This window comes from Parambassis ranga, chromosome 13 (assembly GCF_900634625.1).
Source record: "Parambassis ranga chromosome 13, fParRan2.1, whole genome shotgun sequence".
Taxonomy (NCBI): domain Eukaryota; kingdom Metazoa; phylum Chordata; class Actinopteri; family Ambassidae; genus Parambassis; species Parambassis ranga.
The window spans coordinates 9463698-9571939 of NC_041033.1; the positions used below are offsets into that span (position 1 = coordinate 9463698).

At 41.0% G+C, this 108242-nt stretch overlaps 1 protein-coding gene across 1 annotated transcript; it reads right to left on the reverse strand.

Moving 5' to 3' along the window:
* Nucleotides 1-7279: 7279 nt before the first annotated feature.
* dscamb (Down syndrome cell adhesion molecule b) lies at nucleotides 7280-96779 on the reverse strand. Its single transcript, XM_028420175.1, has 33 exons — nucleotides 96160-96779; nucleotides 81579-81896; nucleotides 81134-81280; nucleotides 38580-38726; nucleotides 37851-38129; nucleotides 37051-37326; nucleotides 35450-35746; nucleotides 34361-34633; nucleotides 32779-33057; nucleotides 32578-32697; nucleotides 30445-30624; nucleotides 22367-22563; nucleotides 21827-21923; nucleotides 21413-21541; nucleotides 21160-21327; nucleotides 20507-20577; nucleotides 19914-20157; nucleotides 19341-19487; nucleotides 18291-18446; nucleotides 18061-18194; nucleotides 17754-17907; nucleotides 17547-17664; nucleotides 17303-17469; nucleotides 17096-17194; nucleotides 16248-16436; nucleotides 15686-15976; nucleotides 14325-14501; nucleotides 13972-14002; nucleotides 13626-13741; nucleotides 13394-13543; nucleotides 11480-11680; nucleotides 11100-11402; nucleotides 7280-8069 (listed from the first exon to the last, which is right to left on the reverse strand). The coding sequence occupies exons 1-33, from the start codon at nucleotides 96200-96202 to the stop codon at nucleotides 7522-7524; spliced, it is 6246 nt and encodes a 2081-aa protein (XP_028275976.1). The 5' UTR covers nucleotides 96203-96779; the 3' UTR covers nucleotides 7280-7521.
* Between the last annotated feature and the right edge of the window lie 11463 nt (nucleotides 96780-108242).

The window sequence follows — 108242 nt, forward strand, 5'->3', positions numbered from 1 at the left end:
TCAACACATCCAACACAGCATCATTCATTTGTTTGCAAGTTGACTTCTTTTGTACAAAACATGTCTTGCAGTGAGGAAACAGGATGTCGAATGTTGATAGATTAAAACAAAACTTCCAACAGTGCTGAACAAAGCAAAAACACAGCAACATGACTAAAAGCTGATTAAAACTTTAACACCTGCATCTTCCTTGGCAGAAACAGGAGCCTGAGGAGTTTTTCACATGAAACACAGCTTTGTGCTGCTCTCATTAGTCTGTTCGTGTTTATGGATCTCAAGTATCTTTCAACAACAAAACACATTTTAAGAAACTATTCAGTTGATCAGATCAGCAGACTTTTCTTTTGCTACTCCATCAGTGTGACTCCTTTGAACAGGTAAGGATGCTGCCAAGCTGCCTTGGTGCAAACCGAGACCACTTAAAAAGGTGGGTTTTAGTTCAGACTGATGATGAAGACAGCATCTCGTATGTTGGCAAATACACTGCACTGTTTTTTCACCAGTCAACACCATCCACATGGCAGGACCCAAGGTTTCCCAGTAGAACGATGCTCTGCTGGTTTATCTTCTTCCAAGAGTACTTGTTGTGTTCACAATGATTCACATGATGTAATACAACAAGACCATTAGGAGCTTTCAGCAGTAGATAGCGGTCACACACTGACTGGTCAGCACCATACACAACAAACATGGTGCATGGTGTGTTTCAACATCTTCTATTAGAATCAGCATTTACTCATTCAGTGATTTGTGCTAGCTTGTCTGCTAGATCAGACACACAGGCCAGCTTGCACTCCTGAGGTTCATCAATGAGCCTTTGCCACTCATGATCCTGATCACTTTTTTTTCCTATGACTATTTTTGGTAAGTACTGCCTTCTGCAGACCACATCACACAAGGTGTAGCTTTAGGAAAGTTTCCACCTCGTCATCTAGCCATCGTATTTTGGCCCTAGACAAATTCGCCCAAATCCTTCTGCCAATTTTTCCTGCCTCTAATTTGTAGTGACAACAGTTCTTATTTGGTTGAAATTATTTGTTGCTGCTTTGTTACACCTCGGCTTTCCAGTAGAGGTGTTGCTCAAGCGGCAAACACGTTTTCATAGTCCACACCTGAGGAAGTGTGGGTAGATAGGAATGCCTAAGTATGTACTGTATAAAGATGGATTATTAGGCCACAATAATTATGGTGATGTCTAAGTTGAGCAAAGCAGCATACTGACAGTATCCTACACTGTCCAATTGAGCGAATGAGCAATAATAATCTCACAAATGGTTCATGACATTTTCATGAATATCTTCAGCCCGAGGGTGAAGGTAACGTTGAGCAGCAGCTGATGACCAGTGAGCCATGCCTTTAAGTGTACGTAGATACTATACAAGAGTGACAATTGCTGCAGCTGTATGTAGGACTGCTCAGTGTAGTCTCTAAGCTGAGCTGACAGAGAAAGGGGGAGGAAACAGATCTTCCAGAGGGCATTAGAACACAGAATTTGCATATTAAAGGAAAACAATTTTTAAAAAAAGCTAAAAAGTGAAAGGTTACTCCTGTTTAAAATCACTTCACTTCCCGTCTCTCCTTCTTTCTGCCATCTCACTCCTCTCTCTATCCAGGCACAGCAGAGTACATTTCCTCATCTTCATATTTGAACACTGTCCTAGAAACCTTGTCCCCCGGCAGTGCTGCTGCTCCACTGACCTTGTGATTGTGAATCAACCCCAGAAACCAGGTGCTATATATACCTGCGTTTCTGCCTCACTAATGAGACATCACCTTTTGCAGCTGCAAATCCCACTTTGAAGAGCTACTTGGTTAATGGTGTAGTTCATACAATATAGTGCAATGTAATCTTTTACCAAGACTGGTGTCTTTGTTTTATCATTATGGACAGCTTTTTAGGAAATTCAGTTCCAGTCTACGTATGTCAATCTGCATCATTTTAAGACAGCTCCAGGCACATGTGACTGCAGATTACATCACATCAAAACACATCAGAGCTCCTAAGGCTAAAAGACGCCCTGAGTCACTGTGGACTAAAGTCCTAAAGGAGTTTCCAGCACACATCTAGCAAACTGCTGAATGTCTTGCCAAGAGTAATATAATATGGATTCCATAGTGGCTCCTACAGAAGGTGTGTACAATGTGTTGTATATTTATCAGTGTATAAAGTAAAATAATAGGATCAGAAAAGCTGCTGTAAAGGTTACCATGAGCTCATATCCTGCACCTTGATAGAAACAGCATCATTAAAAGGTAGAAGTGGAGTAGATGTGTTTTGTGTGGTATATATTCAAAATCCATAAATCATAGAAAATAACAAAACAAAACTGAATTTATTTGCTTTCATAAAATTGACTAAAAATGATTATGCACAACATCACATGCACACAATCTTGGGATGGGATATTTAGCTACACCCCGGTGATCAGCTAAACCGTATACTAACTTCTGTGAGTCAATCATGGCTAGTTCTGCATCCACTGACCTCAAAAAACATCAGTTTCCAACCTGATAGTCATCCTTAGAAAGGAAATATACAATAAATATAAAACAATATACTACATAAACATTACAACTGCAATCTAAAAGTTATCAATATAATCATGCCTACCAACTATCTAAATGCAGTATTGTATAGTATAGTTTTATAGATGGACCACAGCATATCGATAATAGGGTTGTGCCACGTGTAATGTAAACATGGCATCTTTCAAACCCCACAAGTGTGTCATTAGAAGCCACCAACTCTGGGGTACGCTCCCAAATCTGTCCAGGCGGTATGTGCTACTTTTTGTTTCTGTTGTTATTAAAATAATTGATTTGGTGACTAATCTATGAATTGATTAATCAGGCACACCCTTAATTGAAACCCCAAAGTATGATGGTTTAGGTAGTTTTTCTTGTAAATGTTTGTTATTACTGCAGGAAAAATAATTTCTTGAAAGCACCATGAGTAAATTTGTATTGTCTAACTCACTTACTAGTCACTGGCTTTAGCAAATGAGGTGAGTCTCCTGAGTCAAGTCATACGAGACACACAGTGAGCATGCAGGCAGATCTCATTGCAGACGCTCTTGCAATCCATCATTGTTGAATGATGAAATATGAGGCAATACTCCCAGAGACGTACGCTTATTTGTTCTGACAGTCTTACAGTCTTGCTGAAAAGTCCAAAAATAACAGCAGTCGAATGACTTCTGCTTTGTAAAACGAGCTAAGGTGGTTACTCACTGATAAGTCCTTCATTGGACAGCCAGAGTTCAGATTAGATCAGTGGTGTGGGCAAAATACAAATTGAGTCTGTTGATGAAAGTTTATCAGCGCCACATTACAACACATGAAGTAAACATGGCAGCCTGTGTATTAACCTGACCTCTGACATAAAGATCAAATTATGGAGCACACAGCAAAAGGTTATCTGTGATGCAATTCAACAGACTCCTGTCCAATTAACTATGTCCAATAAGGCTACAAGTACAATCAAGAGACATCGTCCTTACTTGTGTACTGAATAAAATGGGACAACTGGCCTTCAGACAAATCAATAGTTTCCAAACACCTCACACTTAATCTATAATGTTTTTCATCACTTTGAATCAGAAATAAAGTATGCAAAATGTACAAAAATGTGCCTCTTATTATAAGAAGAAGTGTTGGGCTTTCGTGTGTACAAATATAAATCTCCACAGAGCAGCCGTAATCCTTGTGAAAACTGATGTGGTGTGTTCGCTGCTGTAAACTTGTCAGTTTTCTTCTGACAAAGGAAACTCATGGGAAACTATTTTCTTGTCAGAAACATCTCCTGCTCCTCAAGTCCTTCATTGAGGACAAGGACGGCTGAGCTGCCCAATCAATACAGTGATACAAGACAGAGAGAGGAACGCAATGAAGGTCAAAACTAAAAAGAAAAAAAAGGGTGAGTACGACTGACAAACACAGTGAGCACAATGTCAAGGAAAGGAACCCGTCTTGTGAGAGGAGTGTTGTGTGAGCTCAGGGGGAAAGTCCTTCCGTTTCATGCTCTGTAAATTGCCCCCCTGTCTCCTGCCAACTCTTCAGGCGCCTCATTATAAATCCCAGAGGGCATTGGTCTATTCCTAACCTGCTTCTGCTCACAGACATTACACATCACGCTATGGTATCCTCATCAGGCAGTTATCTTCAGTGGAGCACACAAGGGTTTCCTCTGGACAACAACAAACATACTGTCTCCATTGTGGATACAGCTGGGTTTATCATTTAAAAAAATAAATAAATAAAAAATAAAGACTACACTTTTAATTAGAAAATTAAGGCAATGTCCACATACTGCACTGGCTGTGGAATGTGCAAGTGTGTGCTAACCAGAGAAAACTAATGGATGCAGGACAAGGCTAAAAGTTACATGGTTGGTACGTTAAGAAAAAGCCTTATAGATTTTCCATATAGAGGCAACACTTTAGAATTAAAAATAAAATAAAATAAAATAAAAATCACAAATCATCATTTGCCACACCTAACACTGCACGGCCTGTTATGTGCGCATTGGTTTCCTGGATGTTGTAGAAAAAAAAATAAAATAAATAAACAGCAGTGCGCCACAAAGCTAGCACACAGGAAACTTCAAGCTAACAACAACAAACAACGTTATCGCACAACGACCAAAACTCACGCAGCCAACAGCCAAAAGGTAAAGCCTTCTGCAGCCTCACATAAATATATATGTATTCGTCTTACCTTTGCTGTAGTATGTTCCTAAATTTTGGTCAAACTTCAACAGCATCGTTATTCCAAAGTCTGTGTGCCACTTCTAAATTGCTCCTAACAGTTTCCGGCCATTTTCTGTTCCACTATTCTAACGCCTCAGACAGTTCAGTGTCAATCAAATGACCAATGACAGCAGAGGAGCATCACAGTGTGATTTCCCTGTTATTTTATCTATTAAGCAGAATAACAGTAGTTAAAGAAAGTGTGTATACAGATATATTGAGTTTACATGTCAATGGTGCCAAATAAGTCCCTTTGTGGCAACATTGTATTGAGTGACAGTGGGGGAACACAATACCAACTCATAAGGACATGGACATAATAATCAAATAAAGAACCACACTACCAGTTTTATCCCCTTTTCCCCCCTCTCCAGCTGCTGAGTAGTGGGAGATGTGATAATGGCCTGCAGCTAGGAGGCAAGCTGCACACACCTACACTGCTTCTTCCCTAATGTATGACGGCAAGTGGAAGGCCATGAAATATTCTCAATCTGCAGGTGGGTCATCCGTCTTCATTATTCCACCAGCGGGGGGAGTCCACAGGTTTAGAAAGAAAGTGCAATTATTGTCTTGTGCCCACTGTAAAATCTATTCCCAGCGTCACCTTTTTCTCTGCATCATTTTCATTAGTGCAGGGACTTTTGCTGGTGGATCGAGTCGCCTATTTGTGAGCATGCACACAGAGGATTTTAGCCACATTTCATGTAAATAAAAACACCCCATCAAGAGCAGGGTAAAGCTGCTCTTTTTTTCTAAATGTAATTCTTAATGTGACATCAGTGGCATTGATGATCAATAATTGATGATTGCCCATGCACTTATACATCTACATGCATGCAATCTTTTCCCATTCTCTCCTGCCTCATCCACATTCCCAGGCGCAGAGGGGATCAGCGTGACAGTGTAAACCTGATCTGGGTCCCCGTGTCAGCTCAGGCATGAATAATTCACCATGTTCAGGGTGGTGTGCTCCTGAAAATGGCAGACACACGCTGGAATAGACCGCTGGGTTGCCCTTGATGTTTCTCTCCTGGTTGTCACAAATAGTTTTGGTGCTGAACCATCCTTTTCCAGCACTTCAAAGTCCACACGCTCACTACTTGTTAGCAGCAAACAGACTGGATTCAGTGACTGCACAGTGCCATCTGTTGATCAAACCCACGATCAACAAATGAACAATCCACTTCCTGTTGTTGCATGGAGGATGAGATGTCTTCATCTACCAATTTCTTGTTTGCTGCCATTTGTTTATATAAGAAAGCATTTCTCCACACAATGTAATTATTACACATGGCATTGTTTGTTTGTGTATTTGAGTTTAGTGGAATGACGAGCTGCTCACACACCGTTAGGTAAAGTTTTAACCTGATGGCATCAGTGGGATTATTTTCTGAGACTCTTTCACACAAAGGGGAACTCTTCATACTGATAGGCTGACAGTCTGACAGGTTTAGGTTTCAAATAAATGGAGCTGCTACAGTTTAATGCTTTAAAGTCAGAATCTGGGTTTCACACCATTAAACATCTTGCTACTGTCTTGAATGGTGGACACTGAATGGTGGTAAGGTGAGTAGAGAGGTAGGAGTGTAAACAAAGAAGTCTTAAAGGTTAAAAGCAGTATATACTGCAACCATTTAAAAATAAATGCCACATCTTATGAAAGTTTTCTGAGAAAGAACTCTATTTATGCGGCCATTCATACTGATTTGTTGTCATAGAACACAACCAAAAAAATGTTGGTACACTAAATCCGGTGTTTCAACCACTGGATTTCATCTGTCAGTGGGATTCTCAGAGACAAATCATAGCCCAGGTAATTATCAGCCCCTTGTACCAACCATAGATTGTTTTTTAATAGATGAGAGGTCTCAATGGAGAGAAAGGAGACAACAGACAACAAACTCTAACCATATAAATCAAACTCAGATGTGTGCAAACATGACTAAGGACTTTATTAACCAAATCATTTTCCCCGTAATATCCACAAATAAAAGTGATCTCTTTATATATATTCACATTGTATAATTTCATAGTGTGACAAAAATTCTCTCTCTTTTTTTTTTTTTGGATTTCCAGCCATTCCTATTAATTGTCATTTGATCAGTCGCCATGCAGTCGTCAGAAAGGTTGAAAAACACTACGATCAGTCAGCATTGGCGGTCATATCCGGCGTCACTCTTCTTCTCATCTGTTAGCTCCTCGTGGTGCTAAAAATCCCTTCAGTTTCCCAATCACAGATTTCATCACACTAAAATCAAAATAAATTAAGAAAGCAATGTTCTCCTGCAGAGTGCTCCTCCATTTCCCTTCTTGTTTTTTAGATATTTTCTGTTTTTATATAATAATAATAGTAATAATAATGACTATAATAGTCCTTGATATAAATTCAATAGTATTTTTTTCTCTTTCTCAAATTTTAAATAAATCATTTTGGCAATCCTCATATTTTGTCACTTCAGAATAAAAGAATACTCAAGTAGAAAATAAAAACTGTGAGAGAAAATTGATCAGAAGAGGAGCGAGGTGTGAGAGAATGAAACGTGTGAAAGCAACAGAGAAGAGCGAGAGAGGAAAGAAAGAAAAGAGTGAAAGAAAGAAAGACAGACTCAAAGAAAAGCATCCACTTCAGACGCATGTCAGAAACGGCTCTATATACAACAATTTCTGTTGTGGAAAACTGTCCATCCTGTGCCTGTCGTCCGTCTCTTGTCCTTCCTCCTCCAGTGTGTCTGCAGTAGTCCTGCTGTCTGAAGCAGACCTATGTGTCCCAGTGTTATACCAGAGTGTAAGACTTGGCATAGGGGTTGTTGCTCTGTTTCAGGTGTCCTCTGGAGTCCAGCAGGGACTCCTGGGAGGTGCTGAGCTTGGCAGCCTGTGCTTGGGCTAAATCTCCCGTGGAGGGGACCTCTCCCCGGACCTCCCCCCGGGCCTCTCCCCTCTCCCGGACATCCCTGTGAGGAAGGGTGGAAGCAGTTCCTGGCTGCCACTGCTGCACCTCCCTGGGTGAGGGCACTTCCATGGGGGTGGGCTCCATGGGGGGTGGCCTTTTCAGGGTACGGCTCCTCTGGGGTTCCAGGCAGGTCTGGCCCATTGCTCCTCCACCAGCTGCTCCTCCTCCTCCTCTTGTTTCCCCTGTAGCACCAGCACCGCCTCCGCTTGCTCCTGCACCACCACTTCCACCTCCTCCTCCTCCGCCTCCTCCTCCACTGCTGCTGCTGCCACTACTGCTGCTGACCCCTCCACCTCGGGCTGGCAGAGGCACGCCACGGTTCAACAGGAACTCCATACGGAGGTAAGGCGGCAAGTGGACCAACTCTCCTCCTGAGGAGAGAAACAGGATGAATGAGCTGCAGTTAAATCACTGTGTGACTTCATACACACCTTTATTCTGACACATCACTGGGCACTAATGAGAAATGTCCAGTGGAAACTATTCACACGCTATAGTCAGAGAGTAGCCTCCTCCCCCACAGTCCCTTCAGCTCCATAAAACTAAATTAAAGGAATACATGATTGAACTTCATAGTCTGTGCCAACAGTTTTTGCCGTAATGAAAACACTCTCTCTTTGACTCACTAGGATGCAGCTGACACAGCAGATTACTGCCTAATAAAGTCAATGTAGACAAGATGAAGACGAAAAAGAAGAAGAAACTCTTCTGTATGTTGCATGCTCACCAGCTAGTTGTTCACTGTCCTGGCTGCTTGATTGTGCTGTGGGCAGAGTGGGCCTGGTGGCTTCTGTACCTTACAGCTGATGCTGATAGCGGTGACATTAACAGCTACATGCCATAAACCAAAGCAACAAGGTCAAAGACCTTAAAAAACTCTGCAGAGCTCCAAGGAACAGATAATCTCTTTGGGTTCATCACTGTGAGCGTCAACTTTCACATTACAGCAGCTCAGATTTTGAAAAACTTTGTGAACTGTGATAAGTCTGGCTTGTGGCTGTAAGAGAGGCTGTGTGAGATACCAGTAGGAACACGGTCTCACTGTTGCTTTGGGGTCCTGACTTGCCTTCACAAATTCTATTATACCTCCCCCTCAGTTTAAATTAATAGCACAGAGAGCTGGGAATCCATATTTAACTCACATTCACACTGTTACGTTCGTTCACCTCAGGCTCTCTAGGTTTTATGATTCACATAACTATTATTTTAATGTAATACCAATCTTCCCCAAGTGTGAATCTAGTCGATGTGATATTTTCTATCTGGGAAAAATGTGCATTACATAATGTAATGGGAAGCTGGGTATGACAATGTTATCTTTGCTTGTAAGGGACTGAAGCAATAATTGGAATAATGATTTTTACTGTGGTGAAGCTGAAAGATAGACGGTGTCTCCACTACTAGCCTTTATAGAAAAAAAAACATTTTTTGTATTAGACAATTTTCTCTGAAAGCTTAAGAACCAATAAAGGCCTGTAGCAAGATAAATAGGTCAGATTTAATATGGTTACTAAGCACAAATGTTGTATGAGAGGGAGACATTCATCTGAATGGATTACACACTTAACAGAGCAAATCAGCTCATCACAAGTGTGCCAGGTTGACTGATCAGACCTGCATTGTGTTGTTAGTGATGAAGCTTTTTATCATAAGCATTTACAGGATTCAACAAGTGTCCTCTCTCCCACACATGCTGACACACTCAAATGTACACAGTCCACACATACACAGCCTAATGCACCAGGATATCTCGGCTGCAGGTTCAGTCCAACATGTGACCTTGGAGAATGGATTTCTGGGTTCACGGTGGAGAATGAATAATTTACAGTGTTTTATAATAAGCCCCATTAGTGCCAGCGGAGATGATGAATGGCTAGGAGTGTCAATTGAATTAAATATAGATTTAAGTGTTTCTGTGGGAGCTCATTAGAAATGTAGTTGGAAAATACATCAGCCAGTAAATTGCAGATTGTACAGTAATGAGACAGAATGTGTAACCACAATACAACAGCAACTCACTGCTACACCATTAATCTGTGTGCTTGACTGTTGCATCGCCTGCTCAGCCTTTTGCAAAGAATGATGTTTTAATAATTGCATAAACATAATTGCATACAATTCCTATATTGTAGACACACACACACAGGGCATAGTCTATTTACACTAATCTTATGGGAATGCTCCGATGCAGCAATAAAGAAACATAAAGTACAGGCTGGTCATATGAAAGGCAAAGCTGTACCTCTGACCTCTGTGATGGACAGGTGAGGTCAGCTCAGGCCACTTGGTGTAACAGAGACAAACAGGTTCATGCACTCAATGTCAGACAATCTGGCCTCCACACAGGGCCAGGATTTCAACAATAAAGTACACAACACTTGTAGAAAAAATATTATTTAAGGTGTTATTAAAGTGTTATTTTTTACTTTTGTTAACCTAACAACACGTACTACAGTACAACACAGCTTGCCTATACAGTATACCTAGAGTAACCGACTTCATGGTTTGCTCCACCAGCTTGAAAAACTAAGAGTCTGGTATTACACTGGAAGGTCTCCACTGTGGCAGTAAAGTGGTGTTTTGTACCGAGTGATAATGCCTTCAGGTTAGGTTGACAGATAGCCTTTAGCTGCCCTCTCTCCCTGGTAAACCGGTGATTTGACTCTGCTCTCCTGTGCACAAATGTGCACAACATAATGAGCCCTGAAACTTAAGAAGCAGATCTGATGGCCTCAACTCTTCTCTGGTCAAACCGAGAATTCTGGTATGGTTTACCTCACTCTCTCTCACACACACACACACACACACACACACACACACACACACACACACATATTTCTGGACAGGACACCTCCACTATCGCTAATTGTCAGTGGCTCCAGACACATTGTAACATAACAGCAGAGGTGATGATGAATCTGCTGTGCACAAGTGTCAGGGAGGAGGGTGTCTGTCTTTTTTGAGGGTGTGTGTGGTCAGCAGCTCGTCAGCATGCTCTGCCAGAACTCGTAATTGAGCTGCAGTGCTAGCAGGAGGTGCAGCGGGTCATGTGAGGTGAGACTGCAAGCTGAGTGGAGAGAGAACATGGCACAGCATGTTCCCTCACAATGCAGATGTATTAAACTGGTTGAAAAAAGCGAAAATGTTTAGAAAATAAAATAGTTTACCAGTGAAAACCCTTCAGTGCTTTAGAAGAAGTTGCATCTCATAATCCCTGTTAATAATAAGTGATGGGTTTAGTCTAAAGTCTACAGAAAGGCTGCAGAACAGCAAAGAGCTACTTCCTCAGTAGACGACAAAGTGTACACTGTACTGTGTAATGATTTAAGGAGTTCATTAAAGCAGTAACTCATTGAATAAGATTTGTGTACTGTATGGTTGGTGTGAACTCTCTTCCTCACCAGGTCTGTGTGCCTTTGGCACAGCCATGTTCATGACCCTGCTGACATCCTGAGGTTTGGGCGGTGAAGCGGTAAAGCGGCAGATGCCCGACTCAGACGGCGTGCTGGAGGTCAGGCTGTCAGTGTAGTCGTTGGTCCCTGCTGTCATCTGTTCGGATGAGGTGTCAGAGATGAAGCACTCTGTGATGGTGAACTTGGCGTGGCGAAGTTGCTCCTCCATCTTGGCATGCTCGTAGGCTCTGGCCAGCTCCTCATAGGTGGAGGATGCGCTCTCTGTCGATACCATGCTGCTCCGTGCACGATCTGATGCAGCACAATGTTGAGTTATTGTAAAGCATACTGCAGCAGTTTTGTTAAAAAGGCATGGATCTTACTCTCACCTGTATCCTGTGAGGGGCTGACACTGTAACTGTCACTCTCTTTGTCCACAGATCCAGTAGCACGTGGTGTGGGGAGCCTCCAGTCGGTTGTCAGAGTATGTGAGGAGCTAGTGGGGTGTGGCCGGTTTAGAGTCCACTGGCTGGCGTAGCGGCTCCGTGCTGCGGCAGGACCAGCTTTGGCAGTGCGTCTGGCAGTGGGATCTAGTAAGAAAAGAGGTTCAACAGTGTTAGTGAAGACAGAAAATGCAACATTTACAGTTTTTATTCTGACTGGACAATTTTTTTTGTTGTGTTGTGTTGTTTTGTTTGTTTATTAATCATCTGCAGACAAATCTGTAAAATGTTGAGATTAAGCATTACTATTGTATTTGGAATCAGAACATCTTCCCCTCTTTAAACAAATAGATATTTGTTGTTGAATAAAACAGCAAAACTTTATATTCAACAGTTGTATAACATACAACACAGCACCTGACATTACTCAGATTACTTTCATCACTGTACAAGAAGAAATATCAGCCAATCTACAACAGACTGCTCTAGGAATTTACCATGTTCAGTTGCAAAACGACAAGTTAAAGTTACAGTGCGGGACTAACATCTGTTACATTCACCATGAGACATCCAAGAGACATTCTAATACTCCAGATACAAAATAAGTGAGTAGTAGGGTGAGAAAGAAGAAAGAAAGAAGTTAGCATTTGTAAAATATCTGGCATTTCTCTAACATTTACTCAGTGTTGGGACCATGCTGAGTTAGCCTAATGTCAAATGTTGACAGTGTTTGTGTTTTTCATTCTTAGAAAAGTTTGGCACCCAATTCAAAGACTGCTAACATGACATGACAAGGACTACCACAAACCCAGACTACACAAAGTATATGTGTGTCCTGCTGTGTTCTGATATAAATCTATAATTTAGCCTCTCTGTAAACACTACCATTAATCTCCACGCAGACATACAAATAGTATCATATTCAGCCTGACCCAGACAGACTGCTGTTCGATGCACTGCTGAGCCAATTCAGACTGAGACCCTTTAGAAAAAGCCTGGATTGAATCTGCGTGGAGAAGAATGGCGCTGGTAATTGCAGTAGGTCAGACAGTAATTCTATCAGCAGGGATGGAAGGATGAAATGATGGAGGTGTTTGGCCAACAGCGGGGAGAAATAAAGCAGCTGAGTCAGCACTCTGGGTTCATGCCCCACTGCTCAGGTTAAATGAAGCAATCATGTGACTGTGTGTGTGTAAATGCACGTGTGCTCGGCTGTGATGAATGTGGGCTTGCTTCCATATTTGTGTAGGGAAGTGTGTATTTGTACAGATGTAATACTGGTCTGTGGATGTTATGTCAACATTTTAATACTCTGCTTCACTGACCATTCTACTGAAAGTAAAATAAATGTGACAATTTTCTGAATCTGTAATGGCCCACTGTCTGCAGAAAATCATTTGAACACATCACTGGAGTGTGTGTGTGCACTGGTCCTCATGTACACTCAGGCCCAACTGGCCAGTAGGAGCAGGGCAATCAGTGGAGGACGTGTCAAGAAGAAGCAGGACGATCACTACTCTGCATCAGTTCTGCTTCAGTGGAGTTCAAAGACTAGAAGCCCAGCAGCTGCTCAGCAGCACAGTGGATGTGTCTTTGTAATCTAACTGCTCATTTAGTCTACAAGTGCTGTTTTCAGGGAAAACCAAGACAGTGTGGAAAAGCTATTTGCTTTGTATTCAGATGATGAGGCGTCTATAAGAATATAACTGTGTCTATGTGGAGAGTAAATGAGCGCGTTCAGACTCACAGCTGCAAACAAAATCAACACATTCGTCATTGTTAGTAACACAGGACAAGCAGTATTGATAATATTAGTAGTAAAAGTAATAAATGTTGGGCACTGACGGTGGTGGGACTCACTGGTTCCAGGCCTGGCATCGGACACATCTACCAGTGGTCCAGTGGCCTGGGACAGAGACTGGTAGTGGACAGTGTGAGTCACTGTGGAGGACTTCTGCTTGTTGGTCTCCCCAAAGTCATTGTCTGTCAATAGCACAGTGGACCTGTCATCTGAGAAAGGGGGACGGAGATATAAGTATCAACTAGACAGTGAAAGATAAATGCAAGGTCTCACTCACACGGAGCATCTTACCGATTGTCTCCATGGTGTCCCTCTCCTCGATGAGGAGTTGGGCTCTGGGGATGTCGATGTGCATTCTTAATGTCTGCTGCTGCTTGTTCACTGTGTCCGGTGTCCGCGTGTTCTTGCTGAGAAGATAAATGAAAAAGAATTCCTTGTGTGATTTTGCATTGTAACGCAGAAATGCTAATTCAGTTCCATTTAAGTTGATAAGTAGCTGTACGGAGGCAAGAAGGGCAGCTTGAATGCAATATATTTGATCTTTACTGATAGGCGCTGTAACTGTGGGCTATGCTGTGATTTATGTTCCCTGCTTGAAGTAAAGCAGCGTTCATAAATTAAAATTAAGAATACATACCTCATCAGCATTTCTGCCAGGCTTTTGGCATCTGTGAAGTCAGCAAAGAGGTAGTTAATACCATAATAGTACTGTCCTAGTTGCTAAGCTATGCAGTGGAAATACTGCACAATTACAAAAAGGCAAGTAAAGCATGTTACAGTTGGAAAATAAACACACAAACAAACTGCAGTTAACAGTGAAACTTCAGTTTTCTGTTACATTTAATTGTTCACATAAATTTTGCTGTCTGTGTGTGTATCAGCCTTTGTTTTAGAGCTATGACACTAATGTATTCGTGGTCAGAGAAACAGTTTTAACTAATTAGCTGAACTTCATACAAAATAGAATATATGATTTATTCACAAACCCACCTCTGAGTCGCTTGAGCCTCTGCTCCCTCCTTCTCCTCTTCAGCACCATAAGCATAATAAAAACCAGCACAGCTACCACCAGGATGGAGGTGATGGTCACCACCATCTTCAGACCTCCGCTGCCTGACATGTTGTCTGATATGGGATCTCCTCGTTTCAGCAGTGGAGGGATGGTACCTTGAAGACAACAGAAAAAATTCACATGATTTATAGCAAATAATAATAATAATAATAAAAAAATTCAAATTGTGTTTTCCTACAGGCAAATTACACTCCCACCAGGAGTCTTCCCTCAGGATCTTATCTGGCCACTATGCACATTCATATGGTAGTAATATTATATAATATAACAAGATTTTCTGCTTTATTGCCCCTTTTCTCTCTAAATGTGATCATAATTTATAGAATGATCATCTTTATGTATTGGAAAAGACTCCCTGCTGGCCATGAGAAAGCATGCAGGTTTCCAACTGGCTGACCGTATTCCATTGAGGCTGGGGCACCAGGTTTATGGGAGACTGATTAGGTGCTGTTAGTCTCAAGAGTGGAAATTTAGCAGCTGAGCTACACTACAGTTTGGGCCTACTGTCAAGCAAACCAAATCCAAACACACTGTCATGCACGCACACACACAACATCCTGACAGGCAGCTTACACTTTTCAGCAAAACTCTTCAAAAGAAAATAAATTAAGAGTCTGAAGTGCGGCACAGAGTGCCTCCTTCTGCACAGATTATACACTTCCTTTGTGTATGACTGACACAATCTGTAGCCCAAGGCATATGGAGCTCCTAAGACCATTCCCATTCTCTTACTGAGCTGTCAAAATACCTGTCAATTTGTTCAAAAGGCTGACAAAATAGTCGGATTCACAAATACTCTTAAAACACATAACTGCACTGCAGGCAGCACTGCAGAACGGCACTTTATGCTCTAACACTGATGCTGCAGTATAAAACCGGCAGCTTAAGTTTTTGTGTTAAGTGTTACAGAGACTTTTTTAGTTCCGTACTTTAAATCGCATCACAATATCAGAATGTAACAGTTTGTGTTATGGTGAGCATTGTTTTTGTTACATTATATATACTTCAATAATTTCTCGACTTTCGAAAGTTGTTTGTGAGTTCCTTGCTATTGCCAAATAAACAATTAGTAATGTTGTTAATAGTAATAATTCAGAGAAAGTGTCCACCTTTCTTGATACTGCAATGAAGAGTAAGAAATTATAACTGCCATGCTGTTATCTCATCTGTAAACTTGAAGGGATATCTTATTATATTTTGACAAGTACTGATGATTCTGTTCCGTCCTCATCCAAAGATCCTTGATAACAGTGCAGGAAATTTATTTAATCCAACTCACTTCCATCAGCATTGAGAGTAGCAAAGGTGATCCTCTTCTCTGCTGATCCAGCACTGTTGGTGACCTTCATCTGCAGCTCGTACCAGGTTGCCTCCTGCAGGTCGTACAGGATGTAGCTCTTGGTCAGTGATGTGCGCTGGGCTGTGGTCCAGGTGGCAGAGTCCACAGCCCGGTACTCCAGTATGAAGGAGGTGATCGGACAGCCGCCGTTATTCCAGCCAATCAGATTAAGCCTTGCCCTGGTGGAGTTGATGCTGGTGAAGAGTTCATGTTCTTTGGCAAACTGGGGTTCTGAGGAGACAGTCCAAGATTACAACCACCATGATAACTTTTACAGGGGAATGTCTAATTACACTTTAACTGTATTATGAGAGGAATTTGGAATTATAAGTGTCAATTTAAATGACATTTTTCTATTGCTTGGAAAAATATTTCCTAATCTGGTTTAATCCAGTCATAATCACTTCTAAACAATACTTCGATTTATCACAATTGGTTACCATCACAGCACCACATACGTGCTGACTGTGAGGCTCAAAACTTTCTTTCAAAAATTTCTTACCTTTCCCATGTGTCTTAGCTTCAATGATCTCACTGATCCGCCCTGGCCCCACTGCATTCTGGGCCGTCAGGGTGAATTTGTACCATGTGCCACACTTCAGGGTCTCCAGACGGTACGAGCGCTCACTGGGGCTTATGGGAAAACTGCCCCACTGCTCACTGTTGTCTTCTGAGTACTGCAAAATGTAACCTGGTGGAAAAAAAGGTTTTAAGTCTAAAAATTGTTAATGGTTATGTGGGACTGTAATTTATAAAAATCTGTATTTATTTGATGTAAAGACAGTTAGGTGACACTTTCATTGTCATACAACTGTGGATAAAGACTCCATGATTCTGTTGTGGTGATAGTCTGAAGAGAGGGCGCCTCTTACAATGATCCTCACTGCACACTACAAGCTTGGCTACAAATAGCTCATGTGTGTTTTTTGGTGATGGCTTACACTGAGCACAGAAACAAAACTAATATCAGAGAGAAGGTATCATAGACAGATACTAAGAGACTACAGCTCCAAAGTCAGGAGCTCTTTGATTAGGAGCCCTGATAAATCACCACAAGCTGTTTCACTGTAATTGTGCTTTCTTTAAGATGGAGTGCTTTAATCTTTAAACAGACCTAATCTTCTCTGCTGCTTTTTAATCTACCTTTTGGATTCTAGTATTGTGCTGTAGCAGCAGTTAATAAGACATAAGCATCTGAACAGGTAGCAATGGATCTGAGTGATGGAAGAGGTGTGCACAGGTGATTACAAACAACAGAAGGGGCCGATTGCTTCTAAAAACTGTTAATACGTGTGGTTGAAGCTTATTTGTGGGTGCGTACTGTTCTATGTTTATGTGTGATGTGTTCACCTCTGATGGAGCTTCCTCCATTGTCTCCAGGTATCCATGACAATGTGATTGATGTGGTGGTCGTCTTGGTAACTGTGAGGCGTGGCTGGTCAGGAGGGACTGTGGGTATGAAGAGAAATATTAAATAGTTTGCCTGGTATGGAGGTGGAAAAAATCCAAATAAACAACAAATCAGAGATATGTGTCTCTACTTGTATAACTACTTGCCTTGGACCTGCAGGTTAAGCGTGATCTCATCCGACCCCCAGTTGTTGCTGGCCACACAGCTGTAGTTCCCAGAATCCTCTGCTTTCACTGTACGAATGATGAAGCTGCCATTGCCATGAACACTACGGCGGCCATCCACAAGGACAGGTGTGGGAGTCCCGTTGGTGCTAGAAAAAAATACAGGAAAATAATATATTCCCACCCTATATGCATTCACCAAGGCAAAAGTAATGGTTAAACTTACTTTCCCTTGAGCCACTTGATGGTAGGAGGCGGGTCTCCAACAGCCTTGCATGGTAAAACAATGTCCTTCATCCAAGGAGTGGTGACTGTCCCGTTAAACGTCAGGATCCTGGCTGGAGCTATAAGCAGAAACGCAGAAACACAGCAAACAAAATCAACTGTGTGCTCCTACTACTAGACTTGACTCCTGAGTATCGTTTAGTTGTACCTTTAGCCAGAGGCTCCACTGTGATCTTTTCACTGTTGTTGCCATGACCAGCAGCAGTCACAGCCACCACCCAGATACTGTACTGCCTGTTGCGAGCCAAGTTTGGGATCCTGTAGAAATAAGCATCTGGAGACGCCTCGAACTCACTCATCACCTGTAAAACAGGAGAAGGGAAGAGATTAATGTATCATTGGGAAGAAGCAGTGTCAGGTAGAGAATATACAGTGAGATTCATATGTATCAGCTGTAGATGGGCAGAAAGTTTGGATAATATCGTGAGAATCTTGTGGTATACAAATGCTATTACCATGGGGTGCAGGTTAGAGCAGAAGACGATGTATTTCCTGATGATGCCGTTGAGTTTCAGAGGAGGCAGCCAGGAGACAAACACTACTGAACTACTGGAGGCTGCAGCCTTCACTCCTGCTGGAGGACCAGGAACTGTGGAACAAAAGAATATATCACTGTAGAGTGCTGTTTTTATCTAGCTGTGATCATACTGCACTAATTTGCACAATGCAGTGAAGTTTATCGTACCATCCTCTTTGGTGCGGACGTAGATCTGTTCACTGCGGACACCGTCTCCAGCATTTGTGAAGGCTAAGACTTGGATGCTGTAGTTGGTGTACTTCTCCAAACCATCTAGCTCCAGAGATGGCTGGCTGGTAGTCACATTTCTAATTTCTCCAAGTTCTGACACATAAGAAGAGATAATGTAAAGTCTGGCTACAAATAATACACAGCAGCAGTATGGTGCAGCATAGTGGCACAACAAGTAAACAAGTTGTCAAAGTATCCCTGTTTCTGTGTATTTGTAAATTTTTATTTTTGCTTGGTTTTTTATTATCCTCTCCTCTGCTCTCTTTATGCCCTGTCATTCAGGGCTGAAGCAATAGGCTTGGCTGGAATAATGGCACTGCAAATTATTGATGGAGACCAGCATGGCTGAAGGTTGGATCATTGCTTTACTGCCACATATACGGAGGAAAAACAGCCATACATGTTCCTTTTGTGTAATGCAGCTTTCACTGTCCACTGTTTATCACATTCAAGAGAAATAATAACTCATATCAAATGTGTAAATGAGCTGTTCAATTCAAAGAAAGAAAACAATCTAAAATTAAAAATCAATTTTGTGAGTGCAAATACGAAGAAGATAATACTACTAGACACTCAACCAGAAACTGCCAGACATACTGCCTGAGTGGGTCCACTGTGGGTCATTTGATTGATTTATACAAATTCTATGCAACCTCTGCAACAGGAGCATATTACTACATGACAAAACCACAGCTTCCCCTAGTGGATGGATGAACACGCAACAGCAATAAAATCAAGAGCACACAGTTTTTTTACAAGCTATGTAACCCAAAGCAAAACATTTCTTTGCTTTTACTGCTTTTAGAGTATTATCTGGCAATATTTTTGAAATTCTCTGGATTCAGGAAGTGAACCTATACATGGCCTTTCTGGGATCAAATGGATAGGATCTCATTGCAGCCATATAGAACTTTAATTCATGTAAACAGTAAATTAACTGCATCCATTAAAATTCCATATCATTTGTGTGTGTATGAGTATGTGTACCTCCATCTGGCAGGTTGGCCCAGTAGATGACTCTGTAGCCCTGCAGGTTTCCATTAAGAGACTCTCTGGGCAGAGGCATCCAGGAGAGTGAAATGACCTCTGGAGACTTGGCCACAGCCAGGACGTTTTCTGGTGGCCGAGACGGCACTACCACAGACAAAGGAAGAGAAACATTGCTGCAATGTAATACTTAATGAAGGCTGACAATACCAGTCACGACTTTAAGGTTAAAAACATTAATCATTTTACCTACAAATAATTATACATTACAAATGAAGACATTTATATCCTACAAATAATAATAACAAATTTATTTTTTTGTATTTTGTATATATTCAGTAGCAGGATGTTACAGAAGATAAGAACATATTTTAAATAATATACTGTAGTTCAGAAAATGTCCACTTGATGGAAGCATTTTCACAAAAATAAGTTAAGCCAATTGCTGCATCTACAGTCCTTGATGGGAGGTTCAGAAAACATTCACTAAAGAAATACATTGTCATCCTAACAATAATAATCATAATAATCATAATCATAATAATCATAAGAATTGACATTTCTCCTACTTACCATCCTCCAGGGTCTTGGTGACCACCTGCTGTGAAGATGGCCCGGTGCCTGCTCTGTTTGCAGCCTGCACCACCACACTGTACTGAGTGAACTTCTTCAGGTTGTCCAGTACGATGCTCTCTGTAGTGTCTCCTGTTGTATCCACGCTGATAATGGTGAACTGATGGCTCCCACCAGGACTGTACTCCCTGTAGCCCACCTGGTAGCCGCGGATCACACCGTTCTGCAGGTGTTTCTGGGGAGGCTGAACAAAGAATACATGGTCAGTGGCTTACAACTACAACAACCTGTTACAAAACTATCCAAATTGATGAAGAGTGAATAACTCCACAAGATTATGTAGCTTTATTCTTGAATATATCTTACCACTTCTTGTAGTATACCACATTATTTTAAATGAATTGTGCAGAATGTTTAGCAGCTCAGAAAAATACATTGAAAATTTAAATTAAACTGAATTTATCTACTTGCCACATGAACAATAAGAATCATCTGTGCGTTTTCTGTTTTCCATTTAGTATCGATTTCCATAAGTCTAAAACAATGCATGCTGTTTGTTTCAATACATTAGACTGGTAGACACGTTATGGTACCTTCCAGGAAACTTTGATGCTCTGTGGGGAGGTGGGCTCCAGAGTGACATCTTGTGGTGGCCCATCAGGAGCTGTAAATGAAGCGTATCATTTACCATTACTGCATGTCTGGTTCTAAAATGGGAGATCAACCAATAAAAGTGTTCACTAGATGGTGCTCTGGAGCTGAGAATAATTTTCCTCCATGAGCTCTGCAGCTTTCACCTCAACTTAATAATAATTTAAAACTGTCTAACATAATCAACTTTTAACCTTAAATAATGTGAGAAAAGAAACATGAAGTTTATTGCTTTATCTTAGCAATGAATCTGATAAAATGTGCCATTTTAATGTGCCGGAATGCCTGCGGGGGGATCGTTATGGGCAATAGAGGATAAGTGAACACTGATAGAGATGACTAAAAGCAACTGTGAGCTGATGTGTTTCCCCAGATGATGGCCTCCATTTAAAACAACTGTAAAATAATTATGTGCAAGACAACTCAACAGGTTGTGTGCTGGGAGGAAATGGACTCAGGGTCAAAAGAGTTTCTTTTCAGAAAATAATTTACAATGACAGAAAATCCAAAGAAGAGCAGAAGTAAAGAATTCAAATAATATATGACGATAAGTTAATAAGGAGAACTGCATCATGTTCATAACAAGCTTACTGACCTGCTTCATCTGTAGTGATGGTGAGCTCATTACTCGGGTTGCTGTTGCCGATAATGTTCTTGGCAACCATGCGGATGTTGTAAGTGGAGGAAGGGTGGAGGTCAATGATAGTGGCCTGGTTGAGCTGCGGTGACACATCTTTGGTCACCTGGGCTGATAGCCATGAAGCTAGAAAACAACAAAACAGGAGCAGGTGAACTGACTGCTCGGCTTTGCCTCATGTAGTTACAACAGTTTTCCCCTTTGTGTGTACCTGATTTGTTCTTGCACTCAATATCATATCCTGTGATGGGGCTGTTGCCATCAAAGCCCATGGTCCAGCGGAGAGCTATGGTGCGATCTTTAACCTCCCGGATCTCTACTTCTGGAGGGTCGGGTGGTTCTGATCAAACATGAACGCAGCAGTAAGTTTGAGAGAGGCAGAGACAGTGAAGTGGACATCTTGAAATAAAAGTGCACGGCAGGCGGACAAGACTAGTGTATCGGTTTTTCTCTGTGATTTCCCCAGTGAGAGATAGCATAAAGACCAGGAGACTCACTGTGCAGCAATCAAATTAATAAATGAATGAAGTAATAAATGACTGGAATCTTTACTACTCCCTGGCAGAGTTTTCTTGCACAGAGATCCACTAAAAGAAACCAGAGCTGAGTCTGAGGCGAAGCTTACCTTGCACTGTCAGCTGGATGATGCCTCGGTCCTCGCCGAACGAGTTGATGGCATGACAGGAGAAGAACCCTGAGTCCTCACGAACAGTAGGCATAATCTACAGAGAAATACACCACAAACTCAGGACTCCCATCTCTGCCCACCTGATTTAAGGTGAGAAGAGTTGGTAGTGAGGAGTCTGGACTGTGCAGTCATTAAACAAGTATATACAGTAGTGGGATTCAACTGCCAAACCATGTGAGAACTCCATAATTATCTCTCAGCATATATCCTTGGATATAGGGCATTACATGCTGTATGGACTCATTCATGCTGTGTTTTTACCACCATGAAATTGAACTGCAAGGTACCTCTTTAATATTTCATCCTCTACTTTTAGATTTTATTATCATGTGAATGTATTCAAGCTTGAGTTTTCTCTGCTCTGCCTCCGCTACTCTTTCGCCCTCTCTCAGCTTTCCATCTGTCCGTATAGTTAAAAAATGACTGCAGCCTTCAGTCATTCGGCGTGCTGCCCATTCCATTTACAGTGAAACTCACCACCAGTGTTGAGATGACTTCGTCAGCCACCTCCTTGACAGTCACCACATATCTGCTGGTCTCAGGGTTGATGATGCGCTCTTCTTTCTCCCAGCGCACCATGATGGGTTTTTCCCCGTGAGCTATGCAGCTCATCCTCTTCTCCTCACCCTGCGTGGCCAGGGTGGTGTTGGGGTAGGAGGTGATCATGGCAGGGACTGGACAGAGATGACAAGAGAGGGGCAGGAGAAGAATGTACAGGGGAATGAGGGAGTAAGTTAAAAAATGGCATTGGTTCAAATATTTTAATCACATGCATGTGCCCTTCCATAAATTTTAGTATAATTGGCAAGATCTACACATATTTTGTGATCAAACACATTTCATCCTATTTTTCATCTGACGCTGAGAAACCTCCCTTTCTTTTTTCTCTGACAATTACGACAACCACTTAAACACTTCAGGGACAACGATGAACTCATGTTTGAGTCTACCTGTCTCTCCCAATACGTAGAGATTGAAAAAGGAGCCCTTCAGGTAAGCCTGCACCTACTTTGATAACGACAGCGCGCAGTAATGTGCAGCTTTCTGAAGATGAGGCAGAGGAACAGAGAAAAAAAAAACGGTGACTCCTGACTGAACTCCCATCGGTCTGAGTGTGGAGCCGGTCTGGCTCTACGCCGTAACTGCACACCAGGCTCATTAGTAACACATCTAGCTTGTGCGCAAGTGTGTGTCGTTCAACATCTCTCGTGCACAGTCTGCAGTCACTCCACATGAAGCTGCCTCCTGATTGTAACACTCACAGAGACTTTCAGGTGCTTTTCACAGCATAATGATCTCTAAAGTGTGAAGCTCCCACAGTGGATTACACCATATTAAATCCTGCAGTTTGAGCAGACTGAATGAATATGTTAATCTACATCAATGTGGACATTATCTCGCTTAATATTATTATTACCCCTTCATGTAGGTAAAACTATTAGTGGGATCTAATTACTGTCAGTTGTGTGATGACTTACAAACTGAGGGTATGACTGACAAAAAACATCAGAAACATTTTAGAAGCAATGAAAGTGCATAGCAATCACACCTATCTAAGCAGGACAGTACATTTGATCAGCAACAAATCCAGTAATGCTTCTCCTTCACTTGTTTGGGTCTCAGAAATGTCTTCCAACTTAGCTGCTAAATGTCCTGCTATATTTATTTTGTTAGTTGCTGATTAGTTGATTAGCTGATTGCCTTGCCATGCCTTATTTTAGCGCTGAAGAAGCTTTACGTCATTGGACACAGATTGCTGCAGGCCAGTATTTTTTGTAAATAATTTGACTGCTAGTCTTTGAAGGGTAATTAGAAGCCAAGCCATTGAAATTAAAATCTAATGAAACAACCTCTCTACTAAACTCAACTAAAGTGGCTTCAATGGTTTTAACAAGACAGCAAATTTCAGTACAGTATTTGTAATAACATTTCTACAGCATACGTCTTATGAAGCATTTGATGTGGTTAGTCACAGAAACCTTTAAAAATACTATTTTTTAGTAGTTAAGACAAATGTGTGAATCATTTTTAAAACAGACAACACTGTGTAGAAAATATTATATTTATGTGTAGAGTAAACATGCAGTAGTGAGCACTGTGTCACTGAACAGAACAGTAATGGCAGCTACATGTGGCAGATTCTTGTGTAGCACTGGTTGGAGGCCTTCTCTTCCTGAGAAAAGATGTGTGTGTGTGTGAGTCTGTGTGTGAATGTCTGTACCCTCCTGGATAACGTGTCTGTGTGCATGAGTGTTTTACTGTGCGTGCATATGTATGAGTGTGTGCGTATGAGAGCCGCTGTGTCTGGGGGAGCTAAGTGGGCGAGCACAGAGAGCAGAAAAGACTTGTGCTCATGACACATCTCAGCCACAGTACACGACGGAGGAGAGGGAGAGAGCATGTACCCCTGCAGCGCTAACTATGATCCCTCGCTCTCTCCCTCGCTCTCTCTCTCACTCCATCTCCGTCCTCAGGCTCCCACCAGGACAGCAATGATTTAATGATGAGAGAGACCACTTTGATTATTCATACAGCAGACAAGTCCGCTGGCCGTGCTGTTGTCTCACACAGCCACACACGCCTTCAACCATATACAGACATGCATACACATTCACATTCAGAAAAGCACAAATAAAGACAAACACAGAGATGCTGGTTTTGCACACATGCTCAGAATCCATCTGTACATGCTGACAAGAAACAAAAATAGGGATGCAGGCACACAAACAAACAAAAACATACGCACAACACACACACAAACAAAAAAACAGTGTAGAAACAGATGCACAAACAGTTTTTCACAGGGTCAACAACATTTAACTAACTGAGTAATCATTTGTTTTAGATTTACACATGAACTAGTCTGGTATGGTTTGATTATACTAGAAGTGCTAGCATGATTTGACACCCTCAAGTCAATTAAAGTACCTGAAATTACAATTAATCCTTTATAATATGGTACTAGAATGAATGAAATTGTATTGTCTGATGATGTTTGAATTATCCTGGTGTACTAAACCTCACTCAGGCTGGAGGCTCCAAGGGTGGTGCATACATAGATGTAGCTATATTATATCCATACATGCATCTACTGCCTTGACCCAAGAGGCACGCTGCCTAAGTCCACAGTTGAGACTGCAAAAAAGAGTCTACAGTGATGCTATCCTCTCTGTAAGCTTGATTCCTTTTAAATTTAACTTCAGCATGCTATGTGCTAACAATAACAACAGACATAGAGCAACATTCATCAATTTTTGTCCAATGGGAAAGTCACCAGTGTTCCAGCGATGAGTCATATAAATGTATTCATCCAATAAAGCAGTTTTGATTTGATGATAATAAAATGACTATTATAATGTACTGTATGCTGAAGGAAGTGTGCATGAACACCATCACCAATTCATGCTGCATGACACCATCTGTATGCAGAATACATTATTCTCCATCACCAGGCAGCTAGTCAGCAGTCAAAAGGTCAATAGCCTTTAATTTTTAAAATATGTTTAGAAAATGTAATAAATATTTTCCATAATAATGATGGACATCAATGATGTATGTAGTGGCTTAAGCAAATTTCATGGCTATCCATCCAATAATTGTTGAAACATTTCACTTATAATCATAACAAATACAAAGTAAGGCCCATCCCTGCAGCCTGGCTAGCAGGGTTACATTAATCCTCTATGGTAAAATAAACAAATCCCCACTATGTGTTTGAATGACCTGAAATCTGTTTGTGTGTTGGTACCTGTGAGAAGAAAATATGTTAAATGATATCAGGTGTGATGTTGAATTACTTGGTCTCCTGTTTATAATTAAAAACAACCACAAAAAACAACACACACTCATATGCAGTACAGTCACTCTCCACACAAATACACACATCCACACAGACTCCTTCCACATGTTTCCCTGTCTTTTTTCTCACAGTAGATTTCCTTCTTTGAAGCAGCCAACAAAAATCAAAAGGATTTGCTGATCACGTGTTTGTGTGTGCATGTACGGATGTGCGCGTCAGCCTGTGTGCTTTTGTGTGTGTCAGACTTGGGACTGCCAACGTTTAAACCTCATCTCTTATTCACTCGCAGCCCCTCCTTCTCCCTCGCTCCCTACACCATCATTCCCTTACCCACTGCCCCCGCGCAGGAAACCGCTGATTTATTTTGCATAGCAACTATGAATTTTAAGTGAGTCCTATTAACAGAGTCTCCTCAGCCCCTTCTCTAAACATTATTGCTCCTTAACAGGGGCTATTTTCTCCATCTAAATCTGAGGCCTTGGCAGAGCAAGTTAACATCAACGAGGATCGTGTTTGCTCATCGGGAGAACTCTAGAAAGACAAGGCTGTGTATGTGTGTGTGTCACACTGTATGAAATCACATGTGTATAATAACAATTGTTATTTATATTTGTATGTAAGAGCACATGCTCGCCTGTGAAGGTGTGTGCATAGGTGTGTATGCATCCATGAATACATCTGTGTTCTCTTGAAGACATTTCACTGTCTCTGACTTTGTATTATTTGCATATGAGTGAGTAGAACATGTACAGTAGCCTGCCTGCAGTAGCTCAAATGTTCTACAATCTTGGCTGATCTCGGTTGTGTTTTAGCGACCCGAGCTAAGGTGAGGCTTCTCCCTTGATTTCTCCTCATCTCATCTCTATGCATCTACCGTGCAGCACTCGCAGGGCCCGGGGCTAAACCTACTCTTTTTGATAGCCTGTAATTGCTCAGTTGATGTATATTTTTTAATATCCAGCAATATTACAGGGGCATGGTAATAAAACATGGACGGCTAGAGGAGATTCTAGAGTCTAGAGAGTGGGAAGAAGGGGAGACAAGGGAGAAAGAGAACGCTGAGGGGAGTAGTGAGGGGGGGGAACAAAGGCAGCAAGGTGCAGGAAGGAAGAGAGGAAGGTTCAGAGGGATAAATGCAAAGAGATGGACTCTATCAAATCCTTGGACCACAGCGTCAGATTCTCCTTATACACACAATTTGACTCAACTCAACATCTTCTGTTTAAAAACTCAAACTTCTTTTTAATTTTTTTTTTAAACAAAAGTATAATACTAAATTGAATATGATGGGTATTACTGACAATTGTTGACATTTATTAGATGAGTTTTCAGACTGTTTGTTGAACCTGCTAAAAATGCATTCTGTTGTCAGAGAGCTAATCAGCCAAAAATGGTTGAAATATCACACTGAAACATGAGTTCAGCAAACCCTTTAAAAGATTCACTAAGCTGACACTGTTGATTTAGAAGGTGGACTAAAAGCAAATTGATGTATGATAATGTTTCACTCTTTCTTTCTTTTTACTTTCAGATTTAAAGTATTTTGTCAGCACTGTGATCTGTTATGGTAAATAAACATTTGCTTTGTTGGCAGCAATGACAGATTTAAACACACAGAGCTGCTAGCAATGAAAAATGGCTTAAAATGAAACAAATAATGTGATATTTATCTTTTTAATCTTCCCCTCTTTGCTGGATGTGTAAGAAACAAAGGCAGACTGAGAGCGCAAATAAAGCAGAGAAATGTGCAGACGGCTCTTCCTTCTTGCCTCGCCTTCTAATTGAGGTATTGACAGATTTAAATGGGGCACAATGCAATAAAGATTTCTAACAACTCATAACACACACTCGAGTACACAACTGCACGATGCACCATGCATGAATACAAAAAACAAGCACACAACATAATAAAAAAATATATAACTTCAGTATGTGTGAAATCAAAAACAATTTGCTCAAAAAAACAGGAAATGCGTAAATACTCACACAAACATTGAGCTGTGGATGCAGCGGTGAACATGAGTACAGTAATGGTCTCCCTTTTTCGAACCACTCATGAAAGCACACTTACTGAAAGTATCTCAGTACATGCGTGCGCACATTTTAGGGTTTAAAAAATGTAATGTGATCTATTGATGAGTGACAAGCATGTGGCTGAGTCAGCATGCAATGACTAAAGCAGCCAATGGCAGCAGAGGATGAACAAAACATTAAGTGTTATTAAAGGCCCAAAGAATGTATCACTGTTTCCTCTAATGTGAACTATTCCAACTGTAAAAATGACACATCAATGCAAACTGAATCATCAAGGGCTTAGAAGCTTTAAAATGACACTGCAATAAAATGTTACTCAGGAGAGAACAAAGAGAACTGTGTCAACATATTATATAAGCAGCATAGTAGCATGATGCCAGCTTGTCATTATTAGTATTAATATTTATTAGAACTAGACATTTATCCACCAGAGAGTGATAACAACTCATATACAATATCCCCACATAATCATTTTATCTTTTTTTAACTTTTCTACCACTTTTTTTAAGAGATTCCAGTGTTATTTTAATGCATCAGGTTGGCGTCTAAAATATCAATTTTAAGATTTTTCATGTCCACGCTGTTAAAAGGAACATACTCAACAATACAAAGAAAAAATAATTATCAACTTGTAATGGAATTCCAACAGTGTAATGAGAAGCAAAACAACTACTCATAATTATTTTTCATCAAAACACTGTAAAAATGTAAATCCTTTTTAACATGTTTTCACATCAATAATAGAAGCTGTAAATAATGTTAACATTACTCTTTAGATTAATGAAAGTACATGTTTTTAGAAGCAAGTGTACATTATTCAGAACTGAAGTTCTCAGAATTCCCTTTGATAGTGCGGAGTATAACATGAAACTAAAGCCTGGAGCAACCACAGAGTGCATTCGATGGGTGAGCCCTCTCTCTATCACTCACACGCACTCACCATGGTAGATGATAGTGACTATAAGCAACAAAGAATACCATACATGCAAATTTCCCATGTTTACTTCTCACACACACTTATTTCCTGCATCATCAAAAACCCTATGCCAATATAATTGTACAAACAAACCGCTGCTCTTTCCTTCTGCCATGTGGTTGAGGTATCTATTATTTATTGTTCACCTACTCCCAAGACACACACACATATATACGTCCAACAGCAGAGAGGGGTCGACAAAGAGGATCACACAATGATTGGTGTGTCAAGGCAATGGAGGTGAGTGAGGGAAAAACACTTCAACATCCATCTCATCTTCTTTAAAGGTGTTACTAAAAGGTGCACACACCGAAAAAAAACAGGCCATTACACTGCTTTATTTATTAGTCTCTGCCTATAGGCAACTGACACGTGCAATGTACAATGCACCTACATACAAAACACTGACAAATAGTAAGCAGGAAGATGACCCGGCAAAACACTGCAAGATGACCTCATAAAGAGACCAAAAACTAAAAGGTCAGACCTCACTGATATTCAAGGCAACAGCAGTGCTGATTAGATTACTGAGCTATATCATCTCAGTCTAACCTAGTTAGCGTTGCCTTTGCCCTGAAAGGTGCATATTGGTATAATGAAGTCCTTGATTTACTGCAATCAGGTCCAATTTATTATCTGCATACTGTTGGCCACAGGAACTTGCTCCTTTGTAATTTTCATAAATATACTCATTTCAAAAAGAAATCAATGTTCAGGGTTTGTAATGCTACTGAGAGTTAAGTCTGCTGTAGCTGCAGCCACAGTGTTTGCTCTCTGCGTGGTAGGAAATGGAAGAAAAAAAAGGTTAGTACAGCCATAGGTCAATTCGCTGCATAGCAACTGGGTGCCACAGTCAGCAAACTGACCTATGAAAACACAGAGTATGCTTGTCTCTGAGCCTGCTGCTGTAGTTCTGACAGCTCAGGCTTGTACACTGCAAGGCTTAATTACAGTGATACATGAATATCCATGACATGCCAGCTAAGATTAAAGATGAAAAAATACTGATTTACCCAGAAGGAGAGTTCCACACAAATTATTGTCTTTGTCTCCTCGTCCAGAGAAGGGTCAGAGGTCAGACACAGAGAATTATGGACACTGATTTGTACACCTGACATTTATTCCATTTTAGCTCCATTTGTCTCTTTTATAAGGACTTTTTTTATGTATCAGACTTTGGGCAAGTGAGGCGAAAAAAAAAGAGACAGAACGAGGGCTGCCCATCAGCAGGGAACCTTGTGCTCCAGTTTGATAACAGTAGCAAAGGGAAAATAAGCCCCACTCACATCTAAGCACCATGAAAATGAGGAGCCACTCCTAGTGCTATAGGGGAACTACATGCTAATGCTCAGTTGAGGCAGGAGACCTGTCGTCAGGGACATTAACATACCAGCGACTGAAGAGAGCAGTGGGAACATGCATGCATAGACACAGGCAGGTCGATAGTAGAAAGGCAAATGTCTTGAAACAAATAGGAAAATGCAAAGTGACCGCTTGTCCTTACTTCAGCAAGTTACAAAATCTGTTTGTAAGGGTGACCTCTTTGCTGTTTAACTTCTACATTCATTTAATCATTATTTAGGCCAGAAGTGTGACACTTTTTTAATGTAATATGACCAAAACTTAGATCTGTCACACTCAAAATTTCTGTCTACTGATCAGGCTGAGCCCACCCAGACTCTGAAATACAAGTTGACCACTGGCAATCAGCTGTTATTGATGAGTGCATCAGGTGTAGGCTCTTACTTTTGACGGTGAGGTACATGGACTTGCTGACATCAGCTCCCACATCGTTGCTGACCTTACACAGGTAGAAGCCGCTGTCGTCCTCCAGCACATGTTTGATCAGCAGCGAACCGTTGCTCAGTAGCTGGATACGAGATCCACTGTTCAGAAGAATGGGCTGAAACTGGGGGACACCCGCACCTAGTGCAAGCAGGACGAGAAAGGATACAAGATGACTTAAATAGGCAGCACATGCCTACATATATGGAAAAAACAGGGCATATGTATTCCGCTTAAACAACGTAAGTAATATAACCTAGTGTGTGTGTGCATGTGTGTGTGTGTGTGTCCGCACATTTATTTGACCATGCGTCTGTGTTTACAGACTTGATGACAAAGGCTGTCAGATTTAGGGAGGATTGTAAACATGTTTCTTAACACAAGGCCTAAATCCGTAAATCACCAAACAGCTGCTATGCAGAGTGAAACAGGCTGAGCTGCTGCTGTGATGCAATCAGACCAGACATAATGCTCATGTTTAACAAGACGGCAGATTGGTGCAGAGGGGGAGGCCCTGTACTGCAGCTGGTCTTCAGTGCTGGGCCTGGACTTGTGGATGTCCACTGCAGTCTGCAGTATTTGTTGTTTTTCAACACCTGAACATAATACATTCAAAATAACACATACAAAAAATAAAACCTTAAAACCCTTCAGTTGAGGTCAAGCTAATCCTGAGGGTATGGATGTGCCCATTGTATGAACAAACAACATATTCTTAGGTCTCAAAGGTCCCTATATGACTGACATTTGAAGCCAGTTGGCATATTCTGACCTGCGACCACCTACTTTTATTGCAAAAAACAGTGTCTCATTCCACACTGACAGCCTGTAACACATGTCACTAACACTGAATTATAAAGCTCTTGACTTTAGAGAACTCTGTTCTTGCAGTAATAAAAGCACTGTATTCCACCTTGCTCATGTAGTATTAAACACATGTGAACCGAGGCTGCCGTTGCATTACCTTGTGTTAAAGTTAGCGTGTACAGATTAGGCCATTTAGGGAGCTGTGGGTTTTTTGCTTTTTAATTAAAATGCAGTCAAGTGATTGTGGCTAGCAAAGGGTCAAGTGGTGACTTTGTTCCTGCTCCCCTGGCTCAGAGACAGAGGGAGAGGGCGGCAGATGTGTTCTTCCTTGAATTATGGATTTTGCATATCCAAATAGTGCTAGTCGTTATGCTAATAGCAGTTGACCTTTACTTACTGTTCCAGAGACACTCATCTGGCTCTTAGCTACATCGGTTGCAGTAAAAGTATGCCAGACGGCTATTCTCTGGATGAACTGCACTCTGGCTTACAACAGATTAGACATTAGCTGTCAAAGCCACCTACCAAGGATATGTTTTGCTTCTGATTGAAAAGTGCAATGACTATACAGACTGACTGAAGTAAAAATATGAGACACTGCTGACTGAACATAGTGCTGTGACCCTCTGGATCTGGATCAGTATGGTTTGTTTCAGACGCTACAAGTGAGTAGACACACATTGCTCAGCCTGAGCTCTTCATACATACTGATCAGGAATGGTCAGACAGTGCTAAGCAGGCATGAGGCTTGCTTCTCTCTCTCTCTCACTCACACACACACACACACAAATAAATCCCATCAAAGGGTAGAAAAAAAATCTGATTCTTTCATTCCTTTGATCATGGGGCCTAGCACATACACAGACATGCACACACATACACACATGCTTCACTCCTCATTGGTTGTTGTATTTCTGTTGGTGAAGCTTTCATCCCTGTTTATATGGATGATGGAGCAAACATCTGGGGCCCCTCTTCATCTGCCCTGCTCAAGTGGCTGAACTCACCTGCTGCCTTTCTGTCCGTCTGTCTGTTTCCGCCTCCCTCTGATGATTTTCTAATGATGCAGGTGGAAAAGCCCCCAGCCTGTGTTTGCAGTGCAAATGCTGTTTGTATGTCTGCACATTAACACACATATGCACTAGGTGTGGGCTAAAACAAATGGAACCCAGCCACACGTAAAATCCCCTCTTCTTGTTTTGGCTTTGTGACTTTCTTTTGTAGCACAACTAAGTACCATTTACTTACTGTATGTACATATGAACAGAACTTCTGTGCGCACTATACCTTTGGAATGTTCCCATACAATGGTGGGTGGTGGATAGCCTTCAGCGGAGCAGTTAAGAGTCACAGTTTTCCCATAAATGCCATCCTGGTCCTCTGGTTGAACCACAAACTGGGGAGGGACTGCACAGAAACAGATGTTTGTGTCTTTATATGTTTGTCACTGGTACACATATAACAGATTATAGTAATGTATAACTTCACCTCTAACAATGAGCTGACTCTGGTGCTCAACAGCCGCGGCCTCGTTGCGGGCGATGCAGGTGTAGTTGCCATTGTGGTCGGGTGTAAGGTTGGAGATCCGCAGTGAACTGGTGAAGTCAATGTTATCCACAGTCACGCCCAAGCTGACGGGGATTGGCCGTCCGTCCTTCTGCCATGTGATGTCCAACGGACGGTCGCCCGACATAACCACGCAGGGTATGAAGACACGCTGACCGATGGTGAAGCGCTGAAACTCAAAGGGCTGAATGTAGGGAGGGACTGCAGGCAAGGAGGAGAAATACAGATCAAATGGGATTTCAGCCTTGGGTTTCAAAGATCATCTTAATTCCCTGGATTCTGTGGCAGGTAGCGTGTCCTTTTTTCCAGTAATCCTGCAAGCGTCTAACTATCATTCTTTAAAGAGGTCACTGAAGGAACACAAAAGACCTGAATAGCAAAACATTCTGCAATAACACCCTGTCATTCTCAAGACTGGAACATTTTGTCCTTTTAGCACAGGAAGCTACACACAAAACACAACATGAACAAGAAAATAACTTTGAGACATGCAGGTTGCTTCAAAAATAAATGAACCTAAACCCATGGAAAACATATCTATTGATCTACTAACCTGTAAATGTATCGGTACATATATTACAGTCTGACTGTTACAAAAGTATAGTTTTTTATTCTGTGTCCTAAAAATCTTGATTACACCAGTTGTATTTCAGATAATAATTAGAACTCAAATCCCTTGAGATGCATCATCTTGTTTCAATCCTCTGGCTTAAATAGCTTGAATACATAAAGAACACAAATCTGGCTGCATATTATAATCACACAGTTATAAAATTTCTATTCAATTCAAACTGCCTGTCCTGTATTCTCTGGGAAATCTCCAACCATCACACAAGTCATCTGTATGAGTGTCCAGTGAGTTCAAATAACACTGAAATAAGCAGCACTTTAGCAGCTTATTTAATTCACAACAAAGTGGAGATAATGGACTCCAGGGATCCCCAAAGACACTTCCGCATTTTAAGCATGAGCAGAGTAAATTAACAAATGCACTCGCTCACTACAGCACCACTGGGAAGTGTTGCTTTATATCATCACTCTCTTTCTCCCTCCGTTTCCCTCGCTCCACAGGAAAGTGTAATATGTGACAACAAGCTAACATACTGTACAGAGGGAAGGAAATGGGGGCATCATGGGGAAGCCTTCTTTAGTATTACCTATTACAGTTGTAAAATCTCAGTGGAGATCAGTCACTTAGCCCTGTAATATCAGTGGCAATCATGCAGTCCTCACAGCCACCATTGCATACTGAGGAGGCAGATTAATTTAGAGGTCTGCTGAGATCTACTGTATTTATATTTTATTGTGTAGACATGAGATGAAAGCTGACTAGTGAAGTATTTGATTTTTTGACCATTTACAGGATTCTTCAGCACTGTCACACTCTCAAGATTGTTACATTTTAAAAGAGTATATTTAAATTGTGGGAGGAAAATCTTGCAATGATAATTGTTTGCTGTACACTGCACCAAATAAAACAGCAAAGTGGGTCTGGGGAACTGACCTCTGACACGGACATGGACGCTCTGGGAGTCCATCTTGTTTGGCTGGACCATCACTTTGCAGTTATACTCTCCAGCATCCACCTGCTGCACGTTGCTCAATTTCAGTGTGCCGTTGTTCTCAAAAGCTCGCTGTCTGTGGTTGAACGGCAGCAGAGCAGAGTTCTTGTACCATTTTATGGAATAGTAAGGGTAGCCAATAACACGGCAGTGAACGAAGGCATCCCGTCCAGCTATTGCTGTGATGTTTTTCATTGGACGAATGCTGGCACGACCTAAACATGGAAAGAGATAAAGAGAGGATTCTCTGTAGACAATATAAGGATTGTGGATAGACATTAAATCACAAGAGCAGTGAGGTGTGCGTTAATTTTTTGTAAAGAGGCTCACGAGTTTCTGCAAAGCTTCACATGTGGTACCTACCACCAAGCGCTGCAAAAGATGCAAAGAAACTGTGTTTAAAGCTTTTCTTGTTTGTTTAACAACAAGATTTAAAGTGTAGCTCTAAGTAGAGGGTGGTGAAATGACAAGCAGATTAAAGCATGCCGTCTGAAGGAAAACAGAACATTTAAATAACACTGTGCAAGTGATACCTATAACTCCACTATAATATATTCTCATAAATTGAAACAGAGTAATCGCTTTAAGATCAGATCATGAGGAGCTGAATTGGCTGCTTGAGTAAATTCACACAGACACACATGAATACTCCCTCGCACACACAAGCACACCACAGATAAATGTATTCAAACAGAAGAAATATATTTTTCTTCTGGCTATTTACAAAACATATCCAGATACGCTTATGAGCAGCAAACCAGGATAGTTTATTTGACCTAAAAAATACTGGCATGTTGCAGTATTAAAATTTACAAGCAGCTAAGAAGAAAACTAGTAATATAAATGTAATGTAAGATTGTATTTAAAATTTAAAAAGCAAAATGGAAGAGAAGACTCGAATGTTTTGAATCTAATTTTTAGACCCAAACAACAAGCAGAATTCATGTGCTGCAAAGACACAGAGACAGACATACAGAGAGACAGACAGGTATGTGTATTGTTGTTCTTGGAGGAGCTGAATTGACAAGCACCTCTTACGTTTATTCGAGCCTGGTGGTACACAACCCCGGCCGAGTTGCTGCACGTGCACCGGTACACCCCGCCGTCCTGCACCTGGGTGTGTGTGACGTTGAGCTGGCTGACCACATGGCCCTCGTGGGTCTCGTAATGGCCCAGGTGGTGGTGGCTGTCTTTGATGACAGGGTCATCGTCCAGAGACCAGGTGCACCGGGGAGGCGGTGTGCCCTTCACGTTGCAGAACAGGAAGACGGGCTCATTTGGGTTCACTACCTTCTCACTGAAGGAGGACAAGATTTTTGGGGTACCATCTGTGTTGAGGGACAAAACGGAACACGGTGGTGCATAAAACAGAAGCTAAAATAAAAGAAATGAATCCAACAAAGCTTTTAATCATACAGTTTACACTAAGTCAGATATTCAGTAAGTAGGCAAAGCAGGAAAGAGGAAAGGAATTCAGCACTGATCCCTGACAATACATTTGGGATTGGCCCAACTGAAAGAAATGCCTAGAGGTAGTTCCCTTTTTTTAACACAGTAAAATTTTGTCTTACAAGTTTTTAAGTTGTTAAAGTAATCAAACTTTGGCAGCAAGGCAGAGAGTGTGTGGAAGCACAGGGTGAGAAGCTGTGATAAAACAATTCCCTGGCCAAAAAACAGCAAGCACTCTCTCTGCCAGAATTTGGCTGGGAACTGTCTGTCTATTATTAGAATTTAACTAGTAAAAAAAGTTATTAAGTGACCAACAAAACATCTTAAATTTCTTTTTATTTTGACCTAGCAAATCCTTTGTTCTTGGCTTCTTTCTGTGATGTGTTTTTTCCCCTGCAAATAAAAAGAGTGTCTTGTAGGTTTGATCCCTGGATATTATACTGCAGGGATCAAACCAATTCCAACAGCACTGTCTTGTATTTTATTAATCTTGGGATAGGATGGTGCTTTTAAGCTGCTAATAGATATCACTGTAGACCAATGGACTTGCTTGATAATGACTATACTGTGTATATTTGTGGAGGCTAAGATAAACCTTTTTATTGTGCCAGGATGGTTAGATCGCAGAGCGTTATAATGAAATTCTCATCAATTAAAACACTCTTGCACCATTGCATATGGTTGTCCCAACTGTTACTCCTGGAGGTAATTAAATACAATTATAAGGCAGCAAAAGGATATAGAAATAATCATGACTTTTTGTTAAGACTTCATCATTCAGTGCATTTAGTGTGATTCGGGAGCTTTCTTCTCAAACATGGAGAGTGGTTGGCTTTTAAAATGCCTGTCTGCTTGTTGCTGCTCTCTGATAATCTAGGTCTATTCCACATGATTATAGATTATCAATATCTTCTTTTTACAGCTCCCTGGCCACAGGAGACAGTTGCCTGAGCAACGCTGCCAAGGTAAGCTATTAGATTAAAGGGAATGTGTGTACATGAGTTTGTGAAGTCTGGGACAATCATACCAGTGGCAGCAGAGAGTCGCCGCAGCATGCCATTAACACATAAACCCTCCATCGATTTCCAAGGCTTTAATCTGTTCTGCTAACTCACTGATTATGCATAGAACAGCTGTGACAGTGTGGCTTTTGGTGTAAGCAGAAACACTGCAACTATTTTACCTTCAAGGATGACCTGCACAAAGTCCTGTGCAGACATCTTGCCCTTCCTTGCAAAGCACTGGTACGCTCCTCCGTCACTTTTTGACATTCCCTCCATGATGAGGTTCTCCCGGTTAAGCCCGGTGAAACGAACATTGTTGCCAGGGTAGATGATTTCTCCATTGCGATACCATGACAGCTCATATTCATCTGAGCCACTCACGCTACAAGACAGAGACACCTTGCTACCCACACTGCCCTTCACCTTTCGTGGGCTGACCACTGCTTTCAAAGGCTCTGTGGACACAAAATCACACAAATATTTTCAAAACGTGTAGAGAAATAGATGTGCCATAAACATAATCATTCACATTTAGTACTAGCTTATGTACTGCACACCAGTTGCTTATCAAGCTATGGCATCTATTGATTAAAACATATTTTTTTACTTTTACATGTTTCCATGAGACTAAAATGGCACTGATCTCTCACTAATTATTTACCTTTGTGCAGCAGCATAATAATATATGGTCATACACTGCTTTTGAACCTGCCACCATTCCCTATTGTTTGTGTGCAGCACTAGAGAAAAGTAGCATTTAGTTCAGAAGACATGTACAAATTTCTTGTGTGGTATATCACAACTACATTCTGTGTGAACATACTGCTCATTTCTGGGTTCTTGTCTATAACCCTATTGACAATAATTTTTCCAGATATCTAATTTCACTTTCCCTTATGTGTAATTATATGTAGAGGGAACCATTTTAACTTAGATTTTATTCTGTGGTGCAGCAGCTTCTGCAACAAATAATACTTACGTTTGACATACAGGCGCCCCATGACCTCAGCGTTGCCATAACTATTCCACACTTCACAGACATATGTGCCCGAGTCACTGGGCTGCACGCTTTCTATCAGCAACCCTGAGATGGTCTGGCGAAAGCGACTGTCAGGCTCCAAAGGGCTGTTGTCCTTCAGCCAGCGGTATTTGGGCGTTGGATAGCCTGAAGCCTTACAGGGCAGCTCCACCCGATGATTAATCATCACCTCTCGGTGGTCAAAGCCATCCAAGATGCTTGGCTCAGCATTGGTGGGGTCTGGAAGGAGCAGAGAATTTAGTGTTAATTAGTGGTGAGCGTTGCCAGGCACTTCACAGTATAATCCAATATTGATTCTAAGGGTCAACATTCAGTTCCATATACTGTATATTTTGTTATATGGGGGAGAGGAGAGAAACACTGTGCTCCTAGGAGAGATTAGATGGCACAGAGGACTGCTCCCTTTCTATCACATGCTATTATACAAACTACTATACAATTTCAATCAAATAAAAATTCTTATACAACATAGCCAACATTGAACTGCATCATTCAATGGCGACCTAAGAGGAGGTGAATATAAATGGCCCTCAGTGATAATATCTATATATAGAGATTCTTTTGTCTTCTTTTGTTTTTTAAAGTTAACTTTTTCAAAGTGTAAAGATGATCTTAGAAAAGTATACCATACAAAATGACACATGAATATTTGACATTTGCAGTACTGACCTGAGACAATGAGACGTGCGCTGTTGCTCTGCCGAGTCTCACCGGTGTACCGATGCCGGGTGGTGCAGCGATAGTTGTTCAGCCCATCCTCAGGCAGGACGTCCACAATATACAAGGCTCCTGTGGATGTGATGAGATATCTTTGTCCTGGAACAGATGAGAAGAGCAAATAGCAACACATGAAAGGCAGCAGCTGTGTGTATCAAAACAACATTTAAGGTACAAATAATTTAATGTCATTTACCGCTGCTTATGGATAGTGCTGCTTAAGTTTGAATCTTACAGCATGCTAAACCTTTGAAAGTTATCTGTTAATTCTACATGGAATAAACTGGAGATGAAAAGATCCTTCATCCCATCCTGGATCAATGTAAATGACCATGACTGTTAATAAATTGTGGTAATAAATTCAGATCTGCATGTCATATATGTCTTGAACCTTAAACTGCTTTTATTGTCTTGTCTTTGTGCTGTTGCAGTAACCTCACTGGTGCCAGCATCTGCTATAAGAAGCCAATACCTCTTGGGCTGTCACAGCCTGTTCTGTAAGTATGGTAATATTATGTTAATTCTGCAGATCAAACCAGGCTGAGTAGGGTTGTCAACATCCATAAGGAAAGAAACCTTCGTCTCCGCCATCACATGAATGCCCACGATCCCATGGGAGCAGATTGATGTCAAAACTGATTGAAAAAGCAATTTACAGGAGATTGTCTTCTGTGTGCACTGGTGGGCATGCTAAGACAGAGGCAGCGTAGGAAGACTTTAGAGCCAAAGGAGAAACAGCTATAGGTAACACTGGAAGAAAAATATTACAGTGCACAGTATATGGTGTTATACAGGGACCTTGCATCTGAAAGCTTCTTAGGAAGCAGTACGTCAGGATCACACATTAGTGTTCAGAGTTGATTGAGAGTTGCTGTGTAGACTCAGATCAGGGTGATCAGTTAGGTCAAGTAAGTACGTAAAGTAAGTCACATGTGGACACACTTCAAGACCTCAGAAGATTCTCCATAACAGACAAACCACAGTTAACCTTAAAATAAAGATAGGACAAACAAACACACAGGGCTGAGAAAAGGTCTATGGCATAAAAATCAATCTTTATCAAAATGATGGCTTTAGCATGTATGGCTGTCAGTGGAACGCTGGGATGTGTTGGCGATGAATTCATCATTTCACATGGATTGAGGAGACATACATGCATTCTCTCAACACAGAGGCCATGGATACTAGTGTAGAGTACGAGGGACGATCGCAAATTTTAAGACCCTTTGTTGCTTGTTGTGTGACAAAACAGTCAATCTGTGCACTCAACCACTGATCTTTTGAATTTATAGGGTTATGATTAGTAATATTTCCAAAGTACCTATACTTAAGAAAGGTTTATATTTGAATATGTGTGGAATCAGATGCAATAATAATATTTAGAAAGCAACATGGATGCCAAGAAATCAAGGCATGGATGTGATAATACAGTATGTGTCATTCGATTGGCAGTAGGCTAAATGTAGCATTACCTGCACATACATTATGATAAATTGGACTAGAGAATAATTATTAGTGAAACTTTGTCAAAAACAAATTAGGTCTTTGTGTAACTTACTATGGTGGATTATTAAGCTTGGATATGTTATAAATGTCCAGTGATTAAACTGTATACCCAACACTCTTCAACACTTTGTAGTCCTCAGGGACTGTGATCTGGACTGCTACGATTACTAAAAAAAAGTCTCTGCATATTTAATTTTGATTGCACCCGATGTCTGAAGGCAGTCATATCAGCAATTTAACCAAAAGTAGAACGAACAGGGGCTGAGTGGGAGCAGCTAAAGCCGATTAGCTATGCGCAATTCATTGAACAAGGGGAGCTGTGGGTTTTCAAGTCTATAACACAAAGTTATATGTGATGAAAAGGAAACACAAGCAGTAATTTGCAAATGTGATGCATAGTAATAAACATTGTGCTTATTTGGAAGTAGCTTTCCAAACATACATTTAAAATTATAGAAAAATGCATGTAGAGGCAGAGATGGATGTTTTCTTTTTTCCGTGGGGGTTAATAAATTAGATGCACCTTCCCTTAGGTCATGTAACATCTTCCCCTATAGATACATACAGAAAACAACTGTATGTCACAATATAAGTAAAGTCTTTCTCATACATTTCATCTTGCAGTGCTAGGCCTCAGTGCTATGCTAACCAGAAAAGGCCGTCTCATTATGACACAGTCCAAACCAATTAAACAATAAAAAAAAAAGAATAGAAATAATGACAAATAACTCGAATGTAATATTAGATTACACCCTAATCTTAAAGTCAAACTACTACATGTTTTAATATTCCACGGGAGACTAATGTGTATGAAGGAGGTAATGCGTGCTTAATGTGCTTACAATTTATATGCATTTTTGATGTTGACACAGGCAAAGGAAAATCAACCTTGTGGCGTTAAGCAAACAGGGGGAAATACAGAGAGAGGCGGGAGAAGCAAAACAAAACTGCACAGCTATTGTAAGCATTGACCTAGATAGAGCCGACAACAGATTCCATGGATTTGATGTCCTGAAGGGGTTTCACGGGTTTACATACGGGGCTGTTAGATGGGCAACCAGCAAGTGGAATCTATAAAGAGAGGGAGGGAGGGTGTGACTCTGTATGTGTGTGTGTGTGTGCGTGGAGATGCCGGCAGTCATGCATGCCGGTATGAAAGATGATTGGTAGGAGGAAATTTTATCAGGGGCCAAGGAGGCCACATGAAAAAAATTAAAAATAAAATAAAATACAATAACATATTTTAGCCTTATATTTACTGGTTCTATACACATCTGCAGAGAAATAATATTTTTTTTGACTGCTTGTATGAAATGAGATGGAATTAGACTACATTTGCTTCTGCAGCAGCTAAAACAAAAATTCAGACATCTCCTTCATAGCTGTCCACTGCCTTTTTTTACTCTCCTCCCTTCTGGCTTCTCCATTTTGATTCTGTACTGGTCCTCTGAAATTTCACTGTGGAATCCATCTTGAGTGAGACAAAATGGTATTTCTCTCCAGCCGCTGTAAGCTGCTGCAATTTTCTCTTCAAGCACCTCTATACTCCTGCAATGCCTTTTAAGACGTCAGAGCTCAGTTATTGTGTTATGACAGAAGGAAGTGCAGGCAAAGGGGACACTACAGTAAGAAGGGGATACAAAATGAGAGCTATTGTACTGAATTGTATTGTTTTTCTTCTCTGCAGCCCACTCCTCTTTAATTTCTCTGCTTTGTCTTTACTCTAACTCATTGCATCTGCCTTTAGGAGTAATTTCTGTTTACAATGCCCATAAGAAATTCCACATAATGCCCTCTAAATGTAAGATTTGTAAACTCATAGCATAGTACAGTGCAGTATAAACACTGCTTAATTAGAGCAGTAATTAAAGCCTTAGCTCCCAGATGCATTAAAAACCTGTCTGTGTTATTGTCAGAAAGTGGAGTTCTCCTCTCCATTCATTCACAGGCATAGCTACTGTAAAGTGAAAAAGTGCTCCACTCCACCAGACACACTTTATCTAATCATCCCCACTTTGCCAGAGACAGAATCTAATACGAGCAGCGGGCTCTCACTCTCAGCAGGCTAAATAAGCCTCGACGTACAGATGAACTAGTGTCACAGCATCCTCGCTGCCAAGAGACGCTCTGAAGCTGCTGTGATTTAAATGAGAGCCAAGCTGGTCAGATCTTAGGTGACAATCATCAGCATCTCTGGAACTGGACTGAATTAACGACAGCATCAGCATTTTACACCATTTGGACATGCCATTAACATCTGTAGTTTAAAGGTACAAATGTCTGTCATATCAACAATAATAAAAAAAAACCTCAGTGCCTAAAGCTACTCAAAAAGGCAGCTAGAAAACAAATCAAATAAACGAGGTCCTTGGAGATTTCAAAAAATGAACAGTGTGAAGAAATAATAGCTATGCTGTTACATCATAGGCAACTATTAACTAATTATATTCTGTTGCAGATATCTTCTAAAGAAAGCATGCTAACCAGTGAGGCCTTATCCTTGGCTGTACCTGTGATGATAGACATAAACCATATGACATAAAAAATAAGAGAAAAACAAGCTTATAAACAAGTAAAGCACCAGACAGACAGAAACAACAGCAACCACCATCAGAGGAAGGTACTGCATCATTCACAGTGTAACGCATTGCAACCTGCCCTGTTCTATAATGATGCAACGATGACATTACACTGAAAAATGTGAGCCCAGTTTGATTGTAATAAGAGACAAATGTTCAGTAAAGCTTGGGTATTTGCTTCTATAGAGGCTGTGTTGGTGAGTCAGTGTTGTTATTGTTTAAGAGGAAGGTGGGACTGGCTCTCAGTAAACTGTGAGTCAGACAGTGTGAGGAGGGACCCAGTTCTAGTCAGGTCAGCAGAGACACTGAGATGATAAATGTTCTAGGTCTGTGTGGTATCTTCCCTGGCCCAATTCAACTCTCCTGTGTCATTTCAGACATTAAATTAAAATGAAAAACAACTGCCTATCCCAGGCCTGCTGTATGCTACACACACTATGTGCTGATGTATATTACTTGGTGGGTGGGACCTAGCCACCACCAGTGCAGAGATGATGATACATTCCTAAATAACATCAAAAGGGATCCACTGCATTGACTCGTGTGGTGGTGAGGGATGAACGTTGAGTTCTCAGAATAATTTCTGCCTGCTCAGAGTTGGGGGTACGCTGCATCACGAAGCAGGTCGCAGGAGGCCAGACGTGGGATCACAGCTTTAATCTGAGCTGATTGAGGTCAGATCGTAGGACTGAACTCTCCACCGCAGAGCTCCTTAGGGCTGCATGGCTACATGAAAAGAAACTGAAATCAGTGCAATGACTATTCTGCAGAACAAACCAGGATATATCCATTGTTGATGTACTTCTCTGACTCTCTGCCTATTTAAATACGCTCTATAACATCCATTATGACACCAGTGACTCAGTGTTAGGGAAATTATATCACGCTGAACTAAACTAAAGCTGCCAAATTAAACCTAATAAATAAATGGATGTCAGTAAGTAAGTTACAGAATGAGTTAAGTAGGTTACTACGGGTGTGATAAGGCAGCATAATCTGGAAGATCAACAGGGAATTAAGTGCATTAGGACTTGGGGTTGTGCAATGTGTTGCAACGTATTTGCTGTAATTCATGAAGCTCAACTAAAATCTACTAAAAGTGTTTATTTTTGTGGTCATCAGTATTGTTTGTTTGAGCACTGGTGTGGGGGACTGTACTGTCAAACTACTTACTAATCCAATTTGCTGGTAAACCACTTTGCATAAAAAAAGTAGAACATGAGTAAAGTTCTATTGAAATCATTTGGAATCGCCTTGATCTGTGGACAATACTGTCCTGGAAAATATGTATAAATAGTTTACTTTTTTTCCAGAGCTAACATACAAACAGCAAAAACAAAACAATGGAGTGCAGACTATAAGGACGAACTAAAGTGCAGCTGAGCCTGCAACAGCTAACACTAAAATCAGGACAAATCCTCAGCACCTGTAAAAGTCACCTATAAAAATCTCTTTCTTTGAATGCACCTGCAGTGTGAATAGATTTTAAGAATACAAGTAAATGACAGAGCTACCATTGAAGCCCTGGTGAAGAAGGCATCCTTGATTCAGTGAACGTTTTGGCATCAGAGCAGGAATGCTAAAAGACTCTGTCTCTTATTCAGCCTCAAAACCCTCTGTGTTCCTGTTTGGCTCATTCTACTTCCTCTTCTGCTTCTTCACTCTCTTGGTCTCTCTCTTTCTACCCCTCTCTGTCTCTCCCTCTGTGTCCTGAATGCTAAAACGGCGGCCGGCTGTGTCAGAGCACTGCAATGAAATCCTGCAGTCTCAAACGCCCACATCGAGTAAACACCTTCCTTTACCAAGGCGTTGACCTCAAATGTGTGCTGGCTGATAAACAATAAACTAAAATTGCTCTTATTGTCCCAATAATACAATTTCAGCTAATAATTATGTCTGCTGATGTGGATTAACTGATTGTCTTATATGACATTCAGTAATTTTTTGATTTTTGAAATAGGCACCAGCTACTTTAAAATCAATGAGTTTTTCATTGTATCATTTCTGTGTGTCACTAAAATGTTTGAATACTCACACATTTTATTTGCAAATGCTGGGGCATCAACAAGAACAGAGGAGTAAGTGTCCTGATGTGTGTTGTCACTGTTTTTGTCCTTGTATTGCAGCTTCAAATACAACCTTTATTGCCATGAGTCTGAAATAACACTCAAATGCTATCCAGCTGTTTTCTTATAGTATGTCTCAATAAAAAAAGGCAGACAGAGTGAAATGCAGTGAGTTGTTTTAAATTAAACATGGCTTTTCATTTATCATAAATAATTTGTGCATTTTAATTCATGCAAAAAATGTCCAACTGCCATGAGATGAACAATTCATATTTAATAAACAAGTAAACAAGTGAAAGATGTCATTTTAATAAATCATGCCAGCCCACCCGCCCATCCATTTTAGAGTCTGCTCTGTGTACAGGTCAGATTGCTTCTGTATAGTGGGGTATCTATCCTGGGAACCAGATAAATCTGAGAACTCATGTCAGATACTCTGGCAGACTACGTCTGCTTGCCCTCTCATTCAAATAGATCTGCACAATAATCAATCACAACTGCCTATTTAAAATGAGACAGGGTTGGTACGATGACACCGGTGAGGCACCTTTGTAAACCATCAAGGTGTCACATGTTTTGTTGCTCTTGTTCGGCAGTATGACCAGTCAGAAGTAACAAAGATTTGTCTGTGGTTTTAGATTTTGCACACGGATTTAAAAGTTATAATGCACAGAGATTCTGTAGTCTCATTTCTTGAAAGTAGAAAAAGAAACTATGAGATTCAAACTCAAATAAAGTTTCATAGTGTTGTTCCAGGGAGGTAGAATCTGTATGTAAGACCAGCACGCTGCACCTAAGCGAAGAGAAGGTTTATGTTCACGTTGGGAGAGCACCTTCTTACAAGACTGCATGAAGAAAGGATTAATTTTACATTAATGTATAGCAGCTTGCTGAGCTAGGCTACAAGCACACACACATGCACACACATCACATAAACTGCTGAAAGAGAGAGTCAGGTCTCCAAGGTTAAAGAGTCTGGGGGGTGCTGATGTCTTTGATGAGGTTAGCAATCCAGTAATCTCTACTGAAGCACTGAGCCATTAAACAGCATGTTGATAAGCAGGCCTGTGCATTGACGAATGCTCAAAATAGCAAAGCGAGTTAAAGAAAAATGTTCATGCAAGTAAGGATGAAAACAGCCACAAATACAAAGTAGTAACTTGAGTTAAGAGTATCTGCCTTCACATCTCCTCACACATATATTCACTGTGTTCATGGAAAAGAAAGATCTCAAGCCAGCAGAAGATCTGAGCTCTTATTACAACAACCTTTATCCTCTTGCCTCTGTGCTTTGTCTCTTTCATATTACTATGCAGATATTTCCACAGCTAAATGGCCAGCAGACTAATCTAATCATTTACTTAGTGTTACTACATTACACTGTACAGTGGTTAAAAAAACAAACAACAACAAAAAAACACATTACTCAAAGCCACAGCAGGAGATACTGTTGTCAACTGTTGCACCGTGTTTGACTCTATGTCTGGAAAATTATACTCACAGATGGACTGTAAAATGAGTAATTAAATCTGGCCTTCTATTTCCACCATACTGGAGAGGGGATGCTGGCCCTCGGCTGCTCGATTGCCCGAGCGTGCTTACATTCGTGCAAGCGTGTGTGTGCATGTGTGTGTGTGTGTGTGTGTGTGTGTACATGCAACATGTGTAGCAGTCTGCCATCATAACCTAATTATTGCAGCAGCTTAACAACAGCAATTAGCACATTTCCATCAGACGACACTAATTTGTGAATTCCATTCCAGCACCATTCAAGACCAACAGAGAGAGAGAGAGAGAGAGAGAGAGAGAGAGACCTAATTCACTGTTGAGCTACTGGCAATGCTAAATCCATATCTATAGAGCTGTGGAAATTGCTTATGGTAATTGCAGTTATTGTAAAACTAGGCTGATGCTTTAATGAAATTTCAAATTTTAATCATTTGTTTTTTGTATAGTCCACATTTACTGACTTCACCCCCGAGGGACCACATGTTTCCTCATCTGACTTCCCAATAAAATGCCTTTCTTTCCGACAGCTCCCTAAGATTAATGAAACGCTTCAATCTCACTGCGTCGAAAACAGAGAATCCCATTTTGGCAATATTCATACCCGTAAGTATACATAGCTACATATCCTGATTGTAGAAAATGTATAACTATGATTATTATATATTAACAACTTACTTACAAATGTGTCATTATGAATGTGCACACTACTTGCTAAATAACAACCTGTAAGCACAACCGTGATAATCTGTCAAAACTGGTATGGTGACAGGTTAGCATGGAATTACTAATTATTTACACTTAAAGAATTTACAGACAAACATTAGCTTTTATTTGAAATCAGCCTCCATCAACTCAACTGTAAAAACAGATAGATATACCTGATGAACCTAAATGGCACCCATAGGTCCACACCCTTCACAGTGGCATAGTGCTCATTTTGCTAGACATCTGGTTACTTTTTTATTTATTGTATTATATTGTGTAAACAATTGGCTTTTCACAAAAGCAATAAGCCGGGCAGCAGCATCAATTTGAAAGGGACAGATTTGCTATAATAAGTAGATTGTTACATATTGATTCTTGCCATTCTTTGGCTCAACCTACACCTCGAGCCTGAGACATCTATGGTGAAAACCATTAGCAGTTACATACATACTCACAAAGGAGTTACACCAACTTTCTCTGGCAGAAATATTCCTATGGAGTCATTTCAATACTATTAAGAATTATATATTATTATATATTATATATTATATAAGCAAATGGTAAGAGTGTGTGAGCAAGGAAAGTGTCTATTTGGCCACCAATGAAAAAATACATTAAAAAACACATCAGTTTCTGTGCTCAGTGTGAGAAAGAGTTACCCCTACAGAAATTGTCTGATTCCACCTACTCTGGCAAGCATTTTACCTCTATTTTCTAATCAACATGTAGTATTTGGCTATCAAAATGTTTCTGTAATTAATATAAATATTTCTCAGACATCTCTCACTCATCTATACAGCAGGATCTTTGTGCTAGTGTTGCGAGATGCACCAAAAAATGTAAAATCTTAAAGGTGAGCAACTCCAGTACTCTTTGTGCATACAACTGCCTCAGAATAACATCCCCCTCCTCCTCTCTTCCTTATCCCCCTCATTTCCCCATCTCCCTGTCTTCCTCCACCCTGACCCCCCCTTCCCCCCTCCACTTTTCTTCCTACGCAGAGATGCATGTTGAGTGATAGGCCTGTGGATGAGTCTGGACAGTGCGTCTGAGGCCCTGGTTTTTAATAGGGTTCTGTTCCCAGTAATTATGCTGACACAATTTGATCAGCGCAGGGCTAAGTATCTTCATCTGAGGGAGATCGGGGGGAATTAACGCTGATGTAATAAGTACAATTTGTCACTATTAAGACGGAGGTGTTGACAGGCACTGGTGTTGTCAGGGCAACTGATGGTGCTCCCTTGCTACAGTATGTATTCTGCTGCATCCGGCAAGCAGAGCTGTCAGGCCCCCTCAGTAATCGATTCCTTGGGTTGCTTTGCACAGCCGAAAGATGAACATAGTATGAAATACTGACATGCAGTAGAATAAAGACAGACCATACCTTGATGTGATGCAGTGACACATAATGACATGCAAGTAGACAAGGCACACACAGGAAAAAACAAAACTATTTTGTCCAGCAGCCATGGAATAAAACTACCGCCAATTTCAACTCTGAGATGGTGGACGCCCCTACCTCAAGTAATACAACAACACAAGTGGAGCACTCTCAGTGTCATTACATTAAGTCTGCAAGGGTGCAGAGTAGGAAGGGTAAAAAATGCACTAATGAGACAGGAGTTCAGGCCTCACTCGTTGCTGGGGAGACAACCAATGCCAAGATCCTGACCCTCTAATCCATCTCATTGAGCTTTTTCTAAAAGGAATAGTGATTTGCTCAAAATGTGGTTGTGCAGAGTAAGCTAAAGACTTTCAATAAGTCTCAACTTCAGATTACTATTACATTTTTAGTGTTTGAAATACAGATTGTATCAATAGTATGAAGCTGTGCACGTTATAATACATGTCTGCCCAAATGATGAACATAGACTGACGGAAAAACAACAGTATGAGTCGAGTGGCCATCTTGGCAGCAAGTCTTCCTAAAGCTGAGATGGCACATATCTGTCACCCTACCCTCCATCATAAACCATAAAAAAACAGGATATACAGTAGTCTGTTTATTGATTATTTGACTGAGAAAAGGCATGCCATCCAAAATATTGACAGAATGTGTCATAAATTAAACTAAGATTGGAAAATATATCAGTATTGATGGCTATGTCTGTAAAAGCATTTGGAAAAGGTCAGCACATATGCATTTAGACATGCAGCTATATATCCACATTTTCACTTCCGTACAATAATATGTCTTTCATTAAAAAATCTTTACATGACTGCAGTTTACAGTACATATTGTACTGAGAAAAAAATGATCAATTATACTGTTAAGAATCTGGGCTGAATCTGGCCTACAGTACATGCCAATTTGAAATATAATTGCATTTTGCACTTGTGTGACAGTTACGGCCTCCAGCAAAATTATCATGCCTCTGCTTTGATATTAAGCAACAGGAGCAAGCCAGAAACCTGCTTCTCAATGCAGCCCTGTTATTCCTTATGAGAAGCAACTCAATGAAGTATGTAAAAGGGTCAGCAACTCACTCTGGTTTACACATTTGCCTAGGGTGCTAATTTACCTGATGGAACAGGTCAAAGAGATGTCAGGAAGAGGGAGGTGTGGCAGGTGTGAGTCTGTGTCTGTTGTAGCTAATAAAAAGCAGTGTTTGTGGGGGAGAGGGGGAAGACAACAAGGAGAGAGAGGAAAATGTAAAGAAAGAACCAGGAGCTCCAAGAAACAGGTGACAAGTTACACAGCAACACAACCTACAGCCCGAGGCATGTTATTATACCATGGCCAAAATCCTGTCACTTTTCACAGATATACACACTGAATGTGCAGCACAAAATCATCTCTATGTAAACAATGTGTTGTAGATTTATGTTAAAATGAAATGAGGTCACCAAACTAGACGACACTTTGCCATGTCAATGCTTCAGCTGCTGGCTCACACACTGGGCAGAACAAAGCCACTGTTGTTATCGGTGACATACCCCCCATCCCCCATCTAAACATGTGTTACTCCACTAACAGGAGGGTCACAGAGCTGTCAGTCAACCGTATCCACACAGCCCACAGACAGGGTGTAATCAGGCACAACTGATGAAGACACCTGTGGGTGGACACACAAAGGTGTGTCAGACACCTAATGAGGCTCTCTAACCTTATTTTAATTTCTCATGCCATATGTTATGTACTAAACAAATAAAAAGAAAACACACACAAAAACAAATCAGAAAAATATGAAAAATGGCGTGAAAATGGCTGTGAAGGATAGGGATTCTAGACCTATTTCTCTGAGAATCTTTGCAGAGTGAATGGGTATAGCTGGTCAGGCTAAGAAAATGTTGCATTAGAGAAAGATCTTTTGTCATCTATCTGTCTGTATGACAACTCTTGCAATAACATAAAGGAATTCCTAAGTTTTAATATCATATCCACCTTCTTCACTCTCCCTTGTGTCACATCTCCTCCTCCTGCCCTCAGTCATTTCTCCCAAAGTTTTTCAGATTTGAAATATTAATGCAGTTTTTTCTGAACTTTAGAAGACTTTGCCGTGTCCATTTTGTTAACTGAACACACTCAGAAAGGCCCTGCAATAACCAAGGGCCTTCCTTTGTGCTTTTTTGTAAAGTGCTTTGTATCTGGTAGACTCAGGCTTTCGTCAGAGAGATGCACGTCAAAAAGGAGAAAAACAAAACTATCTAAGATGCTGAAAGTTCTTGCTGATGTGTGTGTCTAGCCATGGAGTGAAATCACCCTAAACGCTTTCTTTGTCTTCTTTCTCAAAGGTAGATATCAAGGTCTCACACACCTATCATTAAAAGGTCCTTTCACACTAGGTAAAAAAAACACTACGACTCATCTTTAGGCTTTAGTTTTCAATGGGAAAGGGTAAAGCAGCTTTTATTCCCTGTTCAAATATCTTTGCAGTAGTCATGACTCCAGGTCTGATTAAAAGTGATGCAGAGTGGACATGCCAATAACCACGTCTTCTGCAGCTAATTTTGGTGTAAAAAAGGACAAACAACACAGATGACAACCTAAGATAATGAATATTGCCCAGTTGCTTTGAGATATTGTTGATGAGGCCCTGCATTCCTCTGTGAAGGAGACCACACTCTAAAGATTCCTTGTCAAGTCACATTGTCATCTGGGGTGACATAAAAGTCTTTGACGCTTGACATTAACCAAAGGTTGCATGCAGACTCCTTCCACAATGGCTCAGAGCCTCATAGGGATACATGCTATCATCCAATCATGTGGACAAGAGAGGGAAGCCAAACAGGAAGTGATACACTCTCAGCTGTGTGGCTCTGTTTCTTGATTGGACAGTGTTGTGACATAACAGCCTCTGGCACTAAAATCTGGTTTTTGATCGCAAGGACTCATGATGATGAAAATCTTAGGTTGTTTTAGGAGCTTGTTATAGCGGTCATAAACACATGCTCATCTGGGAATGTGATGAAGGAAAGACACTGTAAGCTGCTGAAAATAGAAAACCTTTGGCACGGACAGAAACTGTGCGTCTATGAGATCTGATAGGGCATCTGTTATTTTGGAGCTCCTCGTTTATGACACGCAAAAGTACGCATGTACACATTTGCTTGATATGCTGTGATGTACAATATTCAGGCATTGTCTTGGCAGGCATTTTCTGTGTATGTGTGTGTGTGTGTGTGCGTGCCTCGGGCTCAGTCAGCACTTCCACAGGGTGCTGTCCAGCTGACGTCAGGAGGGCAAGAGCTACTGTACCAACCAGCCAGGCAACCCCCATCCACAGAACTGTAAAAGCTTCGACCTATGCGTCCATAAGGCTCTTTCTTTTTGCTCCATCTCATTTGTCTTTATTTGATACTAGTTGTTTTTGTCTCCTTCCTCTTCTTTCTGTAAGCTTTCATCACCTCTGTCTCTCTCATTGTTTCTACGCTTACTTTCTTTGTCTATTTCTCTTATTTTTTTTACAGTATACTTGTCATTCTTTCTGTGCCTTCCTCTCAGGCTTCTTGTCATTCTCTCCCAACTTCTTCCTCTTTTCCTCTGTCTCTCCTGATCTGTCTCCATGACTCGCACCTCTCTCTCTCTCACACTGCGCATCCCTTCCTCTCTCCTTCCTCTCATTTTCAAAGCGAACACTGCCTCTCCTTGTCCACAGTCAAAGACTCTCCTCTGTCCTCTATCCACCAATTTGGAGAGCCACTGCAGGCCTGCCACTCAGTATGCACAGTGGCCACGTGGCCCGACAATGGCTCATTTCAACCTCAATTTCCCCCGAAATGAATGGGAGCCCACCCCAGCGGACGCGGCATGCCTTTTAATTGGCCCAAGTTAGATTCAAACCATTAAACCACTGATGTCGACACATCTTCGCCGCGCCCATTGACCACCCCCACCCCTCCACCCCCAATCCCACAGCCCCATTCACACACACACACTCTTTTTTTCTCTCAGGCTGCCAGAACATAAACGTCTTATCGCTCGGCCCCAACCGAGCACAGACGCCATGAATATTCAGCAGCTTCCATCTCCGTTTCAGCAGGCAGACAACAGTGGGCGCATGCACAAAACTGCCAACACACACACACACACGTACGAAAGGAAAAACACACACACACACACGTACAAATACATAAATGCGCACAACCATACACACGGAGAAAGGGGCTTTCTCCTGCACTCACTATTTTTTCAGAACGGGCATTGTTTACGCTTTGCTGAGTTTAGCTCGTTTGTCTCTTTCCCCTCATTTGCTACAGTATGAACAGTGTATATCTGAGAGATATTGATTAAAAGCCAGGGGAGAGGCAGCAGTGCAGTTCTCACAATGTGCAGATATTAGCCCATTCTGTGGACACCACTTCAACATTTCTCAGTATCTACAAGGCTTACCTGCGTCAGGCGAAGAAAGCATGAAACAGAGAGTGGGAGAGAGAGAAGAAGTGTTAGATTTGTGTTCAATATAGATTTGTATCCAATATGACCATGCACACTGTATATTTATACTGTTTTCAGACATCATCATCATGTGCGCATCATGTATTAATTAAGCTAATTCCAAAGGATGCAACCTTTGGTACAAAGGTCACCTCATAATTTAATTTGTCATCGGAAAGCAAATAATAATAATGAAAGGCTCAACAACGATAAGTTCATTTAAAAACACAAAGGTGGCTTTGAACAAATGTGCTGCAAGAATATTATTTGTTACTATCAGTCAGTCATTAAATAAAGAGCAGATCAGATAATCAGCGAGTGCTTGTCTAATCAGAGGAAAGGCTGGGAACCAGGTGTGTTTCATCTCTGTGAAACACAGCCTGAACCCAGCCAAGAAGCCCAGCCCTAGCTCTACTCCAGCAACCCCCTTTGAAATATTTCACTCCAAATTCACAATAGCCCAATCCCCCCATGGATGTTGTCAAAGATGAAAGAGGTAGCGTGCACTGGTGCTCTGTCCGCACTGCTCTCTCTTTCTCTCACTGCTCATTCTCTCTGGAATAGAGAGAAGAAAGAAAGTGAATACTCAAGTAGCTCCTGCACTCTTCAACCATTTTACACCACCTGCTTTGATCTCCTTCAGCATGCTGCCGTCATAGTAACAGATCAAAATCTCAGTGTCTGTATCAGAAGATTTTCTCCCTCTTTTACCTTAGTTTGACTCACATGCATTTATTTGCCTGTCTAAACCATCCCTCTTCTCTCTCCGTCTTTCTTTCTCTGTGTCTCTCTACCTCTCTTACCCTCCAGTTGCTGGGAGGGTTTTCCTTCTCGTTTAGCTCGTTAGTGTGTGGCGGTAGCCGGCAGGATCAATTATGGGGGAATGCGAGCTTGAGTCTCGGTATCATTACCCAGCAAAAACTATATTAGTTCAGTCTGAGGGGAACACATAGGCAGAAGACAGACTGATTATTATACCAGCCTGCCAGCGAGCTACTGTTCCTGTTCACTGGCAGCATCTGTTACTGATCTCCAGCCGGTATTGTCCTCCATTATGTTCTGTGCTAGAGAGGATCCCATGTTCACTTTGATCAGAATCAATAATCACCTTAACTGACAGCTAAGGAATAGGAAACGTTCCTGGTGACATGGTGCAGAGTAATATTCAAAAATGGACTTTATGTAGACCAGTGTTACAACTGGTGAAGTTACAAGGTCCAAGGAAAAGACAACTTTAAATTCAAAGCAGACGGTACAAAGTCTGAGTACTTTGCATTCTATACATTGATATTCAGGATTCAGTAAGTTGGTCTGTAAAGTAAGTAAAATGAATGGAGTTTCAAAAATATTCCAATGCCTTAATCTAGTGGATTGTACGTATGAAACTACATCATTTAGTAGTACAGATAACAAGTATTAATCCATTTAGAAAACATCATGTGATGGAGTTACTGAATGGACTGTCTATTAGTCACTGACTATTTTCCGGCTGAGAGGGACACTTTCAGTCAAGCACAAAATTGTATTGTTGGGACAGGTCTTCATGCTTTCCTAGAAAATCGCAGAGAAGCTAGCAGATGGCTTAATTCAGACCAATAACCACACAGCTACTAAAAAATAATAAACATGGAATAATAATAATACCTCCTGTTTTAAAAGTCTGCTGTTAGGTCAATGACATCGCACACAATCCTTTTCCTCAGCAGATATCTTTACATAACCAATTTATAAACACATCATCATCATTTGCAATCGGCATCTTAGTAAAAACCATAAGAACATTGATATGACTATGGTAATCTGTTCTACCAGAGTGTAACTTCACTGAAATAGGTGTTTAAAACATTTAAATGGGGCTTTAACATAAAAGAAACATTAAAAGATGATCATCTACAAAGTTGATTTGAACAGTTATGATCTGATGTTTAGAATCTTCCCCATCATTTTCGCTCTCATGTCTCTACTCTATTCCTCCATCTCAACGACTTGTATCTGTTTTCTTTTGTTCTGTACTGCTTCACTTGCTTCGCCTGGCCAAATCCCCTTTTGTTTCTGTCTCCATCCCTCTGCTTTTCTGTCCCCATTTTAGTCTCCATTTCTATTTATTTCTTTTTCTCCTCACTCTTTTCTTCTCCCTCTCACCTCCTCCCTCAGAGGGCAGACTGTAGGGAGTAATCCAGCCTCCCAGACAGCTGCACATCACCAGCTGTCTGAAAAAGCTGCACACTCTCTCTCCTCTCTTCCTCTGTCTGCTTGCCTTCCTCCTTCCTTGTCAGCCCTCCCTCTGCCTCTCCTGGCTCATCTGAATACACAAAGTGGGCACAGCCAGATGCAGCCCATCACTGATGTCAGATTGTGACACAAATTACCTCTATTTGATCGGTAATGGAAGCCATTTAGTGTCAACCAGTCCTACACTTCTACACAAGAAGAGAGGGATTTTTACTTCAGCCTAACTATCACTACAAATGGGATTTAATATACAGACTTGTCATGATAATAGTATTGCCTAATGCAATAATTCAATTAGAAGGTTAAAACAGCCTGAATAGCTACTCATAAGCCTGTGTGGACTAATGTTTACCATCAAATTAAAATTAACTGATTGTTACTTTGGTTGTTATTTATGTTTAGAGTATTCTTTTCCTGCTGACTTTACAGAGATTCACAGAAGGACAGTGGAAGCAAACCTCAGTAAGTTAGTTTAAGCTACCACTCCATCCCTGGTGCAAAGTGTGGTGCACAGAGACACTGCTGACCCCCCAAGGTGTTTTATACAGCTGGCTTCATAATGCATTATTTAATGTTCAGGGATCATCCAGGCTACCCATCTACAATGGCCAGTTGTTTAGTTGGGAAGGGATTATAGAAGACCACATGTTCACAAAACAACAGCCCAAATGAAAATGAAAATCCCACCATTAATGCACAGCATGTGTAACAGATTAAATCCCTTACATGATGTGTACATTTACAAATCTCTTGAATGGTCGATTTAAGTCCCATAATCCAGAACATCCAACTTAGTGCCTCTTGATATTTTGATATTTTATTTGCTTCAGTTCACACTTTTAATCTGACATTTTACTTGGAGTATGTTTAGTATTTGTCACAGTCATCATCTGAAATTTGAGCATATGATTTTGTTAAACAGAAAATGCCATGTACATAGCTAACCCTGCCTTATTCATGAAACATTTATGACATTAGAGACAGACAATAGAACAATCTTCAGAGTATCTATGCTTCCCAACTTTTATTCATAACCATCAGGTAGGCTGGTGTGTGTTCCTGACAGTATCATTTATGCATTTCTCACATGTGTGGAGAGGAGAATAGACAGAGTGGCTCATGAGGTAGAAAAAAGACCCTGGCTGGAATTTAAATGACAAGAGTGGATAGGATGGCAGACAGAAATCCACATGCTACAAGGACACAGCTTTTGTTCGCATTTAAATAGCATTACATTCGGTTTTTCTAAGGGTGATGCACACGACACAAAGATCAGCCTTATATCTACTACAGTTTTTCTTGATTTGGATATTGCTGTTATTTATCAGTACATACCCATTGGAAAAGTGTGCAGGAAATGGTGTTAGCAAGAAGTTTAAGGCTTTCCCAAATGGCTGTTCTGCATGGTAAGATAGCAGATAACCTGCTTGTAAAAACAATGGCAGAATTGACGTATAATGATGGGAGGTGCCTGCAAAAGCCATTGAAGCTGACCAAACAGTATAGGTACTATAGGTAAAGAAACTGGTTAGCTGGCTGTTTTAAGGGAAATTCCAGTTCATATGCCCATCACATATAATAATGTGCCTAAGTGAAGGGTAGATTTTAAACCCTCCCTCACAATTTCATTCTTTAGAAATTAAATGCATTGTCAAACAATTACCTAAAATTTCTTTATATCCAAATAAAAACATAGATATACAAGTGTACATACTTTTTGACACTACTGTGACAGTAAATAAACATCAGTATCTATGTAGGTGAGTTTAACATTGACATTGGTTCAGTGTAAACACTGGATAATCCACATATAATGCAACTGTGCTATCTGCCCCACAAATTTAAGCTAATTCATTCTCAGATTCTCTCTCTCTCTCTCTCTCTCTCTCTCTCCCTCTCTCCCACACAGAGGGGAGATTAGTCACTTCTCAATGAGAACTTAAACAGACAGTCAACCACTTAACCAGCCTAATAGGGGTGATTTCCAGAGTAAGATTTCATTTAGCAACTGATGACAAACCTCACGTGACTCCTCCCAACAGAAATAAGGGAGATAGAGACATTGTTGCCACAGAGACCTGGAACAAGACACTTCAGCATTTGCATAGGGCTTAATTTGATCTACTTGAGATTGCAACCTCCTTCCACTTGATGTAATTAAACCAAGAGATGTGACTAATTAAGTTGACGGTGAGAAACGAGAGCACGGCAAAGGCTGATGTAACAGCAGAAGCAGACGACAGTAAATATTGACAAGGGAAGTTGATTGGGAGTGAACAGTATCACAGGATGAGGACTGTTAGGGCTGCAGCGATGTCAGGGACCTCATTATTCATCACAGATTAATGTTGTGTCATATGTGCACTGTCTACATATGCAAATGATTAATCATTGTGGAGGTGAAAATGATTTAAACTCATGAACATGACATTATTAGTTGATTTATAAATTGTCAAGTGGCATTATATTTCAAAACATAGTGGAACAAAACATAAGAAAAGTGTATCCATGCCAAGCTTCTCTTCCAGAACCTTTGATATGATATGATATGATAATAGTAAGATACATGATCTTTGGAATAAACCCTTGATGTGCACGATTTACCAGAGATTATAGTTTAACACCCAATGAAAAGATAAACTTGCTGCCACAATCACAATGTTGTTTTGAGGACAAAACTGAAATTTAAGCCTCTCTCAACGTGTGAGTCCAGCAGATTTGTTTTAAGTGATGATCTCTGACAAGCATATTTGCAAAGCAAGTGCATGCAATGTCACCAAACTCTGAACACCATCAATTACATGAGGACATGTGTGAACTATCAGCATGTGCTAAAAAATTAGCTTTGAGCTCTTTTAAACGCCCTGCAAGCCCACTTTGTTATTATTCAGACAGATATTATGGTCAAGCTGATATTTGCTCATCTTGAAGGATGGAATTATGTGATCTTATTTTATAGTTAAAATGGTTAATTTACATGAAAACTGTAAAGCCCTAAGAGGTACTTAATCATTCATACATGCAGTGCATGGCAGACATTGTCAGTTGTGTGGCTGCAGGACATTAACTGGTCTTTAACCTGCCTGTTGCCATGTAAATGGTCCAGGTAATGTCCGATTATGTGCAAATACAGCACATAATAGTCTGGAAAAAGCAAGTGAATTTGTTAACAACATTGATGGTGATAATTATGTTACTTATTTTGATTTACTTTTTTTCTACTGATCTGATCTAAAAAGAAGTCACACAACCAGAAGTGTGCTGAAGGTGCAGTGGGAAAGGTCAAAAATTGGTGCCTGGAAGTCATGTTTTTGGAGAGATGATATCAGTGAGTACTGCAGGATCATCTGACCCACAAGAGAAAGCCACTTACACCCTGTCTGATTGCAGATGTTGGTGGGACTTAATGGATTTTTTGTCTAATGTTAAAGGGGCCTTGTGTGTATATGTGTATATGTCTGTGTGTGTGTGTGTTTAGGCCCTTTAGAGGCTAGTAAAACCCTGATACATTGTTCAGGTCAAATGTGCAACCATCTGACTGATTTAGAAACTCTGTTAATTGACTGTGCCAGTGAGACGCTCGCCAACACAAACAGTGAGTGCTCCATGTAAATGGGCCTCGATTGAACCTGGGCTAATTGCCCATAACAACCAATAAAACACCAAGAGAACCCTCCGCTCTTGCATATACACACACAATTAACATGCATGCATATACTTGACAATCTCAAGATATCTTTAAACATCTTGTATTTGGTCTCTGATGAGTGCACTGTAGTCTCTTAACCTGTTGCACACACTCATATTTTAAATACAAGTACCGCTAGCCTTCCTATTAACATGGGGCAGGTGTTTTTTCCCACATGAAATATGCAAGTCTGAACCAGTAAAGGTCTCCTGGAATGTTGCGTAATTGCCAATCTGTACCGAGCCCAGAGGCCTCATTCACTTCATTTAGGGCTTTTATGGTAGCAGCAGCAGAAGGAGAGACTTTAAAAGTACATAAAGGAACAGATGTTAACATCATACTGCTGCACTGTTCTAATTTTCTCTTTTATATCTACATGCTGTATCTATTTGTTTATCATCCTTCATGTGGCTGTGATCACAATACTTTCCAGTAGTACCATAACATAATAAGAACACAATTTTATTTTAATATGGCTTCCATCAAGTGAATGCACATTTCCAGCCTACATTAGATGTAATCACTGCATGTGATTCATTGAATTTAAATGGAGCCACTCAGCAAAGAAGAACAGGCAGCACCCACACACACTTTTACCTTTAATTGAATTTTAATCTGTGTTTGCGGTCACAAATCATGCAGCGCTGGGTAATTATCTGTTAACGATAATGTTATTGGATTTATATGGAAATGCCCAGGCAGCAAACTGAACTTGTGGTGTGGTCATGAGCAGACAGTGTAATCAGCAAATGTTGCTGGCAGGGTAGTGGCTTTTGTTTCTAGAATGATCCTGGCCGGTAGACAGAGAGGATTTCTTGTGTGCAAAGAGAAGACAGAAGACAATGGCAATTCTGCCACACTGCCTGTGATATATCTCAGCTTTTCTCTGTGTCTGCATCTCTCTTCCACCCCCTTGCTACTCTCTCTCTCTCTCTCTCTCTCTCTGTCCTCCAGTGGTCTCATTAGGGCGGGACTGTGAAGGGAAGGTGAGATGGTTACTGTGACAACAGCGGAGAATGACGGGCAGAGTGGCAGAGAGCTGTGAATGTGTGTGATTTCAAGGAGCTTTTCAACTGTATTCATTGTTCTATGTGTATTGTGCAGCATATTTCTTGGAAGCCGATTGCAGCTCAGTGCTGAATAACATTTATTTGTATAAAAAAAATGCACTGAAGTGGCAGAGTTATTGAAGAAGAGAAGAGAAGAGAAGAGAAGAGAAGAGAAGAGAAGAGAAGAGAAGAGAAGAGAAGAGAAGAGAAGAGAAGAGAAGAGAAGAGAAGAGAAGAGAAGAGAAGAGAAGAGAAGAGAAGAGAAGAGAAGAGAAGGGGCACAGCAAACAGCAAGATGTGAGACAACAAAACACCATTGCATAATTGAGTAGGCCATCCATTAAATTCCTTATCTATTTCAGGGGAATTAGGCACAGAATCTGCTCACTGCTCCACAGTGCCAGGAAATGATGGGCAGCACTGAGGGGCAGAGCTAAGATTAGACTAAAGTGATTGACAGGTTGATAGAGCCAACTGGAAGCCTGCCATTCCTCCCTTAAGATAGTCTCCTTACAGTAATGAAGCAGAGTAAGCCAGCTCTACATGAGGGCATAAGAAGCCAAGGAGATAATGAGGAAGTTGAGGACATTTTGTGCAATCCATCCTCTGTCTGTCCAACACGCTCTCAGGGATGGAGATAAACAACAGAAAATGTCATTGCAGGATGGGGACTGTGGCGACGACCTCTGACCTCAGTTGAGTCTCTTCACTTGCAAACCGAAATGAAAGAAAGAGGGTCCTTGCCATCTTCTGAGGCCTGTGAGGACTTCAAGAGACACAGCAAACAGCACTGTGGGGAGTCTGTGTGTGTCTGTCTGCTGCCTCCTGTGGTGTGGATGACCTTTCCAACACCACATAGCTCTGCAAGACTCTGATAAGACCAGCTGGGAGGTGACAAAATGTCCTTGCGGTAGACACAATGCCCACACTGGAGACACATAGGGGTAAAACACACACACAGGGGCCACCAGCTGGCCTAGAAATATAGTTTGACTGAGGTCACTGGATCATTTCCTATTTCCCACAGAAGGGTGTATTCAAGGTCAGGCATGACATCTATACTATGTCAGGTTTGTGTAAAAAATCCTGCTTAATATTTACATTTTACACGCACACATACTGAACTCAGCAGTAAAGTAACTGAAAGGACTGAACAAATTGAAATTAATTCATGAAAAATGAGAATCTGGATGTGATAAGACGGCCCAGAGGGAAAGCCAAAAAGCATTTGGAGGACTGTACTGAAAAATGTCCTTTTCAACATTAATTAGCCTTACAGAATTCAACACGAGTCAGGGAATGAAAGGAGGAATGTGGAAAATGAAAGATGAAAGAAAAAGATGAGAAAGACGGTGTGTCTGCATTAAATGGAGCAGAATATGTAAAAGCACAGCTTGTGTGACACACTGACATGCTACACTTCCTTTCAAGCTATGCTGTTCTGGTTCAGATACCTTCTGTGAACAAACCTGCACCCACAAACATGTAGCATATGCAGGTGTAAACACATAACACACACACACTCAAGCGGTGACCTTGTCTTTGGACTATCTGAAGTACAGAGAAGGTTCAGACAGAGTGAATAAATGTTTTCTGGCCTCATATGCTGACAGGCCCACCCAGATGGGTAGAGACCAAATGACCAGACATTAACACACACACACACACACACCAACCCAAATTGAAGCAGTAGTAATCTGATTATATCGCAGCTGTCACAGACAGCCTCCATTGCCATGTTTTATGAGTCACTACACACACATGGTTATATTCACACACACATACGCACAACCATGTGTTCAAACACATACTGTACATGCGCCTGCACAACATCTTCTCTATGAGAGCATGAATAAATAGATTAAGTATAAACAAAATACACAGTATTATTGAAGCAATGTACTGTAGGTGTTTGAAGGTCAGTTGCTAACAACTTCAGCAAGACTACAGTGTGGTTCATGCACCTAAATATGTGGCCTAAAGATGGCCTAAAGACTCACACCTGTGTCCTTATATTTCTGGGGCAACAAAATCCAGGTAAGACACTGACTGTGAAAACCAGGCAGCAACTCAATATCAGCAACTTGTTCCAAATCCTCTCTACACTGATTGCACATTACAGACAAATACCACAAAACTAGATAGAACTTTTGTCAATAAGGATAAAACAGACTGGAGGTCTGGTCTCTGCTATTTTGAATAAACACACACACACAGGCAGAACCAGCAGTCTATTTCTTCCCAGGGGTTTTTCATATCTCATCATTTCTTCACATTTCTTTCCATATTGGAGTTAATGGGAAAAAATGGAAATGTGCCTGTCAGTCAGACAGTCATGGTGCTGATACCAGGAATGAGGCTTCCCTCGCTGCAGTGATGAAAATGCATCCAGAGACAGATGAGTCAGGGCGACCGTCAGTTGGTCAGTCTGCGGATAGCAAGTCAATCAGTCAGTCAGTACAGAGCCAGGAATTTAGTGGGTCAGTCAGTTAATTAGTGAACCAGCCATGTGGTTGTATTAGTTAGTAAGCACGCCAGCCAGCCAGTCAGTAAGTCTCCACTTAAGTCAGTCATTTAGATGGCCAGCCAGCCAGTCAATTACAGTCAATATGTTAATCAGTGACTGCTGTCAGTCAGCCAGTCAGCGTGGTAATGATGAACTACCAGCTCATGAAGAATAGTGACAGTGAGAATCACTGCCACGTGGTTCTTTATGGCTTGTTTTAGTATGTGACAAAATGTGAACAGATCCAGCCCACTGAAACTGTCAACTGGAAATTTGTTATTGTTATTATTAGGTAATCCTCAATTTCACCTGTACAGTAAATCTTTATGTTTCCTTAGAAAGGTTGGTGGAAAAATCAGACTTGACTCTCTATTGACACTGGAGGGAGAAGTCATCATTTCCTTGGAAAACACCTGCTAGTCTGACTAACAGATCAAGAATTAGCAAGCAGCTGGAAACTGTTTGCTCTTGTCTAGTGTGAGTGTTTTCCGTTACAGCAGGGGGGAGGAACAGACTGCATAATGCTGAGAAAGAGAGAGAAGAGTGGCAATGTGAGGCCTCTGATCACATCTACGCTGCACATCAAAAATCAGAAGCAGAAAACGTTCACTTTCATCATCTGAGAGCCGTTTGCTGAGGGGAATTGCACTTTGTCGTTGTCTTTGACTGTGAATGGAAAATTGTGTCTTTGGTGTGTGCGTTCATGAATGTAGGTGTATGTGTCTGCGTGTGTGCATTTAAGATGACACGAGGTGGTCGTGCTTACAAATAGAATGGCATATGGTGCCTTGCTTTTTGGCAATCACGAGTGACAAGTGAGCAGGGGAATCAACACTGAATGCAGGGTGTGTTGAGGGGTTGGGGGTAGCAATGGGAGGGCTTTGCTTAACGATCTCATCTGCGTGTGTGTGTGATGTGTCTATTCCCACCCCTAGGCAATACAGTGCTGCTTTATGTAGATGAATGTGGAACAGGTCTTACCATTTAGCAGTGTTATATAAATACATTATAACAATACAGAGCAGGAACTCAGCACAGAGCTGCTCAGAACTCAATGTCAACAGTTGCCTCAGGGCACGTTTTTCTTCCTTACTGCATTTAGATTGCAAGATGAATATGTTTCACAAAGTCCCAGCACTCCTTGCCGCCTCCACCTTCCACTCCCACACTAACACACAAACACCCTCGTTTCTACAGCGCTAATTGCAGGTCCCATAAGGCGGGTGAGGGGGGGGGCTTGGGGGACTGGCTACTATCTTCTGGGTTAGGAAATGGTTGACTAACAAGCTTCATCCCACTAATTTACCCTTTTGGTTATATTTTGTCAGTTGTGTCTAATTAAGACTTGACTTATTTCCAGGAAATCCTAAAATAGTAGAGAAAAAAACATTCTGAACTTGTAAAAGTGCATTTGGAATGTACCTTACAACCATGAAAATGCAAAAGTTGGTGCCTTTTCTCTCACTATGTCCATCTATTTTATATGTGAGAGTACTTGATCTTTAAATATAAGACAAAAACAAGATTTAAACCAAAATATAGAATTTATATTTCGCGGTGCTATTAACTTAAGGAATACAATGGTGACATTTATTTTAGGAGTCTGCTAAGTAACCTTACCAACCTTTGCTGTTATTTAGCTGGGGAATATTGTATGAATATGAATATTGAATATTGTAACCAAAACATTTTTTAGGAAGAAATACGGTTTTAAAACAGCTACGCTAAATCCATGTTCACAAAGGTACAACTCATGAATAAATTGCCAATTATGATGGCCAATTAAATACTCTATGATAATGAGGGAGAGGGCCAGACTTTGTCAGCAAATAGCAGCATAAACTCATGTCCACATTTCCACACAGACATAGGTTTGTTTCTATGATTTACTTCCACATCTGTAACAAACTTCACTGCCATTTTGTTGGTGATGAGTCCCACAAACAGATTTTACAAGAATTATATTCTGCAACAGTAAGTATATCTACATAAAAACTGGTCTTTCCGATTGTTTTGTTTATAGATAACTGTGTTTACAGCACAAACAAAAAGCCATTTCTAACAAAAAAGACAAGACAGAGCCCAAATGATAGATTTTTAATGTAATATCTGTTAACCACTTGAAATAATTTTTTGGGTGCAGGGAAGTACATTAACTTGTCAAAAAAAATAGAGGACCTTTAATTAGCCTGGAATATAACCCTCTGTTCAGTCCAGCAGGGCTCTGAGTAATGCAGAGAGAATTATATTAGCTAGCGTTAGCAGAATGACAGCTATTGTGAATCTTGATGTGCATGGCCGCCATGCTGATTGCTGCCTCACTGTACATGGCCCAGGCCTTCTGAATAATAGGAGACTATTTTTAGATCAGCAGAGAGAGAGAGAGAGAGAGAGAGAGGGGAGACAGTGGCAGAGAGAGAAAGTACAGGGATGAAGCAAATGGGGAGAAAAGGAAGTGAGAGAGAAAGGGAGATTGCATTGACAATCATGCAACAGTGAAGTAGCGGAGGGAAGACAGGAAAATGTTATGGGCAACCAAGCAACTAATAAGCTTGAACCTCAGCACTCTGCATAATGCGACAGCTCATTACCGCCCAATTAGGCATTACAATGCCTTGCTTACTGAGGTTTATTGATGCAAATCAACCAGGAAAAGATACCCTGGTGCCAAAAAAACAGGAGGTGAAATTGGATGAGAATTTGTCGAAAGTACAGGCTCTGTGGCAGTTCAATCAATTTACAAAGTCTCTGTGGGGGAGGTTATCCAAATTAGTATGTGATTCTGACAATATGGAGCTGATTTTTTTCAGCATCTCCTTATCAAGCAGTTGAGGTTTCCTGTGGTGATATTATGATGACCCTTTTTGCAGCACATAGCCACATGCTCTGTTTCCAGTGATGTCATTCATTACACAATCTGTTACTTGTGATACTCTGACGCTTGTAATGCTTGTGACATCTATCTTTATTTGTACCTCTATCCTCAGTGCTGATCATACACATGATCATTCTGTAACATACATGGAGGAGGTCCCATCAAAATGATTCCACTCTATACATGCATTTACACAGACACATATACATATACACAAGCCACCCTTTAGAGTGTCAGAGTGAGGCCTAATGTCCCTCCTTGTAGATCTGCAAACAGCCACCAGGACATTTTAATTTCTTTATTTTCTTCTGGACTTCTAATTCCCCTCCTCCCATATGCTGCCTACATGGATTATCACATGCTCCTAAACTCAGTCTGGATCAAGCCTGAGGTAATTACTTTAAATACATAATACTCTGTGCATGTGTGTTTGTGTGAGAGAGTATGTGTATTGTGTATGTGTAGGCTGTGGTATACTGCATTGATGTTTAGGTGAGAGGGTGTTGCGACAGTTGCAGCCCTGCTGTATACCACATTGCAAATACACATGTGGGTCGACATTATTAAGACTTATTAAGAGTTTCTGTAATATTGACTTTTACATATGACAAAAAAATGTTAAAATATAGTAACTGCAGGGACTACACAGGCAACAATCTAAAAATTTTTATAAGGTGTCAAATATAAATAATCAATTTAAATATACTGGTAAACTATATTTCAATTAATTTAAACAAAGGTCATTAAACATTTTTTTTTAAAATAAAAAGCATAATGCAATTATAATAATTGGAATACTGTGATGAAAGTTCCCATGACATTATATAGCTTCTTTCTTTGTCTTTTTTTTTTTTTGGATGTGTTGATGACTCATCCTAGTCTCCGGGGTGTGTGTATTATACACCTTCAACAGAACGGTACCTGCAGGGTGGGTGGAGCCTGGCCTTGTTTTTTTTGTTTTTTCAAATTTTGACAGGAATAACATCATTTTATCATTTTAAGGAAAATCTATTTAAGGTTGTAAAAAAGCTTAAATTAAAGGAGACACACTACGGCTTCCTCTTACAATGTAACTATTGCAGTCTGATCTAACACAGGTTAATAATCATCAATGTAAATTAACTAAACTGTTAACTATTTTATAACACACAATGTGTCAGAATGAGTTTAGAATTAGGGCTATATTTACAGCATCTGGTTTTATTTAAATAAGCATCACCCAGTATATTACAATACCTACTGTGTCATAATACTTTAATATTGCCAGGAATTAAAGCTATATGCAACTATGTATTTACATATTTGGCCATATTCCTTCATGCTGTTGTGTGGCCTTAGCATCAAGTGCAACTGTTTACATTTCAATAATTTAACAGCCAGTTACTCCAGTCATATATCTAGGAGTGTGCTGTTTAAAATGATGGTTGTATTCACACTCCCTCTAAAGCTAGTTGTGCAGGGATCTGGATTTCTTTGCTACATCATTTGAAGAGGAGGGAGACAAAGCAGAGAAAAAAACAGTCTCCATTTTGTTTCTTTCTCAAGGACAGAGAGGAAGGAAGACACTTGCACAGCATTTCTCCCCAAATATGTCCAATTCAATGTGAGATTTTGCCAATCAGTCACACACATACACAGACACTGCACATAAGCAGTAACACACACAGACAATTCAATAAAAAAAAAGCACACACACACACACTCAGGCTGGGTCGAGCTAATATTCACGCGTGTCAGGTGGAGCGGTCCATTCAGGGTGAGAACAGAGGGGTGTGTGTGTTTGCACACAGGTCCTGTCTGGTTGCTTTTAATGGACCAGTGGTGTAGTCCGATAAAGGGCAGCCATCTATCTGCACCCACCCAGTCAACCCTGACACTGTTTCCACGGAAACGCCACCCGCGGGAGCCAGAATGGGAGGGTGGGACCTTGAGGGAGCATATTCTCCTGTGCTGTCAGACTGCCAGGAGGAAGGAGAACAGGGATGGAGTGATAGAAGGGTGGAGGAGTGGAGGGAGAGGGGGAAGGAGCGACAGAAGGAGGGGGATGGGGGATTCAGAGAAGGGGTGCACCAGCCGCCTCACAGGGGTTAACTTTAATCAGACATGACATACACACACCCCAGGAAAAAAGAGTGACAAATGCAACTAGAATCACATACTTGCATAGAAACACTTGCACAAGCAGAGGCGTACTGTCACACACACACACAGTACGCACAAATGACATACAGCAGACATACTGCATATGTGTATGCAGGCGTCATTTTCCTGCAGACGAGCATCACGGGACCCTTTGCAAAATGTGCAGCAAATACAAAAAATGACATGTCATACTTCATTTTCAGATCATTTTCTTTCACTTCTCAACGGACTGTGAGGAAGACAGAAAACCAACTGATGCAAACAATGAAGAGAGCGATGCCTTCCCATCGTCAGGTCCACTGCACCGTCACACAGATCACAGTGCCACCTCCAATAATGTCACACATTAACAACTTTATTATTCATCATATGGGTCGTGTCGGGTGTTTGTTCAGTCTGATTCATTCATTTGCAGAGTATACTACTCCTGAAAATTAAAGTGTGTGTATGTATGTCTGTGTGACTTGACGAGTTTTGGTATGAATTTCTTTTTATATATTTTATAGGAGATCTGTGGTATTAAAAACTGTTGAATGCTGAAAGTTGCCAGTGAAAATTTGCTGTGTTTATTTGACATAATATTTACTAAGTCTTGACTCACACATTAAACTTTAAAAGCAAATATTTATATATGTGTAGTCAGTGTTTAACCCCGAGGCTTAAAGCCCCCTGGAAAATAGACAATTTTTTGAAAAAGATGTAGATTATATTGACTTTGATATTTACTATTTTCCCAAAAATAAAGATGTGTTCCTTAAAACACAAAATAAATTGGGCGGGGAAAGTAAAGAAAATATTGTTGTTTTCTCTTTAGGCTCTTGTAAACACTAATTTACACAAAAGATATCCCATTCTAAAGTCTTCATTAGAAATCCACAGCACATAAAAACTGGTCTACACAGCACTAAACTACAGTGAACCACACCGTCCCACAGCCGCTAGCACCAATTAGAAGGTGTAATCTCTGCACATCTATCTGCCAGGAGGCCTGAGCACAAATGCTGAGCAAAGAGAGAGCAGGAGAGAGGGGAGAAGAAAATAACCATTATTATAAGCAGACAGGGCTGTCTGCACTGGAGCCCTGATCAACTTCTTTGCACATGCTCAGATTTTCTGAGCTTTCTGTAGTCAGATGGCACGCACAACCCTCCTATTTTGCCTTGTAATTTTGACTTCATACGGCCAGCTACAAGCACCACCGCTTTTGTTGTGCAGTCTGTTGCCATGCTGTAATTGGAAAGTTGTAAAACCAAAGGATTTCTCGTCCATCTATGTCCTAATGCTGTCATCCTCCTTCTGCTTGGCTGCTGATTACAGTCTGTGTACTGTCTAGCTGCATAACAGTGACTTAATTTTATTTTGGTTGAGCAGGGTCGTTGCAACGACCTAAATGTCCATATACTATAATCTAATCTAGGATGATTCTGGCTCTGGATTGGCTAATCCAACACCACTCTTCCTAATCTGATGTCTAATAGACGACATCTGGAGACGTTGACATATAAAACATGACTGGTAGACAATCTGATTGACTTGTTTTAGAACAATAATCTTGTCTGTACAGTAACTTGGTTTGTGTAAGTATTAGTTTATCTCCATGTTTACCACAAAAAACACAGACAAACATGATCTTTTCTTTCAGGCAATGCTTACAAGGACCTACTGCAGTATGGTCTGACACAACAAAACAGAATCATGTGACTTAACATTTTTAAATTAAATCTGAACAGATTACAACTTTTAGTTTGAAATATTGGAAGAAAATAATTAAAGTGTAAATAATGAAACACTTCATAAATAGTTAAAACACCGTTCTTATGTGCACTCCTACTTTTACCAGACATCATGTGTCTCACTGCATTCACACCTCAGCCCAAAAAGAAATAAATAAGTACAGAGCCTATTTCTGCTGGTGTCAACACATTCTTTTGAGTGTATAATGGATCAAATCATCAATAATCAATTGAATCTGTCACCTAGTGGAGGCAGCACCCCTTATTTTGACCACTCTTTTTTTCTTCTGTCCACACTGGAGGTGTGATATGAAGCCTGAGTGGATGTTCCCCTTTCTTTTTTGAGCTGCAGGAGACCTTCTCAAAGAGCATAGCAACAGACCTGTCTTCTCTGTAAAAATAGGATTGGCTTCTGTGAAGCCGACTCAACGCCACAGATACAACACACACTTCACTTCATTGATTATGCGCCCAAGCCCCTCAGAGCCCAGCTTCACAAGCGATGTCTTCCCCTCTTCGCCTTGCTCACTGTCTTCATAGCTCCCATTTTCACCCTCTCGCTCTGATTTTAAGTCATTTACCTGCAACTACATCAATATTTTAGCCAGAATGGATGCAGAGACTTCCATTTTTTGTATATTTCTATTGTTTCCCTAAGATAATGAAATGTTAATGTTACATGGGCATAAGAGATATGCTATAAACACAATGCTGAAGACTACCACAGCAGCCATTTTGAAAAAGCTAGGAAAACTAAGGCCATCTGTGTGGGTGGAATCCTTATTTGAGCAAAAGCATTAAGGCCTAAGAGATTCAACTTTACATATTTTTGTAGTAATATGATGACTGCGGCTGCAGCTATGGATGAGCAAAACATCCAGATAAAGACATTAGTCTGTATTTTTTTTTACTGCCAACAAATCCTGTATGATATCAGCCAACCCTGCTGCTATGACAAATAACAAATATGTTGCTATTATTGCACTAGTGAGCAATAGTCCAATCCCTGCAAATGTTTTAATACATACATACATTTAGCGCAATCTGTATTCTACAACATGGGCTCCAAGCACTGTAGCATGCAGGTATTTCATGCTAGCTTTCAGCAGCTGTCTATTACTGTCCAATAACACATCGAGGGAGGTAAAAAAAAACGCAGGTGCTGGAGCAGAGAGGTCTGAACAAACAAACAGAGAGGCAGGGAGAGAAAGGACAGATGTATTGAAAGCTGTTGAGTGATATGTTTTTTCTTTATTGCTGTGCAGACTCTTGACTGGAACAGAAGGAAATGCAGCAGAGAGATTGAGGTGGGGGGGTTGAAATGAGGGGTTCCAGCACGAATAAAATCCCTTCATATGGGTGTTAACCAAAACAAGGCCAGACTGCACAGCATACAGAAATGCCAGATACACACACACAGCGTGGCCTTGAGGGTATCTTTTTTGTGTCATTGTTTTTTGTAAAGGCTTGTTTCTCAAATTAAACTCACTATCAGTTATATTAAGCAACATATCTGTGATTTAAAACTTGATGGTACAAAACAGCAACATCCAAAACCAATCAAGCCCAATCTCTGATTTCACAGCAGCAGAAATGCCCATATTATTTTTAGACAAACTAGATTTTCCAAACAGTATGTTCTCATTAATGGTTTCTCACCACATCTATTTGGGCATGATTTTAAAGAACTCAGATTATGGGTTATCCTGGATTATGCAAAGGACCCTGTGCACAAACACTTATCAGTTTCATTTCTTTGTCCTCCCAATGATATTCATGCCAAATCCCACAGTGCCGTATCTTTGCTCACAGCTGGCAAGTGTAACTAAAGGATTATGCAAGCAGCTTCTACAAGCAAATAGATTTCTCCCTACTTCAGAGGAAACTGCTAGTTATGCAGTGCCTATCTGTCCGCCAGGCATGCACAAAAACATGTCTCCCTTCGTCATTTTTAGTTGTTTTAACAGCCTGTTTCAGAGGGAGATGGCAGACGAGAAAAATGAGAAACAGGAGAGTAAACATAGCACAGAGGACTATGTATGGACTGTGCAAAAAAACCTTAAGTACACACACCTTTAGATCGAGACATTGTGATGGAACATGGCTGCTAAACCAGAGCCTGGATGAACTTAATCTGAACTGGATTAGACAAGGCGCTGCCACCTACAGTAACAAGCCAATTAACATATGTCACTGGATAAACACTGATTGTCCGCTTGAAATACCTTATGAATGACCCTGTGGGAAACAAGTAACATAAGGCCGACTACTTACAGTATGTAAATATTTCTAGTTTAAGTTTTCCCCATATGTGGTCAAGATCAAGCCAATAGTCTATGATGGCAATTTCTGATTCTCTGTGTGGCCTCCATACAGTTCCTGAGGGAGATGTGTATTAATTAGCATTGATCTACAGCAGGAAAACACAGAGCACAATGGGGCAGGTCCAAAGCTATCGCAGATACAGAAGCTTGCTTGAAATACAGCAGACTACATTTACATTTTACCTTTTAGGCAGCTAACTAACATCCAACGTCCAGAGCAATGCACAGGTGCAACAGTAAAACACTTTTTTTTTTATTTGCCATATAAATCATATATAAACCAGCCTGACTTCAACAATGATGGTTTGTTACTTAGTTGTTTATGTGCAGCTTAGTTTCATGGTCATGATAGGACTTGTCTACAGTGTGGCCAAAAAATGAAAATGGTATGGAAGCTTGCTGGAGATGGAGGTGTGTTTTACTATAATCTTTATGTAAACACAAAACATCTTAGATGATTAAACTTGAAGCGGCTGAAAAACAAAACAGTAACCAAAGAAAGGCAATAATAAGTTAACTGAAAAGTAACAACAATGAAGACATTATAATTACCGTATATGTGAGGACATCAGCATTAGCATGTGCTGCTATTTTTGCTCTACAAATTGTTCTAACTTAATCTAGTTTTTAAACTTTTCCTGTCTCTAGCATGCACCTCTCTGCCCTTTTCTTCTAATATAGCGTGCATTACACAGGGTCATAGTGCTGTTCTAGGCGCCTTCACCTGGATCCTTTTGACCATTTTTCTTCTGTAATGTCCTGAAAGCCATAATGTAAATGTTTCTTGATCAGCAGTCCTAATCGTGCACCCAAGATACATTCCATCTTATCTTGCTGAGCAGGCAAGGCCTCTTTGAGCCATTAGGCTCCAAACAGCTGTGAATGCCTTGTTATGCACACAGCAGTGTATCACAAGAGTTTGAGAGAAAGCTGGTATCTAAGTCAGATTAAAAAAAGGTGGTCAAACAAACAAATTATTTTGTTGATTGTGATTAACAGATGTGATCATTAAATCAAAAGGGAGATCCATATTTCTCAGCCACTCAGTGAAACTGTTCAATAATACCTTTTTAGCCAACTGCGCAAAAGTCCAAGAAGAATCTTATCTACACCTTGTTTCCTTTGTCAAGAGAAAACAGAGGAGAGGAAAGGAAGGTAGAGAAAGAGAGAGAAATTGAGAGTTTGGCTGGGAGAAACAGACAACAATTACACTTGCCCTAGGAGGCCGAGGGAACCTGACCACGTTGCTATGGAAACTCAAGTACAGCAGAAAGTAACACGAAAATCAATTCAGATTGAGCTTATTTCTCTCCCCTTCTCTCTCTCTCTTTCCCTTCTCATTTCACAAGGGCTACAAAGCATGCTTCCACTCACATTTTAACTATTGCTGGGCTGATGCAGCACTAATCACAACAAACACAATGATTTTTTTCTTTTCATTATACCTATAGGACAAATGTGAATTATGGTGTCCATAAACATACATCTTCAAATGCACACCACTGAAATGAAAGAAAGATGCAGGCATGAATGTGCTACGATGCAACACAAATCACCCTCAGTCTCGGGAACACCATTCATTCTTGCTCTTTCTTTTCCTTCCCTCCATCCTTCTCACTCGCTCCCTCACAGGGGCAACAGCAGCTGTATGCAGGTGATAAGCGTGTGCAGCGATGGGCGCTCGGCTCTGATTGGCTGGCTCAACTCCTACGCTGATGTGAAGATTGCGGGCTGTGTCTGTCAAAAGGCCACTCTGCTCATGGTTGTCACCTCGTGACGTCATTGACGTAAATGACAGTTTGACTGGCCACACTCACAGCACAAAATTTACATCATTCCACCATCAACGCTTCTGCATGACACATCCTCTCAGATTTAAGAACCTATTATAGAAACTGTGCTCTGCATATCTCTAAATTATTGTAATAACATCATAAAAGCCTCAGACTGTGTTTAAAGTCACACACAGACACACTCTGATCATCTAACACACAGTGCAATGTGCCGTCGCCCATCCAGCTCAATTGTTTTTACCACAGCCATTTAGTGGTAGTCTGCAGGGAGTTTGAGTGTTTAGATCTTAGTTGTTGGCTGTGTGATGGCAAGGTGAGGTCAAAGACAGGCTGCAAGTAAACTCTGTGTGTGCGTCTATGTCTGAGAGTGTTCAAGGCTCATGACAAAGAGGCAAGAGGAGAGAAAACGAGCCTTGAAGAAAAATAATGATGCTTGATGCCTCATACATCAAGAAAAAGACGGAGGGTCACCTTGCAGTGAAGTCTGCTGGTCATTTGCTAGTGAGGGATTCAATCTGGAGAACGATTTGTCGAAATCACAGGTGGAGTCAGATGATACAAGAAAATTAATTAAGAGTAATTAAATATTTTAGCATTAAGAGGCAGCAACAACAAAGATTAAAAACATCAGTTATAACAAGACACGCCTACACATTTTAAAGAGGCTTATTCAAGCATATAAAATTACATGTTTTTATTAAAAAAAGATCTTGAAAGTTAAAAGATACTATTCTGGCTATTTTGTACTATTTATTGCACACCACCTGCACAATGATAAAGCAGTAACCCTCCCTCCTGCTTAAAAACATGGATTGCTTTTGCCCTTTACTTTTTGAGGAACTTGATTAATTTCACAATTAGTTTGTAGTGTCTACCGAACAGTGGATCATTATTATTCCATATTGCAGCTCAAATGGTCATTTTTTTCCAAAAGGTTTTGAAGTAAATTATATCTCTTCTTCTGACTGGTGTCCAGCAGGTGTCCTAAAACCATGATCACATCTAATCAGTGTTACAGATGCCCAGCATGGAGCCACAGCCTTCAAGGCTCTGTGTGAAAGTTTAAAGAGGCTCAATGTGATTTACTGTATTTTTCCAGATTTACCACCCTGGGAGCAGAATAAGACCATGTATTAATCCTTGATTGGATGGAGGACAAGATAGAAAAAATAGGAGTGAAGAATCCCTATTAGGTCCTTTTTTACTCTAATCAGTCACATTTAAGATGGGATCAGACACTGCTGCATTATGGGATGTGACTGAGCACCCCAGTTTGTCTCCATTTACCCCAGTGCTTCGGCTGGGAACATATGGACACATTCCTCCATGAACCTCGCCACCTGTCACTAACACACACAGACACATGCACGAACATGGGGTGTTTGCACCTACGCAGTTATAGTCATTCAAACAGCCCACATCCAGGAGACTTTATAAACAGAAATTAATTGCTTGTTCCGGCTGTAATTAGCTCACACCATGCTTATTACTAATCTGTGTTTTGGCCTGATGCCAGGCGAGGTCTGGCCCAGCTCCAGGCCGTTTTCACCAAAGGGTTGCACAACTGTAATCCATAAGCTTTAACTGGATGGACCCTTCTCTCTAACTGAGCTTCCCTCAACTATAAGCACAAATTTGGAACTTTTCTTCGAAGATGTATTCCTATTATCTTATCTCTTTATTATACTGTCTATGAATTTACAGTGCTGACCTGATATAATAACAAACTCTATAAGACCCACAGTAAAGTTAAACTTTGTGCAGGCTCCATGTGATGTATTTGTTTTCAGTGGCTCACATTGGTCTCTGTCATTCAAATTTATGGCTGTACTATAAACCAGCTTACTGCGGTATCCTCACAGCACCAAATCAGTGCTTATTTAAGCTTCTGTCTTCAGTCCAAGTCAAAAACAAAGAGGCATCCCCCATAGCCAAATTGCCTATTAAAGATGAGAGCATGTTCAGACTCCCATTGCGCCCAGCCATCACCACCCTAATCATTCCCTGCCTAAACAGCCTAATGGCTGCCATATTGCTACTGTTTATTAGTAAACACTGATGGAAGAGTGCCCGCCTCAACAGTTGTTGATTTTGTCTATCCGTATGGAGTATCAGCTGGGAATCACAGCCACCATGCCAGAATGTTGTCTGCTGTTCAGTCTCCCGTCACTAAACAGATTGCTTTATTGTTTTATGTGCATAGTGATTGTGTTAGTAGATGGCTTAATATAATGCAGAAACCTTAGATAAAAACACTACATTAAGAGCTTAGAACGGTTCGCTTTTTAAGTTGTTTTACTGATGTACTAAAGAAGAAAAGAACACATGAAAGCAAAAACGAATTAAATTTGCATTATATGTCTGTGAAAAATACAAGTCTGCCTCATGCTGAGCAACAAGAATGCTCCGAAGATCACCTTAGGTTTAAGATGCTTTTGGGAAGCAGAGTCCAAGATCGATTTCCCTCCATCTCAGTCTCAGTAACCCTTCTATCGATCCTTATCAAATATGTATCACGTCCTCAAGCCCTCACCGCAGCTAAAATGGAGACTTCAAACAGCAACAGCTCAAAGAGAAAGTCAGAGGAGAGCAAGGTTTCTTTTATTCCAAATGGCAGACCTCATAGCCAAGAGAAGATGTGAAACCAAATAATAATGAGACAAAAAACGGGAGCCATGCCATCCAGACACCACTACTTATTACCAAAACTTTTAAATGTAATCTCAACTAGTTTAAATATTTTAAATATTTTAAAAGCTGTAACATCAAAGCCTTCAAAATAACAGTGAACAAACGCCATCCTACATTGAGCTTTACAAAAGGAAGAGGGTTTACACTGTGCACACAACGCATGAGGAATACATCCCCCAACTATCTTTGCTCTAACCTCACTTCTTGCTAAAAGGGTCTTGTCTCGTCCTCTTCCAATTCCCCAAACTCCCCTTCACCCAGCACTCATATGTTGCAAATGCACAAAATGCATCCTTCAGCTCATGTTCCCATAATTCTCTGTGGCAGCAGCGTGATTAATGCACACAACTATTGATTTTTTTTCTTTGCTCTTTTTTTTTCCATTTCTTTCAGGAGGGTGCCCCCCAGCCCCCAAACACTTCCTCCTTGACATTATCACAAGTTGGACACATGACTCTCACATGTGTAGACAGCAAATGTGCATTTAAAATGAAAATAAATACACATTAACAGCGCCTTTACAGAAAAACATACTGTACAAACAATAGGCACCCCATCTCCCTTAGCTTTCAGGCAGCTGTGTGTGAGTGGACTGGGAAAAGGGGTGCAGTGAAAGACAAGGGTCAGCATTTCACTAACTGCTGATCTGTGTGGGAGGAGGGGGGGAGCAAAATGATAGGCTGTGTTGTTTTCATAGGGTTTCACTGCAGGATGGGTGGAGTAGTGTGCAAAAAAAACATTCATGCACCCACTAGCATACACTAACGCACACACAATGTATGTACAGTATACTTGTACATGCACATGTTCATATTAATATCTAGATCTCCCTCTGAATTGCAGTGTGGTTACATGCAGGGATCACGCACTCCTGCTTGAGCCATGACCCATTTTTCCAGCCCCCGAACAACAAGATCAACAAATCATGTCTGTGTGAGAGAAAGAAACAGAAACCAGAGAGGGTTGGAGAGTGAGAGCCAGTGAAGGAATAGGAAAGGAAGAGGAGAGAGGGAGAGGATCATGTGGCTGATGTGACGCAGTCTCTTGTTTACTGAAGAAAAAGCCTCTCCCACACTCTATACCTTTCAAATCTCCTCCTTCTCATTCTCTCATTTCCTCAACTCTCTTCTCACTTCCCTTCCCCTAATCTGCCCTCTCCTTCTCCCCATTTCATTGCATCTTCTTTCCTCACAAGCTCATTTCTACCACTATGCCCTCCTTTCAAGGTTGGCCTGACTTTGGGCGTGTTGAATTTACAGCCCCATCTCTGCCTGCCTCTCAGTGCCCTCACTGTCAATCTCAGTGAAAAATGGAGACGGTGGCACATCACTGGCATGATAAATTCCTGCTGAGCAGTGATGCTGTAAACCAATCACCTACAGTAGCCCCTTTGAAAGTATCCTTAACATCCAGGTGACTGTGCTGGTGGCTAGTTAGGACTGTGATTCTACTAGCAAGCAAACCATTTAATTAGCCTCTATAAGCACTCAGAAAAACCCACGAGTAAGGAGTGAGCAGAATGCAAGAGTGAAGAAGCACTTTCAGCAGAAGGGAGGCCAACGCCGATGTGACTGAAAAAATGTATTTAGAGATTTGTTTCCAATGATGCTGTGAGTATTGGATGGACCTATTTGCATAAAGCAAATAAAAACCAGCATTTTCCACAGAGGAGGAAATTGACTGGGGCACTGTGCCAAGAAGGTTATGCAATGAGATGAGAGGAAAAGAGAGAAGTCCGATAGTCAAGGCCAGTGGAGAAGAGAAGAGAAGAGAAGAGAAGAGAAGAGAAGAGAAGAGAAGAGAAGAGAAGAGAAGAGAAGAGAAGAGAAGAGAAGAGAAGAGAAGAGAAGAGAAGAGAAGAGAAGAGAAATACACTAAATTAACATCAGACAAAGCTCAAATCTAAAAAATAAATAAAGGATGGAAAGGCAAGATGGCTGCACATCCCAGAAGTAGGAATGTCTTGTGGACTTCTAAGCCTGTGCCTAAATACAGGAAAAAAAGCTTACTGTCCTCCATCTCTTGCCTAATCTCCAGCCTGCAAAGATAAAAGGCCTGCATGTTTCTTCCAAGAGGAAGACCCTATCTCCCCATGACAGAGGAGACCCCCCTACCTTCATTTACTCTTTTCCGTTTCTCCTCAACTTAACTCACCTCGTTTCATATTTTTTCTGCATTCCTTGCAGGCAGTTTGTACGTCTGGCTTATCTGTAGCTGTGTCAGGCTTCCCCCTGGATTAGTATGGGATGATGGTATAGGTGTTTGATTATAGGTACAGTTAGTGTTTGGCCAGGTAGGCCTTGTCTTCTGAAGGGAATATATGCAATTGATGAATAGAAATTATGGCTCTCCTACAAATTCAGCAACCAAAAAGTTTTGTTATTTATTAACCAATATATGAAAATATGAAGGGTTTAACCCTGTCACAAAAATTGTAATTTCTGCCGTATGTTTTAAACTGTATTGCTGTACAAGATTTGCAAGACACCTACACCAATGCAGTGCAACATATTGGTGAACACAAATATTGAATTCAGTGTCTACATGATGTGCAGCGGTGCAGAGAGAAGTAATCTTAGAAACTATAATAATCTAATGAACTGCATTAACCACATTTGGAGGATATGAGCTGCGAAAATGTTTGCACAACATAACACTGTATGCATCTTAAAGGAGAGTACAAGGTCTCTGTGACAACATGTTGTTTGCAGCTCATTCAGTGTCTAAGCTCTGGGTCTGCTGAAGCTCTTGTCTGCAACCAAGGCCGCCCAGCTCATTACGCTGCCTCATGTCATGAATGATGAGAGACAAAGGAAGGTAGATGGAAAACACAAAAACACACACCATCCCAGCTCCAATCCGTTTTCAAAAGCATGGTCACTTGACATGCAAACACTCAGGGGCATGTAAAAAACACAACTTAATACACATGAATGTGTGTGTGTGACAACACCAACACACACACACGTGCATTCAAATAAAGGTCCACCATATAAAACCCTGGCAGGAACACAGTAGGACACAGCTCAACTCCTCCCCTCTCCGCTCTACTTTCTTTCTTTTCTTTTTTTTGGTACCCCTTTCATCTCTCTATTAGCTCTGTCAATTGTTTATCAAAAGCAGCGAGGAGGTGATCGGCGCTGGGCATTTGAAAGCTTGTGCTGCGAGATCCATTTTAAAATTCATGACGGGTTAATGGTATGTTAGTGGCAACATTAGGACCCGGTGAGCTTGCATCGTGCTCATTCACATTGAAAACAGGCCGCTTCAAATGACTACTAAGCAGTCCTCATTCTGAAAGGTAATTCATATTGTAATTAACTTTTCAATCACAGCTGATTAATTAAGACAGGCCCCAGTCTGTAATTATGCATCTATTTTTGACCCTAATGTGAATCACTGGATATTCAAAGATTTTCAGCAGCTGTGATTTAAGCCAGTTTCCTGATTGTAAAAAGCACATTTTCACCTAGCAATAGTAAGCAGGCACAGGTGACACATAACCAGTAATGATCAGAAGGTTTGGGTATTTGACATCATCTATCTTTTTATTACCCTTCCTGGTTGTTTGGGTCTCTACAAAGAGACATATCTCAAGACTTGATTTTCCTCTCATTCTGATGCACAATGCATGGGTAGAGAAGTGTGCTTGATGTTACCATTCCTAACGAAAAACCTGGGATTAATAATTCAGCGTGGCTGTGGGATAGCTTTATTTTGTGTCCACTGAGACCAAAGTTTTCTTTTATGAATAACTAGAAAAGAAAAGAACAGAGAGCCTGGAAAAAGAAGTCAGAAAACTAGGCTGGGTCAAACTGCATGCAGCTGCCATTGTCAAACCCCTATAGTATCCCTCCTAACATGAGCACATGCACGCTCTCTCTCACACACACACACCTTCTAACCCTTGCTCCTAGAGTAAACATACCCTCTCCATAACAGTGAGAGGTGAATCCGCCCATGCATCAGAATCTACCATCAAATATTTATCACCGAGCAGCAGTGATTTTGACCGTGTGCTCATGCTTTTGACAGCACTCGCCTGCTGCAATACTTATTGGAGTAAACACAGACAATCCAATATCGTTGTTCTTGAGAAAGACTTGAGAAAGAACTCAAAAGAACACTGAGCATACAGTACAATCTATCAAAGCCTCACTGCATATTCTATAGGCTGTCTGACCTGCTGAAAAAAAAGAAACGATAACTGGTTTTTAGTGCAAATATATGGCACACACAACAGTTTATTGTAATTCAAGGCAACTGATTTTGCTTTGCGTGTCAAAGGGTTTTATCCTCATAATGCACACTTTTGCAGCTGCGCATCATCTCTGAGCCTTGTCTACATGATTCATTTCATTTGCAGAACTTAATCATATCTGCATGCTGCATATTCGCCTAGTCTCCGTGACATCAGGCGATGTCTTCAACCAGCAGCTCACAGCGAGTAACTCCAGTAACCTAGAGTAAATAAGTCACTGGCATGGATCAGAAGACACATCTTCATGCTTGAGCAGACACATTTAAAATGCCACCAAAACACCGTCCCAGATTCTGCCCTCAGTCAAATGACATCAAGTGCTCACTTACAGGTCCCTGAACGCCCCAGTATGAAGCAAAATCAGCCAGCGGGCAGTACACGCAGCAATCAAACAGATAAGCATCCCATTTGACTCGAGTAAAAATTCTACCCGCAGAACGTTCTGGTGTCGTGTTATCATGCTGTGCCACTAGATTCAAACAAGGAGGGTAACTAGGTCAATGCTATGTAATACTATGTAAACTGTTCCACTTTACCCCTTGCTGGACTCAAAATGGTGTTGGCTGAGGTGGAGTGAGTACAGAAGAAAGAAAAGCCCAGTCATTTAATGTGACAGTTATCCACATCCTCTGGCTAGTGAGGCGACAGAGCTGCACGGAGCTACACAAAGCTACAGAGCCTCAGTAATATCAAGACTGTAAACAGGTAAGATGGCTCACAGTTAAACAGAACATAGTGTCTAAATAAAAGAGCACAAACAGAGCAAATCAGGGTGGGGACTGGAGTAAAAACCTACTACCTGTGTTTAATCCCAACACATTTGTTGGCACAAATTCTTAACTTTTTGCCTTTTGACATCTGAAATACCCCATACTATACAGATATTAAGATGCACTTGTAACATTTCTGCATGCTTTGAGTGCAAAAAGCTCTGTATTGTAGTTTGTAAGTAAAATACTGTTGTCCTACCTGAGCTGAGTGAAACGGTGTCCTTCTCCCATGATACAACAGTGACATAGGCCTCCACTGAAGCAGGAATAATGCACTTGAAGACGGCTACACTGCCTCGCATAGCCTTCTGGTCAGCCACTCTGACTGTGTAGGGCTCCCGTGAAACTACAGAACAACAACAAAAATGTTTACATGTCTCATTCATATGACATTGGTTCAAGATGTACTGAACTATTTTCTGAAAAATTTTTGCTTTTGCATGGTTGAACAAACACATAGTGGGAAGACCCTGGGACTTTTATAAGCTGCAGAACATGTCTAGCGACCTTGTCCATGAAATCCAGTCAACAACAATGATCAACTGAAATCCAAACTGTTTCAGAAAAGAAACCATTTAAAACTATACCTTCTCCTATTATAGTTCATCCTTGTTATTCTCTTGCACCAGGCCCTACAGACTCACCAGCTTTGATGTGGACATCCTGACTCCGTATCTTGCCAGAAGGGTTCTCGGCAGTGCAGTAGTACGTGTTGTCGTGGATCAGCTTGCTGAAGCTGGATGGCAGGAAGTTGAAGATCTGGAGGGTTCCATTAGGGTGGACATGGCGGATGCCGGGGACATCGTAGATCTCCTCGCCGGTAGCCAGATACCACCGGAGCGAGGCAGGCGGTGCACCCCCAACGGGACAGGGCACCGAGGTCCCTGTGGTGCTGGCAAATACTATCTCTTGCAGAGATGCATTGACAAAATATAAGCTGGAATGTAGGTCTTCACTGAAAACTGGAAGACAGAAAACAAAAAAAGTTTGATTAAAATACTGTAGTCGTGTTTTTCTAGTTTGGAAGGAACACCTCAAGTGAAACCTTTTTAGTGAAATTTTGAATGACCTTAATTTAAAAAAAATATTAATTTTTCTTTTTTCCTTTCTATTAGATTATTTGATATTTAATCATCAGTTAAAATTAGAAAGCTCAAATTAGTATTCCTCAAAAGTCATTCACTGTTAAGTGCTTCTATTCATAGATGATCACGAGTCATTTGGAGTCATCAAGGTATTCCCATCTCTGGGATCTTGGGAACATTAAATTAACATAAACTACCATCAATTATGAAATAAGGTCAGTTGCCTTGATCATGTTAAAGCTTCATTTTAATCCAGCATCACAGTAGAGAGAATGACATTAAATTCAGTTTGTGCGTGAGAAATCTCCAGAGGAGAAGAGGGCAATAAATGTCAATGCTGGACCAATTAGCCCCATAGAAACATACAGCTGTTTGATTTCAGAGTGAAGCACCCAGCAGATGTTTGCAATCTGAGGTTCTGTGTGTGTTGTCACAGGGTGTGTTTGTTTTTCTAAAAAAATACTTGTCTATATTGTGTGTGTGTGTGTGTGTGTGTGTGTGTGTGTGTGTATCTGGCTTGCAGTCTCAGCCTGGTGACTAGGCTCTGCACTAAATGGCTTACAGTGGCACTGGCAGCTGGCTTGGGCCCTCCCTGGGGAGAAAACATTTTAGCACTTCATAAATTCCTAACAAGGTTTCAAATTGCAGACGTTTCCATCCTTTTCTCTGCCCCAGCAGCTCTGATCTAGCAATGAGACACTCCAGTGACCTGCTCATGTACACACACCCACATCCACACAAAAGTCACTTGTTGCATTAGCACATTATTAGCATGCTAAGGATCAATACTGCAGCATTTAATTATTTATTTGTTTCTAAAATAATCTCTTGACATATTGGAGAAGCCGACATTTGCACCATACCTGAAATACAAACAAGTCCTCTGTGTAGCTGAAAGCAGCATTTTCAATGGTAAACACATAATGTGTGGCAGCCTGAGCCTTAAAGGCTTTTAAAAACATGTGGCAGAAAATGTAAAGAAAAGGCTATTCTGCACATAATCCTACCATGAAACCGAAGGGAAGGCTCTGAACAAGCCAAAATCATCAAAAACGCCTATGCAGAGAATACATACACACAACATGTAACAACTGTACGAAATACAGCTAATAATTTGCGTAAAGTGATTATAAAGGGGAACGCGTACACTTGTTTGCCAAACAGCATGACGTGTATTTGAACTCGCGTTAGCTAGCTTAACTTGAAACAATGCTAACACGAGCATCCAGATAGGTCTAAAATAGATTACAAATAAAGGAAATGAGTAGAAATTGTACATGTATTCGGCGCCTTAGGCTTTAAAACCTCTACTAGCTGTTGTAAGACTGTTACAGACGAAACAATAGAAACAAACATATCGCTATTTTCTTAGCTAGCTAGGTGCTACTTAAAGGGAAGATGCTAAAGCTACATGTCAACACACAAATGAAATGTAGAATGATACGCCTGCACCGTAACACCGGTTAACGTGTGTTTACTGTACTATTAGGACTAATATCTTGTTCGTACAATTATGTATTTTGAAATTATGAAAACATAATGTTATATTTCAGATAGAGCCTGCTGTGTGTAAGTGTTGGAGAGAAATGAATGTAAGCCTATACACTACAGTGTAAATATGTATAGATTTTAATGTGTGTTAATATAATCTTCTTTACCATGTCAGCTGTGACTCAGCCTGCACATGAAACAGGACAGCCTGAGGATCCATTTGTTTATTGCTGTGCTGCTCTCTGTCTATGACTGTATGCAGAAACACTTGTTGCTCTAAGCTTCAATTGCTCTCATTAAGCACTATGGATTCATCAACTGTCTTTAAAAAGATCAGATTTGAGATCCTATAACATTGCTCACTAATATTTTAACATATTTAAATATTTTCTCTCCTGAAAGGTTCAGGGCAGATTATGTAAATTACTCATTTTCCCTGAAACTTAAATAAGTTACTTTTCCTGTAAATTTTCTTACATCACAAAAAGTTTTGGCCAATTTTAATGTTTTAAAATGCAGCGTAGGCCAGTGTGCCAGGTCCTGGATGGGTCTGTGGCATGACGGAGATGAAAATAATACATCAAAGTCATATTATATTCTGATTCATTCTCTCTTTCCAGCTCGCACGGGGAGTATCAATCTTCTCAGTGCTCTGTTGATAATACAGACCAGAGGTAGGGGAGGATGGGGGGGTCAAACCCCACCTGTTCATGGATGGATGGTGCTCAAGGTTACAGTCAGAAGGAGAACGCACTCTGAAATCAGTCATATTTATGTTTTCAGGAGACATCCAGCAGATTTTATCTGTATGAAAGACTGTTGTAAATGATGTTTGATAGAAGATTTCGAAAAGTTTTACAAAAATAAAATAAAACATTTACATAAATAATATTTTCTTCACCTAATAATCAGTGAAAGACACAGCTGGCACACAAACACCACTTAGGTACTTAGTTAATTGATACTTTGAATATTACAGTGCTACAATGGCAAATTGCTTGAGAGAAGTATAGATCAAAGAAGTGTGTGGTTGCTTGGAAAGCTTCTATTCTGCACGAGCATCGGAGAAATTGGATTAGGATTTATGCGGCGGCTGTTTTGAAATTTCATATATGAAAAGTATGTGAGAGCAACTCAATTTAGACTGGCTGAGTGATAGCAAGATTGATTTAATTAAAAAAAAAAAACAGGAATAGACCCTGGTGGAAGGATCTGGTGCATATCACTGCACCGCTCGTTTTTCCTAATTGACTAAGCTCAGGAGCCAGACCACAAATGGTCCGATGACGCAGGTACCTCACCCCCGTAGACCTCACAAAGAGCAGCGTGTCATGCCCCAACAAATGGCCTCAGGGCCCAACCACTTACTACATTACCCAAGAGAAAATCAGTAATTGGCATAATTTTTCATGAGCTCAACTGTAAAGGTAAAATAAATGACACTGTTCAATAATGCATTATATGCTTTTATAATTGACTATGATTTTTTCGGTGGTTTCATTTGAGTAATGCCCATCAGATAGAGCACAGCTTTTATTTCTTTTTGTCCTGTTTTAAAGCCGTCATTTTAATCTGCTGCTTGGTGCCATAGTTATACTTTTAAACTACAGTTGAAGACGTATTACATCTGTACAGTGTTTAGATGCATACATCACCAAAACTGGTCCAAACCAAATGTTAACTGTTTATATATCTTTGAATCCAAAACTCCGCTCACTACCCGCTGCACACAAGTTAAACCAACTTGTCTATAAATAATGATAAACAAGCTTCCAACAGACAATAATGACACATTTCAATCATTTATGTTGATAGACAGAATTGGTTCAATACTATTGTTATGTATATGTGTATTTATGACCACCGGATGAATACTCCGTGTCCCATAATCAGTCCCGTTAGCCCTCATTTGATGACACTCTTTGATATTTGGACATTGGTCCACAGCACATATCAATATACTTTCACAATAAAAGCTCTACAGCTGTGAGTTTTAGGCTGTGATATTCTATCCATACTAGAAGACACAGACAGGCAAAAGTCTAAATAAATAGGTTTTAAAGGGGGCAGGGGAACCTGCCGTTCTACAGCCAACTGTACAAGTAATAACACAAGTGTTCAAATCACAACATTACATTAGACAAAAAGTCTAGTGCCGATGTGAAGTCGCATAATTAATGTTCCCACAGAGTTATTGTATGTAACAGCACCTATGGAGCCTTATCATTACACAATACAGCACATCAGTCAAAAGGGTGAAACCAACCACGACGATGGGTTTTCAGAGCCACTGGGGCGCTTGATTTAAATAAATGTGCAGTCAATGCAGATGGGAACAAACAGGTGAAGATGAACACACTAACAGGCTCTTTAAAGGGGCATGACAAGAAGTCACCTTCATCCCTGGATTCACAGGTTCTTATTTTCATGAAGGTATAGGTGATCAGACACCTGATCAAAGCATTTTAAAGGCACCGTATGTCCAACTCCTGTATGTACGAGATTTTTTTCATGTGTGCTCTACGTGGGGACAGCAGGGAGCAAACAGAGGCAAAGGGAGAATCAGAGAGACAGTGGGATTGATTCAGCTTCCTATATTTCAGAGGGCACTTGTGTTGCATCTGTTGAGCGAGCAGATCCATTGTCTGAGTTGTCATCGCCACCACAACGGGGGGACTCTGCAGCGCACAGTAGCGTGGCACCGGGTGCCTCGCAGTGACAATGTGACAGCAGGAACCTTGGGTAATTAAAGCAGCTCTCTGCTCTGTGCCCTCAGGGCAAGTGTGATGTAGAGATCATACCTGGCTCACTCACATTCAAGACTAACAGCAGCCAAAGCAATTTTCCATCTTAACAAATTCCTCTTCCTGCTCTGTGGGTTCATGGTTAGCAGCATTAGTGTGATGTATGCAGAGCTGGAGCATGTGATAAAGCTTGTGTTCCCAGCAGCTAAAAATAGGGCTTTGACCTGTACATGACCCAAATTTTAAATACAGTGTGCAGGTATACTGTCTCCAATTTAATCTGATCAAAATGGTGGAAAATCATGTTACACCAATGTAAAATTCGCCGTATATCAAAGTCCCTGAACTTAAAAGTAGCAAGAAGACGATAACCAGTCGGGGCCAGGGAGTCCAGTGTGAGTAAGCATTCCCACTGATCTGATCTGCCCAGAGGCAATACACCATGCACGGAAGTTAAATGACTGTCTTCCAATTTGCTCTCATGAATATTAAGCAGTGCTGTGACAGTAGAAAGGGCTGGCTGTATGCAGGCTGCTGATCCACACCGACAGATCTGTCCTCTGATGTCTAGGAGGGGCGGGCAGCACTAAAACGAGGCCCCCACAGCAGATGAACCTCCTCCTCCTCCTCCTCCTCTTCCCCTGGTCTATTTTCATGTCTTAAATGGGCCAGAGTGGCTGCCTGTCTCATCAAGGGGAAGCCAGAGACCCTGGACTGTTTCTCAGTTAGTAAAACTGAGCAATAAAGACAGTGATGTCTAAATTATGCCGCCGCTGCTGATGGTGATGATGAGTGCATGCGAGTGGATCTGATGAGGAATTATAGTGTAGCAAACTAAAGCAGCTCCCTCTGCTGCTGCTGCTGATGAATAAAAAAAACTCCACTAGTAGAAATCTAATATTGCAAAGTGATGTAACGATCACATAGAAGGTGGAGGAAAACCCATGTCTGTAATAAAGTAAATGAAACAAAGATTTAAGTGTCGCGCAGATTCACTTGCACTCAGAGTTCAGCTTAGCACCACAGCATCCTTTGCAATTAGACAGATCTTATCACAGATTATTTCAAATTTCCACACCTGCAGTTTTACCTAATAATTAAAATCATTTTCTAATTTTACCGAGAAGTGAGGAGAGCAGCACTGCAGTGTTTCTTTTCCTCAACCTAATTAACAAGAATAAAACCTGTGTATTTATAGAAAGCTAATGCTAATCCTTTTGACAAACGGGCCTAGGCGAATATATTTATAAATGTATTTTATGGCTGATTTATTCTAGTGGTGGTGCAACATTGGTTGCCTGCAATGTAAAGTAATACAGCTGCTGAATTGAGACTGATGTTAAGAGGGTGGTGGTGATCACACCAGCTGAAAAGATCATTTGTTTATGATCACACAGCATGTTTTAATGTCAGCTTTGTCGTCTGAAATATATATAATAATATCATTATCATCATTTCTGTGATAACTATGACAGAACTATATGCAGCAGCATGCAAGTTCAGTTCGTTATGATGCTGTGTCATTGCTGCTTTCCCAGTTTTGCCAGGAAGCAATGAAGATTTGAACTTTTAAGATTCTCTGCTGTTATACTTAAACAAGCCTGATTGAGACTTGAGTGGATATAATCAAATATCCTCCAAACTAATCTAATGGTCAGCATACACTGTCTCTCTTGATAACACGATTAAGCAGCGACATTCTTGTCGAACAGATGCCTGTTGGCAGAGGCCTTACCTCAGTTAGATGAGCAGACATGGCACATACTGGACAACCAACCTTATTATGTCACCAAACATTACGGGTAAGGGCCTTCAGAAATGTTGCTGTTGTTGGTGTCTTAACATGAACTCTGTCCACCTGCATGCCACCTAAGGTAACACAGGAGGTTTCAGTGTTCAGTGGCGACATGAGAGGCTGCTGAAGAGGATGACCTGACACAGACATCCTTTGGCCCCCGGGGATTTCATTCCACTCATGTTACCTGAATCGGTTAGGTAGGTTTGGCACACTTTGGTCAGATGGTACCAAAAAAAAGGACTCACAGGAGAAAACAAATTTCTTATTTTTTACAACAGAATCATTGTGAAAATTTGATTACCTCTATTTATGTCATTGCAGTAAAGCAAATGAAGTGAACTGATGGCAATGACAGCATATGTTGTATGGCCACCTGGCAGAAATGTGACAATGTGTGTCTTCTGGAGTAGGTGTGTTGTAGTAGGTGTTAGCACTGTTAGCATGCTAGCTTGCTAATAAGCAGGTCTATTTAACACAAAACCTAGACCAGCAAGTTTACAACATACTGTACATGATTTGTTGGTATATTGTGTTTTTGGCCAATTATTTCTATTTAATAACATATGCAATAAAATGTCAATGTTATTACTGTAGGAACACTGTGTGAGAGAACATGTTAGGACTGAAATAAACTGCTTGTATTCTGTTTTGCTCACAGTTATTTCTGACCTGATGATTGTGCCTTCATTCTCGCTCTTTGTTGCTTCCTATCTCCCTTTTCCTCCACACATTTGAACTGTATTTGGAAAACTGCTGTACAGATATGCTGTACTAATATTGTGCAGGTAATAATACCATCCTAAATCCATGGTGGCCCTTTGAAGATGCACCCCATCCCCTGTTTTGTCCAACAGACGTCTGTGACCAGCAGCTGGTGGAGTGTGTTAATGTTGATGTCACAGCAGCTGGCTGCTCTCATCCTGTTAGCTCTGCCTGCCATTATCAGCCCCCCCCTCCTCCTTCTTCTTCTCCTCATCCCTCCTCCTCCTTCTCCTCCTCCGCCTCCTCCTCCTCCTCTTCCAGAGCTGCTCTGACTGCTGCTGCTGCATGCCATGCTCATTTTAATACTCCAGACTCATTTGACCGTCTTTATGGACTTATCATATTAAACATTTATCGCAGCCATTTCCCTAAACCAAGCATGTTTATTCAACACTTAGGGAACCACAGCACGGCTCCTTTCAGCACCACCCCTCCTTCACCCCCTCATCCACCACACACACACACACCCTTATTTTCTCCTTTTCCTTGTTTCTCTCCATTTCTCCTCCTCTACTCCCTCAGCCCCTGGCTTGCTTTATTACAACCTTCCTCTTCTATTCCCTGAATAAAAGGAGGTACAATTTCTTCTCTCTCCTCCTTGCCGGTCATCCTTCCCCCAAGTGGCTGGGTCATCAGGGGGGACTGTGTGAAGCCAGGCAGCCAAGCAGACACAAATGTATTCCAAGCATTTAGTACTGTGGATGAATCGAGTTTTAATTTAATCATCTGATCAAACACTAATTAGCATAATCACTTGTGGGGATGGAGGTCTAAATAGAAAGACGCAGAGCAACACATAATAGACCTCATGTATGTGTTGCTAAGTGTCTACGGGACACTTAGCAACACATACATAACTGCTACATGCTTCTGGGGACTCATGCAGGGCTCTATCCAAATTACCTCCCTTTGTTTGAACAATAGAGCCAATTCTCTATTTTCTCCAACAGCACAGCCACTGCAAAATGATCTATTCACTGCTAGACTGCCATACAATCAAATTCTCTGCTGCAAGGCCTTGTGCCCTTTTATTTGATCTTGGACAAGATGGCTTACTGCAGCATCACACCTTGGTCTGAGCAGAGCAGATCTGGGAATTCTAGGAATACCACAAAGTGCTAAGATTATTGACAATGCACTCAGTCTCACACCGGGTCGGGGGATCGATGAGTGGCTGGAAAGACATAAATCAGACTCCTGTGGCTCCACTCCATGTCACACCCTAACCCACCCACCCAGCTCCCCAATTAAACTCACACACATGCGCATTGGTTCAAACACACACACACACTCCATTATATATATTTATATATATATATATATATATATATATATATATATATATATATATATATATATATATATATATATATATGAACATATATGTATAAGAAAATACACACAAACACAAGCAAATACACAAATAAACCACCTACCTAACACATGCACGTACACACTTTCATACACCTTACCAAGATGACAGCGCTTTAAAAATGGCCAGCTAAAAATAACCGCAACTAACTTGGTCTTAAATCTTAGCATCTGTGCCAGGTTTAAAAATAAAGAGCAGTGTCGAGAAACCAAGCTGGACCCATTTGTCTTTCTGTCATGCTGTCTATCCAGCTTTGCCTCCTCCGTTATCCCGTAGCCTAGTTTAATATTTGGACTGTGGATCATGAGACACTGGGCCAGACTTGATGGTGGAACATCTCATGAAAGGCAGTCTTAAATACTCTGATTGAGATGCGTAATATACGGGTCGGAGAGGTAAAAAAAATGAGCTGTGTAGGTCGACATGCACAAGGGAAGCCCATGAAATGTGAGAGGAGAAAGCAGAGCAAAAGGGAGAGAGACAGGTTTGTAGACAATACATCAGGCGCATGCATCATGCTCAGGCCAGAGTCGCGGGGATCAATTCAGCCTTGGGCCACTAAGTGTGTCGAGTTCAAAGCCTGGCCCTGGTATGTGGAAGACTGGATTAGGAGGCAGTATTTATAAGGTCCAGCCTGAATGTTTGTCTTGGTGGGTGATGGATAGCAAACTCATCACACCTCTGCCACCTGTCGTCCACAATGAACAAAAGCTCTGGTGGGACTCTCAACACAAGGACTATGGGTCTGGTGCACAGTGTACAACGCACACACACAAACACAAACACACTCAGAAAAGGATACCCAGCATGAACTGCTGACATGTGATGCTGTTATGTTTATAGAAGATCAAGAAGTTTACAGATTAAGTGGAAATCAGTGCAGGGATGTGACATTTAAGTTAAAGAAATTGTTTATAAGTCTACATGGAGCCTAATATTCTAATTATAATCAGTTTAAAGCTGCAAACAGAATAAAAACTGTACTATGCATATTGTCTAGCAGCTGTGCCTTGGCATATACAATGCATATATGATAAAGACAGAGAGAAAGGCAGACAGACAAACCTTCGGACAAAGGGTAGTGTGGGTGGTGGCACTCCTTCCCTTGATCATTTAAAAAAGGTGCATACAACTGGAGTGCAAGTGGAGCCCCCACCTGTCACTTAATATGGCTACACCCACATCAATTATGACACGTTTCTTCTCACAATTAGTTTAAAACAATTACAAGGATAATAATGAAATGTGACTGTATGCAGTTTTTAAATGTTGTGTGCCCTATGCACCCTGCTGATGATTAACACACACATTATTTTGACTGACTATTCATATTAAAGCTGGAAAAACAGGTCTGAATACACGGTTTCAGATTTTTCAGAATCTGCATCTGGCTGTGGAACTTTAGTCTTGGCTTTTTGTCAAAATCTCTCATGTCATAAGTAATGCGTATTCTAAACTTTGAAACAAAATCAAGACAGAAGGGCCTCTGCACGATAGAGCAGAAGCTCCTTTCTTGTTTTAAACTGTCAAATACGGCTCTTACACCAGTTCCTCCACTACAGTACGTGCACAGAGCAGCGCAGTAATATAACATGTCACTTTGACAGGTGCTGAGTGAATTAAAAACATCCTCTCTACTGAGAACCCTGTCTGAGAGGGAAACCCCCGCCAGATGTACTACAACCTCACTTTGCACGCATGATCAAACACCTACATCTGGGTGCTGAGGGCTTTTCTGCTCTTCCCTGCAGATGCTAAATGATATCGTTAACATTTTAATGCAAGAGACATTTACACGCGGGCTTGCGCAATTACACCTCTGATTCAGTGAAATCCAGACAGACACAGTGTGATCGGTAATTAGATTTTACATTGGGTGAAACACAGCGCGCGCACACACACACACACACACACACACACACCAAGTCACCAAGCTTGCTCCTAATTAGAGAGCTAGACAGGCTCGAGGAGGTACGGTACAGTAGAGTAGCCCTCATTATACAGCTAGGATGTATGAACAAGGGGATATCTATTATGATCACACATCAGGGTATCCATTACCCAACATTAGCAGCCCTTTCAACTGGAATCATGCACGGAGTTCAAAATGTAACCCAACAAACCCTCTTATAACTCACACAAGTGAGCAAGAGTTAAGTGGGTTTGTAAACTTAATTTAGCCCATTAGATATTCATATCAGAGTAAGACTGCACAAGATGATCTATCACTTGACTGTACGCTGCATGTTTTCATGGGGTAATTTAATTTCATGAGCTATCATACCGCTTGTGTAACCAAACCCTAATTGGTAATTAGTAAACAGACTAATGGCTGTGAGAGCAGCTGTAAGGCTGGTCAGGTTTCACTCAGCTGCCTTTTGCAGAGCCAATGAACGGCCATCGCGGCCACTGAGAGGCTGCTGATCTTTGGACATCCTTACACTGACTTGAGAATCACCTCACCGCTCCAACAAATGAGCCTCTCATCAGTGCACTGCCTTCATTGCCCTCATGTAGATTTATTACCATGCAAACACCAGTTCCCCCTCTCCAGCTGCAGCCAAGTTCAATCTATCTATCCACCCCGGTCCCCGTAGCGTTTCCATCCAGTGTTTCAGGTTGCTAATAATGTGGGGTCATGTAAAATTGGCAGGCTAACCGATGTTGGCAGCTATTTAGTGTACTATAAGCTACACTGGGCTAGATGCTCTGCAAGGAGCTTCTTTATTTCAAAGTAGATGCATGTGCGTGCGTAGTCCAAGAAAGGTCACAGCTAATTGAGATCAAAATTTGATTGCATAATTTCCTGACCTCTGCATAAATGTTCATTTATTGAAGACATACGAGATAAGTCCTTTTTAAGTCCGGAGCATCAGGTTAAGCCATCGTGTGTATGTCTACAAATCATTGTAGTCTTTGCAGGGGCTCTGTGAAGAAGCCTTGTCTCGTTATGTATTTGCAATGAGAATTTGAATAGGCCAGTTTAGCCTGCTGTGGTTTTGCCTAGAGGCAGCTTTCAGGCAGAGATATTTAATGTTTCCTCTCCTGTACTGATGACTCAACTTATAGATTCTGCTTTGATACGCACAGAAGCATGAAATCTTTAATAGAACGCAAAAAAAAATAAAATAAATGATGGCTGTTGGCTGGAAAATGTGTCAGATTTAACTGTGTGGACAAAATCTAAGAAAAAACCATAAGAGTCTGACTTGTCATTTGGTAACTTACCACACCTGTGAACACACTGATGTGGCTCCAGATCAGGTACTTCTGAGCCATTAAACACCATTATGTTGTATTTTGCACACAAACCCAGTAGAAACACGCCTATGCCGGACAGCACTGTTGGTACAACTGATTTATTGACACACAAATAGACAGAAGTGGTAATAAACAGTATATGAGCACACTGTTTCACTGCTTAGTTGGTAGGTGGAGCAGCCATCTTGGATTTAGAGACTGATATTAGGGGATTCTTCCAACTTTAAATCTGATTTATAGGGGATGTCTCTTTATATTTCCATTTAAAGACTGACACACTGAGGTTAAGTCCAAGTGTTTTTTCCTTACAATCCAGAAGTCACATATTCATTCATTGAGATTATTCTCGTGATAGGACTACAGCGACCTGAACCTAAAAAGGCAAGATGGCTGCTTCACACACACGTCGCTGGACTGATTTTCATAAATCAAGATCACAAGATCATTATTACCCCATAGTATCTGGCATTTTCATTCATTTTCTTGTCAAGTCATTTCTATACAGATCACTGTCTAACATCAATCTGCAGACATGTTGCTACACAATAAGACAACCACATAATCTAATGTCATTTACTGCTATTGCTAACAATGGCAAGCAACAATATCCTGGTTTTATAACTTGTGGAAATAAATCCAGGTGTCACTTAACACATAACATCATGAAACAGGAACCAAGCCCCACCATCACACTCCACCAGACGACAATCCACCTTATAGCTTTCTACCCCATACGGCGAAGAGTGAAAGGGTGAATGTTTTAGGACACAGCCCCTGACACCCATTAAGGAGGTTACCATAGAGACAGGCGAGTGAGCATGTGATAGGCCTAACTCTGAAACAGCAAGACTTGTCTAGAATCCAATCTCTGCGCTGGCTTCTATCTACAAGGTCATTCATTCATTGTGACAACGACTGCTCAGCCGATGAACACCTCATTTTCATGATAATCAACAAAACATCCTGCCACAGAGGACAAACTCGTATACTAGCAATGAGCTCCAGTACAGTGATGGTGAAATCCAATAAAAATAACAGAACGTGGTTATAATAAAAAAAAAATGTATACATTTAAAGTGATTGCAGAGCAAATGTCGAACACAAAAAGTGTAATGTCTGCACTCCATGCCGCCTACCGCTTAATCCCTATCAGTTGTTTGCCACAGGCCTCCTCAATAATCCCTTATGCAATAAACGGACACAATCTTGCATAGCAGTTGATCTAATGTCAGAGTCAGATGATTATGATTAATGAGGATTCCTTATTGTTCCTTTATGAGTTTCAGCACAAGCTGGGCTGAGGGAGATACCATTTTATATGGAGTCAATGTCAATAAATGGCAGCGACTGAGGGTTGCCTTAGCGCTGGAAAAAGCGTCGACACAGGAACAAAAATCCATTTTGAAGCCTTATTTTATCATTCCGGCCAGAAGGGAAAATCCATTTTGGGGACACACCATATCATATCACAGCCCCTTGATGCGTTTAAACGAATTTGTACCTGTAAATCCCCACTTTCACAAATTTTGCATTGTGAATTCAGCTTTTTTTTTCACGACCCTTTTGATACAAATGCAACCAACCATTGGCTTGTTTCATTTGAATATGTGAACAATCCCCATCTTGTCGCCCTGGTGTGTTTCCTTACAGACATGTTTCCATTTTCTTTCCTTCTCCCTCTCTTTTTTCCAACTCTCCCTTTTTTTCCTTCCCTGTTTTCGTACACACCCAGTCGGCCATAATCCCTCCCTGTAGAAGGGACTCTGGCCAATAAGTGAATGCAATAAACTGTATCAATTTTCCACTATTGATTATAGATATGAACACACAAATATATGTGCACGGTGTCAGCCACTTGCTTGTGTGCAGTGGTGCACAAATACACATGTGTTCAAGAAAACAGACACAACCAAATCTGGTTGCAATATTTGAATGGGAAATTTATTTCACTTTTTTTTGTTTTTGTTTTGTGAATTATATTTTCCTGTTGTGTAAAAACAGATTGTACTACTGGTGCTCATGTTTTCTTTTGCATTTTCTTAAAGGTAAATAACATGAAGCTGTCTCTGGTTGTGGAGATGCTGGAAACATTCTGACAGAGCCATGAATGAAATTTTAATTTAAAAAAATGTTTACAAAAATTAAAATGTAACTTAACCTTATTATTGTGTTATCATTCATTTAGGCCAGTTTGAACTTGGAAAAACAGGCTCATCGTGGGGGAGGGGGAAAGGGTTAAACCAAATGTCCATTACATCAAAGACGTCACTTATTACTAAGGGCCACAGTGGAACAAGGTTGTGACAGAATAAGTATCATTAGGCTTAACATGAGAAAAGACACACACATCCATTTGATGCAAATTAAAAACAATTGAAAGTAAAAAAGCATATCTAACAAATATAATTAAACAAATTAATTACATGAAATGTTTATCATTTATGCATTTTATTTCATCTGTTTCTGGATGTGAAGGCCAGAGATGTGTCTAATTGTTTGTGGGGAAGCTTGAAGGCTTTAAAACGTGCCTCGCCCGTCTCTCCCCCTCTATCAAGGGTGTCAGCCTTTTGACAACCAAATAAAATCCATTTCATGTGGGTCACAGGTGACCTCCATCCTCCCTCCTCAGTCACTTAGCTGTCTACCACTGATTTGCCTATACTACAGGAGGTAATGAGCGCTAATGAAAAAAGATGAGCAGGTGAAACTTACCATTCAAGATGCTCTGGAAAAAGATAAAAGCCAATATCCACATGCCCTGCTCCGTTCAATCCCCCCAAGCTATGCTTTCTCTTCTTCCTCCGACCGGTGCCTCCCTGGGTTTCTCTTCTGTGCGCTTGGGGTAAGGTTAAACATTTGCCACTGTCTTCAAGCAAACCGGTCCAAGTCTCTACTTTTAAATTTAAAAAAAAATATCTCCTTCCTACTTTTTTTTCTCGTTACACTGCTTTTCTTTCTGAGCTGTCTCTTTTTCTTTGCGCTCGGACCATAAATGCGCCTCTGTGATTGTCTTGGGGAGAGCTGTGCTCAGACTCTCCTCCTCGGCTCCGCGTCTTGCTGCTTCTCCCTGTTATTCAAAAGGATGCTGAAGGGGTGAAGCCCAGGTGTGTGTGATGCTGAGTCAGAGCCGGAGTCACAGCGAATCCTGAAACCAAAAAAAATTACAAAAAAAAAGAAGAGAGAGATCCCCTCTAAAACTGGCTAAACTAAATCTTTACAAAAATAAACCACTGCCTGACGGATCATCTTTTAAGGTGAAAATATTTTTTTTTAGAAAATTAAAATAACTAAAAGAGCAAAGAAGGAAACAGAGGGAAGAGGGTGGTAATGTAAGAATGAAAAACACGTTGTTTTCTCAGACTCCAAAGTCAGATCATCTTCATCGCCTCTGTGCGTCCAGCAAGAGGCGAGCAAGCGCATCTTCCCCGCTGCCGCTTCTCTAATCGCACCACGCTGACTCTCTGAGCATTACACAGAATAACCCTCTCCCCTGCCCCTGCAGACGCTTTAATTCCTCATTGCCTTAAAGGAGCAGAGGCGGCTACCGGTCGGTCCTGAGGGCAGGATACTAGTGGAGGTGGGAGAGCGCCAGAGTACGCAGCGAGCGGGGCATTTGCATTAAGGAAATGAGCTGCACCTGACGCACCGAGGTACCAAGGATTTTTACGCACGGAGTTGTGTCGGCTTAAAACGGAGAGCGCTGTCTGCCGGTGTGCAGATGGACTCAGTATACAGCACTATGGGCCAGATCTGGTTTGAATTTAGCTAATGGGATATTTTTCTTAAGGATAGGAACAGAGGAGAGGCATGGAAATCTACAAGGACACCCAATGACGCATACAAGGAAGAGTGTTGTTGTTTAATTGAAACGCACTTTTAAATTAAGTGAAGTTGTTCAATGATGAAAACAGAAAGAGAATGCAACACACACACTGTCAGTGGGTGGAGGAAAGGGGGTTAACATAAAGCGTCCCCCACCCCAAAGGCACACACACACACACACACACACACACACACACACTTCATATCGGCTCCCTCAACCCCATAATCCACCCACCACCACCCCTCCATTTTAATGCCTGCCTTGAAGTCAAGGGTACAGCAGTGGTAGGCTGTGGAAGCCTGTGGGCCTGTCCACATGCAGAGCTGGGTTATACACAGAATGTGATATAACCAGCAGCGCAGTCTGCAGCTCATTCTCTATCCTACATGACAGAATACACTGAAGTGAAGTGAAATCCTGGTTAGGAACCCCAGGACACTGAGGGAATAGTGTTTACAGTTCTACATGTATAAATGCATTTACATAATACATTTAAGCATGAATCTACTGTGACTGTATTCATGCCTCTTTAAGACTGATGTGTTATTTTGATGCTGATTTGTTTCTGAGTGTATATGTTTTGATCAGTGCATTGTGCCCATGATGTTCAGGCTTCTTACAATATATTTGTCTACAGTATCTGCCCACTTGTCTGCCTCTCTCTCTCTCTCTCTCTCTCTCTCTCTCTCTCTTTTCGCTCTAGTGCAGCAGACAAACACAAACACAGCTCTGCATTTGCTGAAGTCTGTACCAGAACACACTGTTCCACCTTGCCTATAAAATGCCGGTACCTTTTTTGTTTGTATCATCTGGCTACTGTACAGATAAACCTGTGCTTTTGTCACTAATTTGTGCTATCTGGGGCTCAGGAATTTCTGTTTAATTGAGTAAGAGGATAACGCTGTAAGATAAACCCAAACAAGTTTAAGACTGTGGTGCTAAGAAGAAAACAGTAGTGAATCAGGGTAGTGGGTCAGAGATCCTGTCTGTCATTTAGAGTGGATTAGGAGCACTGTGAGTGTGTTTCAACTCAAAATTCTTGGCATGGGTGAGCAAGGAAATTCATGCTGCAGACTGAGAGATTTGTGCAACAGCAGCCTTTGGTTCTCTCCTCAAGACGTAACCTCTCAAAATCACCATGTTGCACTGATACGTGATTAAATATTGCACTTTAAACTTCACAGTGAAAGTTCATGTGTATGTGATACCAAAGAAGAAGCTCATTCATGGCCTACAGGTATTCAAACTGAACTGAACAGAACTGCCTGCATCTTAGTTCAGTCTTCAGCTGTGTTGAAAGAAGGATTTTTGTTGCAACTAAAGGTGACATTCACAGCCTTCAAAGACAAACAATCTATAAAGACAGAGGGAGGAAAAGAAAAAAGATCTGACTGTGGGTTCAACAGATTGAGAGAGAGATCCGTGGCATTAGAGGGTGCCATCTGACATTTTAGGGGAAATGAAGCATGGGTGTAATCAGGCTCAGCAAACAAGAATTTATGAGAAGCTGAAATAAAAAAAATGGAAATGAAATAAACAAAGAAATGCAAATCAAAAGGTTATATTTGTTTGCATGAAATGTGCAAAATTGGTGTCATTTAAGAGGACTCGTTTCACTCCAGGACATTGGCCAGAGTAACATTTGCTATAGGAGGGGCTCTGTGTTGTGTGTACAGTATATACACCCTCACGCCACTGTACACACACGACGTGGGTGTGGGTATACATGGGTGTTTCCCAGTATAAGCAACGTTTTACGATGTGTGTTTGACAGCAAACAAACAGAGTTTCATCAACACTGACCAAATGACCTTAGAATGACCAAGTGACAGCAGGTGTCTGTGAGGATTTGATCATTTCTGTACTAGAAAAATCAATAACATTGGTCTTATTAAATGCAGCTACTTATGCATGACCCATGTTTGATCCCTATGTTGTCCCATATGTTAGCGAGAGTGGGTTAATCACTGTTTCATAATAAAAACCATAATTTTAAAAGAAATGCATCCCTCTCTTCTGCTTTTAAAAATATTGATGGAGCTTTTATACACTAAAGGTGCACAATAACAAATCCAGATGTCATTGTCTGATGTGAAGATCGTATTTAACTGACAGATCAAATGTTTCTCTTGGTGGCACAGAGGCTCATCCATCCTTATGGACAACAGGTGCTGTGCAGAGTTTATCACTTATGCCAGGCCAACAGCTGTACAACTGAACAGGCTGAAAGACAATACAGTCATTTTCACTCTGAAGACAGGAGCCAGGACCTTCTGACCAGTGGACCGAGGTATTCAGGGGTAACCCTTAGAGATTATATTCAGGCATGTACATGCACATGAGTGTAAAGGAACACTGACTGTACAGTAAGACGCAATTTAATAGAAACACTTCTACTAAAGTCATATTTAACATGTTTGTTTTAGCATTACTTAACATAGGTTGAAGTCAATGTGACTATGATGTTTTGTCTGGCAAAAAATATGAAGTGACCATTTTTTTTAAATCAATTTATCAGTAAATACAATAAGGATCATGTGAATTAATAGTTCCAAGTTTTTATTGTCATTGTCTTAAAATGGCAGCAGAGGATCTTATCTATTAATCTATCTATCTTTTATCTAAGTCCTGATTTGATATAAATATCTGGTTTGTATACCAAACTAAAATATTCTAAATCACTGCATATGTGGGGTGGAACTATGTGACATTATTCTGTCTATGCGCCTCAGATTGAATATGAGCATACTAGATTTTTGGAAGGGTTTGAGTTTGTGTATGCAGTTTAAGCCCCCCCTCCCTGAAGTATGATGCCTAAACAGCAGTAAGTGAATGTGACAATGAGGCCCCTGGGCTGCTGCAGACAGTCTTGGCCCTGCTGTGTGGTCATGCATGCGTGTCTTCCTGTGGGTGTGTTTGCGTGTGCCACCATATCTGTGTGTGGATACAAGTAAGGAAGTAGAACACATACATATGAGAGTTCATGAGTTCTACACAGCCAAGGTCATGACTCCTCTGACTGCGATACTCACTCTGGCATGGCATGCTCTTTATCTCACTGCCAGCTTCACTGTGGATGATTAATTAGATAAAAGGAGATGATTAGTATAGACTCTATAATTTATCATGCTATGTATGTGTTGTTAAATCATTCTCTATGATATTTGCTTACAGTATGTAACAAAATATATTTATGGATCAAATAAAAAGACATGCTCTCATAATTTAAATTGTTATGAGACTGCAGAAGCTGCAGAAAGCCAGAGCTCTATGATTTATTTTTTTCAATTCATTTGAGCAAATTTCTTTTCAACACACTCGCTGTCTATGTTTACACACTTAGTCCAGCTATTGTGAAGAATGCTTTTCTTGGTCCAAGATCCTTTTCAGCATCTTGGACCTCTGTGGTCCACAGCATAAATGACATCATCACTGTCAAAATGGTGACCATTGAGCTCCTTCATCATCTTGGGGAACACAGTCTGAAAGTGTCAGATCAAGTGAGTAGGATGGGTGTTGGATGAGTTCAAATCTACAACTGTGGATGGCCTCTATTGTCACAAAGGACTGGTAGACTGGCAAGGTGCAAGATCATGTCATGGGTGTTGACAGGGGTCTTCTGTGCAGTGACACCAGCCCCCCAGGATGGAGGTGGTCTTTAAGGCTTTGTAAAGTTGTACAACTTATTCCTCAAAAACGACATCAGTCAAAAAAATCAGTCATTGCTTACAAGAAAATAGTTTTTTGGCCGTCCTTATGTGAAAGACAGATTTGAAATTGGAAACTGATTATGGTGCTTCCACATGGTGTCCATTTGCCAAGGTAATAAACTGAGATCAGACAGGTAACAACACTCAGTGCGCTTCAGTGGTCATAATAATTGCATCATATAAGCTGAATCAAGTCAAGTTTTTTCTGTGATTAATTGAAACATGTCCAACACTGCTGTGGTCAAGTTAGCTTGTAATCTTATTAGTAAGCTTTGTAAATGTATAAAATGATAGGAAGATGCAGCTATGTCTCCTCTTTCATCCAGCACCTTCCTCTCTGCAGAGATCTCATACATCACACATGATCACACACACACACACACACACACGTCCCTCCCTGTCCCTCTGGCCGACCCTGTCCATGGCATGTGTGCAGACAGGCCGGGTAATCCCTCAGGATGGGGCCTCTTGTTTTGACAACTCCTGTGAAGCCCAGTGTCTCTTACAACAAAACACAGACTGGCCTATCATCAGCAAAATGTCAGCCCTCAGCTCACTCCTTCGTCACCCAAAGGAGGATCAGGTTGCCTTTACACTATGCGACCCATTAACTCAAAATAGAAACATTCTAAGCACCGGTATAATGATCCCCTTTGTTTGCTAAGACAATGACATTGATAAGAGACAAGCCACGCTCGTGGCTCCTGATACAAGTGTGTATAAGGTTACATGTTGCCATGGCCAGAGTCATGTGGCTCCTAAACAGAGTTCAGGGTGGTATAACTTTACACTTTACTCTTTCACTTGAGATGAAAAGACACCTGCAGGTCAATCAACATTGGGACACATGCACGCTCTTTAAATTAGGACAGCTATAAGTTGGGAATGTGCCAACTGTGTCAAAGGCATGAAGGTTAAGAAGTCAAAATGTCAAGAGGGACTAATGATAAAATACTAAAGATGAGATTTCTGTTGAGGTCAGTGGATAGAGCAAAGAAGCAGTTTGGGTGTCTTCTCTAAAGGAACAACCCACTAAAACATTCCTTCAGACTATGGATTAAATATACATCACACAAACTCTCAAGTCTCAATTCTCCAGAAACTTCCTTTTATAGTCCTGTTAACAATACCAGGGTATATCAGCTGATCCATTTGCTTTGCAGATATTGAAGATGCTGTTGAACTTGGTAACTCTGCACAGCGAAGTCTTTGGTGCAGCACACATTGCAGACATAGACGTGAACAGATTGTCCCTATGGATCCATCCCGTTATCCAAGACCCAATTTAGTTATTTAGTCAAAATTGGGGTTGATACATAATATTATACAGGATTGGTGCATTCCTCTCATGAGTATCAGAACCTATAGTGGTTGACATGGAGTTAAATAGTCAATGTGGACTGCAGAAGACTCCCTGTCACACCCTCTCGACAAGCCTTCTTAAAGATAGTTATGGTTTTAAACAATAAACCAGTGCTGTCTAGTTGTAGGTCCTCTTGCATCATTAGTTGTTTTGAATGAAAATGATTGACTGGTGATTAGAACAATCAGTTTTGAGTTATCCAGCTTTCCATTGGGTACAATAGAAGTCCCCAAACACTCGCTGCTGTTCACAGCAGCTACGATGAGCTGAACGATTTCCAGATCAAACAAACACACCCCTCTCTTCAGTGCTCTTTGAAAAAACTTCTCCTCATAAATTCATAGACTGTACTGCAGGTACACTAACTAGGCTAAAGGTAGAGGGTTAGCAGTGTTGCTCTGTTGATGCAACAATACTTCGAACTGCTGGCTGGTTGGAACAGTGTGTAGATTGATTTGAGACACTGTTTTTTCCCTATGTACAGAGCCACAGCTTGTGGACCATGAGGAGATGCAGTATTTGCTGGATTTGACTGGATTATGATGGTTTATTCCTCCTTTAATTAATGAGCTTAAAAGGTGCTAAGTGTATTTGGTTAACAGGCTGACGGTTTATCTATTCTTGCCGTCATTGGTTTCACAGTTACTGTACAAATATGAGGTTGTGATTTTATATTTGTATAATGAAATCAGCTTATTTTTGTAAAACACTGAGCTGGTAATTAAATTATTTGTGATTTTCTATATTAAGTGTAGACCCTTGAACAGATATGACAAGAAGAGTCCATTATTTTACTGAATTTTGAGTGTGGTGGCTCTGAGACTCACACTGCAGCTTATGAAAACACAGGCAAATAGACAAACACATGCAAACTAAGAAGTCATCCTTACTCATGTCACAACCCATTCACAACAATAGGACTGCAACTGAATCGAAAACAAGCTGAAAGTACCCACAACGATGTGTCCAGAGGACTGTAAAAAATGACGAACACGTTTGCTGTTGCTATGGTGACTTGTGAAGTCACAGAAGCCGAAAAATTAGCTAAAAGGTAAATGTCTTGTTTAAACACTGCGCTCACATGACTCAGATTTTTATACAGATATCAGCCATTAACCCTGCAGCATTTCAGGGCCACCGTATATTAGACTTCAATTCACTCTGCAGAATGGACCACAGCATATGCACTTCAGTAACCTTTTCCCATCTCCCTTCTCAATTCATGATATCAGCACCCCAGCCTGCTACAGCAACCCCAGCCAGTTTCCCATTGGTTGGCCCCAAGGCACAGAGGAGCATATCTGTAGCCAACCTTGACGTGCTAAACTAGGACGCTGAAGGGGACAGAAATGGGAGGAGAGAGTAGGAGAGGCAGGAGAGTGAGCGAAAAAGAGGAGGGGGGGTTGAAAAAAAAGAACGTAATGAAAAGCTGCTGGAGGAGTGGCAGAAATAAGGAAGTGAGGATGGAGAGCTGAAAGGTGATGGGGAAGAGGGGACAGAGGAAGGAGCAGTATAGAGGGAAGGGAATGAAGGTGGAGAGTGTAAGTAAAGGGAGGGAGAGAATAGGGTGGGTTTTGGTGATTTGTACTCCGGCTGCATATGCGCCTGGTCTCCATCTCCTCCATTCTCTGCTTGAAAACTGGAAAAATCAATACACACACAGTCTAGTGTATCCCCACATGAACTGGATCATTAAAAATATATAATCAAACACCCCATCGTCATTTTTCATCACCATTACCATCATCACATATCTGAGTGGCCACAGATATCAGTTTATCACCAACGTGGCTGTAACAATGTAATAACCCAATCAATGGCCTTCTAATTATTTCAGTGCCTCAGTTAATCGTCCAGTTAAAGCAGTCCTTCAGCCTTGACTCTGAGAACGGCGCACGGAGACAGGATGCTTGTTAACAAATGCACACAGCAGAACTGAAGCAGGGCTGTTGTAATAAGAATATCTGACTTCTCAGCTTCACAACTCAATCCAACTCAGGGTCGCAGTGTTGCCTAGTAACGATGGCACACTACTGACCTTATCTATGTGGTCATAAAAATGTATGAAGAAGCCCCCCCACCACCACCTCCTCATGCCTTCCAACCTCCTCCCCGCCTGTCTTGGTTCTTCCTACAATCGCACAGCTCTTATCCCTGCTCTTAGTAGCATCTAACCAGGGGGGCAGCGCCCTCCATATTCTGCTACCCTTGCCAGGGCAGCTCTGCGGTGGGTGTTTCTGCCCAGGAGCTCCCCTCTTTATTGTTTTTATTTTTATATAGAGGGGGCTGGGAAACATGCAAAAACACAATATGCACCGTGTGCACACACTAAGTGCACGCAGAACACAACAGATACAGCACGTGTGGGTGGGTAGTGGGAGGCTGGATGGATGCAGATTGCATGCTATGAAACTGATAGATAGCTGTAAGAACAGAGGGACACAGTCAAGCGCAAAGGAGACTCAATAGCCCACTGCAAGGTGAGTTGGTGCACCAGCTATCACGATGATATTCTTTCAGAGTGTCTGTTAAGCCCACTGAGGGAGAAGAGAAACATGGCCAAGTGTGAGCAAATGTGCTTGTTCGTTCAAAGGAAGCAACACAAATACAGCAGGCTAACCTCCGCAATGAGCATCACAAATATTTGTGAAAGCAATTTGCTGGTGAGAGATTTAGATGTACCTGATCTCTATCTACTCAAGAGTCCTAAGAGCCAGGTTCAGCTTTTCTAATTGGGTATCACCTTGGAGATGCTCATCCTAATGAGGAAACAAACTCCAGGTGTTGCACCTGATCTAACCTCTGGAAGTCACAGGGGGAGTGTGACACATACCGTATACGCGCACACACCTGCTCCATCTGTCTGCTCCACAATTAACACCGCCTGGCCATAATATGTCAGGATTCTCACAGCAAAGTCAAAGCAGCAATCTGAGAACTCAGAATCTCATTTATTTAGATCTTTCTTTAAAGGGCTGGACACAGGACGCTGTTTGTGACCATCAAAATGCATGTCTTCATTTTAGTCTGTGTTTTAGTGAAATATAGGCCAATGAATCCAAACGAGTCTCACCTGAAACACCTCAGGTGTGGTCTGTGACAATAAGAACCATTTCATTAAGCAGATCCCACCAGAGAGGATCTCAGTAATGAGGACATCCACAGCCTAACACCACTCTCCTGCCCAAAACTACAGCAACATCTGCTCTGTGGCAGCTCGGCGCATCAGGTGAGATCCGTGGTATCTGAACAAACACAGGCGGCATATGTATGTGTATGTACGTGGTGGAGTAACTAGGGAGACTGGTGAGGGTATGAGTAGTGCCTTGAGGCGAGGAGCAGAAGGGTGGCAGGGTTTCTGACTCCCTCTGCGGCCTGTTTAGAGACTAGCCTCTATGACTCATCTACGTGTCACTAATGCTTTTGCTATGAATGAACAAACAGATACAGATACACTGCAGAGAGGCAACGCTACCACCACGGGGGGAAGAGTAAGTGTGAATAGCCTGTGAGACTCGGATGAGACACCCTTAGTCATACTCGCGCCTGTCTGAGCAGTGAGAGTTGCCATACAGTTACAAGTAATTGATCTAAAAAAAAAACAAAAACGAAATAAATCAAAACCAGCTGTCTTTTATATGGCTGCAAACATACAGTGTGGTACTGCTGAATGAGCAGTGATGTATCCATGCACCTGTTGTCTGGCTCATCCCTTGCATCTTTTCCAGACTCTCCTCATTTGGGCTCCTCTCCCGCTGCACCAGCTGTGAATATGTACACCTTGTTAGAGGGTTGACAGTTCTGGCAGAGGGAGAGACGGGAAAAGTAGCTTGTTATGAAGAACAGGCTAACTATATGTCAATCTCTGCAGCAGTGAGGAAAAAAACAGACAAACAAGACATCTCCTTTAAAATGGAAAACCATAAAAACCCTCTTTTCGCCTGAATTAATGTTTAAAACAAGCTGAGTTGTATCAATTTAAATATGTGAACGTACTCAACTCAAAGCTTACTGACCTCAGACTATCTGCTATAAAACAGTATGGCAGATCCCAAAAACATGTGGCCAACTGGATCATTATGATCCGCCCTACTGTGATCCCCATATACTGCTCATCCAGCACCATGTCTGTGCTGTAATTACACTGCATCTAAAACGATTCAGCAAATCTCTGATGAGTATTATAGACTTACAGTCTGTCTGAGTGGGGGCGCCTGGTCAGGCAGCACAGCTAATTCTACACTTCAAAGCACAATGTTTACTTTTATAATTGTTAATGTTGAATTTTAACCACGCACATATAAGTAGAATAAGCCTCATCACCATCTTGCATTGTCTGGTTCCGCCTAACTCTTGGCTAATCTAAAAATGGTCAAAGAGATGGAACATGAGTGGATAATCTGCATAATCTTAAGCCTTATAATTTAAACAGGTGAGTCATTGTATCAGAGCTTGGTCCCTGCAGAGCTGTTGTAAAGAAGACATAATTTACATATAGACTTAAACCCTTTTTGTTCCCGTGTGTACACATGTTTTTTTCTGCTGTAACATCTGGACATTTTATGTCAGGGTCCTCACTTCGATCAATGAACTGCAGTTTTTGGGAAGGCGTTTTGCACCAATACAATATTATTTATTCTTTAAGTCACACAAAAACCAAAGAATTGCTGCCTAATTGTGGTCACATTTCAGTAGTCACTTCTGTTTTCAGTCTTATGTTAGCAGAAAGCTAATGTAAGCAGCTGCAGGAAGAAGCACTCTGTATACTGCTGATTTATCAACAAATATCTGCTTCCAGCAAGTCATCTAACTGTAAACTGAATAGTGTTATTTTAGGTAGGACATTTCTTTTTATATTTTTATAGATGAATAAATAAGCCAAAACAAATAAGATGTTGCTGCAGGACAAGTCAGAAGGTAACGTTTGCTGGAAATAGAATGATGACCTTTTTCCTCTAACAGTTAAATATATCAGGTAAATACTGTGCAGTTGATTATCACCTAATTAAAACATAAACAGATCCTGCAGGTGGTAAAACTTGTTACAAAATCAACCCACTGCTGTTCAATTACAAAAACGTGGCTCAAATCTCTAATCTTTAATTGTAATAATACAAAGCCAAGGTGGAGATGTGTGTGTGTGTGTGTGTGTGAAGGCAAGAAGGAGCGGGAGCACATGAGACAATACACAGCTCTCTCCTCATCAGCTGTAATGATCAGAGCTGTGAGGATTAAGTACGATGTCCCAGTAAAGGAGCTTTGCAATGCCAAATGTAGGACCACTGGCTCCCCTAAGCTGCCTAATTTGTTCATACACAGATGCTACAGCTCCCTTAGATTGGATTAAAGGCACATGGATGGTGTGGAGCACCTTGGTGTGGCCAAAAGTGGAAGTGCAGGGTTGGAGCTGCAGTGGCCTGCACTAAAAACAAGAGATAAAAGACATGCTAAATATAACTGTATATATAAAAACTGTTGTATAAATAGAAGTAAACAAATAAGGCTGTATGAATGAAAGTCATGAGGGGCCATTGTGATGTTATTCACATTATTTCATCATCAACAATGAGCGTCGTCATAAATACTGACATCATCAATTAAAATTAGTTTAAGGCTTTAAATTTGATTGTGTTACTCGCTTCATTTTGTGATGACAAAAATATGTTGATCATACATATTCTATAATAACTCCTGGATTCATAATGCTTCTCAACAGTACCTTAAAATGAGGTCAAGAGCCAGATAAAGCTAAGAAAGCCTTTTACAAAAACGATGCATAGCATAACACACGATCAAGCGCCAGATTCACTGTGTTTCCGGGACGAGTAAAAGATGCATTAAAGCTTCCCTCTGTTTTTATACTCTCAGGCCAAGGAAATGTCTCAGTGTCACAGAGAAG

Coding starts and splice junctions, on each gene's coding strand:
- dscamb (XM_028420175.1), bottom strand. CDS start 96,202: ATGTGGATATTGGCTTTTATCTTTTTCCAGAGCATCTTGAATG. Junction 17,470..17,546: donor ATCAAGTGGCTCAAGGGAAA/GTAAGTTTAACC, acceptor ATTTTTTTCTAG/CACCAACGGGACTCCCACAC. Junction 14,003..14,324: donor GAGGCTCAAGCGACTCAGAG/GTGGGTTTGTGA, acceptor CTGACTTCACAG/ATGCCAAAAGCCTGGCAGAA.